We start from the raw sequence: 142,144 nt of genomic DNA on the forward strand, positions 1-142,144 counted from the left end.
GCCATTAGTTTTGCGCCAAAAAAGGAAAAAAGTAATATGAATGCAGATGTCACTGTGATTCTAAATGTATTGACTATTTTGAGAAGAATATGTAGGAAAGTGATACTTTCCTGCCCTGGAGGGAGAGGTAGGAAGTTAGGTGTCTGAGAAAGAGACTGGTTTTCCCTTCACACTGGTTCTCTTTTTTTTCTTTTTTGGCCGCCCTGTGGCATATGGAGTTCCCAGGCCAGGGATCAGATCCCAGCTGCAGCTGTGGCAATGCCCGATCCTTAACCCACTGTGCCCGGCCAGGGATAGACCCTGCCTCCCAGTGCCAAAGATGCCGCCCATCCCCTGGCACCCCAGCTCCTTTGTAGCCTTCTGGATATCTTTCTGAATTTACATTATGCGGGCGTCTCACCACAGCCCCCAGAGACCCATCTCGTTTGTTTGTTTGGTTGGTTGGTTGGTTGGTTTTTCTTAAAGGATAGTTGCTTTCTGTTGTACAGCAAAGCGACCCATGTCTCACACTCTCCTCCGTCATGTTCTATCCCAAGCGATGGCATATCGTTTCCTGAGCTGTAGAGTAGGATCTTATTTCTTATCCATTCTAGATTGTAAATCCATTCAGGATTTACGTTATCTAGTAAATGCTGCATTATTTGGTATTATCGGGTACTTACGTTATGTATCTTATCTCGAGAAAAAACGAGTAAAATTAATTTACTAGCTTTTTTTTCCCCCTAGCTACCTCACTGGCTGTGTGGCCTTAGGCAACTTACTTGTTTGTGTTGTACCACTACTGTGTCAATAAATTGTAACACACACACACACACACGCACACACACGCACACACCGGCATCTCCTCAGCAAACCATCAACATAAGCTTGGTGAGAACATTTGCAGGTGAAAGTTCACAGTCATATTGGTTGTTTTTTTACAGAACAAAAGTCAGTGTCCGGTGAAGGAGCTGACCAATGCTTTTGACATTTTAGCATTATTTTCGAGGTGAGTTCCTAAACGATTTCACTTCCCTCAAAAGAACTGGAATTTTCCAGCTCGGAATTTTCTCTCTTGGCTTTCTCGATTTTGAATCAGTATGCCCACTTAAAATGTTTTCTGAATGACACACTTGACGGAGAGAATCATCTGGTAAATGCTTGGGGCCCGCCTGCTGTGTGCCTGGCAGTTTGCCAGCCCTGGACAGTTCACCCAGTTGCGCACTAGCCCAGCGAGGTCCCTCCCTCCCTCTCCCAGGCCTTGGTCATCCTGCACGCAGTAGAAGTTCCTCTCCTGGGGGATTGATGTCCCAAATGTTTCCATGGCTTACCTCGGAGCAGCAGCAAACCAAATGGCCCTCAACCCAGAGAGAGGACTCCCTGCTCCCAGCCCCACTGGCCCAAATGGGCAGGATGCTTCCTCAAGGCCTGTGTAGGTAGGCTGTCCCTCTGTCCTGTGGGGTGAGCTGCCCTCCCCTGGCATGTCAAGAGGTACTTGCTCTTGGGCTCATTTCCAGGCACATCCTGAATCCCAGGGCCTGGTGCCCAGTGGTGAGCATCCACAGCCTGGCCTGGCCTTCCACGCTCCCTGTAGTCTGACTTCGGGTCTGGCCCCTATTAGCATGAGGGGGTGCTCTCCCGTCTTACGTGTTGTAGCCTCCTCAGTTGCCTCTCCTAACCCCAGCCCGACAGACTCCTGTTCATTTCCCAGCCTTGATGTCCCCCCCACCTCCAGAAAAAAAAAAAAATCACCGTCGTACCTCCATAACTTTCTTCTCCCTGTTCTCCATGCTCAAATTTCTATCATCCTATCACCTACATCTCGCTGGCATCCACATTTCCCCGTTATCTGCATCCCTGTACTCCAGCATCTCTCCGTCATCCGCATCCCTCTATTCCATCATGTCTCTATCATCCAGCCATTCATGTCTCTCTACTCCAGTATCTCTCCCTCCATAGCGAAAGTTCATTCTTCCAGGAGCCTATTCTGGCTGCCCCCACAGCCACCCCTGAGAATGAGGTGCCTTTTCTTCCAGCCCTCTCCATTCTCCCCCACACAGCACGTGTCTGGAGCTTCCTGACATTCTTTCCCCCAGCAGAGAACACACAGCGGGACGGGAGCTGGCCTCCCATCGCTGCAGGGACAGAACGAGGTATGGGGAGAGGGCTAACTGTGCCACGCGCACAGTCTAGCAAGAGACCTGCTCTGTCAAGCACCAGTTAGAAGCCCATCCTTGTAAGTGTGTTAGCGGAGGGTTCAGAGAGCGGGGCATAGGTAGAGAAAGAGTCCAAGCTGTGCCCGGGCACTTCCTTGGCTGGCTGCCCCCGGACAGGCTTGGGCAGGGCTGAGATGTACAGGTCATCAGAGAGCCCTGGAAAGATTGAGGGGAGCAGCCCTGGAGACCAGAGACCGTTTCCAGCGCCCCTCATTCTGGCGTCCTTTCAAGCCAGGCACCATGGGAGGCCCTGCACACACTTTTCTGCCCATGGAAGGGCCTTTGGGAGTGTATTTGGAGGATTGGGAGTGAAAAGTAGTTTAGGGGTGCAAATGGGAATTTTTCAGAGCTGAATGTATCTTTTTTTTTTTTTTTTGTCTTTTGTCCTTTTAGGGCCGCACCAGCGGCATATGGAGGTTCCCAGGTTAGGGGTCTAATCGGAGCTGTAGCCACCGGCCTATGCCACAGCCACAACAATTCAGGATCTGAGCCACATCTGCGACCTACACCACAGCTCACGGCAACGCCGGATCCTTAACCCACCGAGCGAGGCCAGGAATCAAACCTGCAACCTCACGATTCCTAGCCGGATTTGTTTCCGCTGTGGCACAACAGGAACTCCCTGAATCTGTATCTTATCAACGAGGCCAAACAAAGCATTACATTCACGGAGTCCCAGTTGTAAATTTTCTGCTTTTTGCCGAGGAGAGGAAACTACCGTTCCCGCCACAGGAAAGCAGAGGAGCTGCGCTTGATCCGGGCGGCCCCTCTGTGTGGTCCCAGGAGACACAAACTGAATGGGGCCACACAGATGTCATGATGCCTCACAGCACAGCCCCTCTGCCTGCAGGATCTAGGGATACAGGAGCCCCCACCGCATCCAAGGAACTCAGCCCTGAGAGATTTATCAGCCCCTGCAGGGCAGGCACGGGAGCTCCCCAGCAGGTCTGCCTGTGCTGGCACCTTATATTCCAAGTCCCTGCACATTATGTAATCCCCCTGGGCCTCAGTTTCTTCATCGGTAAAATGGGGGCACGGGAGAGGCTGGCAGAGTCAGCCCCGGATAAAGATGAGCTGTCACTGCCACCCTTGGCCACCGTGGGGGGTCACGGAGCAGAAGCCGGTACCCTTTTCATGACACAACAGCAAGGGACCTGCCTTCTGTCACACACTGTTTCCAATTCTGTCTTCTCGTGCTGCTTACTCACCAGCAACCGGAAAATTGGGCAATCCCTGCCTGAAAAACAGTGCAAAGGTCAAGGACAAAATCAAAGTTTCCACGGGAGAGAACGCCGCAATCCAGGGGACCCCTCGAAGGGAGGTTGTTTTTAACCCAAGGGAAAAAAAAACAAAAAGAGATTCTGCTGTGTCCGCCCATCGATCGCTGCAGAGAATGATGCAAATCTTGCAAAGTCCTGGCCCGGCTGCCTGGTGGCTCCTGAGTCATGAAGGACACCGCTCCGCAAAAGGAGGGCAAGCCTGCAACCCCGCTCCTCACAACGGAAAAGTAAACCTCGCTCTTGTCACGTCAACAGAGCCCAGATCTAAACTGAGGCGCTCAAACAGCGCGTCCCGACGAGGCGGGCACCCCGGGTTCCCCGGACAGACCAGGGTTTCATCTCTACTTTGGCAAACCACCTCCTGCCTTCCCATGTGGGACGCCATTAGGGTTAGGGTACAAGTGCCAGGCATGTGGACGGTGTGCCCTGACCCTCCTCCTGCACCTGGGGCCTCAGGGTCGTGGTCTGGACTGTGGTCACCTCACCTGGGGCCTGGGTGGAAATGCATGTTCTCAGGCCCCACCCCGACCCCCGATTTGGTAGCTCGGCTGGCCCTCTGTCTTCACAAGGTCTCCAGGAACCCTGAGGCTCCGTCAAGTTGGAGGGCGCTGGTTTAGAAGACCCCTCCCATCCCACTCCCTGTGAGGAAGCTGGGAAGGACGAGTTCAGGGCAGGGCGATGGCTCAAACCGTCGTTGCTGCACTTGGGCGGGGTGGGCTGTGAGGGGCGATGGGGAGGTCTCAGAAGGACCCAAGGGTCCTGAGCCCGCTGGTCTCTAGCCCGCTGCTCACCCCAGAGGAACTCAGCTGAGTCATTTCCACCAAGACTTCACTGCCTCGTGTCCAAAAGAAGAGTTCGCCCTGGCCCCTTGCGTGGGCTGCGGGAAACCTGTGGCCTCTGTGCTATGTTGCGCAAAGTGCTATTTGGTTAAGCGCTGATGATAATTTCTTGGCTATGAGGTCGGCGGTTTCGTCGATGGTTAAAATTGTCTGTGACTTTGATGGAGAGAAAAGGCTGCTACTGCCCCTGGCTGGCCCCTGTCACATCCTCCCGGAGGTCCACCTTCCCCAGGTCTCTGCCCACAGAGACCTTCATATGTCTATGGGCCCATCAGGCAGCCTCAAACATCCAGGATCCCCCGCCAAGCCCCCTTGAACCCGCCCATGGCAGCAGGGTCTCTCCCACCCACGGAATGCGAGGCGGTGTTTTGCTCACACCTGCCAGCCTTGGCATTACCCAGCTCTTCCCCTTCTCTGACCTGGGCCCTGGGCCCAAGAGTCAGAACATGCTAATCTCTGGTCCATCACACAGGGGGCTGTCGCCTCGCCTGGTCATCACGTGGGGTGTTCTCGGCTATAGCATGGAGTGAGCATCCCCTGCCAGGGTTGTCATCCCAGTGTGGACATCGCGAGGGGTCCCACCCACCTTACGAGTGTGGACATCCTTGGGGCCGTCATGCGGGAGTGTGGCTGACGGTTCTCTGTTATTCAGTATCCAGGGATCCAGGGGCCGGATTTGGGTCATTCTAATCATTGTGTGTTTCTATCTCTTTTTTAAAATTTGCATTTCCCAGGAGTTCCCGTCGTGGCGCAGTGGTTAACGAATCCGACTAGGAACCATGAGGTTGCGGGTTCGGTCCCTGACCTTGCTCAGTGGGTTAACGATCCGGCGTTGCTGTGAGCTGTGGTGTAGGTTGCAGAAGCGGCTCGGATCCCGCGTTGCTGTGGCTCTGGCGTAGGCCGGTGGCTACAGCTCCGATTGGGCCCCTAGCCTGGGAACCTCCATATGCCACAGGAGCGGCCCAAGAAATAGCAACAACAACAACAATAACAACAACAACAACAACAACAACAACAACAAAAAAGACAAATTTGCATTTCCCAGATGAAGTATGAGGTGGGGCATTTTTTCATGTGCTTAATTGCCACCTGTTTCTCTTCTTTGGGGACATGTCTGTTAACAACTTTGACCATTTATTAATCAAGTGGTTTGTTTTCTAATTTTTCAGTTCTAAGAGTTTGTTTGTTTGTTTTTAACATTTTAGTGAATAGTCCTGTATCAGGTTTGTGTTTTGCAAAGATTTCCTCCTGGTTCTGTGGCTCGTATTCTCTTTACGTTTTCTTTCACAGATCAGAAGTTGTTAATTTTATTGAAGTCCAGCTTGGGTATATGTACATTCGTTTTCATGTGTCATGTGTTTGGTATCGTATCTAAAAAGTCACCGCTGTCCCCAAGGTCATCTACAGCCCCGTGGCTGCAGTGTATCAGCTCTTTTACGCAGTGAGAGACCAAGCGAGCCCCCGGAGAGTTGGAGAACTCAGGTTTATTACCCTGCGGCTCAGAGGAGATGGCTCTCCCGAGTCTGAGCCCCGAAGAAGGGTTTCACAAGGCTTTATGGGCTGGCTCTTCGGGGGTCCATGCTTGGCGGACCGGAGTGAGGTCAGGCAAGGTAGTAGATGCTGAAGCCAGTTTACAGAAGCAGATTGTGGGGGAGGGGTGGTTGGGGCAGTTGGCTGGACTTTGCTTGGTCATCACGGCCAGGGTCTCTCCTTTCTACCTTCTTATAGGGACATTTTTTTCTCCTACAAATTGGTTGGTTCCCACATCAAAGAGGTGCTCCCAGATGAGCCCGTTTCTATCTCCAAGAATTGGCCAGGCCAGGGATGAGACCCGGCAGGGCCCGGGGGGCTCCCCAGACACAAGCCTTTGGGTGGCCCCTATCTCTTGTTCTTAGGGAACAAGCTTCAGCCTCCACGACCTTCCCCAGAGCTCCAAAGGGCAAGTTCAAACTTGCTAATCAGGGAAGGGAGGAGATGCAAAGACAGGGAAGGAACGGTCAAGAAACGGTGGTGCAGCCTTGGGGCAGGGTCCTGGTTCCTCCTCAAGGAATACACAGAACAATATCTGCAGATCTAAAACCCCCAAGAAGACATTAACTACGTGATGGAGCATTTTTCATTCCATAAAGAAGGACCAGGAGTTCCCAAAGTGGCTCAGTGGAAACAAATCCGACAAGGATCCATGAGGACGCAGGTTCGATCCCTGGCCTTGCTCAGTGGGTTAAGGATCCGGCATTGCCGTGAGTTGTGGTGCAGATCACAGATGTGGCTTGGATGTGACGTTGCTGTGCCTGTGGTGTAGGCCAGTGGCTACAGCTCCAATTTGACCCCTACCCTGGGAACCTCCATATATGGGGATGGCCCTAGAAAGCAAAAAAAAGGAGGACCACTGGAACCAGTCCTGGGGCCACACTAAATACCAACTCTGAAGAAGAAGAAAAGCTTGCTTCTACCCTGATCCTTATCTGTGGCCCTATTTTCTTCTCCCAAACCGTAAAACCACCTCCTAATCTCTCCCCAGGGAGGGCACAGTCTTTAGGGCATTAGCCTGCTGTGGCCTCCTTTGCCTGGCAAAGCAATAAAGCTGATTTTTTCTCCTCTGCTCAAAACCCTGTCTCTGTGTTTCTTTTCAGCCCTGGTGGACAGAACTCAAGTTTCAGCAGCAGGGAGGGTGGGTCTCTCCCCAGCCGGAAAGGTTTCTAAGATGCAAAACATCACACCATTGTGGTCTGCGCACGTGGGTTGGAAAGAACTTTCCAGATTCAAAGCAAGGTGACGAAAAGACTCGTTTGTGGAGGAGAGAGATGCTGTCGACACAGTGGGGCCGACTTCGTGGTAATTGGGGGAGAGCCGACCCCGGGCACATGGCCATGTCTGCTTTTATAGCCCAGGGAGAGGCGAGGGCTCAGGAGACACCTGCTGACCTGCTCATTGGTTGGGGAAAAAGAGGTCTTACATATACTTGCTGGTAGTTTGGGGCATATATTGGCCTGTAGGGGTGAGGGCAGGAGGGGGGCATATACCTTTCCTAGTAGGGACAGGAGGGAGTAGGCCAGGCTGCTTAAAGGTGGAAGAGGAGGCATTACAACGAGACCCGTGGGGCGATGATAAGATCTGGTGATCCTTGTCTTGGCCAGAGGCTGAGTTCTCTCTCCTTGAAGGGAGCTTGAAATCCAATACACACTATACAGAAAATTAAAATGCATGTACTACAGAAACAACAGGTCATTCATGGTGCTGGGGCTCAGAAGTGGCCCCAGTGCGAAGGGGAGATGGAACGCACTGGTGCAGGGTGACCACGTAACAGCACAGGTGACAGGGGTGCTGACAGAAGATGCTGCCCGTTGCTGAGAGTCTGCCACGTGCCAAGCATCCCGTTATGACCATAACACATGGCGGGTGACGCTCACTGTGCTGGGCCCAACCCTTCAAAGTGACCAGAGCCAGGCTCTGAAGCAGCCCTTCCTCCTAGCGGGGCTGCGCATGCCTGCAACTTGAATTCGAATCACACATGAGTTCAGCCTCCTTGTCTGGACAGTGAGGGGAATGTGGGTTCTGGGCGGCTGGCATCTCTAAGGATCAACACAAGGAACCTTCCAGGTTCACCATGATGCTCAAGAGCTTGGGCCAGGCCTGAAGTCCCTGTAGGGACCCTGCACACTCCCAGACCCCCACACTTTTCCCTAGAGGGCTGCCCAATGTCACAGTGAAGGGCAATGCTGACAGGGGACGCCGTGTCCCAGAAAAATGTGACTCTGGACACACACCTCAGATTTCACAATGTTTTTATTCACAAACACAAACAAAAGGCCTTACGTTATACTTGAAGCAGTGCGCCTAAGGGCCATGAGGTCAGGGGGGGACACTGGGATGGACAGACGCCACAGGAAAACACCGGCCCAGACATCAGGACACCGGGACACAGGCAGCCCCCACCTACCCACTCTGGGGCTTTGGGCAAACTTCCCCTCGGCGGCCCTCCGTTTCTCCATCGGGAAAATGATGGCCTGTCCCAGGGGAGCTTTATTTTTTTAATTATTATTTACTAATTACGTGTTCTTTTTAAAAAAAAAATGTAAAATGGATTTAAGTGATGTTAAAATTTCCCCATCACTTTGCCGCTTAGATATTACCGATGCTACTATTTCTACGAATCTCTCTCTGGACCTGTGTGTGTGTGTGGGGGTGTATGTCTGTGTGTGCACACACCATGTGTATGTGTAATTTTTAAAATGAGATCATACCCCACCGCCTGCTCTATAGCATTTTCCATTTAATACATCACGAACGTCCTGCCTGTCGTGCGTATTTACACACACGTGCCTACCTGAGTGAATGTATGCGCACCTGTTTACACCCATTACCGGGTGCAGAGTTTACCTGTCCGTAGATGTGTGTGCATTTCTATCCGGCTATCAGAGGTGGTGCCCAGCAACAGGGAAGGAGTGACAGCCGGTCTGATTGTCCCCTGGAGCTCCTGGAAACGGAAGTGGCCTTTGAAGGCCTTGCATGCTCTCAAGTGTCTCCCACTGAAGGCTGCACCACCCTCCCAAAGGCAGTGCCCACGGAGAGCCCCAGAGTCCCTTCCACCGCCTGAGGCACTGGAGCCCAGAGAGCTTCCCCCGCTGCGATGATGGGGCCCCTGGAGGACCCCTGTCTCTGACAATAGCCTTCGGCACCCCAGAATCCAGAGCTGTCAAAGCATTAATTAGGCCATGCCCTCAGATGCTGCCTCAATGTACAGAAAAAAGAGAACAGGAACAAAAGCCATCTGCTCCAAGTCACACAGTGGCCGGGTGGCAAAGTTCGGATGGGTAATACTTTTTAATACCTGAAGAGGGGCAAGGGCAACGAGCACTGATTTTGGAGTCAGACAGTGTGTGGGTTCTCATCTATTTTTCCCCTCATTTTGAAGGTACTCTTAGTCCCTTACACCTGAGAGTGACGGAGTTTATCAGCTTTTTCCTGAGAACAGGGTTTTCAGAGAGGGCGAGGGTTTAGTGGTTCTGCGAGGCACCCCTGAATGATGCCAGCAGTTACCCCCGCTCTCAGGGCTCAGTCCTCCCCTCACTGAAGGGGGATCAGCAACGCGCTGCTTTGGGCTCTTGCGACACTGAGATCGTGTCTCAGAACAAACCCTCGTGGGCAGCGGGTTCAAGGCCACAGCTGTCCCTCTTCGCTGCTGCCTCCTCCCTGCAGCCCTCTCCCCCCAGAGGCTTAGGCCAGGTGGGAGCCGGGAGGTTGGCGGGTCAGGTTACCTGTCCTCTGCGGTGAGAGAGAGAGAGCATTCATTTGCTCAGCATCCCCGGGAGACCAGAGAAACGCCAGTTATGGGTCCCCACGGGGTCCTCAGCGGCTGGGCCCAGCCAGGACTCTAATGGGCCCGCAGGGTCCCACCACCTCAAGCTCGAGCATCACTGAATGGAGGCTGCTGAGGGGTTCACCCAGCCGAAGGGACTTCGGAGTCTGATGGTGGTCACCTCTGCCAGCCTACCTTTCAACTCGCGCTTCAGTCGCCACGTGGACTGGTCTCAGTTGCCTCAGGGGCTAAGCGGGGAGATGGGCTCCTCTCCTTTAGGATGTTGTGGCCTTGTTGGCAAACCACTTGGCACAGAGCGAGGGCACCATGCTTGGCTCATTGTCTGGGGGTCCCCCAGGCCCCCGTTGTCCCTGACTTCCCGAAGGCCCAGACACACACCCCAGGCACACACAGAGGAGCCGGCCAGGTGGAACCCATCAAGGCTGGGCACGGCTTCCCCAACCCGATGCTGCCCTGCGCCTGCGCCAGGGGTGTCATCAACGGGAGACAGGGCACAGGTGGCTTCCCGCACACCTGCGTGGGCCTGCCGGGCAGACGCCGCGGGTGTTTCAGGGCAGGGGCTCACCACAGCTGCAGCGATCCGAGGCGTCCGGTCTCTGCAGGGAAGCAGGATGGAGCTTGAGGCACAGGTAGGACGGGACAGGATGGCGGTCAGGATGCGGGGGGGGGGTGGGGGGGGCGAGGCAGGGGGGGACATGGGCCAGCTGGGAGGGTGGAAGTGGGGCGGTGGAGGGGGAGGCATCCAGGTTTGCCCAAGGCACAGGTGGGCCAGGGCAGGATGGGGCATGGAGCAGGGTGGGGGGATGCTAGGGGGACGAGGTTTGGTGGGGGGGGGGGTGCTGAGGATGCAGGTAGGAGGAGAGGAAGGCAGGGGAGGTGGAGAGGCCCTGCTCCTGCAGCCCAGGGGGTCCTGCCTGAGCTTGCAGGCAGACAGGCCCCGTGTTGGCATAGGCAGTGGGGAGGGCCTCCTGGTCCTGGTCCCGGTCACAACTCCCTCATCCAGAGCCCCAGGCCCACTCCCCAGCCCCACCCCCTGCCAGCCACCTGTGCTCCAAGGCCCCACTTTCCCCAGCACCAAGCCCCAGGGGACATCCCCGGAGACCTCAGAGGGGAGTCCCCTGTTCTGCCGCCCTCCCCCCTCATCAGGGGAGGCCTCTGTCCTGGGTCTTGGCCTTTCTGGGGAAAGCCCGGAGGCCAAGGGAACGAGGGGCGGCAGAGGAGAGCCTACGTGATGCCCTGCTCGGCGTGAGAAATGAGAAGCAAGGCAGCTTTCTGTAGCCTCGGCACTGGGAAGACAGCATGAGCCAAAGAAAGATGCCAGTGTGAGGATGACTGGGTCACTAGGCTGCACAGCAGAAATTGGCACCACCCTGTAAATCAGCTATACTTTAAAAGGTTTTTTTTTTTTAATTTAGAAAGAGAAAAATAGCAAAAAAAAAAAAAAAAAAAAGCCAGGCTGCAGAATTAGGTAACAGGCCTCAGGTGAAGACCAAAACCAGACCTTCAGAAGCCTGCATTTTGGCTCCAGTGGCACCAGCTGGCTTGGGACCCCTCGCCCACTTCCCACCAAGCAGCGGCCCCGGGGATTTCTAGGTCTCTCCATCAGACGAGCAGGGATTCCTTTGCCCATTTTCATTTGTAAATAGGTACTGCGTTCCCATGGTTTCAAAATAAAAAAGCACAAATGGGTACGCAGTGACCCCTGTCACCCTCTGTCCAGCCCCCAGCGCAAGTAAACATCATGTTTTTAACCTTTTCTAGAACGTCTTCAGATTCTTTTTTCCCCCTCAATTTGCACAAAAGGACTCAACCTAAAACAAAGACATCTTTCCTTATCAGCATATTTTTTTTAATTTGTAAATAAAACACTCTTAAGGGTCCTTGTCCATTTATCCATTAGGTTGTTAGTTTTTTCCCTAGCTACTAGGAAGATTAACCCCTTATTTGTCTTTTCTAGAATTTGTGGTTTATCTTTTTCCACATAGTATATCATCTTTGAAAAATATATATATTTAATTTTAAATTATTACGGCTTTCTGAACTGTGAGTTATCATTAGAAAGCCTTACTTCTGACAGATTTACAGAGGAATATTCCCCCCGATTTCCTTCTGATACATTTGCAGCTTTTCTTTTTTTACATTTACATCTCATATGCATTTGGAATTTATCGCTGCGAATGATGTGAATAAGAATCCAACTTTGAGATTTTTTTTAATGTATTGTTTTTTCCTAATAATCTATGGATTTTTTAAAAGAGTATAATATTCAACCCTTGGTGATTTATTTAAGGCATGAGGCGGAGCAAAGATTTTACTACCGTTCGCTTTTGCTTTGTTTTTCCCCAAATGACCAACCAGTTAGAACAACATGTAATGAGAGAAAACAACCTCTCGTTCCCACTCCCTTAAAGCCTTTATCTTTTCCCGTCTAATATTCCCACATGTGTGTTTAGATGATCATCTTCTGTAAAACAAATTATTTTTTATCTGTACGCTTTATATATACATATATAATTTATAAAGATATAAAAACGTATTTTAAATAATTGTAAAACAATGCTAAATTGTTTTAACTGTAAGCCTTCAATATGTTACCATACCACTGGCTTTAAAACCCATGTCAAATTTCCAAAATGGAATTATTCATCCCTTCTTTACGTGCAGAAATAGGTTCGTCAAAAGGCGCTCCCGTTAATAAGAAAATCCATTCCCCTGAAGGGTCTTTTTTGTCAGGGTCCCAGTCTTCCCCGCCGCACATCTTTATTCCGAGATCTTGGCCCTTGTTTAGAGTAGAAAGACGGAGGCCCCCGTGACAAGGGCTCATGATCTGCCCTAGGATTGGAATCACTTCCTTTTTTCTCCAGCAGAGGCTTAAAAGGGGGGGGGGGGGGCGTGGTCCTCACTTCCTGCGTGAGTTCTGTTTCTCCTATTTCTCCTTGGATTGTGCCCTGTGATGGGACAGCTCTATCGATGCTGTACTATCTGGCGCCAAGCTAATTATAACAGCAAAGCATTTGGGCTTTTATTTTCACCACGCTGTGCTTTTGTTCCGTGGTCTGGCTGTGTTCTGCCGTGAATCCAGCCTTTTCCGACCCGGTGAAGTCCCGGCACTTCCTCAGCTGTACTTCCCTGGGTGACTCTGTCATCCCCCTACCCGGAAACTCTCTCTGAGCCCCTAGTCCTCAGGGCGTCCTACTCTACACAGGGTGGAGCTGGATTTGTTTTCTGATCCAACCTGAGAGTCTTATTCTGTGAGTCTATTCTGTCTGCCTCTAGTGTGGCAGCGGTTTGACCTTCACCAAACAAGACATGAAGATGGTAAACAGATGGTAGATAAATGAAAAGATGCTCAATATCGTTAGTCTTTACAGGAATGCAAATACAAACCACTATGCAAATGAGATACCACTACTCACTATAAAACTGAAATTCAAAAAAATAAAAACCAACAATATTGTAGTTCCCGTCATGACTCAGCTGTAACGAACCTGACCAGGATACATGAGGCCACAGGTTCAGTTCCTGGCCTCGCTCAGTGGGTCAAGGATCCGGCGTTGCCATGAGCTGTGGTGTGGGTCGCAGATGCAGCTCGGATCCTGTGTTCTTGTGGCTATGGTGTAGGCCAGCAGCTGTTGCTCCAATTCAATCCCTAGACTGGGACCTTCCATATACTGTGGGTGAGGCCCTAAAAAGACAGAGGAAAAAACAAACAAACAAACAAACAAAAAAACAATACCAAATGCTGGTGAAGATGCGGAGGAACGGGAACTCTCCCGCACCATTGGGAGGGCAGGATGTCCCCGACACTCTGGGAGACAGCTGGTCAGTGTGTGACGCCAACTCATTCTCTGGAATAAAATTTACTGTTCAGGTTATTTAGAGTTACTTTTAATTCATTTCCAGGGGTTTTTGCTAAAGGAAACAATGTTCAAAAGGCCCCCAAGGGTTACACAGTAGATGCTGTGCAAAGAACAGGATCAGCTCATCCTCCCAGGAGGAGGGCCCTCTGTCCTTGCTTTTTCCAGCCAAGCTGGAGGCGTCTCAGTGCGTGAAGCCAGACCGCCACAAATGTGGGCTCCGCCAGCTCCAGGCCGCAACTCGTCCCTTCTCGCCTGCTTCTGGCCACTCGCCGCCCCTGGCCTTGAACACCCTTCGTTCCTGGGTGATGATCACACCCACTCCCTAGGAATACCGTGAGAAATCAAGGAGAACAGAGTTTGAACCTTCCAGAACACTCCATCGAATAATGTTTCCATGGGAAACCCTCCCTAGACTGTATTTTCAGCACCTCTGATGCTTTCATCAAGGATTCATGTTGGAAGAAGCAGAAAAGTGGCCATGATGGACTTGCTACCGTCAGTCGTGGGGCTGAGATTAGGACATCAGGGAGCGTCTCAAAAGTGTCACCCCTCCCCCCCACCCCCCCCACCCCCCCCACCCCCCGCAAGCCCACCTGCCCAACGGGATTTCACTCATGTGCAAAAACTGCAGTTTTGCTTCCTCAGGCTGAGGTTCAATGTTAAGATGATTTCATTGACAATTCAAACTCTTTTTTTCCCCAAGTAATAATACCTGAAACTCATCCGTTTCTCCTATCCTTAAAAAAAAAAAAAAAAAAAAATTTCTTTTCGACTAATGCTTAAAATTTTAACAAACAAACGAAAAGGCTAGTGAAAGGCCGGCAGAGCATGAGTGTGGTCTTGTCCTGAGCTGGTTTCATCTCACGCTGCAGGCAGGCTCCCTTCCCTGGAGCAGAACCGGCGAGTGGTCGTACCTCGGGAGTGTGCCCGGCCAAGTCTCTGCTGGCTGTGACCTTCTAGGAGGCTGACCTCTCTGCTTTGCTTTGACAGGCTCCTGGGTGGAGCTCCTCTGAGGAGGATGCCCTTGCCTCAGGGACCAGCCAGCCGGGCCCGAGAAGGCTCCTAAAGCACAGCACCCCGGAGGGAGCGGCCGTCAGCTGGCGCTCGGGGCTGCTGGGCGATGTCCCCTCCCCGCAGGAAGCGGGCGCTGCAGGTGCATCCCCGCTGCCTGCACCCTCCTCGCAGGAACTCCCGTCGCCCCGGGCAGGGCTCAGCCCCACGGCCCCCCTCAGAAAGAGGAGGCTCTCCACCATCCGGGCCTCTGAGGTGTCCAGTGGGCAGCTAGGGTCCGACGCAGACCCCTGGGCTTTCGAGGAAGATCCGCCCGTGCCGGCCTCCTTCACGCCACGGCGGCGGCGGCGGCCGCCTCAGCAGCAGCAGGATGCGTCCCCCCAAGCAAGGAGAGGGCCACCACACTTAGGATTGCCGGGGATCCCAGACAAGACCAGCAGGAGGCGACGGGACCTGAAGAAACTGGCGGCTGCGGTAGGACCTGACCCCGCCCCGCCCCCGTCCCGCCCCCGTCCGCCCCGCCCCCGCCATGGGTCCCCGCCCATGGCCCTGCCCACCGGGAAGCAGCCTGGTGGAGGCAGAGAGGGAGGGCTGCCCTTTCCCCAGGGATGCGCCCTTGGCCTGGGCTTCACGAGGTCATCCGGGCTGGAGGAGATCGTCCAGCTCAGGGCCCTGCCTGTACCCCGCCCTTTCCCCTCCCCGGGGGTCCCCATGACCCCATGAGAAGGACCTTGGCTTGTGCCTAAACTAGGGGCCTCTCCCAGTTCCCACGTGCTCCCAGACCCCTTAATCCCTGTAACCTTCCTGCGCCCAGAGTGGGACTCCCCGAAAGCTATTTGCTTGGTCCTCATCTCAGCTGCAAACCCCGCCGCCCCAATCCTGCTCTCTGTTCTGGCGGAGCCCTGCGGTCTCCTGCTCTTCCTGCTGCGAGCTCTGCTTCCCAGCCCCTCAGCGGGTCCTTCTAGTGACCTCATGTTCTAGGAGTTTCTCGGGAAAGAGCCATGGACGCTTCTGCCTTGTCGTTCACATGGGTTTACTTACAGCCTCTGCCCCTTTTTAAATTGGGTTATTCGCCTTCTGGCTATAGAGTTATCTATTTCGGATATTAATCCCGTGTCAGGTATATGATTTGCAAATATTTTCTCTCCTCTCATAGGTCGCCTTTGCATTTTGTGGTTTCCCTTGCTGAGCAGAAGCTTTTTAGCTTGATAGCGTCTTGCTTTCGTCTGGGTTCCTTTCGTTATCTTTGCTTTGGTGTTGAGGGACGTCAGGGCCAAGACCATTGCCAAGGATCTCACCCCGATGTTTTCTTCTAGTTTTCTGGTTTCAGGTCTGACACCCAAGTCTTTAATCCACTTGGAGTAGGTCTGTGTGTGTGTCAGGGGGTGCTCCAGGTTCGCCGTTTTCACACGTGGCAGCCCAGGCTCCCCAGGGCCGTTTACTGAAGAGGCCGTCCTCTCCTCACTGTGTGTTCTTGGCTCTTTTGTCATAAATTGACCACTACCCACGAGTTTATTTCTGGGTTCTGTATTCTGTCCCTTTGATCGATGTGTCTGTATGTCAGTGCCATATTGCTTCTAGTACAATAGGTTTGTAATTCAGTTTGAAACCAGGAAGCCTGAGGCCTCCAGCTTTGTTCTTTCTCAAGATTGTTTTGGCTGTTTGGGGTCTTTTGTGATTCCATATGAATCTGAAGATTGTTTGTAATTTTAGGATCTATGTTTGTAAAAAAAAAAAAAAATGCCCTTGGAATGTTGATAGGGATTGCGTTGAATCTGTAGATGGCTTTGGGTAGCATGGGCATTTCAACAGTATTCTTCCAAAATCCATGAGCACAGACTGTCTTTCCATTTATTTGTGTCATCTCCCATGTCTAGTGAAGACACCCTGTCTTAATTTTTTTTAGCCAGCTTCTTCAGCCGTCATTGGGTTCTACCTTCCAGAGTTACCTACTGCAGGATGACTTGACTTACCAGGAACTCCCATGTTCCCATAAGCCCCTCTTCTTGGCCCTCCCCCTTGCACCCAGCCCTCTGCTTGGCTTCACTTGCCTTTCTGGGGCCGTTGCTGGTTGAGTGGGTTTTTCTTTTTTTCTTTCTTTTTTTTTGTCTTTTTTTGCTATTTCTTGGGCCACTCCCACGGCATATGGAGGTTCCCAGGCAAGGGGTCGAATCGGAGTCGTAGCCTCTGGCCTACGCCAGAGCCACAGCAACTCGGGATCCGAGCCGCGTCTGCAACCTACACCACAGCTCGCGGCAACGCCGGATCGTTAACCCACTGAGCAAGGGCAAGGACCGAACCCGCAACCTCATGGTTCCTAGTCGGATTCGTTAACCACTGCGCCACGACGGGAACTCCTGAGTGGGTTTTTCTGATGCTACCCTCCACACCCTGCCAAGCTCCGAGGCATGGTGGTTGTGGTCATAGGAGCAAGGACTTACCAGCTGATCAGAAGCTCCATATGTGTTGCTGGGCTGCCTAACCATTGCGGGACAGCTGCTTCCTCTCACTGGTCAATTTCCCTGCAAGCTAATGTCCCCACCTGCTCCCAGAAGAGACCTGAGCCTGGCTGGAATATTCTGGAGCTGAAGAGGGGAAGGGGCCTGCTGATTTTTGGTGGGGGGAGATTGCCCCAAACCTACCTGCCCTGGGTCCCCTGAGGAGCTGGGCCGCTCCGTGCAGTCAGAGGCCATCTCGGTCAAGCTCTGGGACAGAGGCATGAATCCACCACAGGGCCACACCCTCCCATTCCGCATCTTGCCCCTGGGGGCTTGCTTCTCCTTTATAGTCCTGGGGTGTGTGGAGGACCGGGTCCACAGTGGGCCTGCCATCGATGGCCGGCGGCCCCCAGCCTTCTTCCTTCCACTTCCACGCTTGTCCTCTGAGGTCCAGTCCCCACATCACATGCCACTGGATGTGGCTGCGTCACCTGAACCCCGCCCACTCCAGTTTCTACTCCGCCTTGTTCTGCAGCCTGAATCATGCTGTCCTGGGGCCTTCCTCCTCAGGGGCCCTGAGTGGCCCTGGACAAGCCCCTAGAGGACACAGTGAGAAAACGACCCGTCCAGGGGGCCTTCCGCAGGCACTCCATCAGCAGGTGCCCACCACGGCCCTCATGTTCCTGGCTCACACCTGGCTGGCCCCTCCCTATCCTGTCCCCGCCCCCCAGCAACCTCTCCGTACCCTTGTCAGACCCAGAGCCTGGGGTCCTGCCCACATATCTGTCCTCAAACCAGGATTCGGCACTCTGGGTGCTCGCCGGCTCTGTCATGGGGTCATGGTGCCCGGCACGCGGAGGCAGAGCCTTGGAGGCCGGCCAGGCCAGCTCTCACTGGCGAGGCCTGGATGGTGCCCATGCAGGGGTCCACAGCCCTGGGTGGCATCTGCTTTTCCTACCCAGCTGGTCTCTAGCAAAGACCAGTGCTCCCGCAGAGCGCACCTCAGAGGCGCCTTCTCCTACACAGTTGGAGCGAGTGAGGCAGTGGGAAATCCGCCTGCTTCAGAGCATCGAGGAGGCCACCCAGCACGAGCTCACCGTCCAGGAGGAGTGAACTCTCTGCCCCGGGACCAGGACGCAGCTGTGCTCAGGAGCTCCTGCTGTGGCCTGATCTGCTCAAGTGTCCGTCCGTCTGTCCACCTGTCTGTAAACCCTGCACCTTCCTCAGGGCTTGCCCTGGGTCCAACCTTGACCTCTATTGTGCCTCCTGGTGGCAGGGGGAGAGGGGGTGCAAGGAACTGGCTGAGGCTGTCACATCCCACTTGTGGCCCTCAGGCCCCATCTGAGAGGAGGGGCTGCAGAGCGCAGGTGCAGACAGGGGCGGTGGATGCCCACTGCCACCCTGGGCAAACCACTCCCCCACTCCCGACTCCGCCTTCTTCCCCAACACAGCTGGGTGAGCCTTCGATGCTGGGATGACACAAGGTGGGAACAGGACCGAGTTTTGCAGGTAATCACCAGGGAGGCAGGCACCCCACCCAGCTGCTGAGGATGGGGCTTCACACCCAGCAGGCTTAGAATGCCACTCCAGGAAAGGCCAAAGCAGTGGCTCTCCACTGGAGGGCATGCTGGGGGTTTGCGGGCGCTGGTTCGGCTCGCGGGGGACGGGAGAGCTTTGAACCTCGCCCCCTTCGGTATCACAGGCTGTCTCCTGTCCCCGCCTCCCTCGCTCTAGAGTGGAGATCACTGCCTCACCGCTTAAAATAAGAATCCCGCCAGGAGTTCTCTGATGGCCTGGAGGGTTAAGGCTCAGCATTTTCACCTCTGTGTCCCTGGTTGCTGCTGCGTGGCGAAGGTTCAATCCCTGGCCCAAACCCACCACCACCAGCCTCCCAGGTCCAGACATGTTATGGTTATAAATACAGAGCTAGGTTTTATTCTTGGAAATGCTTTCGTTCCTCACTTTACCTAAAAATTGTTTAATTTTTTTCTTTCTAAAAACCAAAGAATGCTTTTGTTTCTAGTGCCATCCTGGGCTATAGATGTGACCTGGCTCTCCGCTGGGGTGCAGATAAAGCCTATGGCCAGGGCAGACTCAAACGGGCCCTCCACAGTCTCAGGCTGGCCTGGAACAACAGGACAGGACAGATTCCAAGGGCAGGCAAGGTTGGGGTAGGGGTGGCTCAGGGTGCAGGGAGGCTTATTCTGGAGCTCGGGATGGGTGGAGGCATTCGGGTCAGGAACTGGATGGTCCTGGAAGAGCCTGCCTTTGTGTGGTGGTTTCGAATAAAGGGCATCATGAGATTCCTCACGAGAGGGGTTAGATGCAGGCTGGGGGCTGCAGTTATTAGAGTCGTTGCTTCAAATTTCACCTGCTGATGCCCTTATAGACATAAGAATGTATTTACTGTGTAGTGTGGAAAACATTTAAGTTTTATGAGCTAATTCCCCCTTTAGAAGCTATTTAACTTGTTCGCTTTTTCCTTTTTTTATGATAATTATTAGATTTAAAAAAGTTGAGCTTTTTGTTTTAGTTGAACAATTAAGCAGCAGAAAAACTGCATACAGTTACACAATATGAAGATAAATGCTTCAGTGTAATTCCTTCCCAACTTTATTATCAAAAATAAACTGTTTTCATGAGAACTGTTTCCAAAATCTGTGTCTGATGCAAAGTGATTCAGATGTGTCATCAAGGGACTTCTGTTTTTTCATCCTTAGAAAAATTCCAATTCAAAATGAGTTCAGGGAGGAAGAAAAACAATGTAGGGCCTTTGGGGAAGCCTGTTCTTGAAAGATGGGGAATTAGAGGGTCTCATGCAAAATTACTTTATGCATGAGAACGCTTCCTAGATACTTCTGTTGCTTTTTCTTCTCAACTGAAAAACATATACAACCCGCGGTTCCCATCATGGCTTGGCGGAAACGAACCTGACCAGCATCCATGAGGACGCAGGTTCAATCCCTGGCCACACTCAGCGGGTTAAGGATTCAGCACTGCTGCGAGCTGTGGTGTAGGTCGCAGACACGGCTCGGATCTGGCATTGCTGTGGCTGTGGTGTAGGCCGGAGGCTACAGCTCTGATTTGACCCCTGGCCTGGGAACCTCCATAGGCTGCAGGTGTGGCCCTAAAAAAGCAAAAAGAAAAAAAAGGAAAATGACGGTCTCACTGCAGGGTAAGTGAAACAGGCAGGACTGTCTTTAAACTACCCACACCACCATTTGTTTTTCAACTTAAAAGGGCCACGGAGTTTAGTCAAGCAATTTTTTCTTCTTTATTTTTGTTAAATAAGATTCCAGAAAGTATAGTGCAAACACTCAGTAGAAAAGTTGCAATTAAGAAATGTACATTCACATTTAACAGTTCAGTCCATTCACTGGTTTTTGCTTTTTAAATAAAAATAGGACAAATTATTCAATTACTTGTCTCAATTTAACAATCTTGGAAAAGACTGGAAGGTGCTCTACAGTGTTCAGTTGACGTAAAAATAGACCCGTATTGATTATACAAATCTATCACGAGAGGTTCCCCAGTGATATTGAGTTGGTGTCCTTCTGGAACAGACATCTGGTTTCCGCGTCTAAAGAAGCATTCTCAGCAAGGTCTACTGATGGGAGAACGTATCACCCAGGCCCACTCTGTGCTCCCAGGCGGGACACAGAGGGACACAGGGGTTCACACAAACCCTTCTCAGACAATCAAGAAAGTCCAAGCGGGGGCTTTGGGTTTACCTTAAATGAGAGATGGTTGTAATTGTTACATTATCTCTGCTTGTGCAAGGCGGTGTGCAATCAGTGTGAAGGAGAGATGGAGGAAGGAGGTGGGGCTCTGCAGGTGTGCAGGAGATGCAAGGCTCAGGGTCCAGGATCCGCCGTGGCGGGACGCTCTGCGGCCAGCCGGCAGACGACCCGTGGTGGCCTGGGCCTGTCCCTTTGCACATGCTGCATGTGTTGGAATCCAAACGAAGTTTCACACACGGGAATCTCACAGCATGCGATGCTGAGTGCGTGTGGCTTGCGGGGCCGCAGTTTCCAACGGGGAGGAAGGCAGGACTGCAAGCCTCTCTGGGGCTGATGCCCGGGGAGCACCCTACGGGCAGGTGCAAGAGGCCGTGGAGGCTTCCTCGGGACTCCCGGAACATGGGAGTGGTCCCCTGAGACATATGCTTTGTGCCTGGGCCCAGGGTGGCGTGGGGGTTGCTGGTGGGAGGCAAGAAACGGGTTCTGGCGGCCAGCGGGCTCGCTGCCCACCGCGTGTGCGTGCGGCGGGGAGCAAGGGCCCGCAGACTCGGCCCTCCGACTGCTGGTCCTGCCCGCTGCCTGGCACGCGCTTCTGACACCCAAGAGGTGGCCAGACCTCCCAGGGTGAGTCTAGGGATTCCTCTCTGCTTAAACGTCGATTCTCTGTAAGTGACTGCCATCGGTTTCGGAACCGCCACCCTTCTGAAAATGAGCTGCTCGGAACCACAGCTCCTGGAGGGGCAGGGGACACCTGGGCTCGGGGGCTGTCGGCATCTCCCCATCATCGTGATCCCCACCACACCCTCTGCACATTCTCAGTGAGATCTGCCCTTGGGTGTCCTCCAGTCCCCAGGAAGGGACACTACACCACGTGACGAGGACATTGGCCGGCTCTGGCCAGGAGTTGGGGGCTGGCTTGGCTCCTTGTGAGGGGAGAGGCGTGTGCAGCTTGGGGGTTCCAGGGGGCCTGGATCTCTCCCTGGCTGATGTCAGAGAGGCCTTACGGGAAGAGACAGGACGACTGTGCTCCTGGCCGAGGGAGAGGCTGTTTTCTAAGACACGATGGCAGGTGGTACTGCAGACATGGCTTCAGGACAGAAAGTGTAACAAGACAGGGCGAGGTGGGCTCCTTTGGGCCCCCACTGTGTCTCTGCTGGGGATCAGCTGTTCAAGCAGAGGCAGGGCTCAGCCGCGAGCACATGCCCTGTCCTCATCTTGCCACGTGAGGCCTGGGTGAGGATGACCTTGTGCCTGGGCACATCCCTGGATGGGCTGTGGGGCAAACCCCCAGGCTGGGGACCCATCTGGCTGCTCAGAACCAACCTGCCAGGCACCCCCGCCACTTGTGCATGCACGGGCTAAGGGCGCCATCAAAACCAACACTTCACTGAGTTCATGGTTAGCTACGAGGCGCCCAAGAGAACAGACACCCAGGGGCTTGGGATGGATGGGACCCGGATGCCTCCTGGTCCTGCGCTCAGTGCTGTGCAACTTTGTCCAAGTCTGTCACCTCTCTGAGCCTCTGATTCCTCACAGACAACATGGGGCGTGTAAGCAGGCCTCCCTCTGCAGACTGTCTGGAGGAGAGCGGGCTCGAGGCCGGGAAGGCGCTCCTTGCGGTCACAGGGAAAGCCCATCAGAGTCATCTGCTCACCAAAGCCACCACGGGCCTCCCCTGCGCGTCTCAGCGTAGCTACTACTGAACCCAGGGATTTCACAAAGGAAGGAAGAACTGTGTCTACACGGACTGTCACCGGGGGGCTGAAGAAACAGAGCCGTAACAGCGAGAGGCCAGGGGCGGCCCCAGGTCGGTTTTCTGACTCCCAAGGTGTTTTTTCCAGCCAGCTGTGAACCACCCCCCGGAAGACACTGTCTGTTGTTTTGTCTTCACAACGCACAGCGCAGACTGAACCCCGACCACCAAGTGGCTCCCCAGGGAACTGGGAGGGAGATGGAGGGCCCATGGGCTCCTCCCTTCAGAATCCCTGTACCCACACCCACCTGCAGCTCTCCCCACAGGCCTCCGTGTACCCAAACCCAAACCCAACCACAAAACCAGCACGCGAACTACTCAAAATGGGACCAGTTCGGTGCCTATAGCCACCCGGGACTTCAGTGCTGAGACTGCAGAGATTAGAAGAAGGAAGGAAGGGGGAGGGGGAGGGAGGGAGGGGGGAGGGGAGGAAGAGAAAGAAAAGACGACGGAAAAGAGACTTTCTTGCTCTCCAGTAGCCGCTGGAGCCAGAGGCCCAAACACCACATGGACCCAGTGGGGGCCAGGCCACCTCTGTGTCCCGCCGCTGCTGGGTAGCTGCTGCCCTGCCCCTTCCCCCACCTCCTCCCTCCAAGGTCAAGATTTCTGGGGGAAATAGAGTCAGGGCATCAGGGACGGTCTCACCCAGTGCCCTGGGGGGCAGTCATCTCTGCCCAGTTAATTTATTCCCAATATGAATCGACCCTAATCCCAGGAACAAATAATTGATTTTAATTTTGCTTAAACCACGCGCATGCGTGCGCGCACACACACACACACACACACACACACACACACACACCCCGATTCAGATTAATCATGGCCCCTCTGGCAGAATAATTATATTTTATCTTCGGGAACAGACATATTTTCAGGGATATTAAGGAAGACGAGAGTCTGAGTCGTGACGTGGAGTCCGATTGTTTAGGGAGGTCTAGGAGGTCTAGGCCCCAGACGGGGCCGGAAAGTGAGTTTGCTAACTTTGTGAGATGGGAGAGGGAGAAGGCAGATTTCCTCACCATCACAGGACCTGCCTCTAGTCCGCATAAGCACGAGTGGGAGACAAAGGAAACTTCCCGAATCATTTCCAAAGCATCCCGTGGCTTCCCGGGGTGAAGATCCCCAGGAGCTCCCCTGTGTCCCCTCTGCCTGGGCTGTGCCCACACGGCCCCTGGCCCGCGGGAAGATCTAGGTCGGGTTCCAGCCGCTGGGGCCCATGGCTGCTTTGACGGGCCAACCTGCTGGCCACACCCACCCCTGCCCCAAGACCCCCCCGGGCCCACTCTCCTGCGCTCCTGCATTCAGCGGCTCCCTCCCACCGTCTCCTGGGCCCGGGGCCTGCCTTTGGCTCCCGGCCATCAGTGCACACAGAATCGGGGATGCCCCGTCTCACTTTGGGGGACCACTGGCTGTCAGCATCCCTGGGGAGGCCACCCCCCCCCCCAGGCCTCAGACGGGACCACCCTCAAGGTCCTGAATCCACCTTAGAAAGACCTAACCGTTCCATCCCGCACCCGGCCAAGGCAATGGGTGTCTAGCCTGGCCCTGTCTCAGGACACACGTCATGGGACAAGGGGTACTGCATTTAACAGGAGTTCCGTGGGTAATATCTATCTCTTTGTTACCCCCAGACTCAATTTGGAGGCCTCCCAACCCTCAGGCCTGGGCCCCCGGGGCCTGCCTGCTGAGCTCTGGGCCTGGCAGCCCCCAGAAGACCTTGAATCTGATTTAGACCAAGCCCCAGCCTAAAGTCTAGTGTAGACAGATGCAAATTCAAGACACCACAGGAAGAAACGTCGCGTCTTCCAGCACCCACAACAGAACCAGGGGTATCCAGTGACACAAGGGACAGCAAGCACAGACTGTCAACTTGCAAAGCAAACGGCAGCTGGGGAGGCGGGAGGTCAGGGCCCAGGGACGCTGCCCTGTCTTCCAGCTGCCACCGGCCACAGCTCACCTCTCATTTATTTCACCAAACCAAGTGTTTTGAAACCAGCTGCCTCTATGGCGTTTGGATTTGGGGGCCTTGTTTTGCTGTCGTTTTTTTCATTGACGCCGTTATAAAACCAGGGGCAAGTCAGGTTCTGGAGGGCGAGTTACACACAACCAACAGGTCTGCAGCCTTCAGAGTGGCAAGCGTGACTGCAGAGCTGTGACCCTCCCGTAAGAGTGCTGCTCGGGGCAGATCACACGAACTTGCACTTCCTGGGCTGTGGGCACACCGGCAGGGCCTGCCACGTGGGGTCCCAGTGCCTGCCGCGGGGAAGGGCCCAGACAGGGGTCCACTGCCGGGGAGGAAACCTAGCCGCACAGCCGATCGGGCCAAGCCAGCCCTTCCTTCCCAAGTGGCGGTCAAAGCAGCGACAGGGAAGACATCAAGGTCACTACTGGGATGTGGCGATACAGTGTTCCTACCAGGTGGAGACAAAGCACGGCGTCTCGGAGGCTGGCTGGACCCTGCCTCAGCCTGCACATCCGCCAGGGATGAGGGGTGTCAGCGCCCCCCTCCCCGGTGCCCTTCAATTTGGGGAAACTTGGACACCTGGCTTGTCTGCTTTGGACCAGACCTGCCTCTACAGTTTAGTTAGTGTTATTGCTTCTAATGATAGAAGGTATCGGAAGCCCCGGTGGCTTTGGAGTCTGATAAACACGGCAGGCTCGGGGTGGGGGTCAGGGGCCCGGGTCTGGGGAGCGGGGTCCTGGAGACCCCGGAGCCGACCAGCCCAGGGTAGGGGCCACGGAATCACGGGGACATTCGGGGCTGCGTGCGAGTCTACTGAGGTTGGGTCCAAAAGGCGTGCGAGGGTCGGAAGGGGACACACGGACAGGGTCATTCCAGAGGGGAGCAGCCCCGCCAGGCAGGGCGCGATGCATCTGGAAGCTCACGCATCAGCTGATGTGAGCTGTTCACACGGCGCGTCGGGCTCACCTTCCTTTGGTCGGAAGGGAAGGGCAGCCCCTGTAACCGGTGCGCTATTTACACAGCATCTTAAAATAAAGAATTTAGAGAGAATTCTACGCGGAAGGCTCTAACATTTGTACACGAATATTGTACACGGTTAAAAATAAATAAGGCAAATATCATACAGTCTTATCACAAATAAAAAGGACGTCGTTGGCCAAACCCCAAGGAACGCTATGGCTGACGGGCCCCTGTGCCCACAGGAAGCAGGCAGGGTTTGGAACTGCTGATGATGGAAGAGGTGCTGCTTGTCAAAGGGGAGGCCTCGCCGCCGTCTCAAAGCAGCCGAGGCCCCGATGGCTTCCCGCGGCCACGGGGACAGCAGGCCACACGTCCCACGGCTTTGCCAGCGCACACGGAGGGTCCCGCGGCTCTGTGGACCCGAGCACGGCGGGGCTGGGCTCTCACCCCAGGGCTCAGGTCCATCCGGCTCTGGTTGGTGTGAATTCAGCGCCCGTGGCCGTGGGAGTGGCGACCCGCCTCCTCGCTGGCTGATGGCTAGGGCGTCCTCCCCTCCACCGGCCGCGGCCCCTCATCTTTAAACAGCAACTTCGTGCTTTGAATCTTCCTGAAGGCCCTGCCTGCCCCATCCACTTCTAAGGGGCCACGTGGTCACACTGAGCCCACATAGCTGGCCCAGAACCCAGTCTCCAGCTCACAGCCCCGGCCCTGACTGGCCCCAGCAGAGCTGCCCTGGCCGTGTGACACGGCATCCATGTGACACAGCATGTTCACAGGCTCGTGGGCCACCACGCTGTCCACCCCCTCCTGCTCCGCCCTGGGGTAGAAGCTCGGCCGTGACAAGCAGGCGGGGCAGCAAGGCCCTGGCCCGGGTCTCAGCCCCCAGGAGCAGGTGGGCACAGACATGGGCACCTGCACCGGCCACCTGTCCACTGGGCGCTGGAGATGACCCAGTTTCCTTCCCCGGAGGGAATGACTCCCCGTCTGTAAGGGCGAAGGGCAATTCGGCCGCTCATTCAGGGCCCGTCAGAGGAAAGACACAGTCCACCTGCCCATCTCCATCACTGGCCTGTCCACACACAGCCAGGTGGCCAACGCTGCCGGCTGTACACACACAGCAACAAGTCACACACCCACACTAGGGGCGGCCCCGGGGACACCGCCAGCCACCCCCATGGGGCTCAGTCCAGAGTGAGCCCCTGTTCTAATCCTGAAAAATCAGGACCCTCAGTGGCGACGGGGTGGGGTGGGGGGGAAGCCCCTGAGGAGCAGTGACACCTGGGACCCCCAGGGCTCTGGCTCGACAGAGCAGATCCCCTGCAACCCTAGGCACCCCGCAATCAGCTGCTGTGGGACCTGTGGGTCTGGGGACAGCATCCCCCTACTGACTGGCCCAGCCAGAACCTTCCTTCCAGTTTCAAGCTGCTCTCCTTCCTGGAGTCAAGAGCTGAGGTCTCCACGTCCAGCTATGTCTGGCCAGTCCTCTCCCACTGGCCCCCCCGGACCCCTGCCCGCCAACAGCTCATCCCAGTCTCACCCTTCATCGCCATGGCGACCACGGAGAAGCAGGAGATACCCAGACTTGTACAGAATGACTTGCAGTCACTTTCCCTGCAAACTGGAGCAGGGACATCTGTACTTATAGCCAGAAACTAACACCAAGATTCCATGTCCAGGGGACCGGCTCTGCCAGAGAAACACCTTTCATCCAGGAAGCTTCTCACGTTGTGAGGTTCCCTGGTCTTCAAAATCAACAAAGCCTTGCACTGTTGTTCAAGAACCCGAGATGCCACAGCAGAGAGGTGAGAAATAACAGCAACTGCCTTCTCTGCTTTGAACAAACACAGTGACTTGGGCAGAAAAGGGAATGTCCAGGTTTCACGGAGCCGATACCCTCAGGTGGGGCAAGTGGAGGACACACAGGCAGAAAAGGATCTATGCTGGTTCAGAGATGTGGCTGCAGAGCCTCCAAGAATTCCAGAAGACCTGCCTCTGGCTCTTAGCGAAAAAACAGTCTTGAAGAAAGCCAGTGGCCACCCCCATCCCTGCTATGGAACAGGAGCGTCTCAATTCTTCCCAAACTGTCTGTCTAAGGCCTGTCCAGCTCTGACCCTGCCGAGAGAGTCCTGACTCCCACTCCAGCTCCACAGGCCACTGCCCAGAGCTGGAGCCGCCTCCACAGGACCCCTGCTGGGCTGACGCCAATCCGTCTCAGGGCACACTCGAGGGGGGGTGCCCCGGTCCCTCTGCCAGCCAGATTCCAGGGCTCTTGCTGTAGCCTGCAGCCCTGGCAGATGTCCTGAAGGTCCGGCCTCCTGATGCTGACCCAGGCAGCCTCCTTCTGCCGCCCAGGAGAGGCGGGAGCAAGCAGAGTCGCCGTGAAAGCCTCGGCGTCCACACAATTAGGTTCTCCCCTCACCCAAGTCACTGCCGAGAGGCTTCGGCCCATGCCTGGACAGTGCCCTTTCTCTAGCCTGGCCACTGGCTCCCGGCCCTGCTCTGCTGGTGGGGCTGGTCCCTGGGGGAGCCCCCCAGGGCCCCCCACACCCCCAAGCATTCATGCCTTGTGCCCCCAGTGGCCCATGGGAGCTCCGCTAAGCCTCCTTTCCAGCCGCTCTGGGGGGCAGGTGCTGGCCTGGGGGGCAGGGGACGACCCCCGCGCCCTGCAGAGCCCCCAGCCCGGCTCTGACAGGGAGGCCGGCTGCTGGGGGCACGGGGGGGTGGCCCGTGGCCGGTCTGGCCTGGAGGCCGGCTCTTCCGAAGGGAAACATTTTCCGCTCTGAGTTCAGGGACCTGGCTTGGGAGCCGTTTCCATCGGTCCTGCCTTCCAGGAAGTATGTCAGCATCTCACCCTTGCCCTTGACGCTGACTTTGCCTCGGCACACAAAGCGGTACGTGCCCCGTCGCAGCAGCCGGTGAACTTCCTCGGTCACCTGCAGCAGAGAAACATGGCATCACGCTTGGTCAGGGGGGAGCCCAAGGAAGGGCCCCTCCTCTCCCCACACTGCTCCCCCAGACCAGGACCTGCCCCCCGATGGCCTGGCCTCCGGCCTCCCTAGCTTAGCCTGGAAGCGGAGTCCTCTGCTCCGCCGATGGTCACTCTGGTGTCATCCTGCAAACAGAGCAGGGGACTCGGAGGGGCCCTAACGGGGTCCTGGACAAGCAGGAGAGGAGTGTCTGCCATGAGAAGTGCCCAGAGTGGACAGGAAGCTGGACAGGGCCCATGCGGAGCCAGCTCCAGGAGCTGGGGTGTGAGTTCCATGGTCACCCCACGCTCTAGCCAGATGCCTGGACATGGAGCTCCAGCTGTGGACAGAGAGAGGCAGGGCCAGTCCCCTGGGCCAGGGCTCTCGGCGCCCAAGGTAGCCTCAGGTGTCTTTGAGAAGCAGCAGGTAGCCCTCGGGGCCCAGGTGAGGTGACTGTGGGCCTGCCAGGGCCCCCTGGGGCTTCCGTGGACCAAATCGTGGCAGCCACTAGCCCAGAAAGGGCGGTGGGCACGTTTCCCCAGTGACAACAGGGACAAGACTTAACGGCCCTGATTCTCAGGTTCTCAGCCAATAGCTGAGCCAGAAGACTTCCTGCCTCACGAAGTTATAGAAGCGGTGAGAGAAGAGCAGTGCTGCAAACCGAAGAGGACGCGACGGTTGGGCGTCTCCGGGCCTCACGCCGAAGGCCTCTGTCCTCCCGGCCTCCCAGCTGCTGCTCCTCCGCAACTCGCCCCTCCTCGCCGTCACCCATCACTGGCATCTTTAGTTAAAATGATGCAGCCCATTCCCAGAGCCCCAGGTCTCGTTCCGGGGTGTCGGCCCCCAGCAGCACTGGGCAGACGGCTCTCTTTCCCGCTGCCTGGGCTGGAACCTGCCTTTGGCCCGCGTGGCTCCACACTTGCTAAGCGTCAGCCTGCCTCGCGCAGGCCCACCACCCAGCGCCCTCTCTGGACAGTAAGGGCCCCACGCGAGGGACCTGGTCGGCCTTGCCACGCCTCATCAGGGCGTCTGGTACCCTCCTAAGTGCTCACTGAACTGAAGGAGGAAGGGAGGAAGGGAAGGAGAGACCCAAGCGCTGCCTTAACCCCGCCTGGGGCAGCTCAGGAAGCAAAAATAAGCACAGACTCTCAGCACCTGCCCAGCTCCAGGGACAGGGAAATCCGCCAAGGGTTCAAAAGCACTGGGATGGGGCCCTCAGCTCCCCTCACAGGAAAAACACAACCACTGCCTGATCCAGTGTAGACAGGAGGGGTTGGAACCAAGAATGCCCAATCCACAGAAATGGTCAAGGAGGTAGCATCCCCCTTAGTTAACGGACTCCGACAATGTCTGTTCATCAGCAAGGAAGCGGCTGGTGCGCACACAGGGGGGCTGGGGGCTGCTCGGCGTTCTGGAGAAGGTTCCGTGGCTCCTCGCCAGGGCTGCTGCCACCCACCCACCGGGACGGAGAAGGACCCTCACCAAGTCCACCCCATCTCTCGGCCTCGGGAGCCGGTCAGGTGGCCCCTCTCAGACCTTGGAAATGAGAAGAATGCCGTCCGCTTACAAGAAGCGTATCCAGACCGTGACTGCTACCTTCACAAAAACCCAGCGTCAAGAAACAGGGCCAGTGCCGCAACTCCCAGGGCGCTGGCCGGTTGGTGGCCCCAACGCTGCCGAAGACCCCGACCCAAGGCCGCTGGGGCCAGGGCCACATGGCCTCACTCGGGTCCCCAGCAGGACTCTGAGCACCCCCAAAGGCCCTTGAGGAAGTGAGCCACAGATTGGCCGGTGACACAGAGGAGACGCCATTGCCACAAAGGTCACCACTCAGATGCCAGGGGGCGAAATGCAGTGTGATGAAAGCTGCACTTTGCGCTGTCCTTTCACAGCTGAAGCCATAACTCATCCGTCCCAAGAGTCCTGGGCTCCTGAGAACCTGACGTCCAGCTGGAGCCTCGGGACACACACTGACACAGCCTCTGAGTCCCAGTCGCGTGGTGAGCTAGCTCCTTCCACTGCTTTCCTCTGCTTCAGGAAGAGTCAGAGGTCATAAAACACCCATTCGTTGCACAAAGAAACGCTGGAGGTCACGTTGACCCCCCCACCCACCCCCCCACACGGCCCCACACTCAGGAAAGCCAGGGCCCGGGTGTCCTTCGGGGCTGCCTAGGAGCTGGGGGTGCATGCCCCCCGCCCCATGCACCCCTCAGCCCTGAGATTCGAGCCAGGAAGTCCCAGGCTGGGAATCAATCAGGACGGTGCAGGATGCTACCACAGTGGGTCCTGGAGAGGGTCCAGGTCAGGTGATCAGACACGTGGTCCCCAAGAAGCCCGATTCCTGGCCCTCCGCCTGGGGACCCCTGTGTCCCCACAGAGGCGAGCTGGGAACCCTTCCCAGAGGTCTCGGTGAGGCCCCGCCAGCGGGGACGACACGCCCTGCAGCCACGTCAACCTCAGTGTCCACGAGAGAGAGGGCTGGGCCCCACGGAGGCATTTCCAGGGATGCACCTGCTTGGCCCCCACGTGGATGGCCAAGGTGGAATCTGGGTATCGGGACAGTCAAGCTGCCCTTGGCCGCCTTGCTCCTCAAAAGATGGGGCCCAGGACCTCCCGGGGCTTCGGTCTGCACAGAGCCCTCTTGTCTGCATCTCCTGGGACTGCAGGGGGGCTCCTTTTTTGGAATTTTGACACAGAAGCAAGAAGGCTCCCAGCAGAGCACCGACAAAAGAGAATTCCATTCCGGCAGGTGATAGCTGATTAGATATTATCCTCAGGAAAAAGTGACCGCTTCTTTTTTTTTTTTTTTTTTCCTTTTTAGGGCTGCACCTGCAGATATGGAAGTTCTCAGGCCAAGGGTGGAATCGGAGCTGTCGCTGCCGGCCTTCACCACAGCCACAGCAATGCGGGATCTGAGCCACATCTGTGACCTACGCTGCAGCTCACGGCAACGCCCGCTGAGCGAGGCCAGGGATCGAACCCGCATTCTCATAGAGACAGTGCTGGGTCCTTCACGGGCTGAACCACAGTGGGAACTCCAGGACACCTCTTCACAAAACGTTGTCATTAACATCTGAGTCTCTCGGTCGCTTCTTCAAGGAAAGCACCCCAGGTCTCACTAGGACTGGCAAAGGGACGGGTCCTCTCCTGAGCCGTGACCAAGAACCCCTAAAAGGACCACCCAACAGTGGAGCATAACTGTTTCTCCCTTAAAACAGGGAAGAGGAGCGCGACAGGCTGGAGGGGAAGCTCCTCTGGCCAGGGGGTGGGGGGGTCGCGTGGCCAGGCCAGGTCACGTGGGCTGCCCCACGGAGGGAAGGCTGCTGTTACCAGGCCGGCAAACACGAGCAGAGCCCCGCTTTTGCCCTGCCCTGTCCCAAGGGTATGGGTGCGGACATCCAAGTGGAAAGGAGGGGCCTGGGCTGCAAAGACCTCCCTTGAGGAGGGTGCTCTCCGGATGTCCATGCGGGGCCGGGGGTGCAGAGCCAAGGCAGGGCACTCGGCCCCGCGAGGAGTCCAGACGCAGGCGGGCCAGGTAGCCCAGCAGCTGGGGGTGGGGGGGCTCGACGGTGTGGTGGAGGCCCTGACGAGGCAGAAAGCGCTCAGAGGAGGCTGGGGGAACAAGACGGTTCTGAGCAGAAGAGTGGCGGACTCAGATCCGATTTCAGAATCTTAGAAATGGATGTTGGTGCCATTCAGCAGCTGGGCTGGAGAGTGGAGGGGGCTCCTGCCAGGCCCCCCAGGGGCAGCACCAACTCCTCGGGAAGGCTCTGAGAAACCTGCTGAAAGATCCCATTAGAAAAGGAACAGTGGGAGTTCCCATTGTGGCTCAGCCGGTGAAGAACCTGACTAGTACCCATGAGGACACAGGTTCGACCCCTGGCCTCGCTCAGGGGGCTAATGATCTGGCGTTGCCATGAGCTGCAGCATAGGCCGCAGACTCGGCTCAGATCTGGTGTTGCTGTGGCTGTGGTGTTGGCTCCAGCCGCAGCTCCTATTCCCCCCTGGCCTGGGAACTTTCATATGCTGCAGGTGTGGCTCTAAAAAATAGAGCAGTGTCCTGGGTTCTGGGATGGACAATGTGGACACACTTGGCACCACAGAGCAGTGCACTTAAAAACAGCTGAGACAGGAGCTCCCTGGTAGCTCAGTAGGTTAAGGAACTGGCATTGTCCCTGCTGTGGCGCAGGTTTGATCCCTGGCCCAGGGACTTCTGCAAGCCGCAGATGCAGCCAAAAGGGGGAAAAAGGAGAGGGGAGAGCTAAGATGGTCCATTTTCCATTATGTGTATTTCACCACAAGAGAGGTTTCTCCCCAGGTCTGCTGGGTGGAGAGCCCACCTATGTTCTAAGCAGCAGGAGAGCTCCAGGAAGATTCTGGGCTGCCTGTCTTTTAAGCAGGTGCTAAAGGACCCACCAAGGTACCTGACCCAGTGTTAGTGCCCAACGAACGCTGGGCAGGGGCTGCGGGAACGAAACAGGCACGACGAGGGAGGGACCCAGGCTGGCAACTTCCTCCGGGACTGCGTCTGCAGGGGCCGCACCCTGGTGCCTCCATCAAAACCTGCGGTGAATGCACGTGTCTGACAGGGTCTACGGAGGATGCAGTGAGCCTCTGGGATGGGGCACAAAGGCTGGCACTGTCTGCAAGGTAGTGAGCCACTGCTGGGCGCCCAGTCATCAGATGCCACTGCCCCAAGGCCAGGCCGCAGCAGGCCCTGCTCACCCAGCGCCGCCTTCGCTGCCCTGTCCCCCCCTCCCCTCGGGTCCCCAGGGGTCCGCCACGTCCAGGTTCCAGCTAAGCACCCTTGCACGTTTGTTCCAGGAGCAGAACCACACTCCCGCAGCCCAGGGAGAGTTGGTCACTGTCTTCTAAACCTTCGGTGCCAGCTGGTGTCACGGCACCAGCTTTCATCCCAAGTGAGCCACCCGCGGGTGTACAAGTCAGGTGGTCGCATGGCACCCACCCTTCGAATGGTGAGGCAGCGCCTTCCCCTCTAGGGAGCCGTCACTCACCATCCCCAGCTGTCGCTGCCACTCAGCAGCCTGACTCTGCACAGGGCCACCTAGGGGCCAAGCCCCAAGCCTGCAGACACACAGCCACGCAGCTGGGTGTCCCCACCCGGAAGAGGCAGACAGGGCAGGAAGGACACAGCGCTTGCCTCTTCCGCCTCCGTCTCCCGCCTGCAGGATGGGCACCTGTGCCTTGGGGACCTGGCAGCGCACTGACCTGGATTCTGCCCTGGACGCCGGTGCTGTCCATCCGACTGGCCACGTTGACGGTGTTTCCCCAAATGTCGTACTGCGGCCTGCGGGCCCCGATCACCCCGGCCACCACGGGGCCAACGTTAATGCCTAGGAAACATTCCCAGCGCGGCGTTAGTGGGGCGGCTTCTGAAGGGAGGAGCTGCCCTTGGTGAGGTCAGGGATTTCTGGGTCCCTGAGCACAGTCCCCTCCCTAAAGCAGGGACTCCCCCCACTCCCCCAATCTCAGCTCCCAGCCTCTGCTGGCACATCACACAGTCAGGAAGCAGTCCTGATCTGGGGGAAAAAAATCCTACTTCTGGAATAGCGACCCAATGCTGAGTCCTGCTGCTAAGAAGGCTGACCTCTCAGTCTGTGGGGCCACAGTGTGTGACCCCACCCCTAGCTCCCTCTTCCAGAAAGGGCAGTAGGTCCCATAATCCCAGGCAGGGATCCCTCAGCTCTTTGGGGTGTGAGGCCCAGAACTAAGGATTTCAGGATGCTCGGAAGGAGCGTGGAGGTCCCCTTCCCTTCCCTTTATGTGGCTCAGGGTCCAAGCGGCCTGCAAGTGACACAGGCCCAGGGGCCCCACGGTGGCCCCACGGCCGTGCCTGGGCTGGCACCACATCCGACCGTCTGCCTCCATACCGCAGCATCAGTTGTGCTGAGCTTAGCCAAGCACATTCATTATGTTCCGGACACGGGCCCAGTCAATCCCCCCGAAGCCTGGGCAGCGGGCACCAGGGTCTTTAGGAGAAGCGTGGGGGGCAGAACTGGATGGCGAGACCTGGGAGCCTCAGGCTAAGTGGATGTGGGGATGCAGGAGGGCCCTTGAGAGCTGGGGGAACACAGAGAGCCCCACCACCACCAAGAATACCGTAGTCCACGTGGACCAAACTGAGCCAGTGTCCAGCCTCCGAGTGACCAGGCACCCAGGCCCAGAGGCCCAACTGGCCTATGGGCTCTCAGTGGGGGGGTAAGAAACCGCATCTCCCTGGGTCCATCTAAACCTCTCCACATCTATTAATCCGAACCCACAGCTCCGGAGGAGAAGGGAATGCTGGGGATGAGATGCAGAGGGCACCCAGCACCGCCCGCAGGCGGGGCACCAGGGCTGAGTTAGCGCTCGTGTTTAAAGGTATCCGAACTCCACACGCTCTGGCAGACACCTGCAGCCACCCTCACACTCACTCAGCTTCTCTTCCTAGGGCCGCCAGACGTTTGAATTATGAAACAAGCATGTGTGCAGATTAACTGCATTCCGGACTAGGAGGAGAGGGGTGGAGGCAGGAGGGAGGAGGAAAGGAGGAAAGAAGGAACTCAGACGTCTCTAGGGAGTTCGCTCTTGGCCCAGCAGGTTAAGGATCCCGCATTGTCACTGCAGCAGCTCGGGTCGCTGCTGTGGCGCAGGTTCAATCCCTGGCCCAGGAACCTTTGCATGCCACGAGCACAGCGAAAAAAGGAAGAAAAAAAAATAGACTGTGGAGATGGTGAGGGGGAAAAGGGCAGCTGCTTGTGGGACTGAAGATCTAAAACGGCAAATATTTCAAGAGGAGACAAAAAAATTTAGATTTTTTTTCTGTGGACACTAATTTTAAAATGTTGATAGCTAAAATTAAAAAAAAAAAAACCCTCATAAATCTCTAGTCTATATCCTGAACTAGTAAAGAATTTTCTGGTAAACTATCTTTATCCCAGAAAAAAAAGTGAGTTTAGGAGTGCCTGTTGTGGCTCAGCTGATTAAGAACCTGACATAGTATCCATGAGGATGCAAGTTCAATCCCTGGCCTCGCTCAGTGGGTTGGGGACCCAGCGTTGCCGTGAGCTATGGTGTAGGTCGCAGATGTGGCTCAGATCCTGCGTTGCTGCGGCTGTGGCATAGGCCGGAAGTGGCAGCTCTGATTCACTCCCTACCCTGGGAATTTCCATATGCTGCGGTTGCGGCCCTTAAAAAAAGGGGGGAGTTTAAGACCTAAAAAAAACCCCAAAAACCCTGCAGTTTGAAAAGAACTTAGACCCCAGATGGTTCCCCTCCCCACTGACAGGCGACGGAAGGGAGCCCAGGAGGACAAAGCCTTAGTCTGTACAGCTGGCCTCCTGCACACCCAAGGCCCCCGTGTTTCAGGACTGCAAACGAGGACATGGGGCCTCTCCCCCCAGCTTAGTGTGGGCCCAGAGCACACTCATCAAGATTAGATCAAGATTCCGCATGCATTTCATGAGTCAGACAACTCGTCAGGTCCTAAGTCACTGGTTGGCACACTCAGCTGCCCCTAAGCTGGTAGGCACGCCCAGCTGTCCCTGCATCCCAGGGTCTCCTCTGGGTGGCGCCATCCTCCTTCTGGTGAGACAAGGGAGCTTGGATCCCCGCTTCTACGGGGAGGGGGAGGGCCACCAGCTCCCGGCAGGTGCGGGAAGAGGGCACGGATCCAAGGGATGGGACGGCTGGCAGTCACGTACCCACGCGGAGCACGAAGTCGTTGTAAGACTGGTAGTTGATCTCATCCAAGACATCAAACATCTCAATGGCAAAGTCCGCCAACGTGCTGAGATGGGAGGAGATGCATTTCTTAGCCTGGAAGGGAGCAGACACGGTTTATTAGGCTGGAGGGGTGCAAGGGCAGAGGGGGCCAGGACACGCAGCCGTCACTGGGGCTGCAGAGGGGAAGAGTCTGTACCCCTGCTGGGATCAGGGACTTGACCCCCAGATCAACCACGCAGCAGCCCGCTGGCTGGGACTGGGGCTGGGGGCTGGCTGGGTGGTTTTCATCAGGGACTGCCTGGCACCCTACAGCTGCCCTGGGCGGTGCTTGGCATCCCATTCTATGGGCAGCAGACCAAGACAGAGGTGGAATATTACCGCCCAACGCGGAGACTGAGGCCGCTGGAGCCCAGGCAGAGCCCTTCCGCATGAATGGCGTGGGAGGAACCCCTGCAGTGGTAGACCAGATGTCCTACTCCAGTTCCGACAGTGTTGTCGCTCGTTTGCTCCAAGTGAGCAAAGCAGGGTGAGCATCGTGGGTGTGAGTGTGCGCTCACTGCGGGAAGGAGGTCCTGCCCCCCTCCTCACACAGGTCCATCTCTTCCCCTGCGTTGTGCGGAAAGATGCCCTCTTTTGTGAAACAACAACAGTAATTTTTTTTTCTTTTTTTTTAATGATTCAAGCTTCCTCATTTTTCTCTTTTTAGAGATATTTTCACAGTTCCCAAAGTTATGGAACTAATGCTTTAAAAACTTAACTGATGATTTTAAATAATCATTTTAGATTTACTTGTAAATGAACAGCTAAGTATAGAGAGGTCCCATGTTCTAGCCCGCGCCCCTCGCCCCCCCCCCCCACACACACACACAGAAAGTTTGTCCTCTTGTTAATATCTTGCTTGGGGTATGGAGCGCTTGTGACCATTGCTGAAGCTACAGTGATTCATCATTAACTAAAATCCAGTTTACAGGAGGGTTCACTCTATGTGCTATGTGGTCTCTGGGCTTTGACAAAGGCAGAGTTTCATGTGTCCGCAGTTTCAGCAGCGTATAGGAACATTTCACTGTCCTTCAAACCCCTAGTAGTTTTCTGTTTCGGAAGGTTATTAATTACTGATTCAATTACTTCAATGGACATAAGCCTATCCAGAGTATCTACTTCTTATACAAATTTTGGCAGATTAAGTCTTTTAAAGAATCGGTCCAGGAGTTCCCGTCATGGTGCAGTGGTTAACGAATCCGACTAGGAACCATGAAGTTGCGGGTTCGGTCCCTGGCCTTGCTCAGTGGGTTAATGATCCGGCGTTGCCGTGAGCTGTGGTGTAGGTTGCAGATGCGGCTCGGATCCTGCGTTGCTGTGGCTCTGGCATAGGCCGGTGGCTACAGCTCCGATTGGACCCCTAGCCTGGGAACCTCCATATGCCACGGGAGCGGCCCAAGAAATAGCAAAAAGACGAAAAAAAAAAAAAAAATCCGTCCATTCCACCTAAGCTATCAAATTGGGGGGCATATCATTGTATTTTTTTAAATACAAATTGAAAAGAGTAACTTCTAAATATTTTATTTTCTCATCGCTCATAATTAATATACAGAGATAAAACAGAAATTTGTATGCCGATTTTGTATCCAGCAAGTTTGGTAAAGGCACTTAAAAATTCTAGTAGTTTTCATATTTTAGCACTGAGTATCCTTAAGACACAAGCAAAATATGAAAATGATGGTTTCGTTCCTACTTTTGCAAAATACATAAAATCTTCCATTTACTTTTCTTCTCTTATTCGACTGGCTAGGACCCCAGTGAAGTATCATGGAGTTGTCTAAAATAGACTTCAATATTTTTTAATGTCCATTGGTTTAGTGAAATGACCCCTCCTTCATTTCTAATATTAATAACTGGTGACTCTTCCCTTTTTTCTTGGCTAGTAATGGCTAGAGATTATCAATTTTATTGATCTTTTCAAAAAGCCTACTTTTGGTTTTATCAATTTTCTTAGTTTTCTCGTCTCTGATTTCATTGATTTGGGCTCCGACTTTTATTATTTTTTCTTCTCTTGCTTCAGGTTTGCATTACTCCCTTTTCTCTACTTTTCTAAGGTGGAAGCTTCGATTATTTATTGTGAATTGGTCTTTTTCAATGTACAAATTCAATGATATTAATTTCTCTAAGCACTGTTTTTTTTGTATCCCCCAAATTTTGATAAGTTGTATTTTCATTTTTATTTAGTTCAAAATATTTTTCAACTTCTCTTGAGATTTCTTCTTTGTCCCATGTGTCATTTAGAAGTGTTTCGTGGGAGTTCCTGTGGTGGCACAGTGGTCATGAACCCGACTAGTATCCATGAGGATGTGGGTTCAATCCCTGGCTTTGCTCAATGGGTTAAGGATCCAGAGTTGCCATGAGCTCTGCTGTAGGTTGCAGACAGGTCTTGGATCCGGTGTTGCTGTTGCTGTGGCATAGGCCAGGAGCCGGAGCTCTGATTCGACCCCTGGCCTGGGAACTTCCATATGTGGCGGGTGTGGCCCTAAAAAGATCGGAAAAAAAAGAAAAGAAGAAGAAGAAAAAGCGTTTTGCTTCATCTCCAAAAACTTTGGAATTTTCCAACTGTTTCCTAGCAATAGATTTCTACTCTGGTCTGAGAATACAGTCTATATGATTTCAATTCTTTTGCATGTGTTGTGTTTGGCGGCCTAGAATGTGGACTATCTTGGTAAATGTTCCATGTGAGCTTCAAAAGAAGCTTCTGCTATTGCTGGATGAAGTAGTCTACAGAGGTCAATTACATCCAGGCGATGGATGATGTTCAGTTCAGATCTTTACAGATTTTCAGCCCACTGCATCTACCCGTTACTGAGGGTGGGGCACTGACATCTTGAACTAAGTACTGGATCCATCTATGTCTCCTTGTGGTTTTCTCCCGCTGTTAAGTGCATAAATATTAAAGATTGTTAGGTGTTCTTGAAGAATTAACTCCTTTTTTACTACACAACGTCCCTATTTTATTTTGTTTGTTTGAGTTTTTGTTTTTGCCTTTTTTAGGGCTGCTCCCACAGCATATGGAGGTTCCCAAGCTAGGGGTCTAATCCGAGCTGTAGCTACCAGCTTACACCAGAGCCACAGCAACGTGGGATCTGAGCTGCGTCTGTGACCTACACCACAGCTCACGGCAACGCTGGATCCTGAACTCACTGAGCAAGGCCAGGGATCGAACCCGCAACCTCATCGTTCCTAGTCGGATTCGTTAACCACTGAGCCACGACCAGAACTCCACAATGTCCCTCTTTATCCCTGATAATTTTCCTGGATCTGCAGTTTACTTCATCTGAAATTACGATATCATGCAGCTGTTTGAGTTTTTAATAGTGCTAGTATGGGTATCTCTTTCTACGTCCTTTTATTTTGAATGCACCTGAGACTTTAAAATATGTTTCCTGCAGAAAACCTAGTGGCGTCTTGTTTGTTAGCCACTCTGTCGGTTGCTGGGTGTTAATTGCCATATTTAAGCCATGCACATTTAAGGTGCTTATTGTTATATTTAGCTCAGTACCTACCATATGTATAACTGCTTCCTATTCATGGCACCTTTTTTTTTTAACACCTTCCTCTCCTTGTCTGTCTTTTGTGTAGGGCAACCTGAAGACTCTAGTCACAATCCTGCACCAGGAAAAGGGGACACTCAGCGGTGCCAGGCTGCCTGGATGGGCGTGGGGCTGGTGGGGAGGGGGCAGGGCGGGAGGATGTCCCGAGACCAGCCTTCGGTGTGGACTTTCCACAGAAGGTTGTGTCTAGCAAGAGCCAGCCACTGACAAGACAGCCTGCGGGCAGCTGCCCTAATCCAATGCAGAGGGCAAGCCGAGGCCCAAGGCGGGGAGCCTGGCCATGGTCTGCGGGCAGCTGGGGCAGAGCTGGGACCCAGTCCCTGAGCGGGGCACACCTGACAGCCGGCACCCACCTTGGCCCCGGCCGTGGGCGCCAGCCCCACAGCAGCCATGTAGGTGCTCCCGATGGTCTTGATCTTCTCCAGGTCCTTGTAAAAGTCTTTGTCCATGAGCTTTGTTTGAAACACAAAACTGTTAAACGTTACATAACATTTTAGAGACGTCACGGCAGTGTACAGCCGCCAGGAGCAACCGCAGAGCAGATGGGCACATTCTGGAAAGCAACGGTGTCTCCTTCGTGTGGGCACGAGACAAGTTCTGGGGCTGAACGAAGAAACGCAGGGCCTCGGGGGCTCCAGCAAAGGCATTTAAAAGAGGAGCCAAAGGGGGGGGGGGGCCAGGCGAACACACCCCAGTCCTCCAGCAGCTGAGCTTGCGACCACCCAGGAGGAGGGCAGGGTCCATGGTGAGGGAAGCTGGACTCACACAGATGAGACCCGGATGTGGCAGGTACAGAAGTGTCTGCCCGCCCATCCTGCAGGTGAGGCCGCCCACCTGAGCCCAGCATTTACAAGGCAGAGCATGGGTGCCAGGACTGCCCTCCCCATCCCAAGGCAAAGCCCCTTCCTCCACAGTCACGGTCATATGGGATTCCCAAGGACCCAGAATGCATGCGCTCCTCCCCGCGCCAGCGCTGCGCGCGCGGGCTACACGGGTGGACGCGCTTCTGCCCTCGGCTGGAGGCGGGCCCCCGGGGGTCAGGACCGTGGGGGGGCCCTTACCTCGTCGAAGTCGGCGATGATCTCGTTGAGGAGGCGCAGGCACTCCACCCCCATGTTGTTACCGTCCAGCTCGATGTAGAAGTCGTTGAAGTTGGGGATGGAGGCGAACATGACCCCCACCTGCGAGTAGGACTGGTAGTACAGGTCCTGGGGGTCAAAGGCTGGGTCAGCCACTGGCACCCACAGGGCGGCCGGAGCGGCATGCAGGGCTGGCCCTGGGGACGGACAGACGGGCCCCGCGGGCCAGGTCCCGAGACGCGGCTGGAATCCATGGCTGCCGGACACTCTGGGACCCCGAGCCACACAAGGAGGGGCTCGGAGGATCTAGGACGACCCAGTGTCGTTCAGCTCACAGGTGCGTGTGGAGCCCCCTGCGGGGGGCGGGGGGGGGGAGTGGCAAAGTGATGGGCTCTGGACCCCCGGGCCCAGAGGGATGAAATAATGAGGCCTGGAGCTATTTCCGGCCAAAGCCGGTCAAACTGAGCCTGGCGTTTACACCTCTAAGACCTAAAAACCCAGCCCGAGCTTCTTTATGTCTGAGCTAGCTTTTGTGAGCTCTGCTCTGTGCTGTTTGGGTCGTTCCAGGGCTTTCCTGCAGCGGGTCGTGGCCACCAGGATGTTCTGACCAACCAGACCGCACGGACCACGCAGAGCACCACCCACTAGCCCTGCAGCCGGGCATGCGCGGCCAGGCCAACCACACGGGGCACAGTTTCTACGGCACATGCAGACAACTCAGCCAGGAGGGGGCCCCCCAGACGGGGGAGCCAGGCCTGACAGGCGCTTCTCCCCCTTGTGGGAGGTCTGCCAAAGCCCACGGCCTTCCTGGTGGGGGAGGGGGATGCTGTGCCGTCCTGTGATCAGAGAGGAGGACACGATCATTCTGGCCACGTGTCAACCCCACGTCCTGGGAGCCTCCTGATGGCCCAGCCTCCTCCTGTCCTTAGGGCTGCGCAGAGGGGGCCCCTTGACCTCCGTGCCGCTGAGGGCTTGGAAAGGGCCACCCTTTGCGATCTGAGGCAGAGGTAACAGGAGGCGCCCTCTGGGTCAGACCCCCAGCTGGGGCCCTGCAGCCACGCCACCTCCCCCCGAAACCCAGCCGGGCTAGTGACGGAAAGCAGGTGCCGCCCGGGCCGCAGACTCACCATGTTGCGGGGGTTGGACATGAGGAAGTGCTGGGCCACGTGGGCCGGCAGGAGGTTGAAAAGGATCCTCTTGTTGTCCAGCTTCACCCTCTCCATGTCGTCCCGCTCCTCCTCGGCCTGCGGCGGGGACCTCCGTTAGTCACCGCCCGTCCATTCACACGCTTCCTTCGCTCACTCCACCACCGGCCACGTGACCAGAGTCTCTCCTGGACCAGACCCTGAACCCGTGTCCCACCCGGGCCCTGACTCGGGGCCTCTGCGCAGTCTCAGCAAGAACCCTGCTCGGTCAGTTTAACCAGTCACCCCAACCTTGACATCCAACCACCCCAGATGTCTGATGGGGCTCCTCGTCTTCGACCTCCTCCAGGTGATGCCAGGTCACCTTGGCCTGCCCTCAGCACGACTCCCGTTAGATCAGTTCAGCCAGAACCCCCCTCATCACTGATGTCTCCTCTTTTTTTTTTTTTTTTTTTTGCCTATTCTAGGGCCACACCCGTGGCACATGGAGGTTCCCAGGCTAGGGGTCGAATCGGAGCTGTAGCCGCCAGCCTACACCACAGCCACAGCAACTCGGGATCCGAGCCGAGTCTGTGATCTACATCACAGCTCATGGCAATGCCGGATCCTTAATCCACGGAGCCAGGCCAGGGATCGAACCTGCAACCTCGTGGTTCCTAGTCGGGTTCATTAACCTCTGAGCCATGATGGGAACTCCTGATGTCTCCTCTTAATAATTTTCTATCCCCTGGCCCCACCCTGTTCCTGGGCTATAAACCCCCGCTCGCCCACACGGTCTTTGAGGCTGAGCCTCATCTCCCCGCTCCCTGCGAGAGGCCCCTGCAGGGGTCCCTACACCTGAGGCCATGATCCGGAAGAACACCTGCCTGACCCTCTTTCACGAGAGGGTCATGACTCATCACACCTTTAACACCGGCTTCCTTCTAATCGTCCAGACTAAACACCAAGAGCGCCAGTGGTCTATGCCAGGCTCATTTCCGCACCCTCACCAGAGTGACTAGATCAACGCTATGGGTCCTGATCTGGCTCAGACCAGGCGGAGCTCTGCCAGGGACGTGGGCATGCACAGAGTCCGAGATTAGGGTCAGCGGACACAGCCATGTGGGAAAGAAAAGCTCCAGGAGGGAGCTGGGAACCTCTCCTAAGACACGTATAATTAATTTCCTATTAAAGAGAACTACCATATGATCCAGCAATCCCACTCCTGAGCATCTATCCAGAGAAAACCATAATTCCAAAAGACACATAAACCCCAATGTTCACTGCAGCACTATTTACAACAGCCAAGACCTGGAAGCCACCTGTATGTCCGTCAACAGAGGAATGGATAAAGAAGATGTGGTACATACACACAGGGGAACATTACTCAGCCATGAAAAAGAATGAAATAATGCCATTTGTAGCAAGACAGATGGACCCAGAAACTGTGACACTAAGTGCAGTTAGACAGTGAAAGACAAACATCATATGATATCTCCTATATGTGGACTCTTTAAACAAGGATACAGGAGTTCCCGTCATGGCTCAGTGGTTAACAAACCCCACTAGTATCCCTGAGGACACATGTTCCCTCCCTGGCCTCGCTCAGTGGGTTCAGGACCCGGCGTTGCCGTGAACTGTGGTGTAAGTCGCAGATATGCCTCGGATCCCACGTTGCTGTGGCTGTGGTGTAGGCCGGCGGCTACAGTTCCATTTGGACCCCTAGCCTGGGAACTTCCATATGCTGCAGGCGAAGCCCTAAAAAAGACAAAAAAGAAGAAGAATGGATATGTGTCTATATATGATTGAATCACTTTGTTGTTCAGCAGAAATTATTACAACCTTGTAAATCAACTATACTTCAATAAAACTTTTTAAAAATAAAAAAAAACTCCAAAAAAATGTCCTATTAACATGTGTTCACTGATGTACACAAAAGAAAGTCTTTGCTAAAGTTCTTACACTATATGTGAGGTAACATACCACTCGAAGACAGACTATGATAATATCCATTAAAATAATACAACGGGAGTTCCCATCATGGTACAGTGGAAACGAATCCAACTAGGAACCATGAGGTTGCGGGTTTGATCCCTGGCCTCGCTCAGTGGGTTAAGGATCCGGTGTAACCATGAGCTGAGGTGCGGGTCACAGACGCAGCTCAGATCCTGCATTGCTGTGGCTGTGGTGCAGGCTGGCAGCTGCAGCTCCGATTCAAACCCTAGCCTTGAACTTCTATATGCTGCGGGTATGGCCCTAAAAAGACAAAAAGAAAACAAAAAGAAAAAAGAAACAGGCAAATCCACAGAAACAGAAAGTAGATTAGTGGTGGCTCAGGGCTGGGGGATGGCTAGAAATGGGGAGTGACTGCTAATGACTATGGAGGGCCCTAAAAATGTACTAAAGTTGACTGTGGTGTCAGTTGCACAACCCTGAGAATATACTGAAAACCACTGATTTGTAGGGGTTTTTTAATTTTTATTTTTTATGGCCACATGCACAGCATGTGGAAGTTCCTGGGCCAGGGACTGAATCCCAGCCATGGCTGTGGCAACACCGGATCCTTTACCCCACTGCAGCAGACTGGGGATCAAACCCGCACCTCTGCAGTGACCGGAGCCACAGCAGAAGCTCCTGAATCCTACACTTTCTATGGGCGGGTGAGTCCTGTGGGATGTGAATTACATCTGAATTTACTACAAGTCTAGGGTGGGCCAAGTGAGATCTGGCATCTTCGGGAGTTTCCCACACGCCTCCCAAGGGCTTCCTGGCCACCCCCCACCCCACCCCAAGGAAGCAGAGGGGCTCCTCTTGCCTGAGCTGCCCAGAGGTAGTCCAGCCGCAGCTTGATATCCACCTGCCGGGCGTGCAAGGCCAGCGCACATGAGAACAGCAGGATGGCCAAGATGGGCTCGAAGCTGCGCCCAGAGACGGCGCCGCCCCTGGGGAAATAAGCCCCCATCAGTGCCAAGAACGCAAGACCCGTCCCCAGAGGGGCCCTCAGACATGACACTCCCCCACCCCCCACCCCCCGGCGGCGCCCGGGACGAATCCCGGCTGAGGGCCGCATCTCCCGGGAAACCCGACGTGATGCTTTCGCACTAACAGGCTTCTCGTCAGCCAATCAGAGCACAGGGCACCCCTCGGCGTACCTACCCCACGGCCTTCGTGTACCCGCTGAGCTCCAGGACCAGGATGTAGGACGTGGTGAGCACGGCGAGCAGGATCATTTTCGGCAGGGAGGAGACGCGCAGGAACGTGACCAGCGGGAGGGTGCCCACGAGGCCGCAGAGCAGGGCGTGTGGCGCAGACTCGCAGGGCGGGGCGGGCAGCATGGGGGCCCGGCCCCCCGATGATAGGACCACCAGGGACCCGTTGGGGCTGGAGCTCCAGGTCCAAGGCAGGCAGCCCACCTGGAGGGGGATGGAGGGACCAGGCGCGTGGGAGGGGGCCCTCCTCCCCAGCCCCGTGCGAGCTCCCTCTCTGACCCACTCCCCGAGGGCCACCAGCAGGACCTCAGACACTCCCACCCCCTGACAGCCTTTCTAGACTCCTGACCAGAGGGGCAGCAGGATTCCCAGGGCCTGGCCCAGCAGGCACGAGACCCCCTACCATCCTCTGAAAGCACTCAACTCCATCCTGCCCCCCACCCCACCCCCCCGCCTCCTTCCTGTTTCTCTGCCCCAGCTCCTGGGCTCTGCCCTCTGAAGGGCAGGGTCTCCCATTTCCAGATCACATGTCCTCCAATGGGTGAGCCCCCCCCCAAGCTCATCTCCAAAGCCCGTTTCCCTCCCCAACCCCAGGGCCGGCCCTCTATGCGGCCCTGAAGATGCCCCACCTCCCGGCAGCTCCCGGCTCTCCCTACACCGGGCCCGCGGCCAGGCGGAGATGCTCACCACGCATCCTTGGGCCACGGAGTAGATCAGGACCACTATGAAAATGCATAAGACGGTGCGGATCTGGATCGTCAGGCACCCTGGAAAACACTGAACACCACAATGCTTGTTGCGGCACACGGAGGTGCCCAGGCTAGGGGTGGACTCAGAGCTGCAGACGCCGGCCTACACCACAGCCACGGCAACTCGGGGTCTGAGCCACGTCTGTAACCTACACCACAGCTCGTGGAAGACGGGATCCTTAACCCACTGAGCGAGGCCAGGGACCGAACCCACATCCTCATGAAAGCTAGTCAGGTTCATTACCACTGAGCCACAGCGGGAACTCCCTGTAACAGTATTTTAAAAACAACTCTGGTGACCAAGTCGCTCATGGCCACGGGAAATCATTCACAATAACGACGTCCAGAGCCGCGAGAACACAGCTGGAGTCTCTCCCACTATTCACCCTCCACACCCGTTTCTTGGCTGTTTTCAGGTAATTAATTTCCCAGGTGAGAAAACTGCAAAACCGAAAGAAGGAAAACTGATGTGTCTTTAAATGAAAAAGCAGCAGCTCCCACCCCTCCCCCACGCTGTGACACTGATCGCCCTGAAATTCACTGAATAGACTAACTCCACATTATCATAATCTTGCCTCTTTCTGTCTCAGAAATGGCAAGCCTTCCCATCTATTTGTGTCTTCTTTTACATGCCTTAACTAAGTTTTATATCGTTATAGATATATATAAATATGTATTTTTATGGGCTTTATATATTTTTGTCAAGTTATTAGAAATTCCATTTCCAGCCTATTAACTTTACATGCATTTTGCAATACCCAACAAATGATTCAGGAATGAAAGAAGTTCTTGGGCTCATAGGTCTGAAATTAGAAATGAAAACAAAAGCAGAGACCGCAGGGACCTTACAGAAAACCGTGAGCAGCCAGGGAGCCATCCGCGCAGTTAGACCTCCCCTCCCACCCTTGAAGCCAGGGTCATCACGGCCCCTGCCCTACGGAGGAGGAAATGCAGCCCAGCACCTCCAGCCAAGCTCGCTCATTCTCCAGCCCAGGACCAGAGCGGTCTGCCCCAGCTCACACGGCAGAGGGCACGGATCTGGGTACCTGATTCAGGTTTTAATACCGTTGTATTGTCCTCGAAACCCACGTCTCCTCTGTGCTTGCTAGAAGAGCTGTTCTGTGGTGGTGCCAGGCCCTGTTGCCTGCCTGACCCAGCTTCCTCACTTCCCTGACAAGTCTCATCTCCCACCAAGCCCCTGGGCAAGACCAGAGCACTGGGGAACCCATGCCCCCAGCCAGACAAAGCACTGGACAAACACTGGAGAGGCTCCCTCTGTCCAGGTGGGCCTTGGGAGTCCCCAGGGCACCAGTGGGAGTAAAGCCTGGCCCCTGGTCCCTTGGGAGAGGGGGAAATGCCCTCGACCTCATGGCTGGCAGGGGTTCAGAGCCTGAGCCAAATTTCACAAAGGACCCCAATGGTGTGATGAGGCCGCGAGGCAAGGGGATGCCCAGCAAGACCCTGTGCCCTGCAGAGAAGAGAAGGTGTGCAGCATGCTGTGAGCAGGGCACAGCACAGGGAGGCGCCTCCCAGGTGGCAGCGGGAGGCGGGGTGACCGTGGGCACCGTGGATGGATGGTCAGTCTCCATGCGAGTGACACTCTGCCACTGACCCCACTGTGCCTGAGCCACGTGGCTGCAGAGTCTAAATGACCCAGGCAAATGGGACAACTACACAACCCCAGCCTCTCTGCTCAGCCACGCCGCACCCCTGGCTTCTCAGAGCTGGTGTGTGTTAAGGGCCAGAGACGCACAGTCCAGCGTGGCCCCCAGGACCGTGTGGTCCCTCGAGGGGGTGCGGGGCAGGACCTTCAGAAGCTTCCAACCCGGTGTCGAATTAAGAACCACGATTTACACTGGGGCGCACAGACACCCGCAACTGAAACAAATCAACTTCCAGGAAGCCCTGACTCCAGCGGATGCAGGGTGAGGTCTTCACTCATTCCATCCCTTTTGTTCACACCTCACAAAAAAATAGATTCCACAGCACCCCCAACCCCCCCACCCCCCCCCAACCACCACCACCCTGGGGAGCTGCAATTTGAAGTTTAAAACTCCTTACTTAATCTCTGCTACATAAATGAACTCAATCCCACACAGACGCACTGGGGAGCCAGTGGGGCTGAGGTAGAAAATTCTGTGACACGGGCACTGGAACCCTGGGCGGGAGCAGGTGGAGATGGCAGGACACTCGGAGGGCTCGCGGGAGCCCTTGGTTAGTTTCCAGGGGCCATGTCCTCGGTAGAGGCTCCCTCGCCCCCGCACAGGCTTTGTAACTTTCCAGTTGCTGTCCATCCATCAAAGATGTCCAGTTTATTTTTATTTATCTTTGTTATTTTTTGCCTTTTCTAGGGCGGCTCCTGTAGCATATGGAGGTTCCCAGGCTAGGGATCAAATTGGAGCTGCAGCTGCCAGCCTAAGCCAGAGCCACAGCAACACGGGATCTGAGCCACATCTTCAACCTTCACCACAGCCACGGCAACGCCATATCCTTTAACCCACTGAATGAAGCCAGGGATCAAACCCACGTCTTCATGGACACTAGTCAGGTTTGTTCGCGTTGAGCCCAACGGGAACTCCAAGGCTGTCCAGTTTAAGCAGGAATCTCACCACCACTGCGAACCTCCTCCCTGCCTCCCCATGCCCTCGGGCGGCTTCAGGGTCTAGGGTGGGCTGGGGCGGGGGGCCTCTCTTCCTCCCCCGAGGCCAGCCCTGCCAGGGCAGCAGAGAGGGAAGGAAGCCCAAGGCAGGATCCCCCCCCTTCCCAAGCGGGCACCGCTGCTTTGCTCGGAGGGCCAGGAAGGGGTGACTGGGGCGGTGGATGGGGAAACAAAGCTGAAATACGACCATCTGCACCAGGCTGGGGTGGGAAAGCCAAGAGGGAGGTGCCTAAGACACACCCCAGCCACCCTCCAGCCACGCCATGCTCACGTCCCCAGGAGCTGGCGCGCCCCAGAGAGCAAAGGGCACCTGAACCTGCCGTGGCCCCTCCTCCCTCCTGGCCTGGTCAGCCCTGCCCACCCCCCACCTCCCACCCAGGGCCAGTAACGCTGCAGGAACACCCTCAGCCACAGCCCGGCCTCAGTTGGGTCCTCACATCCAGGCCGTCTAGCTCTACTCCTTTCCAGCCCTCAGGGGGACCCAGGCACCTGCTTCCTGCCCTCCACCCACAGCCCTGCAGAGCTCCTCCCCCAGGTCCCCGTCCCCTTGCCTCCAGAAGTGACAGGACGGGTCCCCTCCCTTTGTTTCACCAGCTCCTCTTCGAGTTTTAAGAATGTTTAGGAAGGAGTTCCCATTGTCGCTCAGTATCCATGAGGAGGCAGGTTCGATCCCTGGCCTTGATTAGTGGGTCAAGGATCCAGCACTACCGGCTCAGATCCCACATTGCTGTAGCTCAGATTCAACCCCCAGCCTGGGAACTTCTATATGCCATGGGTGTGGCCCTAAAAATTTTTTTTAAAAAGTTCAGCTGAGCCCATCGTGTGCCAGGCCCTCCTTCCTGAACAGCTGCTCCAAGTTCCTATCCCTTTCATGGAGGGAGACACTGAGACGCAGCCCCTAGCAATGGGGGAGCCAAGTGGCTGGGCGAAGACCCCGGGTGGCCCCAGGGCTGCTACACCGGCCGGATGCCTCCATGTCACAGAGGAAGGCACTCTGCTCAGCTGACTCCCAGGCTTTTTCAAAGGTGCGCAGCCACAACAGACTGCACCCCGCCTGCAGCACTGGGCTAAGATCACACACTTGGGAAAAATGGTCAGGCCCACCGGGGAGGGTGAGGAAAGAAAGGTGGCTGGTGATCGCCTCTGCCAGGGAAACTGTCCACCAGGCACGTGAGTTCCCAACCTTAAGGACAAGTGGGACAGGTCTTGGAAATTAGGTGAATAAAGCAATCTTATTTGAAGTGGGAAATTTCAGTTTACCAAACCAGACACTCATCTATGAAAACAAAGAACTGAGGATGCAGTTCAAATAAACAGCATTTTTTTCTTAAATCAAGAAGTTGGAGTTCCCGTCGTGTCTCAGTGGTTTACAAATCTGACTAGGAGCCATGAGGTTGCGGGTTCGATCCCTGGCCTTGCTCAGTGGGTTAAGGATCCGGCGTTGCCGTGAGCTGTGATGTGGGTCGCAGACATGGCTCGGATCCCTCATTGCTGTGGCTCTGGCATAGGCTGGTGCCTACAGCTCCAATTAGACCCCTAGCCTGGGAACCTCCATATGCTGTGGGAGTAGCCCAAGAAATGGCAAAAAAAAAAAAAAAAAAAAAACAGAAGAAGTTAAAGGATAACAAAGAATGAAGAATTTAAATAAATAAAACTAGGTCCAGTCATCTCAACAAGCAGCTGTTTTCAATGACTGTGCGAAATAACCCTGCGTCTGCCAGACGTGACGAGTGCGGGTCTGATGGGGACCTGGGATGTTTGAAAATGCAGCTCAGGATGCGAGAAAGGTGTGTAGGACCAGGACAGAGCCCTCTCCCAGGAGTCATGGGTGGCACAGGGCCATGAGCTCAGCCCCAGCTCCCAGCTAAGTATCTTGCAGAGTGTAGACGCCCAGTGTATGATGGAAACACACAAGCTCCAAGACTCTCCATCTGGAGAGCACAGCATCACAAGTCACCCCCTGTGTTCCTTCACTCACTCATTCTGTGTCCGCAGGGCAGGATCCCAGGGTGCCAAGCAGCACCTGGCACGTGACAGGCTTGATGACCTCCTGCTACTTGGACAACCCTTTCCACCTGCCAGGAAGGCGAGGGATGAACTGTCTCTTTCCCTCCACTGGTCCTGCAAGAAGGCAGGCAGAGGCCACCCACCTACCAGTCCAGGTGATGCGCAGGTACAAGACACACATACACCTGTACCTGGACCGGGTAATATGCAGGTACAGAACACAGGCACACATACACCTGGACCAGGTGAAGGGCGGGTACAGGACACACCCTGCACGTACCTGGACACGGGTGATGTGTAGATACAGCACACAAGCTACCAGGAAGCAGATGCAGAACACCAGCAGGAGCAGGACAGCCACGCTCCTGGGAGAGAAGACACACAGTCACTGCAGGCTGGGCTGGCAAGGCGTGCCCGAGAGATGCCCAGGAACCTGCCCTTCCTCTGCTACCCACCAGGTCCCCAGCCCCCAGGAAGAACCAGTGGTCCCTGGGGACCTATCCACCCTGACATCTAAGCCAGGGTCTCTCCAGTCCTGAGGGCCTGAGAGGCGCTTTCCTCCTGCAGGAAAGACTGGGTTTGCACACACTTGGCTGCTGGGCACCGCCCTCTCACGGATCTTCACCTGAGAAGGGTTTTTCTAACAAAAGCTGGATCCCCAGACCGGGCCATTCAATGGCCACCGTGGGTCCACGGTATCGTGGGGTGGGGGGACTGCTTCCTTGGGTTTTCTGGAAACTCGGAGGAGAATTGCTCTACTTGGGAGGTTTATTAAGAAAAGTGGAGATTTTTCTGGATCTTTCTGCCCCCCCTGAAAAAAAACCAAAATTACCACTCACTTTGACTTATGATAATTAAATGCTATAAAAATTACTATATTTTTCTTTCTTTCCAGAGGCCCCTTTTTCTCATTTTAATGTTTCTGAAAATGACAAGGACCTAGAAGTCAGGGTGCCCACGTGCTGCCCGTTCTCTCCCACAGACGCGGTCATGACGTCGATGGCACGCCGTGTGGACAGCGATGCTGAAGATACACGATGTCGGAGAACGGAGCACACGGGACATGAAAACCCGAGTGAGCAGCCCACCCGTGTGCCGTCGAGTGCACTCAACGAGTCCCACAAGCACACGGAGAGCGGGGGTGGGGCTCCGGCCATCCCCAAAGGCTGGGGCACCAGGGGAGAGCGACCGCAGGCGTCGAACCTGAACGTGAAAAGGAAAGGATGCCTGGTGACCTTCCCCTTTGACGGATGGGCCCAGAACGGCACTTACTGCGGGATGATTAGAAGGTAGACAAGGCCGAATAAGGCGGCCAGGATGAGGGCCAGAACCACGGCGCTGGTGAAATACTCGTCCTGCAGCTGGTGGTACTGGAAGACACAGAAAGCGACCGTCAGCTGCCCGCTTCCCGGAGACACCAAGGTCATCCCAAGGGCGCCAGGGCCGCCTAGAACCCCCACAGCGGGAAGGGTAGCAGCCACGTTCACAGACAGCTCAGCGCCTCGGACCCCCCGCCTCCTCGACCCTGCAGCACCCACCTTCCGCTCTCGCTCGGCCTGCTTGTACTTGAGGGTGAAGAAGTGCAGGTCTGCCATCTCCAGCTCCATCTGGCGGGCTTCCAGGAGGCGGCCGATGTACCTGTTGACGCGTGTCCCAGGGGTGGCGTGGACGACATTGGTGGAGAAAGACGAGCGGTTTCTGAGTTTCTCCGAGGCTGTTCTCAGCGCCCTCCGCTGCCCGTCGCGGAAAGAAAGGAAGGGAGAGTTTCACAGCCTCCGCTTGGCAAAGCAAACAGCTCTCACGCCCCCTCCTCCTGGGTCCTGGCCCGCTGCGGGGTCTCAGGGGACGGGGTTTGGAGGTCTGAGATGCAACTCTGGCTCCACCACCTGCTGGTGGGGAGAACCCAGGTGAGTCATCTCATCCGTGGTATTGGGGTTCCTGTGTCTGAAAGTGCGGTTACAGGGCACCTGTGTGGTGGCACCGCATGAAGGGTGACGGGTCCCCATCCATGTGCAGTGGACAGTGTGTCCAGCACAAAGTAATGAAGAGGTTTTTCGAAAATATCAATAAAATCAACAGATCTCCAGCAAGCATGACAACGAAAAAGAGAAAGACGCTAACAAATTCAGGAAAGAAATGTAATTTTACTGCAGCTCCTGTAGACATCAAAAGGATAATAAATTACTATGAACAAGAGTACACATGTTCATTTGACAGCCTAGCTCACTGGCCTACCCTTTGAAACAAACTACCACAACTCACCAGGATAATTAGAATAGCCTTATAATGGCTAAAGAAAATTAATTCATAATTTTAAAATTCATGACAAAGTCATCTCCAGGCTGCGAGGGTTTCACCAGAGAATTCTACCAAGCATTTAAATAAGAATTAACACCAATTCTATGCCATGTCTTCCAGAAAATAGAAGAGTCAACACTTACCAACTCGCTTTATACAGTCAATTTTATCTTGATACCAAAACCAGACTAAGAGCTTTGAGACTGTATCCCTCATGAATATTGATGTAAAAATCCTTAACAATACATTAGCAAATAGGATGGTGCAATATATAAAGAGAAGCATATACCATGGCCATTTCTAGAAATGCAAGATTGTTAATATATTTGAATATCAGTGCAATGCATCATGTTAGCACCAAGTTAACCACTACATGGAAAACCATACGGTCACAGCATTTGATACAGAAAAAGCACTTGACAAAATTCAGTACCCGTTCATGATACAAATGACCAGAAAACTAGGAGTGGAAGAGAACGGCCCCAGCTCGATGAAGAACATTCTGAGAATACCCACAGCTAACATGACCCTCAATGGTAAAGGATGAATGCTTTCTCTCTACAATCTGCAGCAACGCAGAGATGTCTGCCTCACCCTCCTATTCAATATAGTGCTAGAACTACCCCCCCACACACACACACACAACCAATTCAATAAGGCAAGAAAAGGAAATAAAAGGCAAATAGATCAGAAAGAAAGAAATGAAATGGTCCCCATTTGCAGAAGACATGCTAGTCTACAGAGAAAATCCCAACAGGAAGAAAAAAAAAATCCTAGAGCAAATAAGTGAGCTCCACAAGGTCATAGGATACAAGATAAACATAAAAAAGCAGTCTTATTTCTTTACACTGGCTATGAGCATGTGAATACCAAACATAAAACAGTACACCATTCACAGTCACTGAGAAAGTTAAATACTAGGTGTAAATTTAACAAAACGTGTACAGAATTTGTATGAAGACAGTACAATGACAATGAAAGAAATCAAGACTCAGTAGATGGGCAGGCATACAATGTTCATGGATTAGAAGATTCAGCACAGGGAAGCGGTCAATGCCCCCCACACTGAAGTACATAGGTTTAACATAATTCCCAGAAAATCCCAGCCAGATTTTTTTTTCTTTTGTAGATAGACAGGCTTATTCTAAAAATTAAACAGAATGGCAAAAGGCTAATTTTTCTTTAAAAAAAAATAAAGTGAGAGGGATCACTCTACTGAGTTTAAGTCTTACTGTATAACTACATCAGTCAAGACACTGAGGTGTTGGCCAAGGGACAGACACACAGATCAGAGAGCCCAGAAATAACCTCGAACAACTGATGGTCAACTGCTTTTTGACAAAAGTGCAAAAAGCGAGTCAGTGGAAGAAACACAGCTTTTCTTTTTTCTTTCCTTTTCTTTTGACAGATATGTCTCTTAACAGAAGAAAATGCTTTTCAACATTTTTTATTATAGTTGATTTACAATGTCATGTCAATTTCTGCTGTACAGTAAAGTGACAAAGATATATATATATATATATATATATATAGAGAGAGAGAGAGAGAGATGCATTCTTTTTCTCACATTATCCTCCATCATGTTCCATCACAAGTGATTAGATATAGTTCCCCATGCTATACAGCAGGATCTCACTGCTTACTCAAGAAACACAGCTTTTCAACAAATGGCACTGGAGCCATTGGAGATCCATTAGCAAAAAAAAAAAAAAAAAAAAAAAACTTCACTCAAATCTCACCCTTTATAAAAACAATTAACTCAGAATGGATCATCAGTTTAACTATAAAATATGAAAAATAAAATCCAATTAGAAAGCAGGCAGAGGCGTGAGAGGCGGTTCACCAAAGAGGAGGAGCATATAGACAGAAACTAAGCATCTGAAAGATAGTGACACCACTAAGCATCAGGGAAATACAAAATAAAATCTCAGCTAAGGCATCCCCACATACTTACTAGAACAATATTTTTTAATGAGATTTTTTTTAAAAAAGACTGACAGGACCAAGTGCTGGCAAGGACACAGAGACACTGGATCACGTCTACATTGCTAATGGGAATGTGAGATGGTACAGTCACTCCGGAAACCCGTTTGGCAGTTTCTTAAAAGAAGAGCAACCACGACCCATCAATGGCATCCATGGACATCGATACAAAACATGAAAATGTATGTCCACCTCAAAATCTGCACCTAAATGTTTAATAGCTGTTTTAATTGTAACAGTCAACATTAGAAATAATCAAAAGGTCCTTCACCAGGTGCGTGGTTAAGCAAAGGTGGTTCATCCCAACCCCGCCACCAGCCGGCCACGGAAAGGAAGGTGCTATTGACCCCAGAAACATCCTGGAAGGACCCAAGGGCATAGAGCTAAGTGCAGAAAAGGCCAAGTTCAAAAGGTCACACACTGTGCAATTCCATTCCTGCCACATTCTCCAGTGACAAAGTTACAGGATGGAGAACAGTTTAGCGGGGTCCAGGGTTGAGGAGGGCTGCCAGGAGGAAGCAGGTATGACCATGAGGGGACAGAGAGACCTCAGCAGCGAAGGAAATATTCGGTATCACGGGGTGCAGAGGGTGACCTGAACCCACCGTGCGATCAAACAGCACAACCTAAGCACACACGGCGCTCCGGTGTCGGTTTCCTACTCTGGGTATCAGACTGCAGTTACGGAGGATGCAGCTGGGCGAGGAGTACCAGAACCTCCCTGTACAGGATGGGGTGACAGGGCACAGAGCAGAGCAGCAGAGGCCCAGGCTCTGGTTCAGCCCCCAGACCACGTAGCACCTGCCCATGTGGACTGTGCTGCCCCCTGTCTCCCCAGCCGGGGGCCTGCCAGGCCCACAGAGGCTGCCCAGGGCAAGGGGTCAGAGATGGAGACCGAGGCCCGAGGACACAGATTACGCAGCTTTCAGCTGGGATGTACTGGTGGCTGCTGACCAGAGGCAGGGGGACCCTCCCAGTGCAGGGAGCTCTGTGCAAATAGGAAGCCTCAAAACGGCACAGCAAAGGTGGGCTCTGCCTCGGATCCTGGAATGGGGGCGCAAGGGGACAGAAACGGCAGTGGAGGGTGCAGATCCTGAGAGGCAGGTGCACCCAACACTCTGCAGCTCCCTGGGAAGCTTCATCCAAGGCGGGAAGGGGCAGGCACCAGGACGAGGCTCATCTGCACGGGGCCAGAGGGGTCAGGGCCTGAGTTCGGCCCGGCAGATGCAGGGACAGGACCAGAGTCTGATGGAGGCGGTGTAATGGGGAGAGAAGCCCACTCGGTGCTGGAGGGCCCTTGAGAGCAGAGCACAGGCCTGGGCGGTAGTGTCCTCAGTCTGAGGCCAGCCAGACAGGGGCAGAGGTGTCCCGGGCATCAGGGACTGTCAGGGCTGTCAGAGCAGGGGTCTGGAGACCCTTAGCATACAGGGGAGACCCTGTGGGGGACGGTGGGGACAGAGGGCCCAAGGACGAAACGGGTCACCACCGCACCTGCTCCTAGGGGAGGAGATAGGGCCACAAGGCCAGGGCGGTGAGAAGCTTGGAGGCCGAGTTATCCAGGAATCCAAAGGTGACTCCTGATGCTGGCATGAAAGGAGGGAGGGCAGGGCCCTGCACACAGCCAGTCTGCCTGCTGGCCAAAGCTGGGGTGAGGCAGGATGCGGGTGACTGATGGAGCTGCGGGCTCCTGCAGTTCCTGGGGGAGCCAGGAGAGGGGGCTGCAGACTCCAGCCAGAGACGGAAACATGAGATTCCTTCCCAGCGTAAGGGAGCCCCCTCAAAGGGAAGGAGGGGGGCTGCTGGTGGTGCTCTGAGGTCCCAGCAGGGACACAAGGAGGCTGCCAGGTAGAAAGACAGACACTAACTGTGTGGGTTCGTCAAGTAGAGTTTGAATCCACGGGTCACAGTCTCCTTAGGTCAGCAGGCTCTGCCCAGGAGAGCCTGGACTCCCGGGCCTTCGGAACCCCCCTCCTCGGGGAATCAAATAGGAATGATTCGCTCCCTCCCCCTCTGCACCCCAGCTCCTCTGAGTCCTGGGGAGATGGGCCCTGGCCGCGGGCTCCTTGATGAGGGCTCTGCAGGGCCCTGGCTTCATCTCAAATGTGATTTTTGGTTCACTGTGGATTCTCTTTGAATACCTTTGATTTCTTAAAATATTGCACTATTATGTACCCTTGATGCTGAGTTTTAGACTCGTTTATATTGTGCAAACCACAACCCCCTCCCCCGTCCCATCCCTGGGGGGTCAGGTCAGTCCGGGGGTCGGGGAGGGGGACACTGCAGATAGAAGACATCAATGAAATCACTGTTTCCACTCCGGCAGACTGGCAAACAGGAGCGCCTGAGCGTTCTCCTGGTACAAATTCTGGGTAAATGTACTCACGCACACATACTCCGAAATGCCACCGCTGAGCTGGCAAGGAAGTAAGGAGAATGACCAGAGGCCAAAAAAAAAAAAAAAAAACGTCAAGACAGCGCCATCTAGGCCAGGGCATGGCGCCATCACCCTTTCCTGCAGCTCACAGAAAAGCCGGGACCCGGGCAAGGTGGGCGGTGAGGCCAAAGCCCTCAGGCTGAACCCTAGGCCCCAAGAGGCTCCATCGGCCAACACAGACCAGAGAGATGCAGAAGGAGCTGGCCTGGCTGAGACCCCACTCAGCACTGGGGGCTGCAGGAGTGAGCATGCAGGCACCTCCTGACCCAGGCCAGCGTCTGCCACCAGGGAGTCTACAGCCCATAAGGCAGACACTTAGTCCAAAGCCTCCCGTGGGGCTGGCAGAGGAAAGGTCAAGCTTCTTGAAGGAGTTCACCATCAACAGAGCTCTTCAGAAATTTCCAGATCAAGTTTTCCCAAAGAGGAACTCACAACCAAAAAAAAATCCCTCTAGAATAAGGCTCCATGAAAGAGAGTCCGCAGGATTTTGCCTTTTCCTGAAAAGCTGCTACAGCTGAGGTGAGGGAATTCCTTTCAAAGGCACAAAACCCACCTGGCAGAGAAAACAAGCATGCAGAAGGCAGCAAGGCACCCTCAGGGTCCCACGAACACAGGTAACAACGAAAGCGAGAATATTCAGGAGGTGCAGCCAAGGCTGCCAGGGCAGGGGCTGGAGGGACCAGGGAAGGATGCTCAAAGCCACCCACAAAGTGGTGGAGTGTGGGCTTCACCTGGGGACTGGGGACACGGCCGTCCTGCCTCAAAGGTCGTCCCTGGAGGGGATGGGATCGGGGTCTCTGGCTCAGGGTTAGAGACCCCATGGATGCAGCAGTCACTGAGGATCCCCCTGCCCCCACTCAGCTCCAGGCGCTCACCCCAGGCCCGGCCCCACCCCAGCGGCAGACTAAAGACACGCAAAGGCGACACTGAGCGACTCAGGAAGAAAGATGGAAAATCCACAGGACTGCCCAAAAAAGGAACCTCGGTCAAGTGCTAGAGGCCATGGACCATCAACCAGAGGGACTAAACCAAGCAAAAGGGGCAGCTGATATGAGATCCAGGAGGCCCACGACCAAGGGACGGCCAGAGGCGCTCTCCACGGAGGTGAAGGGCAAGGCTTGGGTGATGCCACCCCGAGGCGCTCCAGGGCATGGAAGAGGGAGGTCCGAGGCTCCAGAACCTGCAGCAGAACATGTGACCTGCATGCCTATCCTGAGAGCGGATCTAAAAGCAGCTGGGAGATCTCCGCTTGAATTCACCAATAAATCGAAGGGATGCCACGTTGGAAAAAAAAAAAAACATAATAAAAAGATTTTTGCAGGAAAGCAAAAGCAGCCCAGCTCTGAAGAGCATCTGCACGACTATGAAAGGGGAAGGGCTGACGGAGCAAACTGCAGCGGGACGGTCTGGGGAGGACAGACGGATGAGGACTCAGGGCAAGGTGGACGCGCGGCGCTGGGGCCACCTACCTTGTCGTCATCCTCGCAAGTCATGACGTTGGAGAAAGGGATCTCCGCCTTGAACATCTTCCGGCAGTGCATCAGCTGCACCAGCAGGTAGCACACGGTCTTGAACTTCATCCTCTTGGCTGGTTTTATGTCTGAGAGAATCAGCCCCGGAAATATCTGCGTCGACGTGCGGCAAAGAGAAACTGGGTGAGTAGACACACACACACACACACACACACACACACACACACACACACGTCCTACCTCTCTGTAGGAAGCATGAATGTGATGGAGCAGGGAGATCAGGGCTCGCTTGCTCAAGGCCTCCCCCTCTCCAGACACAGCAGGGAACAGAACCAGCACCCCTGCTCCAAAACAGGCAGCCCTCAACTGCACCCGACACCTCTGAAAACCTGAGAGGTACCCACATCCTGGGCCAGATTCATGGACATCGTCCAGCTGGGTCAGCCCTGCACTGATGAGTGTCACCCACTGTCCCGCAAGGTCCCTCCTGCAGACCTCCCTGGGTGCCTTTCCCTTTTTTTTCTCTCCTTCTCACCCCAAACTTCTCCAAAGGAGCTGCTCGCTACGGAGACCTGGTCATCACGCCCCCCCCACCCCACCCACAGCCACACCCGATGCTGTGGTTTGATTCTGCAGGATGGGTGGGGTGGCATCCACGCAGGTCACTGAGGCTCCCATGCCTGGATGAGGACCTCCCACACCCGGGCTGTGCCTCGCAGGCCTCCCTTCTCAGCCCTCGCCCTCCACTCCTAGGTTCCCAGGTTGACTCCGGCTGGTCACCCAAACCCCTGACCCAGCCCTCCTCTAGGCCACGTTCACACCTGCCCTTCCCCTGCACCCCCACTCCCTTTCCCCAGTGCCTCCCTGAGCCCCATCTCTCACCCCTGGCCAGTGCCACTCCTGCCCATAGTCCCCAGGTCACATGGGAGCCACTGTACCCCTAGGCCTGGAGAGCGCTGGCCCATGGATGCACCAGGACAATGAAATTCGACTCTCCCTCGTATCTGACCTGCTTGTGTCCTGAAGGAGCATTGTGGCCGCCTGTGTCTTAAGGCCTTCACATGAACCCCGCACCCCTCACCGGAGCCCTGCACCCCTCACCGGAGCCCTGAACCCCTCACCTGGGCCCTGCATCCCCCATCCGTGAGCACCCCCCATCTGAGCCCTGTACCCCCCGCATCTGAGCCCTGGAAGTGGCTTAGCCATCCTCAGTCATGTCCAGATCACTTTTCCTGAGCAGACTGACCTTGAGCGCCCCACACAGGACAGCCACAAGCCTCCCTGTGTGGGAGTCACAGCACCCCTCCATCCATAGCGCACCCCACCCCTGACCTCCTGCAGAAGGTTCTCCAACTGATTTGCAGGAGAAGCAGCCAAGGCCCAGGGAGGTGCGGGGGTGGGGGGGGGGGACTCAGGCCGGCCCAGCCCTTGAGGACCCCCGGGCCCGACTCTAGGCTGTGCCCTCTCCCCCCGCCCCCCGACGGCCCTCCCAACAGGTGCAAGAGGCCGGGCCCAGGGCACAGATTAGTGGGGGGACACCCTCCGTGTCTGCAGAGCTCAAGGCCTGAGGAGAAAGGAGCCATTCGTCCCTGAGCAGCTCCTCCCGTGCCGGGGCAGGGGTGGGGGGCGGTCTGGAGCCCACCTTCCGCCGATGGGAGGGCACGATGAAAAAGGTCTCGATGTTGTGAGTTTTCAGAAAACTGTTCCTCTCGTGGCCGTGGCCGGGCTCCACCTCGTAGTCCCCGTTCAGACACGCCAGGGTGCTCTTCGTGATATGAACCTTCCTGCAGGAAAGGAGGTGGAGACTTGGGACGGAGCCTTGACGCCCCGCTCTGGATCAAGGCCGGGGGGGGCCCCCCGCGGGGCCGCAGCTGGTTGACCCCCAGCCTGGGAACCTCCCTGTGCTGAGGGTGTGGCCCTCAAAAGACAAAAAAAAAAAAAGAAAAAGAAAGAGAGAAAGCACTAGAAATCCATAGACTGGAGTTCCCGTTGCAGTTCAGCAGTTAACAGTCCCAACGAGTATCCATGAGGATGGGGATTTGATCCCTGGCCTCGCTCAGTGGGTTAAGCATCCAGGGTTGCCGTAAGCTGTGGTGTAGGTACAGAAGCAGCTCGGATCTGGCGTTGCTGTGGCTGTGGTGTAGTTCAGCAGCTGCAGCTCTGATGGGACCCCAGCCTGGAAACCTCCATGTGCCGAGGGTGTGGCCCCCAAAAGACCAAACAACAAAAAACAAAAAAGAAATCCACGGACCAGTGAGAAACCCACCCCCGTTCTAGAGGGAAGCCTCTATCTTCCCTAGGGCAGCTCTGAAGCCGCAGCTCTTTGCACTGTTAAGTCTAAGAAAGCAAAATGAGAAGCCACCGTCAGCACCCGGAACAGCTCCTCGTCAGCCTTCCCGAACTTTCACTCTCCTCCAGGCTCTCCACGGGTGCCCGGAGGGTGGGAGGCTCACGGGGCCAGGAGTCTGAGTCAGCCCTTGGGAAGCCCCTCCCGTGTTGGTGGGGGGCTGAGACGGCCAGGCTGCCCTGGGTCCCCACACAGAAGGTCGGATTAGCATCCCTCACGCCTGCCCTCGGGGTCCCCGACTTACCCAGGGAGCCCGGCGGCTTCCATGACGTTGGCCAGGGTCACATCGTTGGACCACACGTCGTACTGCCACTTGCGCAGGCCCAGGACCCCACAGAGGACCCTCCCGGTGTGCAGCCCCACACGCATGTTCAGATCCACCTCAGTGGCCTCAGCCACGGACCTGCAGCAAATATGGATACAGGGCGCAGGGCTGGGCCCGTGGTCCACTCCCGAGAGGTCAGGGCACAGGGGAGCAGGAGCTCCTGTCAGCCCGACCTTGGAGCCGTGACCCCTGATGGCTCCCCCAGCTCCCTGGCCACCGGCCATCTCACGAGTCATCATGCTTCCCCTCCCCCCTCCCCACCCAGGGCAGGCCCAGAAGGGAAATGGGCCCTAAGGCCACCCGGTGAGGCCACCCTCGAAGTGGGTGCAGCATCACAGGAAGCACTCATGCAAGGAAACGGGAGGTGGGTTTAAAAGCTCCTTGGAAGTTCTATGATCCAGCAATGCTCTCCCCTGGGCATCTATCCAGAGAAAACTGCAATTCGAAAAGACACGTGCACCTCAATGTTCACTGCAGCACTATTTACAACAGCCGAGACACGGAAGCCACCCACGTGTCCATCAACAGAGGAATGGATAATGGAATATATATATATATATGTGTGTGTATGTGTGTGTATATACATATACGTACATACACACACAATGGAATACTATTCAGCCATAAAAAAGAATGAAATAACGCCATTGGCAGCAACATGGACGGATCTGGAGATTATCAAACCAAGTGAAGTTAGACGATAAAAGACAAATATCATATGATATCGCTTATATGTAGAATCTAATAAAAATAATGCAAAAAAAAACTTATTTAAAAAAATTTCACAGATTTCAAAACCAGTATTATGGTTACCATAGGTGAAACTGTTGAGGGCAGGGAAGAATTGAGAGGGTGGGAATGACACATACACACAACTCTATAAAAACAGATGACTAATAAGAACCTACTGTCTAGCACCAGGAAATCTGCTCAGTAGTTTGTAATAATCTACACGGGAAGAAAGAACGGATACAGCTGTGTGTATGACTGATTCACTTCGCTGTACGCCTGGAACTAATACAACATTGCAAATCAACTATGCATACTCCAATAAAATTAAATTTTAAAAAAATTCTTTATTAAAAAAATAAGCTCCTTGGAAAGAGATTCGCCGCAGTCCTGCAGGCGGGCCGTGCTCAGAAGTCCCCTCGGGGCCCACGAGAACGCCCTGCACGGTTCCTCCAACCCCAAGATGCCCACAATGAAATGAGACGCAGGAGGAGCAGGACTGGCCTGGGACTGCACAGTCAGAGCACAGGGGACGCACCGCAGCCACAGGGAGACCCTCTGATGCTGTTTGTCTTTATTTTCCACTTTTCCCCAAAAGGCAAAATTATTTTATTTTTTAAAAGTCTAACATGCACGTTGTCTGGAGTTCCCGTCGTGGCGCAGTGGAAATGAATCCGACTAGCATCCATGAGGATGCAGGTTCAATCCCTGGCCTCGCTCAGTGGGCTAAGGATCCTGCATTGTTGTGGTTATGGTGTAGGCCAGCAGCTGTCGCTCCGATTAGACCCCTAGCCTGGGAACCTCCATATGCTATGGGTGTGGCCCTAAAAAAAGACGAAAAGAAATAAAATTAAAAATAAAATAAAATGTTTTTAAAGAAGCAACGTGGGGCCCAGCTGGTGTGCTCCAGGGGACAGAACTGCAGGGAAGCCCTGAAGGAGGGGCGGGCCCTCCACGGTGCCCCCCATCCCAGCCCCAGCGGGTCCAGAGGCGGCCCAAGGGCGGGTGTGTCCACAGGGCTCTCCGCCGACCGTGGGCTTCCTAGCAAGCCGGGCAGGGAGGCTGAGAAGAGGCTCGGGGACAGCGCGGCCCCACGATCAGGACACGAGCCAGGAGTGGTAAGAGGCTAGGAATCGTCATCAGAACAAAATGCCTGTTACCAGGACACAACTCGAGTCCAAAGACCGCAAAGGGGCTGGTGAGGCGCTGGTGACGAGAGAGAAGGGAGGTCCCAGAGCCTGAGCGCCGCACCGCTGGCAGGGAAGACAAAACATCCGGGAACCAGCGGCAAGGCCAGATGCGAACAGCCTCAAATCCCCAAAGACTCCGAAACGAACCCATGATCTCTTCACGGCGGGTTACTAGGGCCCCCTGATCATTCACCATCGTCGCGGGAGCAGCAGCGTGAATGTGAAGCCGACACCCACTGGCACTGTGGACCCCGGAGCCCCCTCCCCAGCCCTGGGGGCAGGGGGGGTGGGAGGGGGGCTGAGAGAAATGTAAATAAGTAAACCTGCAAAAGGTATTTTTGTGCGTTTTAAGCATCTATTTCTACAGTCACAAAACAGCAAAGGGCCCAGGGCCTCCTGGGGCCAAGGGCCCCGTGCCTCCTGCAGGCCTTCCTGTCCCGGCGTACAGCGTCCGGGCCCACGTTCAGCCAACCCACGCGGCCCAGGACACTCCTCCAGCTCCCTCCACCTGTCACCCCTTCCTGCAGGCTCACAACTGGGGGGACAGCAGATGTGCAGTTAACTGGACAAACAAGGTTTCCCCATCTCACAGCAAAGGAACCCAGGGATGTGAGGACACAGAAGCATCCCCTCGGGGATGGGGGCCAGGCATCCAGAGGGTCTGTCTGCCTCCTCGGGCAGGAAGCCCCCAGCCCCCTTAGGAACAGCTGCGCCTGGAGACTGACGGCTTGAACCCTCGGACGTGTTGCTCCTGTACCAGACCTGACTGCACAGGAGCTGTTTCCTCCGGGGTGACCTAATATTCGAGGCCAGACAGAGGGAGGCTGGCACTGGGTGCGGGAAACAGGGCAGGCACAGGTGTCACGTGGCACAGCACACCCACTGGTGGCGAAAGGGGGTCTCGGGCCTGGGTACCCTGGGGAGGGGCCATGGGACTTAGGAGACCTGGGGTCAGGGCCTGGTAGGACCAGGCTCAGCAACTGAAATGCCAGGAGATAGAGCTGAGGGGACCCCCTTTCGAGGAGCAAATGCACCTCGGAGCAGAGCAAGGCCAGCAGGTCAGCACAGCCCCACACGGTCAGCGCCAGACGCAGGGCTCCCCGGCAGAAACCTCTCCTAATCCACAGACGCGCAGACGGGCAAGGTGGAAATGGGAAGGAAGGACCGGGCGGCACCAAAGAAGGCCCAGAGTCTCGCAAGAGAAATGTCACTGCAGAGGGACCCCGACAGGCACAGAGGCTCGAGAACGGATGGGGCACCAGGCACCCCCAGGAGGACCGGAGCCAGTGTCACCCACCTTCAGGGACAGAGTCCATCTGGTTCAGCTTCACAAGCCACCTGCTTCTGCTCAGTCAGGCCCATGTCAGGGACTCAGAGCTCCTACATGACCCATCCAACTGTCACCTTCACCTGGGCCCACAGAAGCAGGGGCCTCCCGAATACCAAGGAGGGAGCTGACATCCATCTCCTTATAATTTCCAGCTACAGAACCTCGTTTTACCCCTAAGGAGGTCACACCAAACCAGAGGAGGGGATACACAACATATGCTGTATTCTATAATGTGGTGGATGAAATGATGTATGATATAGGAGATGATATGACATGATATATGAAAATCAATAAGGTGCAATGTGATGCATGATATATGCCATGAACTGATACAGCATATATGTGATATGTGATATGCCATGCGATTAGGACGTGATGGGACATGTGATATATGAAATGATGTGTGAGAGGTGATGTGCTATAATGGGGTATGTGTGATATATGGTGAAATGTGATACATGCGATGTATGATATGATGTGATATGAAGTGATACGGCATAAATACACGTGATGTGCTATTTGATTATAATGTGACGTCATATGATAATGATGTGACACATGGCACAACATGACACGCTTTCCGACCACAGAAGCTATCGCCAGGTTTCTAAGTCTCCTTGAAGCCAGGCCTCTTCCCTTGCTCCCCTGGTTCTGACCAGCCCCTCCTCCAGTCCCGCTTGGCTTCTTTTCTCCAGAGCAGGGGCTGCATGACCTGGCGGGGCCTGTCTACCTCCAATCCTAGGCCGCAGCCCAGACCAGCTACCACGGGCTCTGCAGGCAGAGCAGGCGCCAGGGGTTCGATTTGCCCCGGTGATGCCGACACGCAGCTGCTGTCTCCCGGGAAGCGGGTACCAGGCTGAGCAGGCTGGTGAGGTGCTGAACACTCGGCTTCGACACACCGCGTGCAGATGTGTGGACCCTGCCATCATCCTCGCAAGGATGGTACAGTCAGCCAGCTGTTCAGCTCCATCTCCTGCCCTTCTGGTGCTATCACGTCTCTGCTCCTGAGTGGGAAACTACACCAGGCCCTGGGCCCCCACCTTGCTGAGCCAAACTCATCTCTCCGTGCAGTCTCGATGTCAGAATGTGGGCCTGTGCTCCGTCCACCAGCTCAACCTCCCAGCTGCACACCCTCCTTGACCGGATGGAAGGCTCCCTGCCTCGTCCCTCCGGTCACTGACAAGGACAGTGACGACAGAGGCTGGCTAAGAAATGGGCAGCCAGCCCCAGGATTCCAGAAATACTCACCTGCCCCCTCAAACCCTCTCTCCACAGAGAGCATCTGACACCTGGTCCCCTGTCCGCATGGACAAGCACACGTGATGCCTTTCCGACTGGAACTCAGCTGGGTTCCAGCCAATCCTCCCCCTCAGTTGGCTCCCTAAACATCTTATTGGGCTAAGCTAGAAAGGTCACTTCTTCTGGCCTGACTAAGGCACACCTGATAAGACCTGCGATCACCACAGACAAAGAAAAGCAATGCCGCCAAAAGGCCAAGGAGCCACAGCTCCCCAGAGCAGGTGGGTTCCTCCACCCAGCGCCTTGCCAGGTGGCGCTGGTTCTCTGCAGCCACAGCACCCGTGACCCACGTGGCACAGTCGGGCCGGCCCCGCCCCAGGGCCCCGCCCCAGGGCCCCGCCCCAGGGCCCCGCCCCAGGGCCCCGCCCCAGGGCCCCGCCCCAGGGCCCCGCCCCAGGGCCCCGCCCCAGGGCCCCGCCCCCGGCGCTTACGTGATGGTGTCGATCATGTCCAGGCCCATCTCCACACAGCAGTGGGCGTGGTCGGTCTTGGGCTGAGTGAGGCCCGACACGCAGTAGTAGCAGTCTCCCAGGATCTTGATGCGGCGGCAGTGGTTCTCCTTTGGATGAGAGGACAAACGACATGTCAGTGACACACCTGGGCTGCGGGTGCACCTGCACCTCTGCCACTGCTAATACACTGACCATCAAGCTTGAGGCATGACCAACACAAGGGCACAGGTGACACCCCACAGTCAGGATGCCTTGGGAGGGCAGGTGGCCCCTATGGCTACGATTAGAGTTTCCTTGGGGACCCCGCACTGCCCCCACCCCTGCACTCAGGCCTCTTCCCATGCACGGATCCACCCCTCCCGCCCTTCAGTTCACCCTACAGATCTTTCAAGGTCAGGAGGCCACCCCACAACCGGGGAGCCAGCTTCTCTCTCTGAGGAGGTGACCTGTCTCCCAAGAGGGGCTGGCACAGCACCCCTCTTGACTGTCAATGTAGATCACCTTGCGATGGCCCTTCTGGAACATGCTAGACTCCTCTCCCACCCTGCACCCATCTCAGGGTCCCTGTGACTTTTAACCCAGAGTCAAGGTCCGCAGGACGTGTGAACTGTGATTCCGAAAGACTCTCCTTCCCAGGCCTGAGCCCTGACCTCACGCCCCAAGGGAACACCCCACGCCCACTCTGGGAAGGCATCCAACAACAAAAAGATCCATTCTCACACTTACACAGCAGTAAGAATGCCAGCACCCACGCCGCGTCACATTAAGGACAGAGAGAAACCTCAGACGCTGATACACCTGCCCGGTGCTAATCCGCCAAGATGACTGATGATTACAGCGGGGAGTGTCAGTTTTATTTCAAGGACAGCATTTAAATGGCAGTTCTAGGACCTTTCATTTAAAGCATCCCTTTATGCTCTTAAATAACTGAGAACCTCACAAAAAAAGTCTTCATGCAAGTGGGTTATAGATATGGATATTTGCCCTATAAGAAGTTTCAGCTGATTTTTTTAATGCATTAATGCATTTAAAGTAACAATAGCTCCTGGGCATATAGCCGGACAAAATTACAATTCAAAAAAATACATGCACCCCTATGTTCATAGCAGCACTATTCACAATAGCCAAGATATGGAAACAACCTAAATGTCCATCGACAGATGAAAGGATAAAGAAACTGTGATACATATACACAATGGAATACAACTCAGCCATAAAAAAGAACAAAGTAATGCCATGTGCAGCAACATGGGTGCAGCTAGAGATTCTCATACCAAGTGACGTAAGTCAGAAAGAGAAAGACCATATAATATCACTTATATGTGGAATCTAAAATATGGCACAAACGAACCTATCTAGAGAACAGATACAGACTCACAGACGTGGAGAACTGACTTGTGGTTGCCAAGTGGCAGGAGTAGCAGGGGAACGGGATGGACTGAGAGGGTGGGGTTGGTAGATGCCAACTATTACTTTTAAAATGGATAAGCTTGAGGACCTACTGTATAGCCCTGGGAACCATATCCAATCTCCTGGGATAGACCATGATGGAAGATAACATGAGAAAAAGTACACACACACACACACACACACACACGTGTATATATACATACACGTATATGTGTGTGTGTATATATATGTATACGTATATACACACTTTGCTGTACGGCAGAAATTGACACAACACTGGAAATCAACTGTATCTTCATTTAAAAACCTTTAAAAATAAAGTAACAATAGCAAATCCATTACTGAGTAACATAAGTAACATTTTATGGAAAATTATGCATTTTCCCAGACAAAACCATTGGTCACAAGGAGGCACTGTTCTCACTTTTGCAAGTCCGCAGGACCCATCTCCATAGGAGACGGCTGGCTTCTCGGATCTGCCACTCCCAACAGGCTGCTGCTGAGCTCGCGGCCGTCTGAGAAGGAGCCGGCTTCGTGCAGCCTGTCCTTGGATGAGATGGACCTCGCCCTGGAGGTGGACAGCCCCCAGAAAGGGCCCTTAAAGCCCAGAAGGCTGACCCGCCCCTGAGAACACATTCTAGCTTAGATTTACGTTTTTTAGGCTGCTCTTTGGTTCCTTACAGAGGAGCCGACCCCTGCAGGTTTTCTCGAATGCCAAGAATTACTGCAGTGCCCAGAGAGAGGAGAGTTCTCAGCCCTCACTATCCACATGCTCACACAAGCCCTGAACTTCTGCAGGACACTCTCCACGGGGCAGGGCAGGAACCAGGGCCAGTGACCCCGCTGCTCTCCAGTGAGATGGCCCGGCCACCACCCCGTGTCAGGGGAGGGGGCCCAGATGGCTTGGTGCCCAGCTCCTCCCAGCCCTGGGCCTCCCTTAATCCAGAGACACTTGGTCAAAGGGGAGGGCGAGAGTGGACACTTCCACCTGTCGGGAGGGCTCAGGGGAAGCCCAGTGACTGGGTCTGCTCTGTCCTGAGCCCCGAAGGCTCCCCCTGTGGACAGGGCACTGGCCTCAAGGAGGTCCAGGGTCTGGCCACTCAGCTCCATGTGACCAGGAGCAGCCACTTAGCCATCAGGACGCCAGCCTCCAGGTCTGCAGAAAGGGTTTTCCCAGCATCCCACGGGCAGGCTGTCCTGGGGCTGACTTGTCCTGTGACGGCATCTGGGAGCCCGGGGCCAGACGGCTGGTGTGGATATTCACCCTCTGGAGCCCAGGGCTGGGCTTTGGCTTCTCCAGGCCGCGCTCGCCCAAGCCTCCAGGCCAGCAGGCAGCACAGGGCTCTCTCCTGACTCCTCCAGAATATCTGCCCCACCTGTCCCCACTGTCCCTGCCAGGACACACTGTGCAGGCAGCTCCTCCCCCTTCTGCTACCCGTCTTCACACTCGGGCTGCCTTCCCTGGACCCAAGGGCCTAGGTTGAGATGTGGGCGGACTCCCAGGGCCCAACCTCACCCCCGGCCCCCGGAACAGAGACCCTCGGCAGAGCTCACAACCCCCGACTCACTGGGCTCTTCTCGGCACCCGCCCCAGTTTGGCTCCACAGTGTCCCTGGCCGACTCCAGGGCCCGTGACCCCAGCCTCCTGTTCATCTCTGAGCATCCAGCAGGTGACCTCCAGATGGCGGGTGTCCGGCAGGTTCACAGGTGGACAAGGGCCACTGCATTGAGGACAGCTTCCTAAAGCACAGCCGTCCTCAGCTGGACCCGTCAACACACACAGGCCTGGGCGCATAATCACAGCCCGGCAGCGACAGAGGTGTCCTTGGCGACCGTCCTGAGAGGGTCCGTCCTGGACCCGGCTCCCCCGCAGGGCGGCCGACATGGCCCAGAACAGACGGGGGACGTGAAATGCTAACCCATCGCCTGATTTGCTCATCTCAACGGTCCTGGCTTTTGTTAGCAAGTTTAAGAGACCAAAAAAAAAGTGTTTTCCATTGCTCTGGGCGTTGGTTACAAAGCTGTTCCCTGTGAATAGAGAGAGCCAGCACCTGGCGTTGCCCTGGGGGAGAGTTTGTGACACCCGAACAGCTGTTTCCCAGCCAAAGCAATGAAAGAAAACGGAGGAGGAGGTCAGCCAGGGCGGGCTGGCTCGGGAGGGACAGGAGGGACAGGACATAATGACAGAGCGCCCTCAGAGCACCAGAGGGGCTGCAGCAGGATCCAGGTGTGGTCTGCACACTCCGAGGTGAATCCTGGACCTGCCTGGCCCCGCCCGAGAGGACAGCAGAGACCCTCACGCTCAAGGGCTCTGTGATGCTGCCCACCCTGCCCCAGGCCCCAAGAAGGCGCAGAGAGCTCAACGGAATCAGGAGGACCCCCTGCAAGTCCTGAACCCAAAGATGCCCAAAGCCCTCTGAGGCCGGCTCTGAAACAGGGGAGTCCAGAGAGGCCAGAAGCCAGCACGTGGACCCCACAAGACACCTGGATTCTGGGAGGGCAGCCCCAGGGGGAGGGGAGGGGCAGAGGGAGCGCTGGAAACGTCCCAGTGATTGCACCTGATCCCCAGGTGGCAGCACCCAAAACCCAACTAACTCTGCGTGGTGGGGGGCATCAGCGGGAAAACAAGAGAATTAAGAAAATGTGATTTCTCGGTGGCTGTCTCGTGTCCCGAAGCAGCATGTCTTTACCCTGCTGTGTCCACACAAAGCTGAAAAGAAAGGCACCAAAATATAACCTATGGCTATTGCTGGAAGGGAGGAAACATACCCATTTCTACTTCAATTTTCATAAATCCCTCCTGCTCCGTTCCTTTTACACACGCGCCAGCCCCTGTGATAAGCACCGAGGAGCTGAGAAAAAGGTGAGAGTCTGGGGCTCTGGGGAGGGACCACCCAGGAGCCACAGAGCTGGGGACCAAGAAGCCACAGACACCTGTGGGCAGCAGGGACCAGCCGACTCAACACCGCAAGTCTCTCCAGCCTCTTTCACGCCCGAAAGACTCAACAGGCCCCACCAAGGCAAGTTCTCCAGTAATAAAGAGTCACGCATACGCATCTGGTCCTGGTACCCAACAGGAAAATGCAGGGGCAACCCCAAGCCAAGCACAGATGCCTAACTGCGCGGGGCAGGGGATGCGGAGACCGTGAGGCAGGCCAGCCTTCTCCACGTGTCTTGCCTCCAGCTCGGCTCTGCACGTGGGACGGAGCCATGCACATATTTCATGTACCAAAAAGAAAAATTACAAGTTCCCACTGCGGCTCAGCAGGTTAAGAATCTGACTAGTATCCATGAGGATGCCGGTTTGATCCTTGGCCTCGCTCAGTGGGTTAAGGATCCAGTGTGGCCATGAGCTGTGACATGTGTAGGTCACAGATGTGGCTCAGATCCCGCGTTGCTGTGGCTGTGGTGTAGGCTGGCAGCTGCAGCTCCAATTAGACCCCTAGCCTGAGAACTTCCATTTGTCGCAGGTGCAGCCCTAAAAAAAAAAAAAAAAAAAAAAAAATTAGGTGTCAAACAATGATGCCTAAAAATCCCAACCAAAATGAAATAAATCTAACTGCGACCACATTGGTAGCACGATCACATGGCAGAGGGCTATTCAAGGCACGTGAAAGCACAGCCAGCGGGATATAATTCAAGGACAAGATGACCAAAGGACGCACGAAGGAAATCTGAAAGTGCCTCTGATGGTCTTCTTACGGGTAACAACACTGGCGATGCTATTTTGAATCAACTGTACATAAAAAGATGAAACGAAAAATTATTTTACTGCCATTAGGGTTTCCAGCATCAAAGGAAAAGAGACACAAGTACTAAAGTCACAGGAGCGAAGTTAAGTGAATTGGAAATATCGATATGCACGCAGACTTTCTTTTGCTTTTTCTAAAAAATATCTTCCATCTCTGTCTCCTGTGAAATTCCAGGGCCAGCAACAACCCAGATTATGGGCTGCAAAAACCATTTCCCCCTGAAAGAAACCAAGGGCTTCTGTGAGTCAGGAACGTGGTCAGAGGGAGCAGGAGGCAACCTCACGGCTCACCCCTCTGGAGGGTTCGAGTCCTGAAACGTGACAAAGACATGGAAAGAATCAACATTTCCTGTTTTTGAGGAAAAACCAAGCAGCTGATGGGCGAATGTGCGTGTGTAAAGAATCACTAGCTAACGAATGTCCAAGAGACAACAGGATCGGAAACCCGCCATTGCATAAACCCAGGGAATTCAGATCCACTTTGAGCTTTCGAGGCAGCGGCTGTGACCCTCGGGCGTGACATCCTGGGAGGTGGGTGAGAACGTGAGAACCTCAGATCCGCATGCCCTGGAGCCAGGGGGCCAGCGGGGGCACACGGGGCACCAGCTGGTCCTCTGGGAAGGATCGCTGCTCTGGGTAAAGGGCCCTTAACACAAACGAACGAGGAGGGGCAGAGAGGTCGGGGAGAGAAGGTCAGCCGGTTCAGGGGCCTGATAGGGCGGGAGAAGCCCAGGGCACGCCCGGCCGGGGGTGAGCCGCCCGCCGCAAAGAGCAGGAGGGCTGCGCAAGCTTAACAAGGAAGAGGCAAAAACCAGAAACTCCTGACACATCCCCCAAGTGCAACGTGTGTGTTCATCTAGTTTCGTTTTCTTTTGTCTTTTTAGGGCCACACCTGCAGCATATGGAAGTCCCTGGGCTCGGGATCGAATCGGAGCTGCAGACCTATGCCCAGCCACAGCGACGCCAGATCTGAAGTGCATCTGCCACCTACGCTTCTGGCTACGCCGGATCCTTAGCCCGCTGAGCAAGGCCAGGGATCAAACCCACCTCCTCAGGAACACTATGTCAGGTTCTTAACCTGTGAGCCACAGTGGGAACTCCTAGGTTTTGTTTTCTGCATCCTATCATGGTCTGACATCTTGGGGGGTCTTGCTGGCGGGGAAGGACACTCCATCCCCACAGGGCTGGCGTATTCCTCGAGAGAATAAAGAATTTGTTCCTATTCCACCCATGGATCAGAGCCCACACCTCCTCTGCAGGCTCTCACACTCCGGCCACTACCCCCACCCTAATCACCAGGGCAGGGAACTGACAGCAGGGGACACCCTGCAGCCTGGAGCCCTCACTTCCACACTGTCCAGCCCCACGTCTGCCTCATCTCTAATTCCTACGGAAACCCCCATAAAGCCCAGCCACCCTCTCCCAGCCCCTCTGCCTCCTGGGTGCCTGGTGGCCCTAACAGCCTGGCGTGTCCCCTCCTTTAGGGACCGTGACTGATAAAACTTCCTCCTGTGACTTTAGCCTCTGTCTCATCACTCCGTCCCCTCCGTGTGTGAGAACCACCCCAATGGCACAATCCAGACACAGGTCCATCTCAGTTGAGTCCCAAAAGGAACAAGCCAGCTCTGAAGAAGAGAGATGAGTGAGACAAGCAGTGTCGGAGCCCAGAGGGGGCGTTAGGAATCTGGAACTGTGGTCGGCGCGGGTGGGTACGATGGGGGCGCTGAGGTAGCACTGGCTGAAACGTGCTTGATGGAAGGGCCACTCACCAAGGATGCACGGATGTGGTGTGGTGATGGGTGGGGTCGGGGCGGGAGGGGGTGGACCAAAGGAGACTGACCGGACCTTAGTTACCGTCCAGGGGGGACTGGGGAGGGGGTGTTATGTTACTGCTTCTCTCTCTGTGCGTGTGTGAATTTTCCAAAACCTCTGAGGTTGGGGTTTATGTCTCACTTGTTCATGTTGCGTTCCCATCACCTATGAAAATTCTGGCACACAGTAGGGACCCGGCAGCTGCTTCCTGATGGCTGAACCCAACTATGAACATCTGCCTCCTTGGTGACACAGGAAGGGACCCCACCCTCTGTACCTGCACGCACTCCAGGCCCCCCTCCTGGCCACCCCGCCCCTTCCTCCACCTCTCCACTCAGGCCTCCAGTGAGCCTTGCTCCCCACACCCCACTCCCCCCTCAGCCTAGGGTGCACCTGCCCACGAAGGGGCCATGGCACAGCTCTGAGCCACTGCAGCTGCTGGAGGGAGGTTTCCTCCCAGCGTTCCTGCAGGCGGCCTGATACAGATGCCAGCCAAACTCATGAGAGTTCCAAACATCGACTGGCTTCTCCAGAAACTATGCTTATTCCCCGCTAATCAAGGGAAAATGAAAGACGTCCAGGTTCATAACAAAGGATGGAAGACGTTCAGAAAACTGTAACTCACAACCCAGCAAGAACCACGTCTATTCTGGAAGATTCCATTCCAACCTTTTCCCTCTGGCGCTCCCCTAAGTGTGAGCACACACCGTGTGAAAACTGAGATGCTACTCTAGATGCTAATTCACAGCCTGCTTTGATCTCCTGGAATCGGACCCTTGGGTCAGTTTTCCAAGCTGAGCAGCCGCCCGCCTACAGCCGTGCTCACCATGTCTGGTCACACCCGACCACACTCTAGCAAACAGCTTGTGCAGCGAAACTGGCTCGGGGTCTCCCCTCCTGAACTGAGCTCTGCCCCCTCCCCCGAGAGGTCCTCTTATGTCGTCGAGGACAGCAGCAGGAGCACAGGTGGCTTTGCTGGAGGAAGACCCTCCAGCAGTCACAGCTGACCCGCCAGCACTCGCTAGGCCTGACTGCAGCCGGCTCTGTGCGGCTCGCAGGACCCGGGTGTCGGAGCAGGAAGGCTTGACCCTGTGAGGTGAGTCCAAGAAACATCTCCAGAGGAGGAGAAAGGATGAGGGGTGGACAGGAAGGATGGACGTGGCCGCACGCTGAGTCAGCTCAGAACCGGTGGGGAGCCCGGACCTCTAACTGGCGTCCGTGGGTCCCTTTCAGAATCATCCAGAGTCACACAAATAACTGAAAAGTCGTGCCCTCCCCAGTACAGGTCCCAGGAGTCAGCCTTCAGGAACTGAAGCAACATGGCCAGGCAGTCTGCACAGCCACGCGTGTGGTCCTGGCGTCTGTGGCCAGGGGCCCGGCTAGAGGATTCCTACACGAGGCGCCCAAACCGTGCAGTTCTGCCCTCACCATCCTAAGCCAAACGCGGCCTACACTGCAGCCTGAGTGGTGCTGGGTCCTCATGGCTGGAAAGGCTCCCACAGTATCCAAGTTCAGGGATGGCACAGACCAGCAGAGCCCGAGGGCAGGCGTGCCCAGAGCCCCTCGGGGGCTCAGCACACCCCCAGGACTGCCCAGATCGGAGGGTTGCCCCCGCACCTGTCCGAGCTCACTAACCGCCCATGACGTGTGTGGATCAGCCTCCTGACCCCGGGGCACTGACTGCACTGGCCTAAACCCAATGCATCCCTTCTCCCATGCTGGGTGACGGGGCTGAGAAGTGACAGCAATGTGACGAGCTCTTGCTGGGACAGCCATGTGATAGCCCCTGAAGGACTTCTGGAGTCACGACCAGAGCTGAGAACTGGGGCCATGACCAGCTCGGGTGGCCTGGCTGAGAAGAGGCCAACTGGGCCTCAGGCTCGTCTCTACAGCTGGCACACAGAAAACCCGCTGTACTGCTCCACGCTGCCCCGGAACCAGCCAGAGGGACATCCGCTCCGGGTGGCCAGTTCATGTTCCCACTGACAAAACCGACATCCAGGAGTTCCCATTGTGGTTCCAGGGGTTAAGACCCTGACCCAGGGTCCATGAGGAGACAGGTTTGATCCCCGGCCTTGCTCAGTAGGTTAAGAATCTGTCTGGTGTTGCCACAAGCTGTGGCATAGGTCACAGATGTGGCTCGGATCCCACCTTGCTGTGGCTGTGGTGTAGGCCAGCAGCTGCAGTTCCAATATGACCCCTCGCCTGGGAACTTCCCTATGCTGCAGGTGCGGCCCTAAAAAGAAAAAACAAAAAAACAGAAAAACAAACCCTGACATTCAGAGAAGGACCCTGCCCCCGACAGGTGGCGGTGAAGCAGGACTAAGCCTGGGACAGGTGTTTCTCTATAAATTCCCAGGGTGTGGCCAGCTCCCCAAATACACACGGACGTCAGAGTAAACACAGGCCTAAAAGGGATCCAATAAATGGGGCAAAGGTCAAGAACAAGCTGCCCATCTGTGGGCATCGGCCGAGCATGGGGATAAATCGACCGTCAGCTCCCGTGGAGACAAAGACAAACATGCCGTGTTTGTCTGACTGCCCGGCAGGGACCTTGGTAAAGGAAGATGTGTTTGCATCCCTGGGGTCCCCACTCCCTCCCTACTGGCCGCTCGGACACAAGACAGGCACACACATGAGGGAAACGCGGCCAGGTGCTCCTCGGAACAGGACGCAAACAGATGAGAGTGAAAATGTATTTACGACACCCAATGTCAAGGCGCAAAAGAACAGAGGATAAAAGCAAACAAATGAGAAGGGAAGGAGGCCACTTTCATGTTGAGCTTCCTCGCAGGCAGATCAACAAGAAGGACAGAAGATCCGGCCCAGCACAGTGGGTTAAAGGATCCAGCACTGCTGCAGCTGAGCCCAGATCAAAGCTGTGGCTCAGATTCAGTCCCTCGCCTGGGAACGTCCTTATGCCACAGGTACAATCGTTGAAAAAAAATAATCTCAAATCAATGGCCTCAGCTTCTACCTTTGGAAACTACAAACATAAGAGCAAATGAAACCCAAAATAAGCAAAAAAATACATAAAAAATAAAGGAAATCAATAAAATAGAAATAGAGAAACATGAAACCAAAAGCAAATTCTTTTTAAAAGTTAATAAGATTGACAAATCTGTATCCAGAATGGTGAGTAAAAAAAGAAGACACAAATTACCAAAATTAGGAATGGGAGAGATGATATCACAACGGATTCTACAAATAGTAAAAGGATAACAAGGAAATATTGTGAATAGTCTAATAATTTTTACAATTTAGACTAAAATGATCATTTCCTTGAAAGATTAAAAAAACACCAACCTCATTTGGGGAAAAAAAAAAAAAAGTCACTTGATTAGTCCTACTGAAAGTAATTGAATTTGGAGTTAAAGACTTCCACAAAAGAAAATTCCATGCACCAGTAAATTCTATCACACATTTAAGAAAGAAATACTACCAATTCTACACAAACTCTTCCAGAAAACTGAAGTGGAGGAAATACCCCCAAACATTTCTATGAAACAGCATTGACACCACATAAAAACAATATAAGAAAAAAAGGGTAGCCCTAAAAAGAAAAAAGAAAGGAAAGAAAGTGATCACTGGGCCACATAAAAACCAAAACCTCTGCTGTCCATACAACACTGCTGGGAAAATGATCGAACACGCCGCATGCTGCAGCCGGGAAAATATCTCCACATCAGGTGAGTGACGAAGGACGAGTGGAAACCTCCAGACTCCTGGGCCTTCCTGGGGGGCTGGGGAGCAGGTGCTGTCCTGAGAGACCTGGAGCGGGGGTGGCAGGGACCTCCCGGGGCAATGGATGGGCAGGTGGCACTGGTCTCCACCCAGTCACTGACCCTCAGGCACCAGGATGCCAACCTCAAGCTGCTGGGGAGACAGAGTTCGGCGACAGGGCAAAGAGGCCAGGCCCTCCGGTGGGCAGCCTTATGCTCAGAGAGGGGCCCTGGTGGGCAAGGGCGAGGAAGGAGCAGGCGTGGGAAAGCTCCCCAGCAGCATGTGAGAGCCCTGGGCCGCCGACCCCCCACCCCTTGCCCGCACTGCACGAATCGCACGTCATGACCCAAATGCAAACGGCGCCGGAGGCCCCGCGTGACAGCCGGCGGCACGCGTGGGCACAGACGGCACTCAGGCCCGCCCCTCTCCCACGCTTCCCAAAACCACAAGCAACCCTGTCGGTGGGGAGGACGCCCAGGATCCCTCTCCCAGAAGGTGAACGGCACTTGCTGGCACCAACCACAGTCTGGCTCCCAGGGGCAAGCCCGGGGTCCCCCGGATAAAGGCCCCAGACAGACAGCTCTGTGCCCAGCAAACGACACGACCGCTCTGCCTGCAAGTCAGGGGCAAAGGCTGGGGCCTGTGTTCCGTGCCCTGCCCAGGGGTCAGCCCAAGTCTGCGGCCCACATCGTCCCGGTCCCCCAGCCCCACACACACAGCCCTGCAATGTCCCGCGTGACTCCCGGCGCCACGTGAGCCTGGCCTCACTGGGTCCGCTCCTCACCCTGCTCAGTGAGGGGACGTCACTCTTCCTCCCAAGACCTTTGCTCCTCCTCTGAGAAGGATTCTGACCTTGAGAGAATTGGCCGCCCCGCCCCCACCCCACAACCGCCCACTGAGGGCCCCTCCTCGTCCACCTCGAGCAAGGCTAGACGTGAGGGTGAACTCGTCTGTGCCCTTGTGCCCCTGCCCCGGTCCTCACGCGGCAGGGAAGGCGGGTGTTGGAGCCTCAGGAAGCCCAGGCCATCAGCCCGAACACTGGCCAGCCCGGCCTTGGCTTGACCTCTACGGAACTTAGATGGGACCTGTCCCAGGAAAGCCTCCAAAGCCTGGCACTCAGCTGGGCAGCGGGCAAGCAGGCCAGACCTGGAGAGAGGTCATCAAGTGGCCTCCAGCAGGCAAGTGTCAAATCCAGGCAACGGGCCCAGAGAAGGGCAGTGCCGACCGGCCCCCTAGAGCCCTCCGCCAAGGCTGGCCACAGGGCAGAGGGTGTGGGGACCCAAGCCATCCACAGCCACCACGACCTCCATCCAGCACAGCCCGCGCCTCCTCCCGCCTGGAGCCCTTTCCCGGAGGCGCCCGGGCTGTGCAGGCATTTTCCTATCTGCGAAGGTAGCAATCGGGTCGGAGGGGAGGAACCAACAATGAGTGAGGCTGAAATCACAGGTGAACAGGGTGTCGCCACCAGCCGTGGTCATACCTCCAACAGGGGCATCCACCCGGCACACCGTCCCCCCCGCCCCGGAGCAGGTCAAACGGTACCCAAGCAAAGGGAGCGGCTGCGCTTACCGCAGCAGCTGCGCTTACCGTGGCCAGTTCATCAAACTTGCCGAAGAGCTCGTTGAGGAGTTTCACCAGCTCCTGGGCCGTGCACTGCGACGCCAAGCCCGTGAAGCCCACGATGTCTGCAAAGAGGATGCTGCAAGACAAAGGGTGCAGGCTGCCCTCCTGCCTGGATGGACAGTCTCGGCCCCTGAGACAGGGGGTGACCCGTACTCTTCCCCTTCAGCTAGAGAGAGCCCTGCTTCTTCCCCGGAGCCGCCGGCCACGAAGACTCTGCTGTTCTCATTTCACAGGTGAGAAGGCTGAGTGGCACGCTGCACAGTCCCATCGGCCACTCAGAGCTCCCGCTGACCCTTCCCAGGACACAGACAGCAGCTGTGACCCCCACATGCTGTCTAGTTACTGGGCGTCCCCCAGACACAGGGCTCAACAGCCACTAAACCGGCACCTCCTTCCCCAGGAGGCCCTGTGACAGCGTCTGGCCAGTGGCAGGTGAGCAGAAGTGACATGCTCTTAGGGCACGAGCAGCCCTCCGCACCCTCTCTCCCCTCTTACAGCTGATGCCAGGGACGCGAGGCCTGGGCCCTGCCGGAGCCCCACGCGGGTGACTGGGCTGCGTGGACAGGGAGCAAATCTCTCTCTGCTGGGCAGATGTTAGGCATCCATTTACTACAGAACCCGGGTCAGTCTAAACAACAGCATCCCCCCACAGCACACAGACCATGTCCCGGATGCCACGAAGACTTTAAAAGTCTAAAGTGAGGAAACAGCACGGGGGGACCGAGGTAGGACAGAGAACCTGCAGGACGGCAGAGAGCTGTGTTCACTCCAGGACGAGTCTAACAGCCCATCAAAATCCTCCAACGGCAGGACGGCGTCCCCTGCCGAGACTGAGAGGAGCTGAAGGATGCAGACCCCGACTTGAACCTCCCACAGCCCCAAACACAGAGCGAGGCCAAGGCGTCTTTGGGTTGTGAATGAATGAATGAGTGACGACGGCGGGTCTGGGATGGAGACGTGTCACTGATGCGGGGAAGCTGGGACACGTGGGCGGAGAAAGACAACATGGGTTTTTTTTTCCCTTCTGTTTTGGTATAAAATTCAGGCATATGCACATCTCTGAGGAGCCCCCGTGTTGTCTTCCTCCCCCCACCCCCCGTGTCACCACCCACGCAGTCATACGCTTCGTCTATCCACGGGCTTCGCGGCCTCTGTTCATTCATTTAGTTCCATGGACACCGACGGAGCACAGCCATCGCCCCCCCTACCGTGCTAGCAAAGCCCCCAGGGTTTGCCCTGCCCATCCTCGGCCACCCTGTGGGAAACCTCCACCCCGAAGCACCTGGACATCCTCCACGCAGACAGGCAGACACGCGTGGAGGACCACACACACCCCACGCCTCTGTCCTCAGGAACTCGGCATCTGGGGAAGAGGCTCCGATCAGGGAGGGGCAGAGCCCAGGGACGCTCTGACGCGGGCAGCCCCGAATTCTGCAGGAAGGCATAGCACCCACTTCGCCGAAGCAGCCAGGCTGCAGCAGGGTCTGGAGCCTACCCAGGGATGGTCCAGACAAAGAAAGCAGGAGGGAGGGAAGGAGGGAGGAGGAAAGGAAGAGGGGATTGATTCAGAAGTGCAAATGACACGCAGAAACGAGTGCATGCGAAGACGGTGAGAAACCAGATCGAGAGCTAGGAGATGGTGGCTGGTGAGAACGCACGTACAGGCAGTAAGCAGCGGAGCACAAGTCTCCAGGATGAGGGCTTCCTGAGGGTCTGCCCAGGAGCGGCGAGAGGAGGGCAGTAGTTAGAGCTTGGACCCCAGTAGGACTGCCCAGCTCCACCATTTCCAGCAACAGCGCCCCAGGCAACGTATCCAATACTTTCACGTGTCAGTCCTGCCATCTTCAAAAGGGGAAGAAGACTAGAGTCAAATCATAGGGCATAGGGTTAAAGAGATTAACCAAGCACTTAGAGTAATACCTTGCCCCTAATAAGATCTCGACAATCCCTTAGTGATAACGACTAGTGTTACAGTGTAACAAATATTTACTGAAGGATCTACGTGCTAGGCAAGATGCTACGAGCTTGGGACTTAGCCATGGACAAGAGATTCTAAGACCTGAGCCCTCCAGAAGCTTCCACTCTGGTCGGGGCTGGTAGACGCAGTATTTCCAAGGTGACAAGTATATAACTATGAAGAACAATGAAGGAGGGAAGATGGGTGTGGAGCTCTGAGCAGGCCAGGTGACACTTGGGTCCTAAAGGGAAGAAACCCCCTGGAGGAGTCATGAAGACACTGGGAGAAAGTTCCAGCCAGATGGAATAGCAGGTGCTACTGCTGTGATTTTTGCTGGATATGGAATTCTTGTCTTTTTAGTTCAGGTTTTGAATATGCCATTCCATTGCCTTGTGGCCTGCATGGTTTCAGATGAGAAATCTGCTAACGACTTTATGAAGGTGCCCTTTTGAATAACAAGTTGATTCCCTCTTCCTGCTTCCAAGATTCTCTTCTTGGTTTTGGCTTTTGATGTGTCTAGGTGAGGTTCTCTTTGAGTTTATCCTAACTGAGTTTCTTCAATGTGAGGGTTCGTGTTTTTCATTAGGTTTGGGATATTTGATTTTCCACTGTTTTTTCCAGTATTTTTTCTTCCCCCTTTTCTCTTTCCTCATTTCCAGGACTCTCCTTACGAGTGTGTTACTGTCTGATGGTGTCCCTCAGGTGTCTGAGGATCTGTTCACTTGTCTTCATCCTTTTTGCATTCTGTTCTTCAGATTGGATGACCTGAATGGACCTATCTTGAATTTCACTCATTCTTTCTTCAGTCTGCTTAAATTTACTGTTAAGCCCCAGGTGAATTTTCCATTTTAGTTGTTTCATTTTTCAAATTTGGAATTTCTATTTGGGTTTTTAAAATAATTTCTATCTCTTTATTGGTCTTCTTTATTTGATGAAAAATCACTCTCATACTTTCCTTTAGTTACTCAGATGTGGTTTCTTCTTTGAACATATTTAATAGCTGATTTTAAAGGTGTTATCAAACAAATCCAATATCTGGGCTTCCTCTGGCATAGTTTCTTTTGACTGCTTTTCTTATTCATGTGAAAGCCATGCATTTTTTTTTTCATGTCTTGTATATTTTTATTGAAAAGTGGATAATATACTATGGCAACTCTGAAAATCATACCCCCCAAACTCAGATTTTGTTGTTGTTGCTGATTGTTTATGTTGTTAATTATTTAGTTTATTATTATTTTTTTATGAACTAATTCTGTAAAATCTGTATTCTTTGTCATATGAAGCCACTCAAATCTCTGCTTCATTAATTTGGTGCTCAGCTAATGACTAGACAGAAATTCCCCGAGATGTCTGAGGCCAGTAAGTCTCTTTGTCTTTGATGACAAGGTGTGTATGCATGTTGGGGCATGCTTTCAACATTTAGTCAAGCAAATTACAACTCTTCCTTAGCCTTCACTTCCTGCTTGCATAAAAACCTCAAGGTCAATCAGAAGTGACAGTATAGGGCCTTTTCAGGTCTTTCCTGAGCATGTGCACTGCCCCATGCTTGTACATGATCTTCTTCTTCTTTTTTTTTTTTTTTAGTTTTTTTTTATTATAGTTGATTTACAGAATCAACTATAATAATTTATAGAAATATAATAATTTCTGTCAATTTCTGCTGTACAGAAAAGTGACCCAGTTTTATATATATATTCTTTTTCTCATATTATCTTCTACCATGTACATGGTCTTCTGATTCCCAGAAATACTCCCTTTCAAATCACCTGATGGACATCTCATCCCTCAGTTTTTTCCTTCCAGTCTTTTGATTACCTTGCTATTTGCCTCATCTGCTGTCACTGCCTAAGGCAGCTATGACATTAAACAAATGCCATTGATTGTTTTCAACAAATGTTCTGGGCAAAATCTGTTCACACTAAGTTTGAGTCAAGTCAAATAAAGATAAACCCATGAGTGGGGCTTCCTAGGGAATTTTAAGACAGCCAAATGATGGTAATTCTCTCAGAATGGGGCTTTGAAAGAGTGCCAACCTAGTTTTGCACCTTCCAGTGGCTGCCAGGCTGCACGTTTTCATCATGATTGCAGCCATTGGTTTTCAAAACTATTGTGGACCTGGGAGAGGGAGGGTGGAAATTAAAACTGCACACAGCTCACTGTTGCTCCAAGATTTAGCTATTTTTCTTAAAAATAAGCATTCATGAATTCTTGCAAGACTGATTATTTCCAGAGTTTTGTCAATGTTGTTTCTGACCATTCTCTCCCATGTTATTGCTTCTATGGAGGAGAAGATTTTCATGGTACTCTACCACTCCCAGTGGCATCAGCCTGTTATGAACTATGAATGCCATACTGAGTTTGGACATAATGAAGAGAAGAGAAGAGAAGGCAATGAGATGTTTGTATCTGGGCTATAGAAATAATCCTGCTGGAGGGTGGCCAGAGGGGCCAGGGTGCAGCTGACACCATCTGTGACAGCGAACCTCAGCTTCCTCTCCTATCACAGGGCTGTCACACCTGCACCCAGCATACTGGCCCACCAGGGGATGTGGATGGAGATTTTTCAGCAGCAAAGGGAAGTAGCAACTCGCTATTATCCATATTTGTTGTCACAGGTAGAGGAGAGGGAGGGAAAGGCAGGTGGGTGCACATGTACTGTGCTCACCTCCACCCACAACTCCAGAAGATGCTTGATGGCCTCCCCTGCTGTGTGCAGATGCTCTGCCCTGGCAAAGTGCTCCCTGCATGGTTCCAGTGATCTGGTCTTTCCAGCAGGGGTCTTGGCCACTAAATCATGTCCTTACCCAGTAACGAGAGGGTAGTATGCAAAGGGGAAAAGTCTAGGCAGATGTCAGCATCAGCCAATCCTAGGTACAGCCCCAGCCCCATCGCTCATGGGCTGGGGAGTCCTGTATACTCATCTCACTTCGCTGAACCTCAATGTCCTCATCTATAACACAGAGGTGACGGTGCCCATGGATATTAGGGGTATGGTGACATAACACAGAACCAAGTGTCCAGTGGAGAAGTTTGTCTTGCCTGGGCGTGAATGCTGGCCCCACATACTGGGCCTTAACCCCGCGCAGCTTTAGTGTCCTCTGTAGGAGGACAAAACTTGTCCTCATCAAGAGGCACAGCAGTGGGAGTGAGTGCACCCACCAGACAGCTGTTAGGCACTCTGGCCCATGCCCCAGGCAGCTTGGACCCTGCTTGGGAGGGGTTGGCAGCATCAGGCCTTGGCTCATTTTGGAAGCACAAGCACCAGCTCACAGGGACCCAGGCTGCAGAGTACGACACAGACAGAACAAGGATTTTCTTATCCTTTCGTGTCTGCAGGGGCCCAGAGGACAAGAAGCCCTGACATGGACACTCAGGAGAGCCAGCAAAGAACAGCAGAAAGGGAGAGCACTTGGTCCTCAAAGCACCATCTCCTACCTGAATGACACTTAAGTCAAGCATTTCTCCCACACAGACAACACTTGGCTATTTCAAGTATCTTAAAAGGGACACACAATTTAATACAACAAACTGCTTTTTTAACAGTAGCTTTAAAAACAAACAAGCAAACCTCAGCATATCCAGGGAAAGCTGGCTCATTCTGAGGACTCAGTTTCTTCACCAATAAGATGGTAACACCAGTCCCTACCTCCTGGGGCTGCCATGAGATGAACAGAGTGAGAAGGGGAATGGCTACCCCAGAGCCTGGCACCAACTAGAACAATGCTCAGCAATCAACCCAAGGCAGGCAAATTTCCAGCCCAAAGGTCCCTGCCCAAACCTGGCTTAGGGACAGAGTTTGGACCCTCTCTAGCCAACACAGGAAGTAAAAAGAGCAAAAATAAGAAAATGGGAAAGAGCAGCTGTGAAACACATCACCCAAGAAGCCATCACACCACTTGCCTTGTGAGACCTGCTTCCCTGTCAGGCAAGTTTGCCTTCTAACTCACACTTGCCCCCTCCTTCCCTCAAACCAGGACCCTCTGCCCACCCCCACCATCACCTCCATCTCCTCCAACACCTCCCACCTCCACCATGAGCTCCTACCTCTGCCATCACCTCCACCTCCTCCAATCCACCTCCCTCCATCACCTCCACCTCCTCCAATCCACCTCCCTCCATCACCTCCACCTCCTCCAGCACCTCCCACCTTTGCTTTCACCTCCACCTCCTCCAGCACCTCCCACACCCACCATCAGCACCCCCCTCCAGACCTCCCACCTCCATCACCTCCCACCTCTGCTCCCCAGGCCCACTGTAGAGCCAGGGCAGCGCCACCCCTACCTCACATTGTCATGCCGCTGAATGTAAATCTTGTGGAAAATCCTCTCGGGGGGCTTCAGGAAGTCTTCCTTCATCTCCATGGCAACATTCCGGGGCAGGAGACTCATGAGCAGCCGCTCCTGGACAAGAGAGACACGTGATGCAGCAGCAGCTCCTCCCCCCACCAAGGACTGTGATGCTGAGCACCTGCCCTCCCCGCGGGGCTGCGGACCCTCCTCACGCACAGCCGACATGCGGTCCAGGCCCAAGGATCCTGCCCAGCCCCAGAGCCCCGGTGGGTCGTGCCCAGGCCTGGACTGTCACTGCACGGCAGACTCACTTCCAGAGCACTAGGCAAGCACCAGCATCCCCCCTGGAACACCCCGCCTGCCCACACCACCCACTAGTGAGCAGGGGTCACAGGGAGGAAACACCAATGCCTCCAACCAGGGGGGTCCAGGCTTGCTCCCCACGTCACTGCCCAACGTGGCCCCAAGAGGGCCCTAGAGGTGGGCCACGAAAGCACCTGTCTCTGGACAGATAGGGGCCCCTTGTGCCCAGAAAGAAGGAGCTTTGGACACGGTGGCATTTTCTCCCAGTCTCGTCTTCCGAGTTCTCCCCGATCTCAACGTTTTTCTCCCCCCAGAGGATGAACTAAACATCCGGGCTTCTCCAAAGGCGCCCTGCCGCTCTGGGGACTCTGCTGCCTTTTCTCAGTTTCCTCCTCCAGCCTCTGCCTCTCCTCCGCTTGGTGGATCCTTCCCTGGCCTCAAGGCCGCTGGCCCTTGACCAGCTGGGCACACGGTGTTTCCGTGACACCTGACCTCAGGCCACATGGGAAGAGGACCCGCTGAGACAGAAGTGCCACTCTGAGTACGTGTGTGGGGACAGCCTCAGGGACAGAAAGCCTCACTGTGCAGGGCACCGGAGCTGGTTTGCAACTCGAGCCTGGACAGGACAACGCTGTTGGCCCCTTCCTTAGCAGAGGGGCCTCTGGGGACATGCCTGAGCATGACCCACAGAGAGGAGCCTCTGCAGGTGGCCAGCTGCTCCACAGGTGGAGGGAACTGGGCTCCCTCAGGCCACCATCAAGGGGCCATCTGGTAGTTTCCAGAGACTGTCACCACCCCAAGGTGGAAGGTGGGACGACAAGGCAGGTGCCAGGAAAGGCCCTGGAACACGCAGGGCAGCGTGCCCTCTCCAGCAGCCCCAGCGAGGCGGGTGTCTGCCATCCTGGGCCCCTCGGGTTGCCAGCTGGTCTAGGGCCCTGCACCCCGAGCCCTGCTCACACAGAGGGTGTCGCAAGAAGGAGAGTCGCCATGCCTCACATCCAGGCTCCGTCTCTATGGAGCAGTTGGTTAAGCTCGGTCTCAATTCCATCGCTTCCAACAGGCTGATAATCACACCAACCCTGCTGGCAGAGTGTCTGAGAAGGGGACAAATCCCAGGCCCCCGCTGAGCCAAGGGGGCCCCTCCTGGGAATCACGCCTCCCAGCACCTCCCACGACAGCCCTTCACAGCTGCGCTCTCTCGTCTCCTGTGTCTTTTAAACCCGTCACCTGCACCGAGAAAAACCCTCAGGCATCCCCGAGCCAAATCCAACAAGTGGAAGCCTCCCCCCCCCTTCCCATTTCACACCTTCCACCACCCTCTGTGATTGGTGATCTCCTAACGCCTCCGTTTTGCAGCCCCAGGACTCCCCCTGTGCACCGCCCCCTGGGGGCCCCTGCTGAGGGAGCCTTCTGGACTCCTGGTCTCTCCCTCACCTCGGCTGCCCTGCACGATGTGGAGCTGGAACCGAGAAACAGTTGCAGCCACAGGAGGGAAGGAAGAACTGCAAAGGTGGAGGGACAATGACAAGCCCCAGACCTGAGAGGTGATGGGAGACGATGGGCGGGCGGGGCCAATCCCAGAGGATGTGGACACCCAGCCCAGCAGGGGGTGCCAGGACAGATGGCTGCAGCAGAGTCAGTGCTGCCCCTGCATCCCTTCTCCACAGCTCATACCACAATCAAGTCCCTTGGTCTCACCAAGGACTTGGCGACCTGGACTAAAGACTACATTGTCCAGCTTCCTGTGCAGCTTAGATGTGACCAAGGAGAAAGGAGTTAAAGGGGCATGTGGAGGCTTCTGGAATATTCCCTAAAGACAGCTCGTTCTTCCCTCCCTGGTGTTGCTGCGGACACAGTCGTGATGGCTGGATCTGCATCTACCATCTTAGTTCAGGAGGAAGAAGGTTCCGCATTAGTGACGGCAGACCATTTAACTAGAGGGAGACAGGGCTGTGATGGCTGCGTGGATCAGATCTGCCACATCGACCATAAACTGCCTGCCCTGGACCACGTGTGTAAGGGAAAAAGAGTTATCCCCCTTGGATGAGCCACTGTCACGTGAAGTTCCCAAGAGCAGGCTGTATTTCCCACCAAGGGCTCAGCATTAACTCTACCTACAGGATTAGTGATAGTGCCTAAAGCAAACACACATTAATCACCAGGACTGAAAGTACACAAGCTCTCCACGGGGAGCCAAATGGCCATCTGAAAAGATCAAGCACCCATCCCTGATTAAAAACAAAAACCAGCAAATAACCCGAGACAAAGTACCTCCCTGACATCCTAAAGATAATACCTGAAATCCACATGCAATTCCAAGCCTAGCCCTAGAGGCTCCGGCCACAATAAACACGACATTAGGAGCAGACAGCTTCGGCGATGAGTCCCAACCAGTGAAAGGAAATACAAAGCCAGAAATCAAAGGGAAAAATTTAAGAATATGGCTAAAGAAGTCTTCCACACGAAAGAAAAGAAGAAGAAAAGGAATCTTTGGACACCGGGAAGGAAGAAAACAAACAGTAAGACGAATACATGTGTCAACACAACCGGTTTCCTTCTCCACTGACGACTGAAGCAAAAATTATAACACTGCTTGATGTGGCTCCAAATATATGTAAAAGAAACATTTAAGGCAATTTTATCACAAATTGGGTTGTGGGACAAAGATGAAGGTGGGGTTTCTACCCTTCCCTCCGTCTGATAAAGTGCTGACAACAGTAGGATGTGGTAAGTTACGACTATAAAATATACAACCTAGAGCAAACACTAAAAAAGCTATACAAAAAGACACACTCTGATAAACAACAAAGCCCTTCTGTTAGCACAAGGAACTGCAGTCAGTATCTTGTAATAATAAACTATAATAGAAAGGAATATGAAAAGATACTTGCTCCCCGGTGTTCACTGCAGCACTATTTACAATAGCCAAGACATGGAAGCAACTTAACTGTCCTTTGACAGATAAATGGATAAGGAAGATATGGTACATATATATAATGGAATATTACTCAGCCATAAAAAAGAATAAAATAAAGCCTTTTGCAGCAACATGGATGGACCTAGAGATTATCATACTAAGTGAAGTAAGCCAGACTGAAAGACAAGTAGTATGATATCACTTACATTAAAAAATTATACAAATGAACTTATTTAAAAAACAGAAATAGACTTACAGACATAGAAAACAAACTTATGGTTACCAAACAGGAAAGTGGGGGGGAGGTACATTAAGAGTCTGGGATTAAAATATACACACTACTATATGTAAAATAGATAACCAGCAAGGACCTACTGTATAGTACAGGGAACTATACTCAATACTTTGTAATAACCTATAATGGAAAATAATCTAAAAAAGAATATATGTTCTATAAATGTATACAGAGAATAATCTCCAAAAGAATATACATGCAAAACTGAATTACTTCGCTGCATACCCCAAACTAATATAACATTGTAACTCAACTGTAATGCAAGAAAAAGACAAAAGCATAAAACAAAACAAACGGCAAGGACATAAGGCACAGGGAACTACAATTAATGTCTTGTAATAAATTATTGTGAAGGTTATACACTCAAAATACGAGAAAAAAACCTTTAGTTGTCTTGAACTTTACATCAAACTTAGCAGTATGTGAACTATGGATCAACAGGCTTTTTAAATTTAAAATAGAGAGTTCCCACCGTGGCTGGCTCAGCAGAAATGGATCTGACTAGTATGCGTGAGGACACAGGTTCGAGGATCCGGTGTGGCTGTGGCTGTGGTGTAGACCGGCAGCTGCAGCTCCAAGTGGATCCCTAGCCTGGGAACCTCCATATGCCGAGGGTATGGGCCCCCCCCAAAAAAAAGACCAAAAAAATTGAAATAAATAACAACTATAGTGGTTTCAAAAGGTGCTGTGAATGAGCCAGAGTTCTTAAAAAAAAAAAATCTGTCCTATATCACTTAAAAGGAAATTTGCTTTCTCTGGATAATTTTCCTCACACAAGGTAAACTGTCCCCTTTACCTTGTTAGGATGACAAGTATGCGACAAATAAGCATGTGCTGTGTAAACAGCTGTCTGTAATTCCGGAATTCCGACTTACTAATGGCACTGAGGAGTGTCAGAGCCTTTGGCGCAGTGGCCTCTGCAGTCAGCCAAGGAAGCTGATCTCAGGAGTAGGGGCTTTGCAAGCCCAGGCCTCCTGGCTAGGCTGTGAGGCCCCCCCAAGAGATAAGGCTGACCTTCAGAGGCCTCTCACCCCCTCCCTATGCTCTCGAGCTGTGAGCACTCAGGGGCCCCAGGTGCTCTCTGCACCCCACTAAGGCAGCCCTTCCAGCTCGATCCCAGCCCTCTCCAAGCTGAAGGAAGACAGAGCTGCCGCTTACCAACCTGCCTGCCCATAACACCTGTGCCCCCCTCATCTGCTGCTTGAATGCCACCCCAGTGCTCATCTCCCAGCCTCCACCTGGAAAACTCCTACACATCCTTCAAAGCCCCAACCAAATATTTCTTCCTCTGGCATCCATCCCCAATGCATGGCCTCCTCCACAAAGCCTGCCCACGGGGGCCAGCTGCTGCCTCCCATCCACTCACACCAGGTCTTGTTGAGACCAGGTTCCCCTTGTCCCAGGGTCTTCAATGCCCTGGGCCAAGCATTCAGTGGCCTGCGGTCATAGATGACCACCCTCCCCACAGACGTTCAAGCTGGGCCTCTCCCAACCCACTCAGGCACCAAGAGGCAGAGGGTCTCGGGGCCGACACGGCTCATGACGCAGAACTGGGGGGAGAGGGGCCGCTCCCTGGCCTGTCTATCTGGCCTGCCTTTCTGAGATTCTGGGGTCCTAGCTCCGTCCTCCATAATCACAGGCAAGGCCATCCTGCATTCACAGAAGGAGTTTCCAGCCTCTGGACGATCAGACTGGAAAAATGTGTTCCTTGGACGTTTGTATGACTCAGCTGTCAAACCACCGCGGCCTGGCGATAACTTTTTGGGCAAGCTTTTCAATACTGAGTCCATCATTTTCATCCTCATAGGATGGTCCAGGCTTTCTTTTTCTTCTCGAATCAGTTTCAGTAACTGACACCTTCCTGGGAATGTGTTCACCTTGTCTGAGTTTTCAAATATTCTGGCAAATGAAAAAAAATTTCTTAGTATCTCCCTCACATTTATTTTTAAGCTGGCTTCATCCCGGCGGCCACGCACCTTCCTGACCTGGTCACCACGGCCCGCTCCTTCTTCTTGGGCAGCCCCTCTCAGGCTTTTCTACTTCAAAGAACCAACTTTGACATGTTTGTTCTGAAACTGAGAGAGTCCTGTTACAAGACCCCTCGGAGCCCTTTGGTGTGTGTTAACCTGCCCAGCTATCAACCCCAAACCTCGCTGTCAACCTTTTTACATGGAGTAAAAAGGAAGAAAATGGGCCATGGCTGGGCTGGGGGGCAGCGGGTCTGGGCTTTGGCCTCCGCTGTCCTCACCACCAACTACTTTGTCACTCTTTTTTTTTTTTTTTTGGCTGCCCCTGTGGCACATGGAACTTCCTGGGCCAAGGATTGAACCTGAGCCTCTGCAGCAACCTGAGGTACTGCAGTCAGATTCTAACCCGCTGTGCCACAGCAGGAACTCCTGCCACTCACTTTACTGTCTTTCCCAAAGAACTTCTTTTTTTCTTTTTTTTGTCTTTTTAGGGCCACACCTGCAGCATATGGAAGTTCCCAGGCTAGGGGTCGAATCAGAGCTACAGCTGCCAGCCTACGCCAGAGCCACAGCAACGCCAGATCCAAGCCACGTCTGCAACCTACACCACAGCTCGCAGCAATGCCAGATCCTTAACCCACTGAGCGAGGTCAGGGATCAAAGCTCATGGATCCTAGCTGGGAACTCCCCCATGGCATTTAAATTCTCCGAGCCAACAGTTCTCAGATTTATAAAACCGAATAAAGTTCTTACATGCTTAACGATGACGCAGAGGCCTGAAATTAGTTCCAAAGAGGACAGAATGCCTTCAGATGGAGTACATTCTTCTGTCCTGCCAAGACCCCTGACGGACAGGACAGAGTCAGACGGTCCTGCTTAGGGGCCCGTTCTGTTCTGACTTGGTGGAAGGAGGGGTCACTTCAGCACATCCAAGTCCCTCTCAGAGGAGTCAGCCTCGGGGACAATGACAACTCAGGTAGCTTTCTCAACGTAGAGCAGAGAACCTTCCAGAAGTAAAGTGTGTCCAACAAAACAGACATGCCCCCGCCCAGCCTCTCCCATCCCCTCTGGTGCTGCAGGCTGCCCGAGGAGGCCAGACCGATATTCCCCTGTGCAGACACGCTGAAGGAGGCGTTGCTCTTGGAGGCTGGTCTGGGGAGACCAGTCTTGTCCACTCCTGCAGGGAGCAGGGCAGGAGATAAATAAAAACCCAGATCTCATAGCCAAAGCAGCTGGACTTTCTTTTAAAGGAGCAATTGCAAGGCTATTAGTTCTCAACAAGATGCGGTGTGGGGGTGGGGGGGGAGCTCCTGATTCCTAGAGCTCTTATCGCCTTTCTTCACAGGGTTGTCGCAAAGTCAGCGATTCCAGGAACAGAATGGCCACAGGTCCTTCCTGGCTGCGGGCGGGCTCCGAGCACACAGAGGCACCCTGGTCTAAGGAGGCCTGGTCTCTGCCCAAGGTTTGAGGCGAAGCGCACCCTAAAACCTACATAGCTGAATCACCCGCTGGACACCTGAAGCTAACCCAGCACTGGAATTCAATGACACAATCCTACCCCACAAAGTCACACTCAGCCCCAGCGAGACCAATGTTGGCGTCAGATCTGGAGCGCACAGGGAAGGGCCTGCGGTCTCCACGTCGCTGCCCAGGATTCTGCAGCGGGAGCATCTCAACAGTGCCCATCTGCTGACTCCTGTCCAGAACCACAATGGTCCAGCAGCCGGAAGAGGCCAAGGTTCTGAGATGGGGTGTCTGCATTTCAGAGCCAGTCCCATTATGGCTCAGCGGTTATGAACCCAACTAGCCTCCATGAGGATACAGGTTCGATCCCTGGCCTCGCTCAGTGGGTTAAGGATCCGGCGTTGCCATGCACTGTGGTGTAGGCCGCAGACACGGCTTGGATCTGGTGTTGCTGTGGCTGTGGCGTAGGCTGCTAGCTGCAGCGCCAATTCCACCCCTAGCCTGGGAACTTCCATATGCTGTGGATGCGGCCCTTAAAAGGACAAAAAGACAAAAAACAAAACAAAACAAAACAAAAAACCAGCAACAAAAACCCAGAGCCGGTCCCTTGCTCTCCCCTCCCACCAACCCAGTCGGGCAGGCACATCCCAGGAAGGAGGCATCCCCTGGGTTTCTGGCCAGGGAGCACGACCGTCTCCGGCCTCAGGAAGCCTCCAGCCTCAACAGCTCTGCGTGGAGGCTCACCTGGGAGAAAGGAAAGAACCCGGCAAGCTCTGAGTGTATCTGCCCTGCGCTGGCTGCCTCCTGGTTCTTACCTACACAGTGACCCCTCCCCCAGACCTGCCTTGGAGCAGCGCTCTGTCCTGCTCCAAAGCAGGAGAAGCCCTGCCTCCCGGCCATGTGCACAGCCTTCCCTGGGGTGCAAAAGGTTGCCTCCCTCTCACCTTCTCCATGTTCTTCCAGCTAAGGCCACAGCAAACCACATGCCTCCCCGCAACCACCAGACAGGTTTCCAACTCAAGGACCCCCTTCCCAGCCCCTCTGGCCCCCGCCCGGCCTGTCCCCTCCTCCTACAGAAGCCGATGGGGCACACCTGCCACCACACAGTGGTCCTTCTGGAGCTGGACACCCCAGCAGCCCCTCCCAGAACTGGGGTACAGCCCCCAGCATCCTCTCCCAGAACAAAGATGCATCACCCCAGAAGCCCCTCCTAGAACCAGGGTATTTCTGCCAATGCCCACTCCACAAATCTGGGGTTTGTGCACCAGGATCCCCTCACATCACCTAGGGTGCTGCCTTGCTGGGTCAGGGCCCGGAGAAGACTCTAGAAGCAGTTATTGAACTGGATCTCTCTGCCACATTGAAGCGTGAAAACGCAGATAGACAATGACAAGCCCATATGGCCGGGCATCCCTCACCTGTAACTCAGGGGGCCATGGTTTGCACGTTGACACAGAGGTACGGGCTGGAAAGAGCTTCCTGGCCACCCGCAGGTTCCCCTGGACTGAACAGGCGGTGCCCGGGGCAGGCTCCCAGGTACGAGTACCTACCGGGGCTTCAGAGCCCCGAAGAGGCAACTGAGCCCCATTTGAGCTCAAATGCTTCTCTTCTCTCCTGCCTCCCAAAGAGACAGGGTTTCCTGAGCTACATCAGCCGGGCCAGCCAGAGGCAGGGAGTGACCCGAGTGTGGGGTACAGGCTGCCCAGGGAGACGGCTGTGCTGTGACGTGACCCACAGGTTCCAGCCGAAAAAGCCCAGCAAGTCAAGACACTGCCTTGCCCCTCTCAGGACCGGCCAGGTGAGCTCCCCGGAGCCACCCATCCGCACCCCGGCTTTGCAGCAACAGATGCAACCACCGAGGAAAGTGATGGATACGTTGGAAAACCCGAAAGGCTGAGTTTTTCCACCAAGAAAAGCAGAGCCAGAAGAAGAGACGTGGGGAACACGAGGCCCCCCTCGGGAGAAGCACTGCCCTTTCGGTGGTGAGCAGTTTGTTCAGAGACCCAGGAAAGTCAGAGCAGGAAGGGCCAGAGGATCAGAACACATGCTCCACGGAGAAATACCAACACGCCCGGAAAGGCGACCGCTGCGTTTCTAACCACCATCTGAACAAACGGGAGGTACCGCGTTCTCCCAGGAATGGGGTGGGGGGAGCAGGTCACACGCAACACTGGGGATACACAGCAGAACCCCGAATGCTGGACCCACCCCAGCTTTCCCACCCATGGGACTGGGTAGGCCTGAGAATCTGCATTTCCAGCAGGCCCTCTGCAAGGCTGACGCTGCTGGCTCCAGGATCCCACTCACAGACCCACTGCCCCCGAGGTAAGCATGACTTATAAAGAGAAAATGAAGCCCTGCATGTTTGGGGAAAAAACCCAGGACCCGGGAGAGAAAAACATGGTACCCACATTCCTGAGAACGTAGCCAAGGCATAATTCGAGTCTCAGTAAAGATGCTCGTGAGTTACTTCACTTGGTAGGAGAGGCTCTAGTTGCATCCTGTACAGCACAGGCAACCCTGTCCAGCGCCTTGGGATAGAACACGATGGAAGGTAACGTGAGCAGAGGACCACGTATGCCTGTGTGACTGGGTCACTTTGCAGTAGAGCAGAAATGGGCACAACACTGTACATCAAGTGTAATAAAAAACGTGCTCAAAACAGATGCTCAGGAGGAAGAAACTCTTTTAAAACCACGGTATCTGTAGGTGTCAGACGCGGAGAGGAAGCAGGAGCCGTCTTAAGTGACCTTTAGAGCACCAGTGGATACACCTGTGGGAAGTGGTCAGAACGCAGAGAATAAAATGATGTCTACACTGAAATGACAATGTAGCAGGACGGAGCGGGGAGAGAATCCCCCCGGGGAGAAAACTTGAAAGCGCAGAGCTTCGGTTGGGCTGATGGGATTGGAGCCATCTACCATTTTGCTGATTTCCTGCTTGTGAACCTCAGGTCTGTGGTTAGAACTCAGATGCCATCTCTGAGCCTCCTCAGCTGTGGGACCGAGAAAAGATACCCTGGCTCTTGGAATGCAGTGAAATGACACACGTACAGCGGCAGACGCTGAGCTTGCAGCTGCTCAGAGCACGAGTGCTTCCTCGGCCCCCGTTCCCAGGGCGGGCGGCGGGGAGATGCACGCTTGCAGGGAGATGCACACTTGCGGGCAGCAAGAGCGGCCGTGCCACAGCCCGCACCCTCGCCATCGACAGACAGAACCCACTGGCGGGACAGGGGGCACAGCAAGCTGGAAAACTGGGTAGTCAATAGGAGAGGCAGCAAACGTAAGAAAAGAAATGAAAGCCGAAATCAGAGCCAGTGGGAAAGGAAGAGATTCGAAAGGAGATGGAGAGGCGCGAAAAACAGGGAGTGAAGGAAGATTCAGACACGCACAAGAACGGCCCCCAAATCGGCTTCTCCGGTGCTCCCGGCGAGAGGACTCTGAAGCGTCCCCTCTGGGGTCTCGCGGAGGTGATGAAGGTGAGGGGACACCGAGCTCAAGGCCTCTCAGCAACACGGATGCCACGGGTGCTGACGGACGCTGATCTGGGACAACGCTCAGGGCGCAGCCCCAGAAGACCCGCTCTTCATACTGGTGCATGTGTGTGCGTGCACACTCATACACACCCGTCCACACGAGGACATACGCGCACACATCCACCAGCACACAGACATACAAGCAGGCACACACACAGTCCACATGAAGGCAAACACATACGTGCACACACGTGCCCCACATATCCACAAACATACGATGGGTACGCATACGTATTCACACATGCAGGGGCACACACGACGCACACCTGGCACATCACATGTGTGCACATACGCACACCAACACAAATCCTGCACACACATGCGCCACCCACAGATCCAAACACGTGAGCAAAATACACACACACCACCTATTTCTAAGTGATATTCAGCTTTTACTGTAAGCACGAGGTTCATTCTAACGCCTATACGTGGAAATGTGCACATTTTTTAATGTACAGTCTGCACTTAATGCCTTGGATTTACAATAAAAATAGCACCTCATTTATAAATCAATCCCACGCCCCCCCCACCCCCCCACCCAGGGAAACAAGCCTCCACCATCAGCACTTTGGTCTCAGACCATCTTCGAGGCCCCAGAACAGCAGCAGAGGAGACTTCACTGACCACAGTTGGGGGAGCAGGGCAGCGGGGGGGTGGGGGACGTTTGCTGGAAACCCAGCCCAGCTCTTCCAAGCCTGCACCCTTTAGACTGGAGGGGACAATGCTGGTGTCCCAGCAGGCCTGGCGGGCAGGGTGCTCGGCAGGCTCAGGCCAAGCTGCCGGTGTGTGTGCGTCTAGGGGGGCGGTCCTTTCCTAGCAGCTCAGCCGCCTCGAGCGGCACCAAAGGCAGCCCTCCTCCGCCCCCACCCGAGTCCTTCAAAGCTGCCTGACGCCTCCTCCACAGCCCTGTTCCTCAGGTCACCCGCAGGTAAATCGAGGCCAAAGGATGACAGGGGGCGGCATTTCTTCCACCTCCGCCCCCATCTCCGACCGGATGCGGGGTGGCCCACAAAGGCAGAGGGGCCGGCAGGGCCTGAGGCCCCCACCCGCCCCCTGGCAGGCCAGGTTGGGCCCCACACCCAGGGCCTGCATGAGAAGGCCGTGCCGCCCCGTGCTCCCCACCCTGCGTCCCCCCGTGTCCCTCCGGCAGGACCCCAGGCACTGACCTGCTTCTCGTTCTCATCCTCCAGCCGCAGCCGGTCCTCGATGCAGTTCCGGGCCTGCAGGAAGGCCTTCCTCTGGGAGCGCTCGGCCAGGAGCCTCACAAAGACCCCGTACATGTTCACGCTCAGGAAGAGCAGGGCGTTGGCACCGAGCTGGAGGGGAGAGAACACGCAGGGGGCTGCACCCGGGGCCCAAACGTCCCCCGAGCAGCAGCCCGTGGAACGACCACACCGGCCAGATGCCAGTGCAAAGCCGGTTTCACGCGGCCACGAGCCGGGACAGCAGCCTTTAGCCCTCAGCCCGCGCGGGGGCCTCCCGTGCTCTACGCGTGTCACATCATGCGACAGCACACGAGGATGCAAGGTGTGTCCCCCAAAACTCACGTGAACGTCCTGCCCCCCAATACCCCGGAGTGCACCTGTGAGCGGAGACGGTCTTTCAACAGGGGATGGAGTGAGAGGGAGGCCAGGAGGGTGGGGTCCGAATCCAGCATGACCAGCGTCTTTACGGGAGATCAGGACACAGACACGCTCAGAGCAATGACCGTGCGAGGACACAGGGACAAGACGGCAATCGACACGCCAAGGGGAGAGGCCTCTGGAGAAACCAGCCTCCAGGACTCTGGGGAGCAATGTCTGCTGTTCGAGCCACCCAGTCTGGGCCCTTTGTTACAATAGCCAGAGGAAACCCTTACACCTAGAAGGTTCAGACACAAAGACAGTGGTTGCTCCCCCAGAGGCAGCGAGAAGAGAGAAGCAGCGAAGGAGAGCCGAGTGAAAGCAAAAGGGAGCTCCCACTGAGGCTCAGTAGTAATGAACCCGACTAACATCCTTGAGGATGCAAGTTCGATCCCTGGCCTCGCTCAGTGGGTGAAGGATCTGGCGTTGCCATGAGCTGTGGCGTAGGTTGCAGAGGTGGCTTGGATCCCGCATGGCTGTGCCCGTGGCGTAGACCGGCAGCTGTAGCTCCGATTCGACTCCTAGCCTGGGAACCTCCATATGCCATGGGTGTGGCCCTAAAAAGCAAGCAACCCATCAATCAATATAAAAACAAAAGGAAGAAGAAAGAATGGCATTTGTGCATGAAGTGAACACCTGTGATGCACGTATGAGGATGAAGAGAACACAGCGTCCGGAGCCTCTGATGTCCCCAGGCTGCCACTCCACATCGAGAGACAAGAAGTGAGCAAGGGGCCCAGTGGAGAAGAGCCTCTCCAGCACAGCCACAGCCCAGACTCGGGGATGGGACCTGCTCAACCAGGAAAGACACCGCGTAGGGAAGTTCGGGTAGGCCGTCCAAGGGCCGCAGCGTGTCACGGCTTCCCGCTTTCACCTGCCTGGACTCACATCTGGTCCAGACAGCCCAGGACTGAGCTCGGGGGACGTCGCAGGAGCCCACAAGGGGCTAAGGACTCCCTTGCCCCAGGTCGCTGTTCACAGAACGGCAGGCCTGGGGGAGGATCAGACTCCGCTTCCCCTCCTCGGCCTCCTCAGCTGGTCTGCCTCTCATGGCCGCAGGTCCCAGGGCCAGACCCGGGTGCCTCTCAGGGACCAGCAGGACCCCAGCACATCCCCCTGAGACCCCCAGGCCACCAACAGAGACAATGCCCACCCGCCTCCCCTTGGGACGGCAGTGTATATAAGCATTGCACCACCCGCTGCCCCTCAGTTGCTGCAAAGTGGATGCTTTTGTGTCTGATGAAAGTCTGGCATCTCCTGCAGGTTCCAAGGGACCCCTCTCCTCATGGATTACCCAGAAATCCTCCCCACCCAGGACTGAGCGCCACACTCGGTTACACGGGACAAAGAAACACCGTAGCGGCGGGACAGCTGTCCTTGGTCAGAGAGCTCCCGTCAGAGCCCCGGCAGTGATGGGCAAGGCGTCCCGAGCAGGACGAGCTGTGGGATGAGGACAGGCGGGACCCAAGAGGTCGCGGTCGGCAGCAGTGTCACCTAGAGACATGAGAGCTGTTCACAAGAGGGGACAGGAAGACAGGCCGAGGGGCTGGACTCTGCAGGACCCCGGCATACAATGGCCATCTCCCTAGACACCCCCCCACTGGGGGAGTGAGCCCCCAACAAACACATCTCACATACGCCCGACGGAGAGGAGGGGCCTGTGCTCAGAGCCCACAGATCGTGTGCAGACACTGGCCTGCAATCACCTCCCGGACCCTAACTCTGCCACCCAGAGAAGGACAGCTGTCCCGAGCGGGGTCCAGGAGAGTGGCCGAAAGTCCTACAGAAATGGTGCCCACTGTCACCCTGAACATCTCACTGCGACCTAGGCATCTTCGTGTGACCCTGGACAGCTCCATGTGACCCTGGACGGCTCCATGTGACCTCATCATCACCAGGTCTCCTGACCATCTCTAGGTGATGTCATCACCTCTAGGTGATGTCATCACCTCCAGGTGACCTCGTCATCTCCGTGTGACCTGACTGTCTGCACATGACCCTGGACACCTCTGTGTGGCCCTGATCGCCTTCACGGTGACTTGAAGCATCTCCAAGCCTGAGGCTGCCCCGAGCTGGGGCATCCGTGCTTTAACCAGGTGTAGGGCTAAAACACAAACACTTCTTCGGAGCCCGTCAATCTCTCACCCGGCGTGGGTGACCAGCATTGGCTGTACCAAGGGAGGCTGTGCTGGGGCCCCCATATCAGGCAGTGTTTGCTGTGTCTAAAGGACCATCTGCCCTGTTTTGGGATCAGCTCATGCCAGTCTGTTGATGCAGGCACGTGTCTGGTGGCACCAGGAAGACCAGTATATAGGGAACAAGAAATGACAGTTGGCCAGAGTCAATATTTAAATGTGTACTGAGTGTGTTTAAAATGCCCGCAGCCACAGGAGTGAACACCACATTTCCAAAAATGCAAACGATAGTGCGTCTTTGCACAAAACGCACTTCTCTCCCCGTAGACGCTGATTCGCCCATGGCTTCCGCCTGCCGCCTCCCAGCCTCCCCGCCTCCCCAAAGGTTTGGATCACGTAGCACACAGAACACACGGCACCCTCTCGGGAGATGCCCCACCAGCCCGGCGCTCCCACAGCTTCTGCAGGTCACCCGCGGGCCTGGCAGAGCTTTGCCAGACAGCAAGGCCTCCGCCGGCCTGGACAGAAGTAGGCGAAGGTGGGGGTCCCCCCTGAGGTCTGGGCAGAGAAGTGAGGCACAGGCTGGGGGAGAAGAACCAGCAGAGGCTGGACGGAGGGTCAGGGGTAAAATCAGTAGCAGGGTGGGCTGGGTCACCAGGAGCCCCACCCTGTCACTGCCTCTACACCCACCCTCGTCACTCCTTCCCTTAACTCCGGCCGTGGTGATCCCCCAGGGACACCGAGGCCCAGCTGGGTGGTCACTGGTACCTGGCTGCCTCGTCAACGCCGCTGAGCTGCTCACACGGAGAAAAGCCCCACGGCCCAGCCAACAGCTGGAGTCTGGTGAGCAGGGCAAGGCAGGAGCAGAGATGCGGGGAGGGCTCCCCTGCCTGGCACTCTGCATTCATAGTCATACCCCCCAGGAAAACAAGATGGCAAAGCGGCGGCACACCTGCCCCCTCTTCATTCACACACAGCCCATGATCAGGAGCTATGGTGACGGGCACACGGCAGTGACAGGAGGCGCAGCCCCTGCCCCCTGGGACAGAGAGGTTTCTGGACCAGCCACCGAATCGGGGATCAGTGATGAGGGTGACAAGGCAGAGGAAGATGGGCCCAGAGGTCACCTGCTGGCAGGTGTGGCCTGGAGGGGACGTGGGTTCACGCTGGCAGCAGGAGTCGTGGTGGCGCGGAAACAGGTGGGGGGTTCTGAGCTCGGGGAGGGTGCGTGTGGGGTGGAGGCTGGGCACCACACACCCAGAGCTTCCTGGGAGTGACAAGTCCCCACCCCACCCCCACCCGCGTCCTCGCTCTACACATCCTGAGCCCAGGCTCAAGTCCCAGTGACCAGCGCCCCCTGCTCAGGGCCATCAGCTCCCCTCCCCGGAGCCCCCTCCCCAGCCTCCTCTGGTCCACGCCTCACACCCGGATCCCTCTCCACCGCAAACACCACCCCTCCTGCTGTCTCATCCACACTCAACTTGGGACCCCATCCCTGTGCCAAAGGCCCCAAACCAACACCTTCAGCTTGGCCCAGCCAGTCGTGCCCTCCCCAGTGCAGGCATGTCTCCAGCTGGGTGTCCGCTCGGCCCTTCCTGTGTAGACATCACCCTGTCGCTTCTTGAACCTGCCCGGAACACACTGGAGGTGGTCGTGGCCGTGGGAGGTGGGGAAGGGCCCAGCTCTGCTCAGGGAACCAGCCTCGCCGTGACTCACCAGACCTCTTAAGGCCATCACACCAAGGAGCGTGCCTGCCGCGGAAAGGCAGCCTAGGACAATTCACACAGTAATTGCCATCCTCGTCCAACCTGACTTCAAAAAACAGAAGCCACAGGACAGGAAATGGGTGATCTCTGCACGGGGCGCTGACCCCGCAGAAAGTCCTGTGCCCGTGCATCAGCTCCGCAGAGCGCTGGCTCGGAGGCGCAGACCTCGCACCACAGCAGATGGGCAGCACCCACAGCTAGCGCAGGGGAGGGGCGGAACACGCTCAGATCCCCTCCTGGGCTGCCAGGAGCGGGGCCAACGCTTCAAAGCAGACCCCCGCCCTGTGACCTGGGCAGACAGCCAGCAGGGGAAGCACAGCAGGGAAACGGGTGAGATGACCTGGAGACAGGTGTGTCTGGCCACAGCAGCTCATCCGTCCTCTGCCCGCGGGCAGGCAGCCAGCCCCACCCCACAATGGGCACCTGGTGTCCCTCGGCCCCTTGGGGAGGCCGCTGTGGAGCAGAGAGAAGCTGGCACCGCGCATTGGGCGGGCGCCTGGGGCGGGGGCTGGTCAGCAGCCCGCATGAATGGTCCAGATCCCCTGTGTCAGGCAGGGCCCTCTCACCCCAGGCACTCCAGGTCCCAGGGGGCCAGGCTGGCCTTGCCGGGGCTGGAGGAGGTGCGCTCTGAGTGCGGTCCGAGGCTGCACTGCAAATAAACAGGCCTGGTCTGGCCCCTGGAAATGAGGCCTCCTCCGAGTCCGCAGTGACCACAAAGCTACAGACCCAGCCAGGAGGGCAAAGCGGGGAGGGCGACGAGGTGTGCAAAAACATAAAACCCCCTTATATCTGTATCCCCTCCCCCAAGCGGACCCCCCAGGGCTTCCCGGGCACCCACGCTGGGGGCAGGACACACGTTCAGAATCACTGAGCACAGTGAACGGTGTCTTCCTCACACCCATGACCTTTCAAGGGCATTCTCTGCAATTCCCAACACGCTGTTCCTCTTGCGACACAGGAGCAAAGACGTCTGCAGGAAACCGCCTCATGGAGAGTCCTTTCATCCCCGCCGCTGGCCCTGCGCTCAGGTCACACACCACCTCCCTGGGGTTTTCTCAGCATCTAAGCTTCCCTTCTCCCATCCTCGAGGTTAGATCACAGACAGGAACGGGGCGTCCTGGGGGCGGGAGGGCGGGGGGCGTACAGGAGCCAGTGTCCTCACCTGCCAGAGTCCCAGGCCATGTGCGCGCACACACACACACACACACACACACACACCCCTTTGCCAAGTGTGTGGTCGAGGCCCCTCCCAAGAGCAGAGGCTGGGCGGAGAGCTGCTGGCGGCCCTCACTTCTGCACGTGGGGGTGCTCCCCAGGCCCCCAGAGCCGCGGCCCCCGCCAGCTCCCCACCCTCGCTGGGCTCGACGCCTCCAGGGCCCACCCAGAGGGAGCAGCGTTTCTTCCTTGCTCCCTCCCACTAACTCTCTTCCCCCATTTCTTTTCTTTCTTTTTTCTTTTTTGCTTTTTAGGGCTGCACCCGAGGCATATAGAGGTTCCCAAGCTAGGGGTCCAATCGGAGCTGCAGCTGCCGGCCAACACCACAGCCACAGCCACAGCCACACGGGATCTGGGCCGCGTCTGCGACCTACACCACAGCTCACAGCAATGCTGGATCCTTCACCCACTGAGCAAGGCCAGGGGTCGAACCCGCAACCTCGTGGACACTAGTCGGGCCTCTCACCCTCGAACCGCAGGGGAACCTCCTCACCTCCCCACTTCGATCAGCTGCAAAACTGTCCTGCGAGCAGGACCACCACCAACCGCAGTTAGGAAACCTGAGCAGCTCCCTCACAAAGCCCGAACTCCCACTCCACCCCACCTTCCAACCACCTGCAGGCCCTTCACACAGTAGGAAACCGCCCCCACTCCTCCCCGCCCAGTGGGCTGGGAGCTGCCCCCTACTCCGGGAGACCCCATCAAAGTGATATCTTGAGACGGGCTCGCTGGTGGAAAGGGAGGCTTCAGGAAGACTGGGTGGGGGCATCCGCCAACCACCTGTCACTCCCACCTGGAGCCCCCTTGATATCAAGCACGGGACCGGGCGTGCCCCCACACCTTCCCAGACCAGAGCTTCCCCACACGCCCACTGCATCTCCTGATCCAAACCAGCCACCCCCAAGGTTCTCCCCAGGGGTCAGGACTTTTCATTCTTCCCATGAAGTTCTCTGAACTCATCACCTGGCCAGAGGTGCAGAGAACAGGCACATGGCTTAGCGCCTGCTGTGCAGAGACAGCTGGGGTCACCGTGAGCTTCTCAGCGACGGAGGTGACCACAGGCTGCGGGGGGGAGTAGGGAGAGAGGTGGCATCAGGAGGCCTCACCCACCACAGCTGGAGCAGGAGTTCGATCCCAGGCCCTCCTCAGGGGAGGCCCAGTCCAGGCCAGCCTCGCTCCTGGCAGGTCCCTGGGGATCCTGACGTCACTCACTGCTCAGTGCAAGGCGGCAACAGCAGCAGGTCAACGTGGGCTCTCCAGGAAGTTCCCCAGAATGGCACCTGGACCAGGTGAGTTAGAAGCCAGGCCAGGCAGGGTAACCTGGAGCAGGGGAGTAGGGGCGGGGTCACCAAAGGCAGCGCTCATCTCGCCAGGCCAGGTGAGCTGGAGGCTTCCTGCCCCATCAGCAGATGGTACGCAGGGGAACTGTGCCCAGGCATCTGTGAGGGCCACGTGGGAAAGACTCGTGGCCCATCTCAACGCCCCTCTGTGGACTGCCTCCCGGGGGGATCTCCAAGTGCCCCCACTCCTGGGGGACCCTCTGGCAGAAGACACTGGCCAAACAGATGCCTCTTCAGTGTGGCAAGGCAGCCCATCCTCTGGGCTCCGAGGCCAGGCTGGGGCTGGCACACAGCTGCCCGTAAACTATGACCAGGGATCAGTAGGACCACACCCTGCCTGGGGCAGCTCTCCCCAGGGGTGATGGCACCAGGACCACTGGGGCTACTGTGGTCCTAGCCAAGGGGCTGCTCAGGGTCCTGGTCCCCATGGGGACCCAGGGGCGGGGTCTGCCCCGCACCGCTTCCAGGGTGAGACAACAGGCTCGTGCCAACCCCACAGGGCTCAGGCAGGCGGGGCCTGATCCCACCTGGCCAAGAGTTCTCCCCCCAGCACGGTGACCAAGTCCAGGTAGACACAGGGCCCGAGCCTCGACCCTGAGCCCCCCACCCCTGAAACTCCTCCCTTTCCTCCAGGGGGAAGGGTCCACCTCAGAACAGGGCTGGGGGCGAGGGGGCTGAGAGATGGGGCCAAGCCCCCTTTAGGTGCCGAAGCACATGTGACCTGAGTTTCAGACATTCACGTCCCCGGCCCTCCGTCCTGCAGTGAAATTCCGCTGGGCTCGCCCCAAAGGCATGTGGTCAGCCCCAAGTACATGACGAGAAGCCAGACGGGGAAAGAACTAAGCACCCAGGTCAGACCTGGACCCAGCGGACCCCAGCCCATCCCCGAGGGGCTTCAGGGAGGACCACACACACACACACACACACACACCGGCACCTCAGGAATGAAGGGCACTTAGGATTTACACACTGGACAGTTAAACAGGAAAAGCAGCAGCCTGATGTGTGTTCTCAGAGGGACCCTTCTAAGGGGAAATAACACTCAGGGCAAAGAAAAAACCAGTTTACAAGGTTCGTGGCAATTAAGAAAACAGTTCAAATGTTAGCAGAAGAATATCTGCTGGGACCAGCATCGCCCATGGTCACTGCACCCACACCCCCTGGCCAGGACTCTCAAAATCCCACTGCACCTGCACCCTCTGTCACTGCTCTCACGACCCCATGGTCTCCAGGACAGGGTCCCACCTCCACAGATTTCCGTAATAAAAATAAGACTCTGTGCTCTGCCCACTCTCCCAGGAGGGTCTTTCTGTCCCCTTCCCCCACCCGGTGTGCCAGGCGGGGTGCACGCAGTGTGAAGCTCTGGGGAGACCACGCTCTCCCAGGCACCACACTCTCTCACTGGTGCCTCTGCCTGCAAGGGCTTCCCTCCCTTTACTCTGTAGCCTTCTGACCCCCCCAATCCCGAGGCACCCCAAGAGCACCCCATCTAGTATTCAAACTTCTTCACTATACTTGTTCCCTTGTCATCCTGCCTCCGCCCAGATGGTCCCAGCACAGGACTCGGAGCCTTTGCTGCTGAGGAGCCAGCGGTGTAGACGAGAGGTCCCTCGCAGCGCCTCCCTGCAGGCGCTCTGACTGGGACCCCTTCCTGCCTCTGCCCTGTCGCCAGGCTGGGTGGTGCTCCTGTCATTTTTTAAAAGCCTGGCTGGCTTTTCAACATCACTCACAAGTGTTTTGTCAAATTAGCATAATTGCCTATTAGCTCTCTGTTTTCAAATGAATAAAAATGTTTTAGGATTACTGTCTTTTGAAAGAAGAAGGGTAGAATGTTGACAGCTTGTTGGAGTTCAGGACTTGTACCCAAGAAATGGCCCTGCTGGTCCCTCTACTCCATGTATCTTTGAAGTTTCAATAATAAAAATAAAATAAGAACAAGTTATAAAGTAAAAGATTCTTTTTTGTTGTTTTTTTTAGGGCCATGTCTACGGCACATGAGGTTCCCAGGCTAGAGGTAGAATCAGAGCTACAGCTGCCAGCCTACACCACAGCCACAGCAACACAGAAGCCGCATCTGCAATCTAAACCACACTCACGGCAACACCGGATCCTTCACCCACTGAGCGAGGCCAGGGATCGAACCTGCATCCTCATGGATGCTAGTCGGATTCATTTCCACTGAGCCACGACAGGAATTCCAAGGAAAAGATTCTGGTGGGCTCCTCTGAGCTCCAGCCATTGGGGATTCCAAGCGCTGAAGCTGAGTCCGGCCAGGCTGTGGTTGCCACACCCAGGTAGGGGCAGGGGGGACCAGGGTGCAGTGCTATGTCACCCTCAGCCTCTTCATCAAGGGCACTTCCTGGTTCTGGCCCCGGCTCGCCCACCTTCTGGGGCACAGCCCTGGTTCAAGCAAGCTGGGTGCCCCCAAGTCCCCACCCACCTATCCATAGCACCTGCACTATTGCAGCAGCTCCATTCACCGTCAGACACCTGGACACCGACTCTAGCCACAAAGAGGCTCTTAGCTCACGCCTCATCTCTGACCCTTGAACAAGTAACTTCAGAAATGGGTTCCGCTGCAGGGTCCCCCGGGGACATGGTGAGTACCTGGCAACCCCTTGGAATTTCTGGAAGTGAAGACTGGCTTTAAAATAAAGTATCAGACGGGTTCCCTTATGGTGGGTGAAGGATCCAGTGTTATCACTACAGCGGCTCAGGTGGCTGCTGTGGCTCTGCTTCGATCCTTGGCCCGAGAACTTTCACATGCAGGCGTGGCCAAAAAAGAAGATGAAAGATATGGGGCCTAAAATCACGTAACAGAGATAGTTCCAAACCCTTAGGCTACACCAGTGACTCCCCAGATATGCTCACCAAGCATCTTACCCACGCGGCAGGCCTCGTGGTACCTGGGGAAGCAGCCACCTTGGAAAAGAAGCTCCAGCGGGTGCCCTGCAGATCCCTTCGGCCACCGTTGCTTCGGGAAGGCAACGCGTTCTCGTAACAAGAAACTGTTTCTCCCATAAGGAAACCAGGCAAGGGCGTCGAGGAGAAGGCACTACTTCAGAGCAGGTCCTCACCCCTCTCCAGCGCGAGGCTGCAAGGAAGCCCGCTGCCCTCCCAGTGCTCACGGCCAAGTTCGCCCAGCGGGGACAGAGTGTCCCAGAGCAGACGCCCCGCCCAGCTGTACAGATGTGGGTGCAGATGTGGCAGGCGCATCTCACACGGGCTCACTGGCAGCCGCCGAGAAGGGTGCCAGGAGGACGGCGCAGGGGACAAGGGGACAAGCAGCAGGGCCGGCCGGAGGGCCAGGGTCCCAGGGTCCTCAGAGGGCCTCCATTCTTGTCTGGAGTGTGGCATCTGACCTCCCCCAACCTGGGCACCAACCAAGGCCACCAACCTCCCCCAACCAAGGCCCACTCATCCATTGGAGGCGGCTCTGCTCCCGGAAAGCCTCCTTCAGCAAAGGAAACCTGACAGTTGCTCTGAACCGCAGCATCAAGACAGAGAGCTGCCTTCACACTGGGCATGTGCCCACGGGTGAGGATGGCCCCTCTGCCCGGCATGCACGGAGGGAGAAGGCTCCCAGCATGTCTGGTGATCCTGACACCCCACAGGCGGGAGTCCCAACCCTGGGGTCCCTCGGTGGCCTCCTGTCCCCCTGCACCCAGGCCCCTCCCCCGGGCATCCTCTCTTCCTGCACAAGGGGACCCTCACCTGGGATCCCCGGTTCTAGGCCTGCAGCTGCCCCACGGCCCACACAATCGCCCACCATGCCAAGTGCCCTACCTCCAGACCTAGACACACGATGGCCCTGCCTGCTGTCCCTGTGCCCAGGCTGTGGGCCCTCTCAGACCACAGGCGCTGCACCAAGCCTGGCACAAGGCGGGTGCTGGGTTCTGAGGGGAGTGGGCGACCTCCAACCCAGATACCCAGACTCTGCAGGTCTGGCTGGGGTGGGACTCAGGCCTCTGAATGCTACCGACGTGCGCACGCACACGGGCACACACTCACACCCATGCACATGAGGGTCCGTGCACACGTGGACATCCTGGCACCCACTGTGAACAGAGAGATGCACATGCACTACACATCCACATGCACACATATTCACACGCGTGTACACACGCATGGCCCCACACCCGCAGCTGCAGCCACGCTCCGCACGGCCCCGCCCAGAGCCCCAGGCAGCAGGGAAGCTCTTCTGCGTCAGCTGGGCCCTGGGCTGAGGGCAGCTCAGATATCAAAGCAGATCTTCCACCCCCCAGTCCAGAAAGCCAGGGTCCAGGGTTGAAGGGGACAGAGCACGACCCAGGGAGGACGAGGACATGAGGGACACAGACATGGGCAGTAGGGGGGGCTGTAGAGGATGGGAAGGCAGAGTCAGCCCTGTGCCATGCCCCGCACCTGGAAATGAACCTGACAAAGCACAGAGGGGAGAGGTACCCAGCCAGTGGGGGTCCCGGCCCTTGTCACCCGTCCCCCCGACGGTTCTGAGTCCCACGTGTACAGCCCCCCCACAATCTCCCCATCTGGACACAGCCTGGGGCCGGGACTCACTTCTAGGGCTGGCCTCTGAGGTCGGGAGCTGGTGGAACCCAGCGCCTAAAGATAGGGAGGGTCTCCCCCGCCCGCCTGGCTTAGCCTCTGTGCAAACTGAGGTGCCTGCCATTGGCAGGAACAGGATCTCCCTCAGGGGTGTCGCCCAGGCCACCTGGACTGCCATGCTGGCCTCCCTGCCCCAGCCCCAGCCCCTGCCCAGCCTGGCACATACACGAGCGAAGCCGTGGACCTGGGGAGGCCACTCCCTGCAGACACGGGCCTCTGATGGTAGCTGTCAGGGACCCAGGCTGGGCTGGGCTCTAGATGTGCTCCGGACAGCACAGCTGGCCAGAAGCAATGGAAACAGCCAGAAGACACTCAATCTGGACAGACGGCCTGCCACCAGCATCCTGGGCATCTCTTCAAACGTTTGAAACCAGGCCAAACACGGATCATTGAGGCAGAGAAAAGCATAGAGCCCTACAATCGAGTGATGGCCAGAGGGGCTCCCACCTCCCTGGGCACCAGCCCCGCCCTGCAGGGATGGGACCCGAGGGTGCACCTGCTCCGACAAAACCATGGGCCTGACCTCAGAAGTCACCGAAGCACAGAGTGAGTCCCGTGCCTGAGGCTCTCCTGCTCCAAGCACAGCCCGGAGGTGCCGGGCGTTCCACCCCACCCGAGTCAGGAGACGGTCTAAAGACATTTCTGGGCTCCAAGCCTGGAGGAACACAGCGCAGGTGGCTCGTCAACCCACGAGCTGGGCCCTGGCCCTCTGGGTCTCAGACATGAGACAGGAGAAGGGCCCTAGAACCACTGGGAGCCCCTGGAAAGGGCGGGCTGCAGCTTCGACAGTGAGTGGGGCCAGTGGCAGACAGCCATTTCTCCAGAGGTGCCACTTGGGGGAGGCCTCCAAATATTTCGTGCGGCCTGCAGCCCCAGGGCCAGCTGGCCTGCCTGCCCCACCCTCCACGGCCACCTCCCCAGCTCCACGGCAACCAGCCAGTCCCTCAGTCCGCCAGCCCGGCCCAGCAGCCCCTCCGCCTCATCCACCCAGGATCTGGGCCCGAGCGCTCTGTCCCCAGGAAGTCACTCGGAGCCCTCAGTCTGCCTTGTCCCCTCCACATGCTCCAAAGGCCACACACACTCCCCCAGCACAGACTGCAGTCCCCCGGCAAGACTAACATCCTGAAGGGTGGGCGGTGTTCCTGTGCCCCCAGCCCCCAGCTTCCCCAGACGTGGAGCACCGCTGTCCAGCCAGGGCTGCAGCCAGACTCAGAACAGGGGCTCCTTCCTGGCCCATCCCAGGGAAGCACATAGAGAAGCCTGAGGCTCACAGGACTGCCCGGAGGGGAGTAGGTAGAACCCTCACCCGATGCCAGGATGCAGGATGCCTCCCCTCCCCCTCTGGGCCCCCCTTCCCTAAGTTCCCATGGTCGTGGGTGTGGGCGACTCCAGCTGCTTCTTACAGCTGGAGCTGGCTGCGCAAGGGCACACTGACACAAGCTGCGACGGAGACTGGGTTCTAGGGAGGGGACCGCCCATCAGACAAGGGAGCTGGAGGTGCAGGGTCCACAGACATGAACCGGGAACCCTGGAGGAGGCACTGGACACCAGTGGGATGGGAGACCAGGGGCAGTAAGAGCAGAAGCTGTGGGGCTGAGCCCTGCCCAGCGACCGGAGGCCTGGGGGAGCGTGTCCAGCCAAGGACAAGCCTGGGCCACGGGAGCCACCTGCCCCTCTCCCTGCTTCAGCCCTGCCCAGGCAGCCCTGTCAGCCAAGGTAGGCGGCCACACGGGCTAGTGAGCAAACAGGTGACAGGACCCAGCCAGAGCGGGAGAGGGGGAGGCCTGGTGAGGGGCGGAAGCCGGGGAGTCAGGGAGTCAGGAAGGGGGTGCAGCAGGAGAAGGCCACCTGGGAGAGAGCCAGGCCACAGGAGACGTGCCCCACGGGGGGTGGGGCAGCAGAGGCCACTGGTCAGATGGTCCAGGGAGGCCGGGAGGACGGGGGATGCAGAGAACCAGAGGGGAGGAGGCCCAGCCAGAGGAGGGGCTGGGCTCGGGAGGGGCACAGGTCCCAACAGACACGCCCCTCCCAGGCCTGCCTGGAAGAGGAGTAGTTGGGGTGGAGAGGGGAGCCAAGGGTCAAAGGCCCTGTGAGCAGCTGGCACACGCTGGCCCAGGGGTACCAGTGATGGTGAGAGAGGTCACCTACCAGTTTTCCTCAGGGACTCAAATGGGAAGGGCCGGGGTGGGGGACACTAGCCAGCCCCCACTTCTCCAGGACGGCTGTGACTTTTTTTTTTTTTTGCTTTTTAGGGCCCTTCCTGTGGCATATGGAGGTTCCCAGGCTAGGGGCTGAATCAGAGCTACAACCGCGGGCCTGCACCACAGCCACAGCAAGGCGGGGTCTTAGCCACATCTGTGACCTGCCCGAGAGGTCACCGCAATGCCACATCCTTAACCCGCCGAGCGGGGCCAGGGATCGAACCCGCATCCTTGGATACTAGTCAGGTTCATGACCCATGAGTCACGATAGGAACTCCCCGGAGAGCTGTGATTTCTGTGATCCTTGCTGTGCTTCAGAACTCATCAGGCACTAAACCTATTTCCTCTACATTGACAGGCAACCCAACGGTGCTGCCAGCTGCACACTGCCGTGGACCCCCATCCCCCACTCTGAGAAACGGCAGCGATGCCCGCCCCCTGGGCACGACACTGTGAGGAGAGAGCCAGCACGCGGAGGACACAGCCAAGGCATCCAAGGGGCCAGGGCGGGCACCCTCTGCCAGCAACCTTTCTCCCGAGATACCCGCCTCCCCATCTCCCCCACCGTCACTCCCTGGCAATGACCTTCGCCGGCACCCCACGGACTCCACTCCCCAGCCCTGTCCCTGAGCAGTCACCTCCCCCAGCCTCGCCCCTCCAGGCTCTGTAAGTCAGAGAGAATGTGTCTGATGTCTGGTCTCCCCCCTCCCCTCCCCCCCACACCCTCGAAGCCCCAGGACCCTCAGCGGCTGCACCCACCCCCCAGGCCCTGCTCTCCAGCCCACCCACCACTGCCAGCTCTGAGTGGGCCTTTGGTTCTGCCGCTCAGTGGCTCAGTTAAATCAAAGTGAGTGACTGAGTGTAGGTACAAGCAGAGGGGCCGGAGGAGGGAGGGACCCAGTCTGATCCACATTTATGGGGCTCATCGCTGGTGCTGGGCTAGGCGGGAATAGGGCCATTTCTTTTCTCTCTCGAGGACGGCAGCAGCAGGCACACCCTCTGGGGGAGGGTGGAGCCCCAGCCCCCCGAATTTCAGCCCAGCAGTCACACGCAGGCTTTCTGTACACCATCCGCCTCCCAGCATCTGGCCTGGCCTGGGCTCTCCTGAGCCCAGCAGAGGGCTGCCTCTCCAGAACCCCAGACACCAGGGTGGCACAGGATTGCTGCAGGGAACCCCAGAGCCTCCCGTGAGGGGCAAGGACTCTGGGAGCCCGCTTTGGAACCCAGGTCTCAATCCCCAGCGCAGGCTCCCTCCTACTGGGGCATATATGCAGCAAAGGCAGCACCCCTGCAGGCTGCCTGCCCCTCCCAGCCCCTTTTTCCCTTCTTTTGAGCCTCCACCCCCTGCCCAGCAGGGCTTCCGCCGCCCCCCCACCCCGAAATTCCATCCCCAGGGAGGGAGCAGTGCCGCTGGCAGGTGAGAGCACTGCCGGATGGCAGGGGGGCCAGTGAACTGGGAATTGGCAACGGGCAGGCTTCATCAATGCGGGGGCCATTTTCTTCTCGATCTCAAGTACCAAGTGGCAGAGCTCACGAAAGACAGATTTCACAGGTTCCCAGAATTTCCTAATTGGGAGGGAGACCCCTGAAGCATCCTGCGGTCTGACCACCATGTTTTCTCGCATCCAACCCCGTCTATCTGTCAATATCACCGCCACCTACATGGACTCGTGGACTTGAATGCCAACATTGTAAAGAACCAGAACGGTTGAGAGGTGGCACAAGATTTCAAAAACGTGCTTTTCCAGAACCAAATTTACACTCTCGCCACAAACCCCCAGGGGCAATGTGATGCCCTTTAGGCAGGTGGGGAAACTGAGGCTCGGTGAGGAAAGGGCCTGCGTGGCCCAGGGAGTCCCAGCCAGGAGCAGGGAACCCCAGATGTCTGCTCCCTAAAAAGCTGCTCCTGGGATGGGCTCCCCTCCCCTCCACATTCCAGGAGCTCACCCTATCCTGGGGGAGGGGCAGGGCTCTCAATGCCCAGGGCACCTTTACCCTCTCCACCTGCTCCCTCCCTTTTAATCTTTTAATTCTCTAAAAGGAATGACTACAGGCTACACAGAACATGCGCTATTGCAAAAAGGATAAGACACCGGGAGAGCCTTTCCCTGAAGCAGCTACCAAACCCCTCGGGCTCCAGAACTCAGCCTGGAGGCTGCAGCCTGGGCCTGTCCGGGTTCCCCCTCCCCACCTGGAGCGGACCTGGCCTCTGGGCTGACCTTCAGGTCCTGATAGAAAGGTTGTCTGTTGTCCCTCCTGGGGCGGGGCGGGGGGGTGGGGGGGGCAAACATACAGCACATGGAAGGGTTGCGGGGGAGAGGAGGGAGAGGCAGAGGAGTCCCCCCCCCAAGAACATCCAGCAAGCCCCGCGGGACACCCATAGGATGCGAGGCGGGAGGCCTGCTGGAGAACCAACCGTCCAGAACACTCCCCGTCCCCTCCCTGGGGACATGTAGCCTCTGGCCCCTTTCCCTTTTTTCCTCCCCCTCCCTTCCCTTTTTTCTGCCTTTATCTCTGCCTCCTCTCTGGCTTCACCCCTGCTTTCTTCCTCCTCCCCCCAGCCCCCCTGCCCCCCCGCACAGGCTGGCCTCTAGTAGCCCTGAAATGGAGGTCCAGCATTGTCTCTCCTCTGTGTCCCATGGCCCCTCTGATGGCATGCAACCTGGCCAGCACCGTCTGGGGGCACCTCCCTTGGTCCCTGGGTGGTGGGCTCCTGGCGGGGCCCAGGCTCCAGCTGTCTGACTCCCATCACGCCCCCACCCCAGCTGTTCTTCCCAAAGGCAGCTCTGTCCAGCTTCCTCCCCTCACCCCCTGTCTCCCCATCTCCTCCATCGGCCACCTTCTCTCCTTGGATGGGCTCCTCCTATCCAGTTCCCAGCACCCTCCTGCCAAAATGCAGCCAGAGGCACAAATAAAACCCTCTCTCAGGGCCCCCGAGCCCAGATGGGATAGTCTGGCTGCACAGAGAAGCTGCAAAAGCCCTGCCAGACATCTGCCTCAGACCCCTGGGGTCCTTGGGCTCCGGAGGAGCCCGCAGGAAGGGGCCAGCATTGGCGTCCTCCCCGTGGTCCTGCCAGACCCTGAAAGACAGTGACAAAGTTCAGGAGCTGAGAGCCCGGGTCCCAGCTGCGGCAGAGCAGGGCAGCAGGGACCAGAGCCCCGGACGACCTTGGCAAACCGTGTCCTTCTGGACCCCAAATGGGTCCACAACTGGACGCCAGGGCAGCTGGAGGGGGCCAAAGTCCTTGTCCCCTTTTCACAGCCCGCGTGGCCGCCTGGCTGGGAAGGGGACTGTGAGAGCCTGGCACCGGCCCCAGGTGCACGGGAGAGGAGCAGGGGGCTGCGCGCACAGCCGGCTGCAGGAACCCTGCCTGCCTGGGCGCTCCGGAGCCCACTCTTCTTCCCTCCTGCGGAGATGGGTGCAGCCAGAGAGCGGCAGACCCCGCTTGGACGCTCACCAGCTGCCTGACCTTGGGCCAGTCCTGGCTCTCCCCACGCTTGTCTCCCGTCTCCACACTCCACCACACCCAGGGGCGCTTTGTGGACTGTAACTCAGAAGAGTCCGGCCCCAGGATGCGAGTCTCTACTGTCCCCAATTCTCTGAGTGACCTTGAACGTCCCCCCTCCAATTCGGGACCTCAGTTTCCCCATCTGCCCACTCGGCACCTGCGCGCCCTTCTCTCAGCGTCCCCATCCCTCCCGGGCAGGTGCGTCCCGGGGGCCGATCAGGCGCGCGGCGGCGGCACTCACCGTCCTCCAGAGACGTGGGCGCTTGGCGGGGACCAGGGTAGCCGTGACCAGCAAGTGCGAGGCGGCCACCACGAGCCCAAAACCGATGGCCAGCAGGCTGCGCACGGGCAGCAGGGCATAGGACACGAAGGTGACCAAAAGAAGCTGCCAGACGCCCTGCTCGGCTGCCGCCGGCACCGCTGCCACCCCGGCGTGGGCCCCGGCGGGGCCGCCGAGCGCGAAGGGACAGCAGAGCAGCGCGAAGGTGAGGCTGAAAAGCAGCGCCAGCTGGCCGACCTGCTGCAGCTGGGGCACCTGCAGCGAGCGGACGTTGGTGACCACGAGCAGCGCCAAGAAGAGCACGCAGTGCACGGGGTGCGAGCCCTTGGCCAGGCCGGGCGCGGGCCCAGGCGCGCCCAGCAGCTCGGCCACAGCCAGCGCGCCCGCCAGCAGGCTGAGCACCGCCAGTGCCTTCAGCGTGGCCGCCTGCTCCAGCCGCAGCGTGTAGCCGCGGAACAGCGCCTCCAGCTCGGGGCACGCGAACTCCTCTTCGCACGCCCGCAGCCCGCGCCGGCCAGCCGGCCCTGCCGCCCGCTCGGCGCCCCCAGACTCGCCCGCGCCGCCTCCGCCTCCGCCGCCGCCTCGGCCGCGCGGCGCCCCCGCCATCCCAGCGCCATGCAGCGGGCGCGCCCCTCGCCGGCCGGGGCGCCGGGCGGCCGGGCGGGCGGGCGGCGAGGCGCCGGGGCGCGGCGGGCCGAGTTGGGGCGCCGGCTGCCCCGCGCGCGCGCCCCGAGCGCGTCCCCTCCCGCCCGCCGCGCCTGCGCACTGGCGCCGCCCGCGCCTCGGCCGCGGCTCTCCGGCGGCCGCGCTGCGACAGCCGAGCTCGGAGCCGCGGGCCCGGGCGCGCGAGGCCCACGCGCGCGCCCCGGCCCGCACCCCAACTCCGCAAGGCGCGCCCCCCGCCGCCCGAGGGGCCGCGCGATCTCGGCCGCCCACCCTGCCCCTCCCCGCCTCAGTTTCCCCGCGGGGGCGCAGGGCCCCCAGCCGTGCAGGCTCTCTCCGGGCGTGAAAGAGGCTGCTCTTATTTTGCGCTCTTCCCCTGGGAGGGGGGTTACCCTCTCCAATGTGCCGCCCCCCAAACAAGACCAGGTCCTTCTATCCTAGGGGAACTCAAAGTGGGATCCGCGTTCGACTGCAGATGTGTAGCCAGGGCCCTGCGAAGGGAAGAGATGCCCAAGGACCCCCGGGGTGGGGGGGCAGGGAGGAACGTGGTAGACCGCGACGTCTCCCTCCCCCGGCCCCGCTGCACGCCAGCCCCTCCGCCTGGCGGGGCAGTGGGCGAGTCCTGCCCTGGTTCCTGCAACCCCAGAGAGCGAGGGCTGCGGGGGCGCAGGAGCAGTGGTCAAGCGGTGAGGCCAGACACGCAGAGCGCCCAGCCGGAGTTGGGGGCTGCGGCTGAAGCCTGGGTGAGGAAGGAGCCAGGTCAGAGTCCTGGCGATGAAGCGTCGGGTGTGAGGCTCTTGGTGCAGGGAGACAAAGGGACGCTGCCGTTTGCCCTGAGAGGAAGCTGGAAACCCAGGCAATGGGAAGCTGACAAATGCGGGGACTGTTGTCATGGTGCGTGTGGGGCGCGCTGCCGACACTCAGACATCCATTCACTAGAGGAAGGGGCCTCGTGCTGGCCTTCACCTTCACACGCGTTGTCTTCTTTGGCGCTCACAACGGCCCCTGGGGGTCCTTCTGTCCCCCTTTGCCCGTGAGGATCCCAGCTGGCTCCGGGAGGCAGTGGAGAGATATCAGCACCCACGGCAGAACCCCTGTCCCCTCGTCATCACTATTCTCCTGAGTGGACCCCCACATGTAAGGACGGGGAACTGGAGGTCCCAGGATATCACAGAGACCGGGAGGCTAGCCCCCTGCAGGAGGTCCCCCGCCCCAGGGCCCACTTCCAGACAGAAAGATTTAATTCATGTGGCCCAGGCTGGGGTCTGTCTTCACCGTACTTCATGGTTTCCAGGGGTCCTAGAACCATGTAACGTTACGCGGGCACAAAGATGAGACTGTGGGGAGAGTTTTGTGTCTTTCTGGAATCAGTGTTAATCGAGCCACAGGTGTAAAAGGTCCAAAGTGATCCCTTATCAGCTCTGATCGTTGTCACAACAGCACCTCCCAGTCTTAGCACTTCCACTCCGTGTCCCCAGCAGTTCACACCAGCAAATGTTTGTGACCCTCGGGTCTCTCCTTCTGGCATGTTCTGCCCACACATGGCACCTCTTCTGGCAAGCCTTCCCAACTCCCCCACCCCCAGGTTAATTGCTTCCCACCCCCACCCCCATCCCTAAAAAGGGGGGGGGGTAGATTCTCTTGGTGAATGGTGGGGTGTATTTTTATATTCCAACGATTGTATGAAAAGAAAGCTGAATAATATCCAAAAATGGATCAAACGACACAAGAATGAAAGCAGTAGGATAAAGTGCTCTGGGTGCCAAGTTCACAAGTCAGTAGCAAGCTCTTCCCTCGCCCAACAAATGTAAGAGGTTAGTTTGGGCTTGTGAGGCTATCGGACATGATGGGAAGAGGTTCCCAAGTGGGTACCATGCCCTTTGCTTGCTGCCACACGTGCCCCTCCTGGCAAAGCACCCAGAGCCTGCAGTGCCATTCGCAGGTCGTTGTCACATCCATCATCCCGTTTGTGCTTCACAGCAGCCTGCAGAAAAGGTTTCACTGACCAAGAAGCCGAGGACTGGAGGTGCTTGTACGTTGCCGGAGATGGGACACGCGAGAGCTCCTAACGCCAGTCGGCGGTAGGGATGGGTCCTGGCGGTGTGGGCCCGTACTGCTGGTGGCTTCATCTTCTCTCATCCCATCTGCTGGGTGGAAATGAGAAGGCCTCCCATGGGCCGTTTGCAGCCAAGGCTGAAGAACGGGGACGTTGTCTGCGAGACAGTCAGGTACACACACGCTGTACGCTCACTCTGTCGTGGCTTGACTTGTGTCCCCTCCACGTTCACATGCTGACGTCCTAACACCCCTAGTAGCTCCGAATGTGACCTTATTTGGAAATGAGGTTGAGGCTGATGTCATTCAGTTGAGGCCATTCTTGAGTAAGGTGGGTCCTAGTGTAGTGTGACCGGTGTCCTTACGCACAGGGGGCATTTGGACACACACACACACACACACACACACACACACACACGGAGGATACCCTGAAGACTGGAGTGATGCTGCCACAAGTCAGGGCAGAACCGGGAGTCAGGAGAGAGGCCGTGAACACATCCTCCCCTGGTACCTTCAGCAGGAGCCTTCCCCCCACCCCACCCCCCCCCGACACACACCCCTTGACCTTGGACTTCTGGCCTCCACAGCTGTGAGAGAATACAGCTTTGTCGTTCAAGCCGCTAGTCTGCCGTCCTTTGCTATAGGGCCCAGCGAACTAACCCATCACGCATGTGCTCTGTCCTGAGTGAAGGTCATGTCACATAGAGGAAATGTGGACCCCCAGCCGAAGGGGCTGCAAAGGTCCCAAGGGGACCTTGTGCTCTTCTGGGGAGCTCCCCCTCCCATCAGAGGTGAGCAGATGGACACATCATGGGCCACCTGCGTCCTGCTGGTCTGGGAGGACCAGCTTTTGATAACCTCCTTGTAAATAAACAAGCTTCCCCCCCCAAAAAAAAAAATAGTATGATACCTTTGGCTCCCTTGTTCCCCTGGAGGGCGGCGGGGGGAGCTTAGCGTCCTCTTCCCATTTTCTTAAGGAGGGTAGGCACCTCATGTGAGAACAAAAGGCAGCGCCTCTGGCAGCAGTTATGCCACTAGGTTGTCCCTCGGACGTTTTCATCATTCACAAATCTCATGCGTATCTTTGCATTTGAGCCTCACAACTGCCGAGATCCTGGCCTTCAGGGAAACTCACCCAGTTTCGATGGATCATGCATGGTGGGCATGGTTCAGGGTGGTCCAGCCTGGAGGCAGGTCCAGCATTGTGGATGCCACTAGAGTGATAAGACCCTGAGTCCCATCGCCCAGCACCAGCCATCCCAGCTGTGTGACTTTGGGGAGGTTACTCAACCTCTCTGTGCCTCATGTCCTCTTTAGACTGGGTAAGTAATAGCCCCTGGCTCATAGGGTTATCATGGGAAGAGAGGCCCAAATGCACACAGAGCCTGCACCTCATAAACACAAAATGGACAGGTTTTATTTCTCGTGTACAGTGTTGCGTGCACTGAACAGGATGGGCGGGTGTCATGCAAACTCTTTGAGGTAAATGTGTGAGTTTCAGGCATTCTGAACAGAGACTAAAATTCCAGGGAAGATGGCTGTTGAGTTCCTCAGGCTTTGGCCAGAAACGTGGCTTCCAGTTGAGTGTTTCTTATTGCACCCCCGCTCTGTACTGGGGACAAAGTTCCCCTGTCGGGTTGCATGGAAGACTCCCACCTCTGGTGGCGTGACCCTGGGCCACTGTGGAAGTGCAGGCTGGTCCAGAAGAAGGTGACGAAGTTCAACAGGGAGTTACATTCGGCGGAAGTTCATTTCGTCAAAGCCATTGCCAGGAAATCAAATGACCCACATGACATGTTGGATGGGCCATTAAACTGGAGAAAGACTGTAGCCCAGTGACTTTCAGGGGCTCCGCCTCCAGGACCCTCAGACACATGACCCTCTAGCCCCCAAGGCAGGCACCCTGCCCAGGCCTTCCTTAGCTCCCTCCTGGCGGACTTGTGTGGGGCTCATGAGGCCCGTGAACAGGATCTGTGGAAGGTGAGAGAAAAGGTGCTGGGATCTCTGCAGGAAAGGAGCAGAGAGGAGTTCCTGCTGTGGCTCAGCGGGTTAGGAACCCGACTCGTATCCACAAGGATGCGGCTTCGATCCCTGGCCTCGCTCAGTGGGTTAAGGATCCGGTGTCACCGTGAGCTGTGGCGTAGGTCACAGACACAGCTCAGATCTGGCATGGCTGTGGCTGTGGCGTAGGCTGGCAGCTCGATTTGACCCCTAATCTGGGAACTTCCATGTGCTCCACAAATGGCCCTAAAAAGACAAAAAAATAAAAAGAAATTAAATAAAAGCCAAGAACTCCAACCCCAACTACCTTCCTCTCCAAACGCTAGGAAGCTGCGCTGCTCTCCCAACTGAAAGCCTGGACGGCTGACCCGAAACCACAGCTCGGAGCCTCCGGGAGGTTTCTGGAGGAGGTGGGCTGCTCCTGGAACTGAGGGCAAGAGGGTCATGAGCCCAAGCAGGGGGTGAAGCTAGATGAGCCGACAGATGACCAGTGGGCAGAGAAGCAGCAGTGGAGGGGGTCAAACTGGCCAGTTTGGCCCCTTCACACACTGCTGTCCCCTGCGGGGCTGGTGGGAAGAAGACCATCTGGGACTTTGGAGCCACAGCTCTGCCTTTGCCTCCCTCGGGTGCCAGACTGTCAGGTGCTGGGGTGACTCGGCGTCCTCACCTCTGTGCCAGGGTCTCTGGCTGGCTTAGGGGCACCAGATATCAGGCAGCATCTGACTATACACTCCTCTGCAGGGAGAGCCTGGTGGCAGGAAGGGCTTTGTGTGACAGGTACTTTTGCCAATCACCCTCGTCACTTAGGATTTGGCATCAGGCAGAGCAGGACCCCTGGCTGGTGGGAGAGGCCTGCGCCAGCCCACCAATTACACGATAAATATGTGGTCACAAAAGTGGCAGGTCCTGCCCAAGAAAGCAGCCGCAGGGCATGTCCTCGGGCCAGCTCCTGGGAGAGGTGGGTGGGGCCACACGGGGCCCCGTAGATGGCACTCGAGCCCAAGAAGGGGGGGCTTGGTGGCAGCAGGGAGACCCAGCGCCCCCCTCTCTTGATGCCCAGAGATGCCATGGGGCCCGGACACTTAATCCAGACTCGGGGTGGGCTGGCAGCAGACCTCCTCTCTGCACGGGGCCCTGTGAGGTTTCTGTGACATCCTAATGAGACAAGTGTCTTCAAGAGGGAGGGCACCAGCCACGGGCAGGATGAAAGGGTCCAGATGATGACAGGAGGGTGGCCACAGCAGACACGCTCAAATACAGACGGCTGCTCATTCAAGCGCACCCACGCCCTCTCAGGTGTTCTAAGGACAAGCAGCCTCCCCCGAGAGAACACGTCTCCCTCAGTGAGCCAAAGCAAGTGTGTCCCCGCCTGCTTTCTCTAAATGGCAGGGTTTTTTCCCTCCTTAATGCAAAAGGAATTAGATTCTGGGCAGGTATGCGGGGGTGTTTTCCAACGGGGGGGGGGGGGGGGGGGCGCTCTCCGCCCTGTGGGTGAGCGGGCAGGAGCCAAGCCCCCTGCTCAAGGGTGTGGCTCTGGCCTTGCCGGACCCCCTGGGGTCCTGCATGCATCCCGTGCCACCAGGATGTCACTCTCACACAGGGACTTCGGGGGTCCCTGAGTTACGCTGCAGAGGACACAGCTCTCCGTCAGGAAGGTGGGCCCCCCAGCAGTTTCCCTGGATGGCTTTTCACGGGTTCCTGGCCATTTCGGGAATGACAAGTGACTTCACAAAGGGTGCCGGAAGTTCCCATTGTGGCTCAGCCAGTTAAGAACCTGACCGTATCCATGAGGATGCGGTGTGTTCCCTGGCCTCGCTCAGTGGGTTAAAGATCTGGCGTTGCTATGAGCTGTGGTGTAGGCCGGCAGCTGTAGCTCCAGTTCAGCCCCCTAGCCTGGGAACCTCCACATGCCATGGGTGCAGACCTAAAAAAAAAAAAGGTGCCAGGCCTCACCGCTTGTCCTCTCCTGGGTGTGTCTTCAAGGCACAGCCATCCTTGGCCGCTGTGGCCAGTCTGCTAGGAGGGTCAGGGGATGTGAGGCGGGAGACGGCAGCACTGGTTCCAGGCCCCTCTCCCTGAGCATCGCCCAGAGCACATTTAGGAGGTAGCTACAGCTCCAAGGCTCCTTCGAGCACCTTCTCGGGTGACTTCACCACAACTGTCTCAGGAAGGAGGCCGTGGTGGTGTTTGGAATCTGCTGGCCTGGGAGGGGGGCTTGCTTGGACTGAAAGGAACCAGAAAGGGTGACCAGGCTGAGGTCGGTCAATGGGAAATCCTTTGAGGTTAGAAACGACCTCCCCATCCATACTGGAGGCTGCTAGGAGAGGGTGGGTGTGGGCTCACCAGTGTTCCTGGGAGGGCAGGCAGGGGGTAGAACCGCCTAGAAGATGCCCAGAGAGAGATGTCTGCTGGACAGAGATTGCTGAGAAGTAGAGAGCAGGGGTTGGACGCAGCGTAAGAATCCAGAGGTGCTGTGCCCCTCTCCCAGCATCCCAGCTGTTCAGGATGTGGGGTGAGGGCTTTCCTCGCCCTGGGTGTCCCCGTGACAACCTGCTGAGGTGGATGGACTCCAGAAGGACGTACACCCACACCAGACACGGCTGGGCCTCTCTTGTCGGGGCGGTGACTCCCTGGCCCCACACACCGGAGACACCTGCACTTCAACCAGGGGCTCTGGTCAGGCCCCTCAAAGGCAGGGCCCCTCAAAGGCAGGGTCAAAGAGGGGACCTCAGGAGACACGAGGTGCTGGGTTCTGAGGATGCACTGGTGGCAAAGGCTTCACCCTGTCAGGAGCTCACAGTCCAACAGGGAGAAAGGAGGGGTCACCTCTGCTATTAGAGAGGACAGGGCAGTCAGCACAGACAAGGGCCTCCCACTCTGGAGGCAGTGCCCCACGTGTGCCCTGAAGCCAAGCAGGGTCCCCCAGCTGATAAGGACAAGGACAGGATTCTCCAGGAATTCCCCAGTGACATTTGGGGTCCTCACAGGTCGTGAAACAGTGCTCTTAGTACTCCATCTCCTGGTGGACCAGCCACCACGGGGACAGAAGGCGACAAGAGAGGCACCCGCTCTGCGCTGCCCCAAAGCCGGCTGCCAACAGTTATTTATAGTGACCCAAGGGACCTAAGCTGACGCGCGCTAAATGGATTTGGATAAACCATCCCAGGGCGTCAGGCTGAGGAGCGGGGGAGGGAGGCAGGAGAGGGGACCTTTGGGTGCACCCTGAAACGTGCCGGGGGCTGGGGGGGTGCAGATTTTAAAATAAGCGCTGCCGGGGAGCTGGCGTGGCGGAGTCAGCTCTGACAGCTGCACCGAAAGGCAGGGAAGCTTCAGCCTGAGGATTTGCACTAAAAATAGAATCGCTGGCTTGTGGGTAGAGAATTTGACCCAATTAGAGATTACCAGTTTCAGGAATTACTGGAAAAGAAATCTCATTAAATAGGTTAAATATAGGAGCCAGAGGCTCAAAAGGCCATCTGGGACGAAAAGGAAAACCAAAACTCCGAAAGGATTTTTAAATGCATTTGGCATCTCCTGCAAAGGAAAGGGACTTAACACGCTGTAAATGCAGCCCAAGGCACCTGAGCTGAGAGGAGTGCCCAGCCCCGTGCATTTTGCACTTTGCATTTTGCGGAGGGTGGGGCTGAAGCAGAGCCACCCTCACCGCTGTGGGGTCTGGCTAAGCTGGCCCTTCCCCATGCTGAAAAGCTGCAGCTCAGTGTTGGTGACAGGGCTCGGGTGTGCCCATGGGAAATGCGAGCAGGACCCCACCCTAGCCCACTCTGGATTTCCCGCATCTCCAGGCACCACCTTCCTCCCAGGCCAGGAGCCCAGCGGCGTCCTTCCACACCTCCCCTCCTCGCCCCACGTCCAAGTCCTTAAGTCTCCAAGTCCTATGAATCCGGTCCCCGAAATAGCTTCCTCCATTCACACCCACTGCAGCCGCCTTCATCCGGGTCTTCGCCGCTTCCTGCCGGGACCACTGGAACCACCCTCCCTCCCATCACTCAGTCACCGGCACCTCTCCCCTAAAATGCAGACAGCGTTTTATTCATTCCAAGCTCTAAAAAAAGATACTTCCTAGTGCCTCAGAGCCTCCCCCAAGCGTGTTCTTACAGCAGACACACGTCCTGGGGAAACCCGAAGAACAGAAACACTGTGTCTGAGAGCTTTCAAAAGATGCTGCAGGCAGGAACCCCGCTTACCTTGGTTTAACACAGGCAGCCTTTCCACTGACTTGACCACAGGACACCTAAGGGCACAGAACACCTGGGGGCGAGTGCGAATTCAGCACCCAGCCAGGCCCCTCCCCTGCACACCCGCGTGCTGGCGCCCCCATCTCCAAATGGGGATTCTAACCTGTTCCCTGCCCCCCACTGCGTGGCCGGCTCCCGGCTCCTCTCCTATGTCTTGCAGAGTATCACCTGCTGCAGCCACCAGAAACCTTCCAGCTCAACCGGAGGGCGTGGGAACCGGAGTCGCAGGTTGGTTTCCGAACATCTTTGACAGGTCCAGACACCAGGGGAAGCAGCACAAGAGCAGGAAGGTGCCCCTGTGCCTGGGGTCGTTCCAGGTCAACTCTGTCCTCCGTTGAAGGGCCCTTCATCAAAGGAGCCCCACCATCGCCCCATGTGGGTCCCTCTATGCGCCCTCGCCCTCTGCCTCCCAGACTCACCCGTGTGTCTTTGCAGCAGGTTGAGTGGGGGCCCCCCAGAACTCATGTCCACTTGGAACCTCAGACTATAACTTTATTTCGAAAGCAGGGCTTTGCAGATACGATTAGCTAAATCATCTGCGTTTAGAATGGGCCCCAAATTCATCCGCTGGAGTCCTCATAACAGGAGAAGAAGGTCACGTAGGGACGGAGGCAGAGCGTGAGTGATGCTGTCTCCCCGGCCAGCCACCCCGCAGCTGGATTATTCCGTCGCAGGTTTCAGAGAGAGCCTGCGGACACCTTGATTTTGAACGTCTGGCGTCCAGGTGGGGAAAGGATTAATTTCCAGTGGGAAACAACTACCCAGCTTTGTGTCACAGCAGCCCTAGGAAACAACTAAGACAGTCTCGAAGGGCACATACGTAACTACCTCCTTCTCCCACTCATGTCCACTTATGAACTCCTGGACCCCATGGCCACTTCGTAATCATTTTCGTCCCCATGCCTCCAACCCCAGGGCTTAGCTCCCCTCAGCGGTGCCAGCAAATGGTCCTGGATTCAGGTTCATTAAGTCTCATAGCACCAAGGGTCTGGTGTTTCAGAGCAGTGATGGGCACGAGGCAGGGAGAGCTACTCAATCATGCGTGATCCCTGGTGTGCCCAGCACTGGGGCCCTGCACCTCCGTGCCACCCTCACTGCCATGAACAGCAAAGGTGCGTAAGGCCTGGGGTTCTCATGCCTCTTCTGGGTGAGAATATGGATGTCTGTTTCCTCTCCTATGCATGTTTCTGTGCAGAATTTTTTATAAAATTTTGATGACAAATTTTTATAATCAGAAAAATGTAATTTAACATGATGAGGTTGGATTGAAGTCTAACACATTACAGGCTTGCTGTGAGGACAAATGAATAAATGAGAATAGATATGGCAGGATTTTGGCCACTTAAACAGAGGCAAAATATATGTTATGACTGTGTGATACTTTTTTTTTTCTTTTTTAGGTCCGCAGGTGCAGCATATACAAGTTCCCAGGCTTGGGGTAAACTCAGAGCTGTCCCTGCCGGCCTACGCCACAGCCACAGCAACACGGGATCAGAACCAAATATACAAACTACACCACAGCTCATGGCAACAAGGGATCCTTAACCCACTGATCGAGGCCAGGGGTCAAACCCACATCTTCATGGAGACTAGTCGGGATCATAACCCACTGAGCAACAACGGGAACTCCAACGTACTACTTCTTTTACAAGTCAAGACAAATTATGAACAATGAGAACAAAGCAAGCCAGTGTATATTTTCAGAACCCAATTATTAAGCTCGTGCTCACGGCGTGCTGGGGGACGAAGAGGCGCCTGCCTCCAGGGTCTGGCCAGGAAGGACAGCACACCAGACCTTTGGCTGCCCTGCTCGCGTCTGGTTGATGCACATTCTCTTTGGTCAGATGCTGAAAAAGAAAGAGCTGGAATATACTGCAGGCAAGACTTCCTTCTCCCCACAGACTGTCACAATCAGAGGGTGAATGCGTACTTATCATGTAGTAATTGAAGTTTCCAGGGGAAAAAATTAAATAAATATTGTGATTATTGGCAAAAAAATAATAAAAAAATTAAGTGCCCAGGAAGAAACAGAGAGTTGGGATGCTAAGAGGTCATGGAGGAGAAGCAACGTTCCAAAGAGGTTCCACTGCACCCCGATGGATGGGCAAATCAGGATGCTGGTCAGGATATGGCAGCATCAGAGCCCACAGCAAAGGGGTGTGGCCTGGGTCCCCACAGGCGGCAATGTGCAGCCCCCAGCCCTGCGCATACCTGTACCCCTGAGCACAGTGGGCAGGTTGGGCGCTCCTGGGCACTGCACCTGGGTTTGGCAGGAGTTTCTGGAGGAAGGGGCACAGTTCACTTTGCAAAACACTCAGAGCTCAGCTCCAGCCTTGCACTAGTTCGCTGCTGCCATTGACCCCTTTCCAGAGCGAACCCTCCATGAGCCCCGTTACTCTCAGCCTCACCATTTTTATCTGGTAAAAGGAACGCGACACTGGAGGTCCTGCTGTGGCACAGTGGGTTAAGCTTGGACTCGATCCCTGGCCGGGAAACTTTCATCTGCTGCAAGTGCAGCCATTTAAAAAAAAAAAAAAGGGAAAGTGACTCTGATGATCCCCTCTCTGCTGTGAGGATGGGTGACCTGCCCGTTGTGGAGGTGCTGGGGAGAGCCCCCCTCAAGTGCCCCGAGAGACTGTGGGAAGGGAGAGCCAGGTCACCGCACCTGCAGAGGAGAGGACCAACCCCACGGGCAGGGGGATGGAAGAATGGGGGGTGAGGAAAGGGCTGGTGGGGGCTGTCTTCTCCTTCTTTCTCCCTTCTTGATGGCAGAGAGAAAGGGACCGCCCAGAGTACTCACCGTGGGCTCAGGCTGGAAGTCGCTGGCGGGAATGGTAAAGCCATTCCCAGGCTCCTCTTTGGGAAATTATATGTGGTGGGGGAATGTTTTTCTGTAAAAAACATAGTGGGGGGAGTTCCTGTCGTGGCTCAGTGGCTGACGAATCCGACTAGGAACCATGGGGTTGCGGGTTCAATCCCTGGCCTTGCTCAGTGGGTTAAGGATCCGGCGTTGCCGTGAGCTGTGGTGTAGGTTGCAGACACAGCTTGGATGTTGCGTTGCTGTGGCTCTGGCGTAGGCCGGCGGCTACAGCTCCGATTCGACCCCTAGCCTGGGAACCTCCATGTGCCGTGGGAGCGGCCCAAGAAATGGCAAAAAGACAAAAACAAAACAAAACAAAACCACCATAGTGGGGGATTTCCTGTCGTGGATCCAGGGCAACGAAACCGACTAATATCCACAAGGACTCAGCTTCAATCCCAGGCTTTGCTCAGTGGGTTAAGGATCTGGCATTGCCATGAGCTGTGGTGTAGGTCACAGACATGGCTCGGATCCCACCTTGCTGCGGCTGTGGCATAGGCTGACATCTGCAGCTCCGATGAGACCCCTAGCCTAGGAATTTGCATATGCCGCAGGTGCAGCCTTGAAGAGACAAAAAAATGAAAAGCACATAGGGGGACTATTATAGAATAAAAGAGATAGAATAACGGATTGCAATACGTGAACCTTGGGAGTTCCCACTGTGGCAGAGTGGGTTAAGGATTCAGCATTGCTGTATCTGTGGCAGAGGTTGCTGGCCTGGGAAGTTCCAAATGCCATGGTTGGGGCCATAAGAAAAAGAAAAAAAAAAAAAAAAGGAGTTCCTGTTGTGGTTCAGTGGGTTAAGAATCCAACTAATATCCAAGAAGATGCAAGTTAGATCCCTGGCCTCACTCAGTGGGTTAAGGACCCGGTATTGCCACAAGTGTGGGTCGCAGATGTGGCTCAGATCTGGTGTTGCTGTGGCTGTGACATAGGCCTGCCCCTACAGTTCCAGTTAGATCCCTAGTCTGAGAACTTCCGTATGCCACAGATGCAGCCCTAAAAAGAAAAAGAAAGAAAAAGAAATTAAATAAATACATGCATCTTGAATGAATTTTAGGGTTTTTTTTAATTGAACTATAGTTGGTGTACAGCATTGTATTATTTTCAGAAGTACAACAAGGGGATTCAGATATATAGATATAGATTCTTTTCAGATTCTTACATCTATATACTTACTCAGATTCTTTCCCGTATAGATCATTACACGATATTGAATATAGTTCCTTGTGCTATGCTGCAAATCCTTATTTCTCTGTGTTACACAGAGTTGTATGTATCTGTTAATCTCATCATTGAATTCATCCCTTCTCCACCTTTTCCACAGCCGTAAGCTTGTCTTCTATGTCTATGAGTCTGTTTCTATTTTGCAAATAAGCTCATTTGTATTATCTTTTAAATTCCACATGTAAGTGACATCATTTGTCTTTCTCTGTCTGACTTCACTTATACAATAATCACCAGAATCCTAGTTTTTAATCTATAAAAGACCCTTTGGGGACAGTGAGGAGAAAGTGAAAATGATCTGGGGAATTTCTTCGTGGCCAGCTGACTCGATTTCCTTAAGAGAGGTAATGACGGTGCTGTGACAAGCCAGAGCGTCCATGATATTCAAGGATGAAGTTTCACCATGTCTATAACTTTCGTTGAATTGGTTCAATCAAAGAAAACTCCTCTGGGGAGTTGCCCTGGTGCCCTGGTGGTTTGGACTCAGTGCTTTCTTTGCTGAGGCCCGAGGTCATTCCCTGGTCTGGAGGACTGCAGCCAAAAAAAAAAGAACACTCTTTCCATTTTCCCTTTTGTTTGAAAGTTTTATATTGACAGTTAGATATGGGAAGAGGGAGGAAAGAATGAACGAAACCTACAGAGAATTCAGCCCAGAAGGGCCCCTGGCTCCCAGCAGAATCACGAGTGTTTCCTGTAGGAAAGCACCTTGGTTCGGGCCCCTGGTTCTTCTCAGACGAAGATGAACTTCATGCTCAAAGATCTTCAAAGACATAAGGAAGCAAACTACTGAGAGTGACAGTCAACAGAAAACAACAAGCCATAGACTTAGACCCTCAGAGACCGCAGATGTTGCAAGGATCATATACGGAGTATAAACCGACAGCGAATCCATTTCTAAGGCATTAAAGGTGCAATTACAAAAGCGAGCGAGCAACAGACTATAGCAAACACGGGGTCTTAAAAGCAGCCAGAAGGGAAGGATCTGCCACCTACAAAAGAACAACAGGCGGCCTGAGAATAGACTTTTCAAACAGCAACAAAGAGAGGCCCTCAAAAGAGGAGGAACAATTTGAAAGGACTGAGGACAAGTAATTCTCAACTGAGAATGATGCGAGTTGGAGAATAAGCTTTCGCGAATGAGGAGGCAGACCAAGAGAACTGTACCAATATTACCGGCAATAATGAAATGTCTAAAGGAGTGCTCCTGGGAGGAAAAGAAAATGGACCCAGAAAAATGATCTGAACTGTGTGGGGAATGAAAAGACAAATATTGGGCACACAAACAAAATGAAGTAATTTCTTAAAGGGAACCCTCCTGCACTGTTGGTGGGAATGTCAACTGGTACAGCCACTATGGAGAACAGTTTGGAGATACCTTAGAAATCTATACATAGAACTTCCATAGGACCCCGCAATCCCACTCTTGGGCATCTATCCGGACAAAACTCTCCTTAAAAGAGACACAGGCACCCGCATGTTCATTGCAGCACTATTCACAATAGCCAAGACATGGAAACAACCCAAATGTCCATCAACAGATGACTGGATTCGGAAGACGTGCTGTATATATACACAATGGAATGCTACTCAGCCATAAAAAAGAATGACATAATGCCATTTGCAGCAACATGGATGGAACTAGAGACTCTCATCCTGAGTGAAATAAGCCAGAAAGACAAAGACAAATACCATATGATATCACTTATAACTGGAATCTAATATCCAGTACAAATGAGCACCTCCACAGAAAAGAAAATCATGGACTTGGAGAAGAGACTTGTGGCTGCCTGATGGGAGAGGGAGGGAGTGGGAGGGATGGGGAGCTTGGGCTCATCAGACACAACTTAGAATAGATTTACAAGGAGATCCTGCTGAGTAACATTGAGAACTTTGCTCAGATACTCATGTTGCAACAGAACAAAGGGTGGGGGGGAAAAATGTAATTGTAATGTATACATGTAAGGATAACCTGACCCCCTTGCTGTACAGTGGGAAAATTAAAAAAATTTTTTAAAAATGAAGTAATTTCTTGTTTATAAGAGGAATGAGGTAACAACGCCCGAAAAAGGACAGTCAAGAAACAGGAAAGAAATGCAAGCACTGAGCAAAAGAGGGCTGGGTGACAAGTCTAACACCAGGCAGGATGAGCTTTAATACAGAAAGTGTCCCTAAGGACAGAGAAGGTCACCACGTAATGACCACAGTTCACTGGGAAGATACAAGTTGTGGTCAGCTCAGCTGGCTATAGCAAAGCACCACGATAACAGGGATTTTTTTCAAACTGCTGTGGAAGCTGGAAGTCCACGGTCAAGGGGGAAGTATGGTCAGGTTCTGGTGAGACCCTTCTTCGAGGTTGCAGACAGCTGACTTCTCCTCTCCCGTGGCAGGACTAGGTCCATGGGAAGGGCACTAACCCCATTCATGAGGGCACCACTCTTGGGACCTAGCCACCTCCCAAAGGACCCACCTTCTGATGCCATGGTATTGGGGACTGGATTTCAACATATGAATTTGGGGGAGAGACACAAAATTCAATCCATGTAGTGTAATAATTATAAATTGGTATGCAAAAAAAATGGACCCCAAATATATAAATTAAGAATCGGTAGAACCACAAGAAGAAATTCATGGACATATCAACAGTGTGGCTGATTTCAGTCCACCTCTTTCAATTATTCATAATTCAAGCTTGAGTTCCCATTGTGGTTCAGTGGTAACAAACCCAACTAGTATCCATGAGGAGGCAGGTTCCATCCCTGGCCTCATTCAGGGGGTTAAGGATCCAGCGTTGCCGTGAGCTGTGGTGTAGTTCGCAGACACAGCTCAGATCTGGTGTTGCTGGGGCTGTGGTGTAGGCCGGAGGCTACAGCCTGGATTTGGCCCTTATCCTGGGAACCTCCATATGCCATGGGTGTGGCCCTAAAAAGACAAAAAAAAATAAAAGGAATCCCATTCTTTTATTTACAATTTACTGAAGGTCCTTGCATAGCATAATAAATAGTGTACAACTCTAAAAATCAAAAAGCTTTAAGAATTGGAAATTATAAGGAAACACTATTATTAATTTAAGTATTATATGATATTCTACATCAAGAGTTCAACAAAATCTTGGAGTTCCCATTGCAGCTCAGCAGTAACAAACCCGACTGGTAACCATGAGGACTCTGGTTCAATCCCTGGCCTTGCTCAGTGGGTTAAGGATCTGGCGTTGCCTTGAGCTGCAGGGTACGTTGCAGACTCTGCTGGGATCTGGGCATTGCTGTGGCTGTGGTGCAGGCTGACCCCTAGCCGGGGAACTTCTGCCTGCTGCGGGTGCAGCCCTAAAAGACAAAAGAAAAAAAGGTCAACAAAATCTCTGCCTAAAATATCAGAAGTGATATGCATTTAACAATATGACTGGCTGTAAGATCAACATCAAAAATTGAGAACCTACTTACACATCTGAAACAGAGACAGAATTTTCCAAAAAGTCCCATTTATAACGATCGCCAAACTCACAGGTTACCTAAGAATAAATGTGACAAAACAGGTGCGAGTCCCATAGAGAGAAAATTATGAAACTTTACGGAAACTTTAGGGATGCACATGCTTTTTTGGGGGAAAAAAAAAAAAAAAGACCTGTTTTCAAGATCGGAGGGAAAATGAGCTGCAGAGACATTCTAGGTGTCTTTCACAGACAGAACCTTCTCACTGCTCGTTCATTGCTCTTTTCTGTGAAAGTCAGAGAGAGCCTTAAGCTGTTTCGGTAGGTGTGGATGTGGGTCTGTGTATGTATACGTGTGTGCATATCGTCTACTGAATTATATAACCAGGAATATTATCCCAAATTCCATGCTGTTAATCAGCGGTTCTTAAACCTGAGCCTGGATTCAAAGCCTGAGGAGGGCTGCCCTCCCTCCTCCAGGTTCCGGTTTAGTGGGTCTGGGCCGGAGCCAAAGAATATGCATTTTAAACAGTTTCCCAGGTGATGCGATGCTAGTCAAGCGACCGTCCTGTATTTATTCCTAAGTGTTACCAATAAACGATTCTTTCTGCCGAAAGAGCCTATGTTACTCTCTTTCTTCCATCAGTTTATTAAAGGCTTCAAATCTGACTGAAAAATTAGGAAACTTTTTTAATTGTTAAAATTTTCATTTCCCATTATCAGAACAGGAATAGAAATTAACAATTATATTTGACAGACATAATCTGTTCTATATATAACTCCGTAATTATAGAAGCAGGGACTCTTCCCATGAAACTTTTAAGGCTCTGTGTTTCTCTCCGCGTGGCTCAGGCAGGCAAAGCGAACCAAGAAGCATCACCGCTGCGGCCCCATCCACGGGCAGGAGACACCAGGGGACCAAGAACTCTAATTCGCATCGCCGGACCCAGCACAGCAGGATTCAAGCGCAAAAGGAAAATTTTCACACTCACCTAAGTGTTTTCCATCCCTTTAAAGATTCATGTAGAGACTTCGTGAGTTTTATTTGGACGAGGGCCGGGGTGAGTAGTTTCAGTGGGAAAGCAGGTGGTCTCCCCACAGTTTCTCGTTCATATATTCATACAAATGAACACAGAAAGCTCTTAGTGCATCTAGAGTCCTAAAATTATTCATGACACACGGGCTTTCGTGCACTCATGACGCACATGGAAAAAGTAAAAGTCAACCCGATGATGCCTTCAACCTGATCCCAAGAAGGTGGAAACACTCAATGTACAGAAGACAAGGTTTCCTATATACACTTTCATATTTTCTGCAGTGAGTATAAACAGCAGGGGCTGGTATTTAGTGCCCTCGCTGTGTGCCAGGCCCTGCCATCAGCATTTTCTGTATCTTACCTCCCACAGTTCCCCAGCGATCCTTGATATGAGGACAGGTGGGGACACTGAGGCACAGAGCTGCAGATGGCTTGCCCATGGTCCCAGGGCAGAAACCTGGGGCTCCGCCCAGCAGGGCCCTGGATCTCCCTCCTGCACTGGCCTCTTAGGGAGCTGGAAAGAAGCAAGTGTGAGAACCCCCAGCACTGGGGGCAGCGGACTGAGCTGAGGGGTACAATGCTCAGCAGTGCCTGTGCTCCGGACCCACCAAGAGGGCCTTTCCCTGGGGCCGATCACAGGTCGGGGTCCTTCCCACGGGAACAGCACTTTGCAGGTGGTTCCTGCCCTGCGAGTCCCACTCAGTCATCTCAGGCTGGGGGGGTAGGGAGCTTCACTTTGGGGTCGGAAGTTGAAGGTCAGGAGTGAGGTGGCCCCAGATACACACGCAGCGAGAGACCCGTGTTCCCACGCTTTGGAGTTCACTGTGGGGTGGTGATAGCTCAGGAGGGCCGTCAGAAGGAGGCAGACTTGCTGGATGAGTGGAGGCACGAGATATGCCTCAGGTCATTGGTGGGGGGTGGGCTGAGGCCTGCATTCAAGGTCAGACCAAGGGCAGGAGTTTAAGGACCGCCCTTCTGCTGATTGGAAGAAGCGCTTGACAGGGTCAAATACTCTCTCACAGGATACCAAGGAGGAAGAGGCTGTCTTTACCACTTAAAGAAAGAGGAAGAGGTGGTCTTTTTCCACCCCCATCTCCCTTGGATTGTAGAGATGCCCCCCCACCTGACCCTCAGGACAGAGCCTCCTTGCCTGCCCGATTGCATCTCTGATGAGTGTCTCATCTTAATTTATCTATTTCTTGCCTATCACTTTGTCTTTCACTGAAGAGGCAGAAAGAACCCGAACGTCAGTCCAGACACCCAGTGAGTAATTCTAATTTAAAAACCATGGGAGGAGTTCCCGTTGTGGCTTAGTGGAATCAAATCTGACTAACATCCATGAGGACACAGGTTCTATCCCTGGCCTTGCTCAGTGGGTTAAGGATCCGGTGTTGCCGTGAACTGTAGTGTAGGTCGCAGATGCGGCTTGGATCCTGCATGGCTTTGGCTGTGGTGTAGGCTGGCAGCTGCAGCTCCGATTCAGCCCTTAGCCTGGGAACCTCTGTATGCTGCGGCTTCAGGCCCAAAAAAGACTAAATAAATAAATCAATCAATAACATGGCTTCCCGTCCCCATCTGGGTTCCGGGTGGGTTCAAGTCACAAGTGCTGTCAGTTTTCAAATGTGTAAAGTGGGGGGAACAGAGGGACACGATTCAGCTCCCTAACAGCTTATGTGCAATTAAATGTACAGAGGTTAAGAATACAGATTAAGAGTTCCTGCTGTGCACAGTGGGTTAAGAATCCAGCTGCTTTGGCGCGGGTCGCTGCAGATGCCTGGGTTCAATCCCCAGCCCAGGGCCATGGGTTAAAACATCCTGCATGGCCACAATTGTGGTGTAGGTCACAACGGTGGCTTGGATGCAGTCCCTAGCCTAGGAACTTCCATATGCCCCAGAAGCAGCTATTAAAAAAGAAGAATACATATTAAATTTTACTTATCTATAAACCCATAGATTAACCACCCAAATCAAGATGGTAAACATTTCCAGCACCCCTGAATTCTCCCTTCAGATAAGAGTTTCTCTAAAAGCAATGGCTATTTTTGCAAGACTTTATTTTGAAACCAAAGCTCTGTTGCTACTTTCTAATATCTGTTTGAAGCTATGTTGTCCCAGGGGGGCCCTGGTATCGCCTGTCTCCGAGTTCTGACCTCTCCTAAGCACAAGGTCTCCTCCGTGCCTGTCTGTTCTGTGGCTCCAACCAGAGCAGACACCTGCTAAGGGCTTCAAATCAATCGGGGACGATCCTGCCCGGTTTCATTCCTGGCACCGATGCATCCTGTTCAATCACCCGTGTTCATCTGCTAAGTGTCCGAGTTAATAAAGGAGCCAGGCTTACTCGCTGGTCTTCCAGGGCTGACGTTCCTGTTAGATCCCCTGCTACTTCTCAGACCAGCTTCAAGCTGTAAAGTGACAGCCGGAGACAGCTACTTACCCCGCCATCCACCACGGGCCTCTGAGGGGCCAGATAACGGGACGCTCCACGAATGTGAGAGAATTTATTTATTGCCACTTATCCTGAAGGCTTACACGTTGGCCTTGCATCGTAGCTTTTGTCGCCTTTCCCCCCACCCCTAGTCTATTCATTCTTATGATGATTTTTTTCTTTTTCGGCCACCCTGAGGCATATGGAATTCCAGGACCAGGGATCAGATCCACACCTGAGGGGATCCCTAACCCACTGTGCTGGGCTAAGGATCGAACCTGCATCCAGAAACATCACAGATCCTATTGCATCACAGCAGGAACTTCTCTTCTTGTGCTGGTTTTATAGATCCTCAGAGCTGCATCACCAGCAACACAGAATAAAATTCAGCAGCTGCAATGACAGCGTACTCTCAAGCTCCTTTTGTGGAAGTCTCGGCTCCGCCCATGCCCACAGATGCCTCCCTGAAGCCCCTTGTCTGCTGATTGCAAAAGCTTCTCAAGCTCAGTCTGCGAAACACTGAAATCCCCGCCCAGGCTTCTCCTGAAAATCATACTACTTTGCCCTTGCTGGGGATTCGTGTGCGTCATTACTGTTTGGGTCTTTGGTTTATTTTTGTTCTTAGGCTAGTGCATCAGTCCTCTGTCCACTCAGTCATCCAAGAAAAACTCCTGGGGGTTATGCTAAATGCCAACATCCAACTGAGGCAGAGTAATAACTCAGGTGGTCCGTGTAGGAACGGGGGCTTCGATATATTCTTTGATATGGTCTTTGATTAACGTCCAAGACCTAAGGGTTCCAGGGAGTAACATCCCATAGGCCTTGTTTACTAGAGGGAGTGTATCTGTTTTATCCGTGGACCATTCATCTCTAACCCACTCCTCAACCAATAGAAAAGGAATGAGAGGAATGACGACTCCCAGTCTAGGGAAGAGAAGAACAAAGAAACCGTAAGACTCCTGGGATATATCCGCCTCTAAGACCCCTTTTGGACAAGGACTGATACAGGTAAACTGGGCAAGGCCAATGGGAAAAAGAACTAGTATCTGGACCACACACTGGTACTCCCATCTTTAAGAGATAAAACCTCTGTAGAACAATAGAGAGGGGTCCCTTCTTCCCCTTCCAGTGTCTATGCTGGGAGCTGTTTGCTTTCCTGTAATAAAGACTTTGTTTGCTTGCTGCCTGTGTGTTTGAGAAGTTCATTCTTTGGTTCCGTGAACAAGAACTTGGATTCTGGTGACATCTTTCCGGTAACACATCACATAATGATCTCTGGACCTCCGCATCTCTCTCCCTCTCCATCCCTGCTGCCTGAGAGGCCCCTGCCTTCCAGCTGTTTTTCCAGCCACTATCGCCCCTCCCTCTCTTCTACCCCACCCTCCACCCCACCCCGACCCCAACCCCGAGTCATCAAGTTGAATTTTCTGCAGGGTGAGAATGCTGAACCCTAACCACTTGATGTAGGTCCCCAGAACTTTGTCCCTTTGGAGAAAGAATTTGGCAAAGAGACTGAGAGTAGTGAGGCAATTAAGTGTTTATTTAAAGAGAGAGAAGATAGGTGTGGGGAACATACAGGCACAGGCAGGCGGCGGTGGGCGGAGGAGGAGAGCAACCTGTGCCCTGGAAGTCATTGAAATCCCTCTGGGGCGGGCCTTCCGGGCTCCCTCTGGCCAATCATCTGGCTTCATCTGGCTTTGGCTGGACTCAGGACCCTGCCCTCTTGATGGATTTTAGCACCAGCGTCTCCGGGAAGTTGACGGGATGTCCTGGGGTCTGTGCCCCTCCCTTCTCTGAACCCTGAGGAAGCTTTCTGCGAGTTTGTCATTCCAGAGGTCTCCTTGACCCCAAGAATGAAAAATAGATGGTCTCTATCTTTTATCCACGCAGGAGGCAGCTTTTACCTTGAAGTTATCTGTCCGCAGGGATCAGATTACTGTCGCTCAGGCTGCTTCAGAAATATGGGTGTGTTTCTTCAAGCCTAACACAGTCCAGAGTCTCCTGATAACCTCTGGTCCAGACCATAGAGGTATCGCCAAACCTCGGCCTCTGTCTACCGGTGCCAAAGGAGAAAAAAATAGCTGTTATTGCATTGCTTTGCCAGGCAAAGGAGGCCATAGCAGGCTAACGCCCTAAAGACCTTGCCCTCCTTTGGGAGAGAATGGAGGGTCCTAGAGTTTGGGGTTTGGAAACTAGGGCCACAGGCAAGGATCTGGGTGGATACAAGCTTTTCCAAAGCTGGTGTTTAATGGCCTGAGACTGGTTTCAGGGGTCCTCCTTTTTGGAACGAAGGCTGCTTCATCAAGTGGTGAGCATCTGGGAGTTCCCACTGTGGTACAGTGGATTAAAGATCTGACTGCAGTGGCTCGGGCCACTACAGAGGGCGTGTTTGATCCCTCACCCAGCACAGCGGGTTAAAGGATCTGGTGTTGCCACAGTTCGGTCCCCGGCCTGGGAATTTCTGTATGAACCAGTAAGGCCATCACAAAAAAAAAAAAAAAAAAAGTTAGCATCTTCCATTTGTTGGGGTTTTAGTTCTACAGAGGAGCACAAAGCTATTGCTCTGTGTAACCACCTAGGGGGAACCAGGACCTGCCCCCAGGCTGCACTGCTGTTCCTTGACGGCTCCTCCCTGAGCTCTGCATCCCCTCCCTTCCCTGATCAGCAGCTGTCTGAACTTGCCCTTTGGAGCTCAGGGAAGGTCCTGAGGCTGAACGAGGCCCATGTCCTAAAATCAAGAAATGGAGGGAGTTGTGTTGTGGCTCAGCGGCAACGAACGCGACTGGTACCCGTGAGGACCCCCAGCTCACAAAGTTCCGGCTTTGGAGTCCTAGCCCCGTGACCCTCCTCCCCCTGGCGAAGCGAGCCCCGTCCTCTGCACCCCAACTTGCAGGCACCCAAACTCTGCTCCCAGATTCGTTATGACTCCAGCAGCCAAGAGTGCGAGACCCTCTTCCAACACTTCAAACCAAATGACCTTGAACAAGTCTGTTGACCTCTCTGGGCCTTGATTTCCATCTGTAAAATGGGAGTCATGATAGCCTATCTCCAAGGCTGTTACAGGAGTGATGTGTTAACATTGCTACCCAGGAAATGGCCAGTTCTCAATAAATATTCCTTGTTTATCTTGCCCTTTGTGTCTTTCTATTAAACTGCTCCCACGGTGGAATAAGATCCATGAGCTCCCCCAGAGGGAGAACCACTGCTGACCACCCCTCTAGGCTCGGGCATGGCCCAGTGCCCTGTGCAGAAGACAGATGGAGTCACAGCAAAGATGGCCACTTACTCCGTTATTCCCCTAGGCTGGCCGGGCTGGCCGCCTCGCTTCCAGCACGTACATGCTGCAGACGCTAATGAAATGCAGTGCTTAGGACTCGCCCTTGGCCTTGTCCGCCTTTCCTCTGAACTCTTCCCCAGAGATGGCCATCTGGTCACACTTTGGTACTGAATGACATTGAGTTGGTTGACGCCTTCAGCTCCCGGGCTTCTGGCTGCACCAGGGAATCAGACGGAAGGCATTTGGGGTTCGGGAACTACTGCTTTGCCTCCTGACTCCAGGGATGAGATTGGTCTGAACCTCTTAGTTACAATGCAGGTGACAAATCTGCTTGGGATCTGGGAAGCCAGGGCCCGGCCACACTCTGACACAGTCCCAAGATGCTGACAGGGTCTGTCACCAAGACCCTCTGCGCATCCTCTCCATCCGCTGGAAAATGGGGAGATCACTGAGGCAGGCCTTGGTAAATACCACATAAATATAACACAGAACGGAAATTCTTACTCAGAATAAAGCGAGAACCACGTAGAGCACAAAACGTGGTTCTGAGCAAATCTGCGCATGAAATAGTCTCTGGAGGTTACAGTGAAGAGGGACTTTGTCCCTAAAGGTGGCCCCAAATAGCCTAGGGAGAGCTGAGAAGAGCAGCCCCCTGGAGCCAGACCCAGCCCCTTGTGGGTGGAGCCCCAGCAACCCCCACCCCTTCTGCAATCCGCCTTCGCTGGGCCGCAGTAGTAGCTCAGAGCCCCCAGGCCTGAGGCCAGCAGCCTCATTGTCATCAGGAGGCTTCGCTGGACAGAGCTCGCCTGTGACAGAGCCACTTCCTGGAGGAGGCCATCCAGCAGTGGGAGGAGGACTGTGTCCACTCGGGGGCCCAAGTCCACCCTCTCTCTGTCATGTGGGTTGGGAGCGCTCTGGGCTGGCCCTCCTCTGATGGGAGTGGTGCTCTCTCAGAGAGTGATCTGATGACCAAACCCTGGCCCCAAGCGAGGCATCTTGAGCCCACGACGGCACTGGGGCTTCTAGTCCCAGCCCGGCCACATTCCCATTTACTGTCAGGTGTGTGTCTGCTCACTCTTCCACGTAGTACAAAACCAGTGACTGCCTACTTCCATCACCGACTTGGGACCCACGATCTCCTGCAGGAGCTTAGAGTCTTAAATGGATGAAGACAGTAGCTTAACAGAGATAGGCTTCCTTGAGGAGGTGACTTTTTTTTCAATTTAATTTAATTTTTATTTTATATTAGAGTATAAGTGATTTACAATATTGTATTAGCTTCAGGTGTACTGCAAAATGATTCAGAGATATAGATATAGATATATCCATTTTTTCAGATTCTTTTCCTATATAGGTTATTACAGAATATTGAGTAGGGCTCCCTGGAGGAGGTGACATTTGACTTGGGTTTTGAACAATGAGTAGGGTGAACTCTTCCCAATTCATTTTACTAGATCAGAATGGCCCTGACTCCAATATCAGACAAACCAAAAGCTAACGATAAACCATATCTCTCATGGGTGTCAATGCAAAAGTCCTTGACTAAATATAAACAAACCAATTCATCAATAGATGTAATTAAAAAAAAAAAAACATATGTACCATGACGAAGTGGGGTTCAGTCCGGGTTCCCAAGGATGGTTCAATATTCAAGAAATCAATCAGTGGAACACCATCTTATAGCTAATGAAGAAAAATCACAAGATTCTATTCTATTAATTGATGCAGAAAAAGCATTTGACACCATTCAAGAATCCTGATAAAAACCCAGAAACAAAAAAAAAAAAAAAAACGGCAAAACTGGGACTAGAGGGAAACTTCTTCAACTTGAAAAAAAGGATTTACCAAAGACCCACAGCTAACATTATATTCATGGCGACGTAAGGAATGCTTTTCTCCTAAGGTGGAAACCGAGTCCAGGATGTCAGCTCTCTCACCACCTGTGCTTGGCAAAGTGCCGGGAGGTCTGCCCAGTGCGATAGGGTAAGAGAAGAAAGTAAAAGGCATAGAAATTGTGAAGGGAGAAATAAACATGACCCTGTTTGTAGATGACACGATTGTCCATGCAGAAAATCCCAGGATTTCACAAGAAAATCACACACACACACAAATTCCTGGAACCAATAAGTGAGTTTGACAAAGTCATAGGACAAGATCAACATGCAAAATCAAAATTTCTCTCTACTAGCGACATATGGAAATAAATTAAAAATACAGTGTGGAGTTCCTGCTGTGGCCCAAACCACATCGGTGGCATTTCTGGAGCACTGGGCATGGATGGGTTTGATCCCAGTCCCTGAACAGTGGGTTAAAGTTCTGGCATTGCTGCAGCCGTGGTGTGGGTCCCAGCTGTGGCTTGGATCCGATCCCTGGCCTGGGAAGGTCATATACTGTCCAAAGAGATTTTTTTAAATGCCATTTATAATTGCTCACAGCATGAACCCCTTATGTACAAATATAATAAGACATGTGCAGAACTTATACGCTGACCACTTCAAAATGCTGGTGAAAGAAAAGAAAGACACTGCAAGTACATAGTGAGACACACGGTGTTTGTATTGAAAAACTCAATAGAGCAACGATGGTATTCCTCCCCAAATTGCTTTTCAGATTTCATATAATTCTATCAAAATCCCAACAGGAATTTGTATAAATGTGAACTCGATTATCCTCAAATTTGCATGGAAAGGCAAAGGAACCAGAACAGATGGAACAATTTCGATAAAGAAGAATCAAGTGTGAGCAATCACCCCAAGACATTGTACAACGACAATAATAAAGAGCGAGGCTGAGGCCAAAAGAGATTCATGGACTAGAATAGAGAACCCAGAAATAGACCCACTCAAGTAGAGCCAAGCAATTTTTGAGAAAGAGGTAAAAGCAGTTCAATAGAGGGATGATATTGTTTTCAACAAACTCTGCTGGAGCGGTTGTACATCCATAGACAGAAAAATGAACCTTGACTTCAGTCTCACACCTCACATCTTATAAAAATTAATTCAACAAAGGAGTTTCTCTGTGTCTCAGCAGATCAAAGACCCAGTGTTGTTACCACTGGGGCGTGGGTTCAGTCTGGGCCTGGGAATTTCCACATGCTGTGGGCACTTCCAAAAAGAAAAAAATAACAGCGATTCAACAAAGGTCATGGACTTAAATGTAAAATGTAAAATTCTAACACTTTTAGAAGAAAACATAGGAGAAAATCCTCAGGATCTAGACTTTGTTGTAGGGTTTCTAAGGTTGGCATCAAAAACATAATTCATAACAGAAACTGAAAATTCAACTTAATCAAAATTAAAAATCTTAGCTCTTTCTGGGAAACCTGGACAGCTGCATGCAAAGAAATGAAACTAGAACACACCCTCACACCATGCACAAAAATACACTCCAAATGGCTGAAAGACTTAAATATACGACAGGACACCATCAAACTCCTAGAAGAAAACATAGGCAAAACACTCTCTGACATCAACAGCATGAATATTTTCTCAGGTCAGTCTCCCAAAGCAATCGAAATTAGAGCAAAAATAAACCCATGGGACCTCATCAAACTGAAAAGCTTTTGCACAGCAAAGGAAACCCAAAAGAAAACAAAAAGACAACTTACAGAATGGGAGAAAATAGTTTCAAACAATGCAACCGACAAGGGCTTAATCTCTAGAATATATAAGCAACTTATACAACCCAATAGCAAAAAAGCCAATCAACCAATGGAAAAATGGGCAAAAGACCTGAATAGACTGTTCTCCAAGGAAGATATACAGATGGCCAGCAAACACATGAGAAAATGCTCAACATCGCTGATTATAAGAGAATGCAAATCAAAACTACCATGAGATACCACCTCACACCAGTCAGAATGGCCCTCATTAATAAATCCACAAATAACAAGTGCAGGAGGGGCTGTGGAGAAAAGGGAACCCTTCTGCACTGTTGGCGGGAATGTAAACTGGTACAGCCACTATGGAGAACAGTTTCGAGATACCTTAGAAATCTATACATAGAACTTCCATAGGACCCTGCAGTCCCACTCTTGGGCATCTATCCGGACAAAACTCTCCTTAAAAGAGACACGTGCACCCGCATGTTCATTGCAGCACTATTCACAATAGCCAGGACAGGGAAACAAGCCAAATGTCCATCAACAGATGATTGGATTCGGAAGAAGTGGTATATATACACAATGGAATACTACTCAGCCATAAAAAAGAATGACATAATGCCATTTGCAGCAACATGGATGGAACTAGAGACTCTCATCCTGAGTGAAATGAGCCAGAAAGACAAAGACAAATACCACATGATATCACTTATAACTGGAATCTAATATCCAGCACAAATGAACATCTCCACAGAAAAGAAAATCATGGACTTGGAGAAGAGACTTGTGGCTGCCTGATGGGAGAGGGAGGGAGTGGGAGGGATGGGGAGCTTGGGCTTATCAGACACAACTTGGAAGAGATTTACAAGGAGATCCTGTGAGTAGCATTGAGAACTATGTCTAGATACTCATGTTGCAACAGAAGAAAGGGTGGGGAAGAAAATGTAATTGTAATGTATACATGTAAGAATAACTTGATCCCCTTGCTGTACAGTGGGAAAAAAATAAATTATAAAAAAATAAAATAAAATAAAAAATAAAAATCTTAGCTCTGCAAAAGACCCCATCAAAAGGATTTACCAAAAAAAAAAAAAAAAAAAAGCTATAAACTGAGGGGGAGAGGGAGTTTGCAAACACTAGTATCTAGAATATATAAAGAACTCTCAAAACTCAATAGCAAAAATTAAATGTTCCAATCAGAAAGTGGGCAAAAGATGAATATGAAATCATGGAAGAGGATATTCAAAGGCCAAATGAGCACATGGAAA

At 54.7% G+C, this 142,144-nt stretch overlaps 2 protein-coding genes across 2 annotated transcripts; one reads left to right on the forward strand and one right to left on the reverse strand.

The window, feature by feature from the left end:
- The first annotated feature begins 3,221 nt into the window (after positions 1 to 3,221).
- CCDC201 (coiled-coil domain containing 201) lies at positions 3,222 to 18,558 on the forward strand. The gene is made up of 4 exons (XM_047763128.1): positions 3,222 to 3,318; positions 13,660 to 13,796; positions 14,485 to 14,979; positions 17,970 to 18,558. Exons 1-4 carry the CDS (start codon positions 3,222 to 3,224, stop codon positions 18,054 to 18,056), a joined length of 816 nt encoding a protein of 271 aa, XP_047619084.1. The 3' UTR covers positions 18,057 to 18,558.
- A 6,937-nt stretch (positions 18,559 to 25,495) lies between these two features.
- On the reverse strand, positions 25,496 to 114,673 carry ADCY1 (adenylate cyclase 1). The gene is made up of 20 exons (XM_047763603.1): positions 114,013 to 114,673; positions 96,545 to 96,694; positions 84,890 to 85,008; positions 78,616 to 78,727; positions 66,312 to 66,439; positions 61,252 to 61,410; positions 60,303 to 60,444; positions 58,658 to 58,813; positions 52,012 to 52,206; positions 51,746 to 51,843; positions 50,754 to 50,838; positions 45,746 to 45,835; positions 45,006 to 45,262; positions 44,665 to 44,791; positions 41,853 to 41,969; positions 40,708 to 40,854; positions 40,000 to 40,098; positions 36,029 to 36,143; positions 33,555 to 33,679; positions 25,496 to 28,292 (listed from the first exon to the last, which is right to left on the reverse strand). Exons 1-20 carry the CDS (start codon positions 114,655 to 114,657, stop codon positions 27,954 to 27,956), a joined length of 3,405 nt encoding a protein of 1,134 aa, XP_047619559.1. The 5' UTR covers positions 114,658 to 114,673; the 3' UTR covers positions 25,496 to 27,953.
- Positions 114,674 to 142,144: the final 27,471 nt, after the last annotated feature.

The sequence above is a fragment of the Phacochoerus africanus genome, chromosome 16 (assembly GCF_016906955.1).
Source record: "Phacochoerus africanus isolate WHEZ1 chromosome 16, ROS_Pafr_v1, whole genome shotgun sequence".
NCBI lineage: Eukaryota > Metazoa > Chordata > Mammalia > Artiodactyla > Suidae > Phacochoerus > Phacochoerus africanus.

Bases quoted from the DNA above. Each gene is read 5' to 3' on its own strand.
- CCDC201 (XM_047763128.1), top strand. From the start codon at position 3,222: ATGGGGGCACGGGAGAGGCTGGCAGAGTCAGCCCCGGATAAAGATGAG. The intron at 3,319-13,659 runs GTACCCTTTTCA...TGCTTTTTCCAG, and splicing joins GGGTCACGGAGCAGAAGCCG to CCAAGCTGGAGGCGTCTCAG. The intron at 14,980-17,969 runs GTAGGACCTGAC...TCTCCTACACAG, and splicing joins TGAAGAAACTGGCGGCTGCG to TTGGAGCGAGTGAGGCAGTG.
- ADCY1 (XM_047763603.1), bottom strand. From the start codon at position 114,657: ATGGCGGGGGCGCCGCGCGGCCGAGGCGGCGGCGGAGGCGGAGGCGGC. The intron at 66,440-78,615 runs GTAAGCGCAGCT...TCTCATCCAAAG, and splicing joins AGTTTGATGAACTGGCCACG to GAGAACCACTGCCGCCGCAT. The intron at 61,411-66,311 runs GTAAGCGCCGGG...TATTTGCTGCAG, and splicing joins GACATGATCGACACCATCAC to GTCCGTGGCTGAGGCCACTG.